This window comes from Lepisma saccharinum, chromosome 6, assembly GCF_977018435.1.
Source record: "Lepisma saccharinum chromosome 6, izLepSacc3.1, whole genome shotgun sequence".
NCBI lineage: Eukaryota > Metazoa > Arthropoda > Insecta > Zygentoma > Lepismatidae > Lepisma > Lepisma saccharinum.
In genome coordinates, this window is record NC_139234.1 from 15825381 (window position 1) to 15969559 (window position 144179).

The 144179-nt window shown below is 39.3% G+C and overlaps 2 protein-coding genes across 2 annotated transcripts in view; both read right to left on the bottom strand.

Moving 5' to 3' along the window:
• Positions 1 to 5605: 5605 nt before the first annotated feature.
• Positions 5606 to 105092, bottom strand: LOC145989249 (putative ammonium transporter 1). The gene is made up of 11 exons (XM_083124566.1): positions 105054 to 105092; positions 99345 to 99444; positions 77274 to 77363; positions 75719 to 75946; positions 74694 to 74896; positions 58373 to 58606; positions 54734 to 54845; positions 53815 to 53930; positions 24720 to 24846; positions 16256 to 16360; positions 5606 to 8714 (listed from the first exon to the last, which is right to left on the bottom strand). Exons 2-11 carry the CDS (start codon positions 99442 to 99444, stop codon positions 8596 to 8598), a joined length of 1434 nt encoding a protein of 477 aa, XP_082980692.1. The 5' UTR covers positions 105054 to 105092; the 3' UTR covers positions 5606 to 8595.
• Positions 105093 to 136522: 31430 nt separating this feature from the next.
• The window catches only part of LOC145988995 (uncharacterized), a 10157-nt gene continuing 2500 nt past the window's right edge, over positions 136523 to 144179 (bottom strand). The window contains exons 2-4 of the mRNA XM_083124296.1: positions 140920 to 141402; positions 139398 to 139615; positions 136523 to 136569 (exon numbers count right to left, since the gene is read on the bottom strand). Coding sequence (XP_082980422.1) covers positions 136523 to 136569; positions 139398 to 139615; positions 140920 to 141402 — 748 coding nt within the window. The remainder of the gene's footprint in view (positions 136570 to 139397; positions 139616 to 140919; positions 141403 to 144179) is intronic.

Genomic DNA, 144179 nt, shown 5'->3' on the forward strand with positions numbered 1-144179 from the left:
TTTAAGTTTTAAGTTTCTGTTTAAACGCGTGCAGTATGTGAATAACAAAATCATTTAACACCTACCGATTGGATACCTTTGAACTAAAGGGTCCGGCAACTAAACCTGACGGTTTTTAATTACAAATAAAAACAAAACTTTTACATGCAACGAAGTGAATTTAATACATGTTGTATAAAGACATCAATAAGCAGAGAACAATGCCTGCTTCGAAACAAAATAGTTTCATTCTTTAAAACAACACACGACGTAGAATAAAAAAGTAATGAAGATAGCGGTGGACAATTTGCCTACCATTATCTTTGCCATTGCCGTACTACATCTCAAAGCATTTTAGGAAAGTAACAGAAGAAGCAGTTTCATGCACTTTCTTGACAAGGACAGTTCATTTTCTGAATGACTCCTCAAAACAGAGACCCGAACTTGTACGACGTTCTCTGGATTTCGAACCTTACGATGTCTACCAGGTGCTAATTGCCGATGCAGTTTCCTTGAAGTTCCTTATCCACAATAAAATGGTATTCCGACTGGGAACATGCAGATTACGGTGAATGTCGTTACCTCGAGCAACTTTCGTTCAGTGTTGATTTAAAAACCGTCAGATTCAGTTGCCGCACAGGCGCCCACTCCATGGGGCTTGGGTGGCTCGCCCCCCCCCCAATGTTAACGATGTGGGGGCAGAGCTCCCCAAATAATTTTGCTGAAGAGGATGTAATGTATTATTTTGCTTCTCTTGTAAAGTTTACTCTGAATTGTGCCACATGAACTTAACTTTAAATAAACATTTGAAATGTTCTAGACCACCAACTTTGGGGGCTGCGCTAAACCATCAACTTTGGAGCGGGGGGGGGGGGCTATGACCAGAGACAGCAAAACACATGACTTATTACTATATACTAAGCATGTAATTATGAGTATTGTTAAAATTTTTACTAAAAATAGTTTCAAAAGACGATGTGCATGAACTAGGGTAGTGGATGGGACGTTCGGACTACAAATGGCTCTCACATGACGTTCAGAACGAGATCATTGATATCTTAGGGAGATCTGTTTTGCGCTCCGTGGTAGCAGATATTAAAATGTCGGGGAAATTTTGCTATTATGGTTGACGAAACTTGTGACATATCCATCCGTGGACAATTAATATTCTGCATTCGAACTGTGAATAAAAATTTTGATATTTTTGAGGAATTCGTGGGCTTCTGTGAGATTCTGAACACTGAGGACAAAACTTAAAAAAGGGACAGAGTGAGTCATTCATTAATTTATTTAAGTGATCAGAGTCCCCGCCAATAATTTTGACAAGTCGACGCCCCTTGGGTGTGCTATTCAAAGAATGAACTGTCCTTGTCAAGAAATTACATGAAACTGACACTCATGCCATTTTCCTGAAATGCTTTGAGATGTAGTACAACATGTATTAAATATGACTTCGTTGCATCAAAAAGTTTTGTCTTTATTTGTAATTAAAAACCGTCAGGTTTAGTTGCCGGACCCTGTATAATTAGTTTAGAAAATTTTACAATATTTTCATTATTGTGACATATTGGAGACAGGGACCGGGACACCGGGCAAAATCTTGGTACGCCCTGTCGGTCCTTCCGAGAACACACACTGCTCGCAATCGGCGCCCTGTTGAGGAAAATTGCCACCGCCCTCTTGGCAGTCCCAGTCCGGCCCTGATTGGAGATAAGCTAAATTTAAGCAAAAGTAAGCAGGGCAGGAAATATAGGAAGGTCGCATGACTTGTTGTCATATGGAGTGTTGTCAGGGCAAACGTAAGATATTTTCTATCAGACTGAATTATAAATTAACAAACTATTTATACACCATATAGGCCTATACTGTATACATACATACATTTTGTATGTATATATATATATATATATATATATATATATATAGTCTTGGAAAGGAAAGGAGCAAGGGCCTCCTCAATGGCGCATGGTAACATCGTCGCCTTGTAATCAAGGGGTTCTGGGTTCGATACCCGGTGGATGCTCATAGTGGTTCGGTTCCCACTTTACACTGTAGAACCAGTCCCGATTAGCCTTACTGTGTATAAAGTGGACTTAAAACACGAACTCAATCAATGAATAAATTGGAAAGAAACATCACTTGCTTTTGTAGCCCCCAACAGTCTACGGATATAGACTCGCGAAATCCACAGTCATTATTCTGGAAACTAAATGCAGAATGAACTCATTAACTTAATGGCTGATACACCAAGATCAAAGTTATTTAGTCTTTAGATTTGTAAATTTGCTCGAAGAAAATTGAGAAGTAGATAAAACTCTTTTCCGTGGTTTTAGATATAAAGTGCTGGAACCAGGTTTACAAGTATTGGCAACAGTGCAAATATGAAATGTGTGCGTAATGAGTTCAAGCTAGGTATCTCATGTATGCAGTTCATACCGGAATCGAATGCGGTATCTCTTAGTTCAAGGGCGGGCCCGAGTCTTCTATGACATCTGATTGTTCACTTTGGAAATGATGACGATAAGAAATTTTATGCACACGTCTAATTTCTTAAAATGAATCTTATTTGTGTGTGGAAAACTCAATATATGATGGCACTGTATAAAACAAAGTTCCCACATGCTCAAATGATTACGCTCTCGTGTTTGGTTCGGCAGGTTCAACAAGGGGTCCCGGTTCGATTCCCGATGGAGGCACATAGTGGTTCGGATCCAACTTTAAACTGTAGGTCCAGTCCCGATTAGCCTTACTGTGCATAAAGTGGACTTAAAACACCAGTTCTATTAATCAATCAATCGAAAGGTTCAAGGTTCGATCCCTGGTGGTCAGGCCGGTAGCCAGAATTTGATTTCGGAAGGGGCTTATCCCTTATCGGGAGCCACCATCTAAAGGCGAAAAGGTTGGGAGGAGGGTAAATGCGCTGAAGATGAATTTCTTGGTATATTGCAACTAACCATATACAAGATGTTTAATCCTGTTAATGAAGTAATTTAATTACTACTACACATTATTAAAATCAGATATTTGTAGGATTTCGGGAAAGGACTGCAGCCTCCGAGCCCCTTCCCTAGGTACGTGCCTGCTTATATTAGTTCCAAAATTTCTGTGCTGTTCCAACATCGTGAGGACAATTTGGGAAATACTTGAAAGAGATATGGAAGCAAATTCTGCTCTCGAAACTATGGGACTCGATGTGATGACCACGCGCAACCGAATGAAAGAACTCTCCACAGGCCTTGTCCGTCAATATTAATTTTACTGACTAATTGTAAGTTTTTCTTGGCCTCCTCGATGACGCAGTGGTAGCATCGCCGCCTTGTAATCAAGGGGTCCCGGGTTCGATACCCGGTGGAGGCACATAGTGTGCATAAATTGGACTTAAAACCAACTCGATAATTGGAAGGTTTTAGAAGAACTAAACATGACATTTTATGCATCGTACAATTTTGCTTCTTTTCACCCTACTTTTACAGTTTTCCTCCCTAAGAATTCCACTGAATATAACACGCTAAGAAACCAGAGGTCGAAGGTTCGGACATTGGACAGGTATGGTTGTATCATGTCTGTCCCATCACCATTCCTTCGGCTCATCATTCATCCTCATCGTCGCATTTAACCCAAGAGGTAGAAAAGCGGCGTAATATAGAAATATATAAATGATTGATTTCGTTTATTTTACTTCGCTTTTCTGACACTTATTGGCTAATCGCGAAGATGAAGATGAAAATGAGTGATGTGAAATTGATGAGAGGACCATCATAAAGAACACACACGCCCAGTCCGGGATTCGAACCCAGGACCCCTGGCATCGTAGTGCATATTGTTAACCACAGCACAACTAATAGAAACAGAAAATGCATCATAAGTAATTCGTTTCCCCATACCTCATGGTTATATTATATAACTATTATTCGCTGTATTAGCCTAGGGATTAATTATATTTGTATGTCTAGCCAACCTTGCCACCTAAGCAGCAGCAGCTTCCGCATTTGCAGGTGGAGGCTAAATGAAGAAAAATCACAGAAAGTCACAAAGACATACAAATTTTGTAACATAATATTTATAGGGCATGCAGACGGCTGTAAATAAAATTGCTACATACCTAGTTTTCTTCCTTAATTGAAACGTGGTTTATTCTTCATTATACATGAGATCAACCACCCTGGAAATCGAACCCAGGATCTTGTGTGGTAGTCAGACTCTTTTAGAACGTCAATATGTTGGACATTTTGTCGATCAGTAGATCCTGATCCATTGTTTCCAGAGGAAGACAATCCGGCAGCTTATTCGACATTTCACTCGCGATGTAGGAAAACGAGATCACAAACACTTCGTGATTCTATCTTCTCGCGTTTACAGAAGTTAACCACCGATCAGACCACAAACTCTACTTCCAACTATCTGACAGATATCAATTGTCCACTAAATCAACAGATGAACCGACCGTTTCGATGTTTCTCCGAATTTTCAGAAAGTGGCCTTTTCCTCCTTTGCAGGGCAGGTCATTAGCAGGAGGGTTGAGTGCATGTGAGAAGAACCGCTATGTCATTAATTCCCGTGCCGAAAAAGGGACACGCAATAGAATTCTGTTCTTGGAATTTGAAACGCATGGGGATCCTTTCTGAACCATAAAATAATAAACCCGGAAAGGTCTAGCCACCTGCAGTTTAATCTTCCTGTTTGTGTCGTTCTTTCAGCGCCCATGGTGCCAGTGCAGGGCCAGATGAAGAGAAAGTGCGGTTTTTTTTTGGGGGGGGGTCCTGGATCTGGTGTGCAGCAGGGAGGAAAAGTGCATTTTCAATAGCTGTCAGACTTCCCTGACCGGGGAGGACCAGAAAACCATTAACTGCATCCTCTGCTATCTGCTAATACATCTGTTTGTGTTCAACAAGCAAGAAACATGGAAATAAGAAAGAAATGCCTTGCTTGGGTTCGTGCTACTGAAAATTGAATAAGTGTTTCAAACTGCAAGCAAAATTTACTGAAGAATTATTTTGCAATATTTGTCATCAAAGTTAAATTTCCAGCAAATACAGAACAGTTTCCCGGGGCCACGTGGACGTTTGCTGGGGCCAGTTCCCCTGCATGCCCCCCCCTAACGACGTCCCTGTCTAAATACGTACAGCGGGATCCATAAGTATTGCTCAGCAAATTGTCCATGACTATTTTCGTTGGTTTTTATCTCCATCCTACGTGTTCATAAGGACTGTATTTTTACGTCTACTGGTTCGGAGGTTATAATAAGATAGTTTGGTGTTTTGTGTCAGCTCTTGAAGCTCTCATTGCATAAAACAAAGGGAATAAATGTGGTGATGAACAATTTGCTTGGTAATACTTATGGATCCCACTGTACGTACCAACAGTATATTGTAGGCATTCAACAATCAGTAGCCAAAATACGCAAATTGAAAGTAAGCAGAACTAATAAGTACCGTCAGGCAAGAAAGGGTTAAGTTACGTTATAAAATATAAAATGCTGAACACAATACTGAATAAAGCAAGTTACTGCATATCAACATGCATATTGTAGATATTTTACGGAATAAATAAAATTTACTCCCATTGATTCTGATTAACTATCTTTATTTACGATTGATACAACCGTTACATTTAACAGTTAATGTGCAGTATTTTGCTGTGACAGCATGTATGCTAAGAAATACAGAAATGTGAAACAGTGTTGCTGAACGGTGCCCTATCATTGACATGTAGGCCTACTACTCACTGCTTTCTACTTAATGCTAAGAATTGTATAAAACATGGAAATAAGAGTGAAAATGTTCACGACTGAATACAGAGTTAGTTCATTTACTTTTCATGAATTTCTACACCAACAGCGTTAACAATACTGATTAAGTACTTATTTATAGAACTGAATACATTGAAATGTACATTTTCTGCATAAGAGTAATTACAAATATAAGCAGCACATATTTATATACCAATACATAACAGAATTACAACATTTTCTAGGGATATCGACCACATTCTATAGAACTCACGTCGTCGATATCACGAATATCTCTTCAACATTCGCAACTAAGAAAGTTTAACACACACGAGACATATATTGATACTAATATGTAGTGGCAGTTTGTTTCTTTCTATACAGATACATACATGTAATATGGAGTAGCATCTCGTGATGGTCTTGTGTCTAATGCTTTCTCCTTGTAATCAAATGGTCCCTGTGAAAGTGCATTGCACAGAGCTTTTGGATCCATTTTAAACTGTAGGTGCAGTCCCAATTAGTCTATATGAGTATAAAATTATCTTTAAACGAAACTTTGTAAACTTTTTATAAGCATGATCTTCACATATACTTTCTACAGTTCCCTCTTCTACGAATGTTCTAGAGTAGTGCAAGTTCACATACGATGTTTTTTCTCGTGTCTCTTCTGAAGATGATATATTCTCTTCTAGGAATGATATCGTATTTCAATCTTTATCTTTAGGAATAATAATTCATTTTCTTACTATTTCTTCAAATGTTTGTTCTATGAAGTAGCCACTCTATCAAATATTCTAATGTTTTTTCCTCAGAATATTTCCTTCATTGGTATATGTAAACCAATGATCCAATATATCTTGTGGAAAATATTTCCTTCCCATATGCTACTAATCTTCCCATGTATCTCAAGTATCGATATTTCTTCTAGGAAATATGTGTCTTTTAAATAATCTTTCAAGTAATGTTCCAGCACTTGGCAGCGATAGACCGTGATATCAAGTATGATACAACATATTGTCGATATTGCCATAGTTATTAATATTAAGGAAAGTAAACCATAGCGATTACACATACAAAATAACTGACACGTATTAATGAAGAATTTTCTACTGACGTAAGGCTGGAAATATGACCTAACTAAAAATACGACCCAAAAGAACCATGCGAGACATGATGACAACAACAAATATTAAGAACAAAGAAAATTGAAAGAAAAATGTTTCGGAGATGACTGTCTTTAAGATTAGTGCTGAAAAGCAGGTAAATGCCCATAGCGACACTGAAAATTGCATGATGTGATACCGAAATTAATGCTTGGTTGACAATTTTGCTATGTACAAAGAATATTTTCACAAAAATGACACTGAGAATTCTTGCTTTGTAATATTGAGCGCTGAACGGCGCAGCTCGATCGACTCTTATCTTGTCGCACTGCAAATAAATTCCGAATCATTTTTTGTAAACATTATTGGTGATTGATACATCACAATCCACCACTTTCATCGCTGACAGATGCTGTTTGATGCATTTTAAAAAAAATGATGTATGAACATATGCATGTAAATATATAACTCTCCACTACAATGATGTTGTAAAACGTTTTCCACATATATACACACATCCTTGCATAAGATTAGCAATTAACCCGATCATTTAAATCTATTGTACATTCTAAGTAACCATTGGAGTTTCGTCATAAAAATATCTTGGTTCTGCAAACAATAATAATATAAATAATAAGCACGGTGGTGTTTGAGGAGGAATGAAGAGGAATTCCCCTCTGGATACTTCTTCACCCTCTCTCGTTTCATATTTTAGCCTTGGGGGATGACTTTCATTGCATCGAAAGAAATTACTGAAATTTTCCCTTTCATGGAAAGTTTTTAAATACACTGATTTTGGTAATGTCTTTAAAAGTAAGTTTTATGGCTAGTTCAAATCAGACATAAACGGTTTTGCAATCAAAGGATGAGATCTGCAAATTTAGGAAAGAAAATTAAAATGTCATGCATATCTATACATATCTTTCGTAAATGAACTCAAGGGGCAGAACAAACTGATATCTTAACCACGTAGTTAAAAATCCACAGATGCAACACAAACAAGATGAAATAAACATGCATTACACGAGCTTACCAATTCGTTTGAACTCTCTAGGAGACGAAGCAGCTCCTTTAATTGTCCTAGCGGCTCGTAGTTTCCTGAATAAAACTCGACCGAGAACACGGACTGTCAACCGCCCAAGAAAGCAATGCTAATGGAAAACACAGTTTTGAACTGCAGGCCATGCAGAACCAATGAATGGAACCTTATGGAAAAAATGAATTAACTAAATCGCAGAACAAATTTTTCCATGTAAAGGACAAGCAGTCAGGTTCGCGGCTTGAGCAGATTGTAAACTATACTAGGATGTCCTCTAGAACTTCTAATCATGCCTAGGAATATGTATTATATATGATTTTATTCCTTAAGTTATGAAATTCCAAGCTTGTAAATGCCCACTCCAAATAATTTAGCTGTCCTGTAGTTTTGCAGTTCTTATTGAGCAACAAGAACAACAAAAATGTCAGGGCAGCCACGAAATACCAGTACTCTTGTAAAACTTGGCACCATCTAGCAAAAGAAAGAAAAGCTTAAATCATGATCTGCTGCGTTATGGCTTTGTCTTCTGGTAGCTGATGGCGTGCATGCTGAAATAGACTTTTGTGCGCTAAAATTAACCCAGACAACAATTTTCTCACACAGAGTAGTTTGAAATGGGCTGTGTGGCATGATTTTCATGTTGATGAAAATAGTACATGTACGTCAGCAATTCACAATGCAACTTGAAGCCGTATGATCATCTTGTGTTCAGGTATTCTCTCAACCACTGACATCATTATAGTTCACTGGGCTACTTCACCATCGAATCCGAAGTTTTCAAAGATTGGTAAAATCTTCTGTATCGGCTGCTGCCTTGAGTGGAGTTTGGAGTGGTCGTCCGACATATTGAAAGGAAGGGAATCTACAATAAAAAGAATGCGTTAGTGTAAATAATGAAATAATTAAAAACGTTTATGTGATATTAAAAACATTGAAAGTTACCTTTTGAACATTCATTTAATATAGCTGTTTTTTGGATGAAAAAATACTTTATCTCTGGGCGGGTTTGATTGATTGATTGATTTAGTTTATTTTACTTCGCGTTTTGTGCCTCTTGGCTAATTTGCGAAGATGGGGATGAGTGATGAAATGATGAAATTGATGAATGGACATTCACAAACAACCAAGCCCGACCGGGATTCGAACCCGGGACCCTTGGCGTCGCAGCGCGATGTGCTAACCACTTTTTTTTATTGTTTTTATTGTCTCATTCTGATATACAAGTTATGGAATTACATTGTTTTTGACATAAGTGTATTACTGCTATTACAATTTGTATTTTTATCTGGTTAACCTTTACATTTTTGTTTGACCTACATTAAGTATAAAGCACTAATAAGAAATTTGCATACCATTTCTTCCTTGCTTGGAGAGGAATTTTTGCGCATTGTTCTTGCAAGAAGATACTGAATTGTTTCTGAAAACTGCTCTCGTCATTGTGAAATATATATAATAAGTATTTTGTTATCAACCATTGTACTGCTCGTTGTTTTGTTGGTGGAAAAAATTGAAATCAGGAAAAACTATATCTGTATCCGTAAACTTTGTTAATGAGGTGCGGCATATACGACTGAACATTGTTCGCAATTTGTTCCATGCCGTGGAGGAGTTTCGACACTTCGTTATCCTGTGGGCTAAAGAGTCTGGCACGTTGCATGATATACAGTTACGAGAGTCACTGATTCCATATTGGTATGTCCTATCTCTTGTCACTATAACACGATGAACCACTTTGTACCATATTGATTGGCCAGCTTTTGAAAGGTGTTTGGCGGAGACATTTTCCCATATTTGTGGCCAATGATGTGTATTGAAATCCCTGACTATTCGTGGTACTGTGTGCTTGAAACTATTGATTTCACTATATAACTTTTTAACAGATGGTGTAATTGTCTCATGTCGTAATAACTGGTAGCATACCTGTAAAGCGATGTCCTTATAAAACCAAAACCTTTTGGGGATACTTTGGATATCGATGGGAGCTTCTAATAGAATGTTCCGTTTTTATCGTCTGTATACATTCTTGGGTCGTTGACTCGTGCAGTGAGAAAGCTGTTTGAAGGCCAGTCTGTACAAACAATGCTCTTGCCTGTGTGGTTACGTGTATTAGTGCCAACCCACCTGTCTTCTCTGATAACGTGACCTCATTTATTGCCACCCGGAAAATTGCATCGTGCCACAAAAAGCAGCCAACAGCTTTGTTGACCTTGGCTAAGTGCTGTGGTTTGAAGGGCAGGATTTTTGCTACATACCAAAGTTTAGAGAGAGCAAAAACGTTGATAAATCTTACTCGTGCTTTTAAACTCAGAGAGCGCATCTTGTTCACTCTGAGGACGTAGATTGCCCTCTCGCACGTAAGTTTACTATTGGCTTCGATCGTTACATCGATATTTGCATAGACGTTTATACCTAAAACCTTTATTTTCTTGTCTACAGGGATCTCCGTATTGTTTGTGAAAGGATTCTCCTTGCCAAGTGGCATCAGGAATGGCTTTCGATTGTTTAATTCTGCTCCTGATGTGAGCTCAAAAGTATGTATTTGGCTTTTAACACTGTACAGATCTCTTTCATCCTTGAGAAAAATCGTGACGTCGTCCATGAAACTACCAACTTGTATTGTAGTAGAAGCCATAGAAATGCCCTGTAAATGATGCTGGATACTAAACAAAAAGGGGGCTATTGTGAGGACGTACAATGTGCTACCTTGTAGTACACCTCGTCGCATTTTAAAACTTGTTGTCAAGAAACCATTTATTTTGAGTTTGAGCAGCATATGATTATATAATGTTTTTATCCAATTAATAAAAGTGTCTCCGAAGCCATATGCTTCTAAGACTTTGTACAGATATTCGTGGCTCACTCTGTCATATGCTTGGGAAAAGTCTAAAGATAGAATTGCCTCTGATGCATTCTTATTTTGTTTGGTAATAATTACGTCTCTTATCGTTTGCAGCAAGTGATGTATACTTTGAGACGTATTACAAGCGAACTGTAAATTGCCAATAAGTTTAACCATATATTTTGTTAGACGCTGATTTATGCACCTACTTATAAGTTTGATGTCACTACTCAATATTAAAATTGGCCTAAAATCTGTGACTTACTTTGGATTTGCCTTTTTGGGAACTAACACTATAACTCCCATGCTACTGGTCTTCCCTATTGTCCCTGTTGTCAACACTTCGTTGACCCATTCCGTTAATTCGTCTCCTATTAGATCCCAGAAACATTGATATAATTCTGATGGTAATCCATCTTCGGCTGTAGTTTTATTCCTCGGAGCTTTGAATACTGTATCATGAACCTCCTTTTTACTAAACGGTTGTGTGAGCTCAGTTCTTTCATTTTCTGTCAGTGATGCAGGGAGGTAGTTCAAAAAATTACATTGCGTTTCTGTTGGTTTAAAGGCTTGACCAAGAAGATTTTTATAGTATTGCAAAAACCTGTCATGTATACTATGAGGGCTGGTGACAACTTCACCGGAATCTAAAGTTAATTTATGAATAACGTGACTCCTGGCGTGTTTATGTTCTTGAAGAATGTGACTTATTGTGGCTTGCTCGTCAGGGTCTATAGGAAGAATCTTGCTCTTTATTATTGCTGCAGATTTTCGTTTCCTATGTATAGAAAGTAATTGCGTTTTTATTTCATTTGCATAGGGACGATCAAAATTACCTTGCAGTGCTAATCGATGGAGATCATTCAAGACTGCATACAAAAATTTATATTTGTTTCTTTGATCTCTACTAACCTCTGCACTGAAGAATTTACTGGCCTGACGAAATTTAGGCTTAACTCGAGTTTCCCACCACTCGATTAGGGTCTTTTGCACTGGCCGAGAGACCTTGAGTTCGTTCCACGTTTCCCTGATTAGCTGGACATAACTACCATTGCGTAATAATGTGCTATTTAAAAGCCAGTATCCGCTACCTTGTCGGGGTTTGATCAAATCTAAATTTATTTTAAGAATTGGGACACTATGGTCACTAAAGCATACTGGAAAATTTTGAACACTAATTATATATTCCTGAAATCTTGGTGCGACATAAAACCTATCGATCCTTGACGCACACTATTGGTTGTGATATGTGTGTAACCTTGACTTTCGCCATTGGCGTGTATCCAAGCGTCACGCAGTTGTAACCCCTGCGTTAATTCATAGAGCGCACGTGAGAAGTTGTATCCTGGATTTTGATCTTGTGAACGAATTACGCAGTTAAAATCTCCCACTAGTATAGTGTCTAGTGTGTGGGATGTCAACTCGGGCCCTACAACTGTTGAAAAAAAATCTTCTCTTTCCCGTCTGTTTTGGCTTCCTGACGGAGCATACACATTACAGAGAAACACTGAGCCTAATTTGGCACTTATTTGTCTGCCCGTGGGATGGGGCACTACATTACGTAAATCCAAGTGTCGCCTACATGCTATGGCAGTTCCTTTGGGCAAAGGGAGTAAAATTGTTGTATACTTTAAACATGCTCAGTACAGAAAAATCGTCTATGGCGACCTCTTGTAAGAAGGCCACATCAATAGACGATTTAATGAGAAAGTCATTAAGAGCAATTATTTTGGTCTTACTTTGCATTTGATTTAAATTTATAGATGCCAAGGTAAATGTTTGCATGATTATAACTGTCCACAAAAGAAAACTAAACTTACTTACATTCTTCAACATTACTAATCTCTAATTTCTGCCTATAATGCATTAACTATGCTTTCCACTAAATAAATCTGGGGTAAGTTTGTTACTCGTCGAAGGTTTCTCTTTAGTTACATTTGCTGAATTACTTGTTAAACTAACCTTTGAAACATCTTGGTTTGGGGTACCAGGTTCTACTCTAAATTCGTTATAAACTATTGTGGAACTTACGCATTCATTATTTTTCTTCTTCTTTCTACGTAGCACCATGGACTCTTCCGCCACTGACCGTAACCTTGATACAGATCTTGACCTTGATTTCCTAGGAGAGGTAACTACGGGCAATTCTGCCTCCGCGAACAAAGCACTTGGGGGTGGGGGCGGGGGTATGTGATGCATCTCCTCCGAAGTGGTCAATGTTGGCTGCTCCATCTCTTCCCTTCCTGTTGGTGCATTCTTCACACTAACTTCCTGTCTGGTACCAGTCTCCTCGTCGGTGATTCTGGGGCTATCCGTGTTCCCTCCATTGTTATCTCGTGACGCAGGGACTTCTGTAACTGATGGAGCTGAATCTCTCGGTTTAGTCCGTACGGGTAGCACAGTTGGTTCATATACCATCGGTACATTGTCAGCGGGTATATTAACCGGCCCCCTGCGGGGCTGGTTCCCAGAGGGTCGACGCTTGGGGCACTGCGCCACTACGTGACCCTCTTCGGAACACGCGAGGCACGTACGTACCTGCCCAGGGTATGTTACCCAATAGGAGTCTCCATTCATTATTACATATGAGGGTATGGGTTTACGTAGTATCAGTTTGATCAAGACACGTCCAGTTCGAGTAGGGTAACTGTGATCTGCAGAGTATGTCTCGTCTTCAATTTTTAACACTTCCCCATACGACCTCATGACACGACTTATCACTTCTGCACTTAATTCAATTGGGACTACATGGATTCTGACAATTACATGTCGCTGGTGGGCCCATTCTACTTCAACTTTATGATCACCATCTACGTCACTATAGATTACCTCAGCACCAAAATCATTTAGCAACCGTTCTCCTACCACTTTTGTCGCAAATTTCACGTACAAACACTTACGAAAGTAATCTATTTCAAAACTGAGCACTTGGTTCGTAGGCACTTGGTAGACATCATGAAACCATCGATGAAAATCCAATGACGTAGGTCTCGTTTTGACATCAAAGGAAAACAAATTTCAAGGTGTTTTCTCTTTGTGTATTCATCGTGAACTATTTCATCGTATCTTCACTGGCTCACGGTAATTGTAGTCAAAACCTCGCTTGCACTCCAAAGGAAAAAAGAACTAAGACAACACTAGCAAACCGTATACGGCCCTAGCTAACTCGGACAGTTCGATCACTAAGCCTTCTTGCGCGAAGAGCGGAGCTCGCTACGAACTGATTCCTGCACAAGTTGCAGGCAGACTGACGTTAGTGTAAATAATGAAATAATTAAAAACGTTTATATGATATTAAAAACATTGAAAGTTACCTTTTGAACATTCATTTAATATAGCTGTTTTTTGGATGAAAAAAATACTTTATCTCTGGGCGGGTTTGATTGATTGATTGATTTAGTTTATTTTACTTCGCGTTTTGTGCCTCTTGGTTAATTTGCGAAGATGGGGATTAGTGATGAAATGATGAAATTGATGAATGGACATTCACAAACAACCAAGCCCGACCGGGATTCGAACCCGGGACCCTTGGCGTCGCAGCGCGATGTGGTAACCACTTTTTTTTTTAAAAAAAAGGAAATACCCCCTACACGGAGGTATCCCCACCATTCACTCTTTTTATCACTTTTACACTTTTCAATTCTTACATTTTCTTTGTTTCTTATCAACTGGACGAACACAAATACCCATGCCTTACCCGGGACTCGAACCCAGAACCCCTGGCGTTGTAGCGCGCTCTGCTAACCACTTTTTTTTTTTTTTTTTTTAAAAAAAGGAAATACCCCCTACACGGAGGTATCCCCCAACCATTCACTCTTTTTCTCACTTTTACACTTTTCAATTCTTACATTTTCTTTCTATCTTATCAACTGGACGAACACAGATACCCATGTCTTACCCGGGACTCGAACCCAGAACCCCTGGCGTTGTAGCGCGCTCTGCTAACCACTTCGCCACGGAGGTCGACTAACCCACTCGGCCACAGGGTCGGGCTATCTCTGGGCGGGATCAAAATCTCGTATCACCACACTGCTCTTTTTATTATTATTATTATTATTCAATGGACTTTTTAAAGTTCGAAATTGATCTTTTCTAGTTTCTATTGTATTTAATTAATAATTGACCAGATTTTAGATATAAAAGTTGGTTCAAATATTTTTAAATGTGTATGGAAATATGTGTGGTGTTGTTATTTTTATTATGCTTTGCTCAGTATTTGAAGTGTACCAACAGCTGTTGAAGGACCCCTCCCCCGTTTTCCTATGAGAAAAGTTTTCAGAGAAGATATATTCCGTATATTGCGTAGTGGAAAAGGATGCTGCGTAAGGAAAGACACTACAACGCTATCGTTCTGCATCATTTCTACCAGGAGTTAGAAATTCTCTACGGAGAATTGCCATAGTTGTGCATTTTGATTAGAGATCGGATTGGATTTGAATAATGCACCAACGCAATGTTAATAGTAGCATATGTAATAAACCGCATGTTAATCTTCTCCAGAAAAATCTTCTGAATGAACAGCGTACTCAAATAAAAGTACTTGCCATTTGAGTTTTTTCGTTTGTATTTTGTTTTAGATGGTGTTGAATCTAGGGACGAGAAATTTCTTTCTTCATTAGTAATTCCAAAATTTCCTTCGCTCTGTCTGGCGGTTAATTTATTCGTAATCCCCCCGTGAAATGCTACTTGTTGCTTTTGAATTAGTGCTTCAATATAATTTATAGTTAGACCTAGGGATTACAGATTAGAAAAACAAAGTTTTAGACACCTAAAATAGGATTCAATATATTAAATTAGGATCTCAAAATAAAATTAGGCCATCTCAAATAAGTTTTACGTAACGCTGTAAAAGTTTTAATTATATGTAAAAAAAAAAAGGAATAAATGAAACTTTATTCTTAAACCAATGTTTTCATGTTACCTCGTCCTTTAATCCACTGGGGCCCGGCATATTCCGAAAGATTGCCTGAATATCCTGTATATCGTCGGTTTGTTGCAAGTTCTCTAGCAACTGAGAAATCAACAAACTTGCACAGAACCTCTTGTTCTTGAACGATACGGACTAACCGATATTCACTCATATTCATAAGTTTCGTCTTGTTTTGAGGGTGAACCAGTTCTAAGTCAGAGAAATATATCTCTGCAAAGACTGATGTTAAGGGTAGAAATTTCAAGTGACAGACAGTTCTCATGTTCACCTTTTCAGGAATGCCTTCCTTTTCAACTATAGAAACTGGTGCCACGATTTGGAGTTCGCAAAAATGTACCCCGAAATCAGCAGGCAGTATTTATGCAATACATTTTCGATGAACGGTAGACACTATAAAATGCTCCAAATAGACCTATTTTTTATGAATCGTGAACATCCAAAACTACTTTTCACTTTCTCTAAAAAGAACAAAATTTACCCTAAAATCCTTGGTTGTATATCAACGTGTGTGTGTGTGTGTGTGTCAATATTAAATCCTCCCACACCAAAGTTTGGATTGGGAAAGCTTTAAAAGTATGAAACGTATACTTTTTGAGTCATTGGACACTTAAAATTAACAATGTAACTTACTTACCCCTTTGCCCCCTGTGGCCGTTGCTCAAGTGTTTGCATTTGTATTGGTCTTCTCGCCACGCATTTGCTGGGTAAGCAGGCTCCTTATGTTTGGACAAGTCCAGACCTGTAAGGAAGGAGAACAGTGCTAAGTAAACACGGCAAATAGTAGGCTATTTTTTTGGGGGGGGGGGGGTAGGGGGTTAGAAAAATTGAACGTCCATTGTTCTACTGCATAGACCAGTTGGAAAATGAATATTGAAGCTTTCAGCCACCTCTGGCTATTAGTGCCAAAAGTCATTTGCTGTTTTAATGAAGGAAAACAATCATTTTTCGGGTGGCTAATCGGTACTGGACTTGCACTTTAAAAGTGAAATGTGAACCAGTGTGTAATGTGCCTTTACTGGGGAATGAACCAGGAACTTCTCGATTATAAGGCTGAATTGTACGTTCTCTGACAGCAACTGACTGCCTCATTAAACGATAGGAGAAACCTCGTACAGAGGAATGCACACAAAATACTGGCCAATTTTCCATCATATTCATTCCCTTTGCTTTGTGAATGGAAAGTTACAGGACTGAAACAGAACACATCATCCCACTGCAGTGGCGTGCCAAAGGGGGGGGGGTTGGTGGGGGTTATAACCCCCCCTTTGGCCCAGTATTCCTAAAAAAAAGAACATCAAGGTAGGAAAATGTGACAGTGGGCACTCCACTGTCCCACTGTATATTGTGGTGTGCACATTGGCGAATTCAATTCTAGTACGAGCATTACTACTGTAAAAACTTTGAAATATACTAATGGAAAACCTTCATGGCATTGAATTACTTTGCACATTTGAATCAAAATTATCCTATTCTCTTTAAAGCAAGATATAAGAGATATACGATAGTCCATTTGGGATATTAAGCACGCAGGTTAGGTTAGGTGAAAGAATAAAAATATTATCTTTAATTTTATAATTTATGTACTACATGTACGTTGAATTATCCTTAAACATTGTTAGCAAAAAGGACACATCAGAACTGTATGTATGTTGTGACGGTCCTGTGAATCCGCACAATATAATTATATGTTTATTGAAATTATTAATTTCATATTATACAAATCACTTTATATTAACGTTTAAAAAAATGTATAATTATTACTTTGTACAACGTTAATTATGTTTTATGTTATTCATTGCACTCTACGCTGTATAAACGAGATATTTTGAATTCTAACGTTGCTATAGCAACGAGAATCAATAGTCATTATGTGGTAGTGTGTCTGACAAAAATGGAAATATAGGTAATAGTGAACTGCATATTGCTTAGTTATTTCACTAATATATAGACCTATAGAAGTTGTATCTTCACCTTCGCGTTTTATTTCAAATATTTATGAACTAAATGTGATCGTGCAAATAATTGACTTGTGAACGTCACAGTATAATTGGTGGCCAGTATTGTGGAACGTTATCAGCACGATCTTGAGTGATGTGTTTTGCGTAAGTGTTAACTTACACCATTGTTCTCGTGAATCTAGTTTGTACATAAATTTATATTATGTACGCATTAAGTAATCCTTATAATCTGAGATCCAAAACAAGTCTTACAGCTAGATCTATCAATTGCGGTGATGAACCTGATGAATCACAAAATAAGAATGGTGCCATGAATATGGTGAAGTGCTGCAAAGATCCCGATAAGGAAAGGTTGGTAGCTTGTGAAAATTGTGGCCATTGGTATCATTTACAATGTTTGGGTTTGTCCGATAAGCATTGGGAATTATACCAGTTAAATGAAAATTATTTCTGTAGAGATTGTGATCCATCTTATGATCCGTTCAGTATTGAAGCTTTCGTGCAATGGAAAAGAAGTCAAGAAAATGTTCAAGAAATTGACATTCGTCCTTCTGTGTTGGCAGAGACGTCAACGGGGCAAAGTAATGTTCCTTTTCAAATGTTTGATCTGCTGGCAGAGTTAAGGAAAATGAGCGAGTCACAACAGATGGAATTTACAAAAATTAGGGAAACTCAAGAGTCTCAACAGCTTGAGTTTACAAAAATGAGGCAAACTCAAGAGTCTCAACAGCTTGAGTTTACAAAAATGAGGCAAACTCAAGAGTCTCATCAGCTTGAGTTTACAAAAATGAGGCAAACTCAAGAATCTCAACAGCTTGAGTTTACAAAAATGAGGCAAACCCAAGAATCTCAACAGCTTGAGTTTACAAAAATGAGGCAAACTCAAGAATCTCAACAGCTTGAGTTTACAAAAATGAGGCAAACTCAAGAGTCTCATCAGCTTGAGTTTACAAAAATCAGGGAATCTCAACAGGAAATTCAAAATTCACAGCAACTACTCAAGCTTGACTTCCACGAATTGAGTACATCGTTACGAAAGGAATTAGCTGAAGTTGCCGAGTCCTGCAAATTAGCAACACGTTCATTACATCAGGAAATGGAAAGAGAAGTGCAAGGACTAACACAGAAAATCGAGGAAGTCAACACTACTTGTACAGAGAATTCTAATAAACTTGCTGGATTGAATGATCAGATTACAGAATGTCAGAACAATGTTTCAGGGTTGTCTCGACAAGTTCAAAGACTTGAAGTCGTTGTGAGCAAGGACGAAATAACGAAGCGCGTGGAAGCATGTGAGGAAAATATTACTAAGTTAACATCTAATATTTCGACTAATGTTGAATCAAGTAATCCTGTACAAGTTTACAGTTCTCATGTGAATAGTAACTGTCAACCTGGTATTCCTGCACGGAACCTAACCTCTCCGAAATCATCTGATTCTTCAGCGTGTGATGTTTCTGATGATGAACACAATCGCATTGCTTCACAAAGACACAAACGTTCTAGAAAAAATCGAGTGAGAACTAGTAATACTAACAAGTTATGTCAATCAACCCGTACTTTATATTCTGATGGTTCTGGTCAGGAAAGAAAGAGGCAAGTAAACCAAAGGTCAGCAAATCCGCAGAATCATCGATGTAATTATCCTGACAATTGTGTGCGTTCGCTTACTCAAGAACCTCGACGGTTGGTAAGATTGAATGAACTTACTGTTCTTCCTAAATATTCTGGAGATCCTGAAAAATCAAGCCCACGTAAGTTTATTAAAACTTTAACGTCCTACTTAGACTTACTGCAAGTTCCTGACATGCAAAGGCTTGAATGTATTACTAATTGTTTTCAAGGACCTGCAGAAGGTTGGTATAATACTCATGTCGATTCGTTTACATCGTACAAACAGTTTGTTGACGAATTTCTGAATCACTACACGTCTTATTCGTTAACTCAGGCTCAATTATCTGAACTTAGAAGTCGTAAATATGATCCTAAATCGACGAATAGTATGGAAGTTTTTGCTATTCGTACGCATTCAGCATATTATAATTTAGTTGATCGTCCGAATGATGCAGAAGTTATTGATATTTTAATCAATCAGTTGCCCACATCTATTGCACAAACAATATTAGCTGCTAGATTAGTTAAAATGGATGATGTAATTGCGTTACTAAAGAGGTTGGATTTAGTGAATTCAAGATCAAACAAGAGTTTTAATGTTCATGATAATGTACGTGAAAAAAAATTCCGACATGATGGGAATAATTCTAAAAGTTTTACCGACAATAATAGTGCAAGGGCAAAACTGAGAGTTCAAAGTGTTGCTAAAAGTTCATCGTTTGTGAACGATGATGAACCTAATGGAAATCAAGGTTCAAGACGTAACGTAAGACCTAATGATAGTGTTCATTTTGTTTCTTCTAGCGAAGAAAATAAAAGAAATAAGATTCCACGTACAGATGTTCCACTTGTTGCTGAAAGCCAACAATCAAACTCCAGCCAGAAGACGATGATATTTAATAGAAATAATAATTTTGGGAAACCTAACCTAACTAACAAACCATATAATCGTTACAGACGTAATGGTGCAGGAACTCAAAATTTCCGGCAAAATAGAAGTCCACAAAGCTCACGATACTTCAACAATAATGGTAGATTTATGAGCAACAGTTTCAATGCCAGAAACGAGCAAGAACAACAGCAATTTACACTGCGTCCTAACTCTCAGTTCTCTAACAATAATTTCCACTCATTCCAACCATGCAGTGTATGTGCCAATTGCGGATATTCGTCTCCTCAGATGTCAACGGGTAACAGTTGCAATGCAACTGCAGTGGCGAATACTCCATTAAATGAAAATACTCCATCTTTCGATCCAAGAGAAACTTCTTGTAAACAGTTTATTTCTTCTGTCTCTGAAGCAACATTAAACGAACGTCGCGGGTGAACGTGGACCAGTTTGCTAGCACTAACATAATGGAGGGTCCGTCTAAATCATATCGTAGTGATAATATAGGCACAACTTGTCAGTATGCTGTATTAAGTAATTCCGTTTTATCAGAAGTTGATCATTGTTATCCACTTTCAATATTTTTTCAATTAGATTGGTACGAAGATGAACCTACTTGGAGTTTAAATGATACTGGTATACCTACTCCTATTACTGATCAACCTTTGATCACAGGAACAGTTTGCGGTATTACGATACAGTGTGTCATCGACAGTGGAAGCCAGTGTAATTTAGTCAGTTATGAATTATGGTGCAGTATAAAATCAATTATTCCGAGTGCCAAACTGGATACAGTGGATCAACTTAAGTTATTGCCGTTTGCAGGACATCAGAAGTTTCGTGTTGCTGGTCGGAAGATTATAAGTATATTAATTAACTCGGAAGTTTTTACTTTGGAGATATTCGTATTGAAGCAACTGCATGCTGAATTAATTCTCGGAATACCATTTTTAAGGCAATACAAAGCTGTACTCGATTTTAGAAGAAACGAAATTAGTTTGATGGCGTCTACGGGTTCCGAATTGGTTCAGCCATTTAACTCTAGCAAAATCACAACTGATAGGGATCGCTAATGCAAGAAGTTACTATAATCAAAGAAGCAGAAAATTTACTTGTCGTTTCTCTAGATCAGATCACAACGAAGGTGCGGTCGTGTGAATCACTCAACACGGAGCAGCAGTCTCAGCTTGAGAATTTACTAATAGAATATCATAGGTTGTTTTCTGATCGACCCCGATCTGCATTTGTAGAACCTTATCAAATTGAACTAGACACAAAGGAACCAATCAAGGCACCTATATATCCGGTACCGTTCGCCAAAAGAGCAGCGTTAGAAAAGGAACTAGAAAAATGGAAAGCCTGGGGAATAATTAAAGAGATGTCTTCGCCTTATTTGAACCCAGTACATATCGTTCCAAAATCTAATGGTGAGTGGCGTCCAGTGGTGGATTTTCGTCGTTTAAATCAACATGTAATTTCACCACTTACCCATGTTGAACCGATAAACGAGCTACTTCAACATTTTAAGGGTGCAAGATATTTTTCTTCGATTGATCTCTCCTGTGGATATTTCCAAATACCACTTACGCCCGACTCATATAAGTACACAGCTTTCTCGTATCGAGGACGACAGCACGTGTTTTGTTACTTGCCATTTGGTATAAAATCAGCTGTTTCTGTTTTTGTTGAAAGAATGAATAAGGTGTTTGGACCAGAGACTCATTCATTTCTAATGATATATGTGGATGACATTTTAATATTTAGCCCAACAATAGAGAAACATTTTGAACATCTTGATTATGTTCTACAGACATTGCAGAAGACGAACATGTCCATAAAATTTGCCAAATGCAAATTTTTCCAAACGGAAATTAAGTTTTTGGGTCATGTGGTGTCTGGTTCCGAGATTAAGGTCGATCATGATAAAGACTCAGCTATTCTACAGTTTCCTGTTCCTCAAAACAAAAGGTCACTTCGCAAATTTTTAGGACTGGCAAATTGGAGGAATCGTTTTATACAGGGATTTTCAGATATCGCTAGTCCATTATATCATCTTTTACGCAAGAATGTTCCATTTTATTGGACACCTCAGTGTCAAGAAGCTTTCTTGTTATTAAAAAATGCTCTAATTTCAGCACCAGCATTGAGTCAACCCGACTTTGAGTTGAGGTTTTGTGTTTCTGTTGATGCAAGCCAGAAAGGATTGGGTTGTGTACTTTGGCAAATTGATAATGATGAAATTCGTGTCATACAATATGGCAGTCGTTCTCTTAGAGGAGCAGAGATTACATATAGTACACACGAATTGGAATGTTTAGCTATATTATTTGCTCTGGAGAAATTTGCTATATATCTTAAAGGAACTGATTTCAACTTATATTCAGATCATAAGTCGTTGTCTTGGCTTAAAACTGCACAATCACTTAATTCTCGTCTTACGAGATGGGCTCTCAAACTGCAGTGTTTTGATTTCACGTTATATCATGTCCCAGGAGTTTCGAATAATATTGCTGATACGTTGAGCAGATTTCCGCCTTGTACTTCTTATTCTGCACTTGATGATAAATTATATATCAATCAAGTAATTGTGGAAGATTCACAAGATGATACTTCTTCTATTTGGTTAAAAGCTCAACGAGCAGATGAAAAATGCAATAATATAATTTCTCACCTGGAAGATAGTACAACTGATAAAGACTTTTCAAAGTATCTTCTTCACAACAAAATTCTGTTTTATAAACCCAATTCAGATGAAATTTGTAAACTTGTAGTGCCACGTGAGCTTATACCTTTGGTATTGCACAAAATGCATGATTTAAATGGACATTTTGGTTATCAGAAGGTTTTAGCAGCTTGTAGAAGGGCATATTTTTGGCCGTACATGAGAAAATCAATTAGAAATTACCTGAAAGATTGCTTAGAATGTGCACGAACAAAGATTGTAGGTCGGCCGTTGCGGAGAGATGAATATCACGTCGTTTCGCACCAACCACACGATTTCCTCTCTATTGATTTAATCGGAAAATTACCAAGATCACGTACATATGAATATCTCCTCACAATTCTAGACGTTATGTCAAAGTTTGTTATGATTTATCCGTTAAGAAAAGCGACTGCCAGGGAAATTATCAATCGTTTTGAAGAACAATATTTTAAACATTACCCTGTATGTAATGTGTTATTATCAGATTGTGGAAGCCAATTTACATCAAATGAGTGGAAAGCCTACATGGATTCAAGGAAAATTAAGCATGTTACTACCACTACATACAATCCGAAATCTAATCCTATTGAGAGGTACAATAAAGAGATTGTTAGGTTACTGCGATTATTCTGCAATGATAATCACACCAGTTGGTACGCAAAAATAAATTCTATTATTCAGTTATTAAATCATTCATGCTCTTCAGTTACCGGATTATCTCCTAGTGAACTTTTCTTACATGAAGATATGAAGGACTCAATATTTGAAGAAATCAGCTGGCCAGAACAAATTAAATCTTTGCCATGGAAACGCAAATTGTTTTTAGCAGAAATCAGGACTAGACAATCTAGAAGAAGTAGAAAGATTAAGAATGCATTGAACTCGATCAAACTTCGAACAGGAGATTTGGTTATGATAAAAAATAGGCAAGTTAGTTCCAAAATTAACAGCCAGATTCATAAATTGTTCAACTTGTATATTGGGCCATTCCTTGTCAAGGAAATTAAGGACAATAATGCAATTCTTTACACAATGAACCAGCAATATTATGACAAGGTGAACTTTTCAAATCGTCGAGTGTTTAACTGTTCGGAAGAAAAGAGGAATCAACTCTTGTCTGAGATTTAAATTTATGAGAGTAGATACTTGAAAAAAAATGAAACCATTCTGTTTATTATTTTGTACAATTGAATGTTGTATTATGTTCTGATTTGTTATTACCTGTTAGGCACAAATCTGTTTATGTGCACGTTGTTGTCGAATGTCAGATAATATTGTGCATTTGTAACTTTGTTTTAGTTATGTTGATAAACATCTGACTGATTTTTAAATGAAAACTCCTCCTTGCTGTTTCGTAGTTTTCATTTTCCCGGAGGAGGGGAATGTTGTGACGGTCCTGTGAATCCGCACAATATAATTATATGTTTATTGAAATTATTAATTTCATATTATACAAATCACTTTATATTAACGTTTAAAAAAATGTATAATTATTACTTTGTACAACGTTAATTATGTTTTATGTTATTCATTGCACTCTACGCTGTATAAACGAGATATTTTGAATTCTAACGTTGCTATAGCAACGAGAATCAATAGTCATTATGTGGTAGTGTGTCTGGCAAAAATGGAAATATAGGTAATAGTGAACTGCATATTGCTTAGTTATTTCACTAATATATAGACCTATAGAAGTTGTATCTTCACCTTCGCGTTTTATTTCAAATATTTATGAACTAAATGTGATCGTGCAAATGATTGACTTGTGAACGTCACAATGTGTAAATTTGTTATGGTTTCACACATACCTCCATCACGACAAAATTCCCCAAAACAAAACCTCCCCACCAGCCCACCTATACGTATGCCATATTGGTTTTTAGAAGGAACATAGTGACACGTATGCCTCTATGTCCGCATATTTCCAACATACCTTTCTCCTCCTCCTCCGCGGGTACCCTCAGGGTGTTAGTCAGCTTGAGGCCTCCAAACATCACGACACACAGAATGGCTGACCAGACGATGATGGCCAGAGCACCTGCAATGTTGTACCCGAGTGTCTGCAATAGAAAACTAGGTGTTAATTTAGGTTTGTAACTGCACATGTCAATGCTGCTAGACGTTAAAGTATGGTTGTATTTAGGACGAGGCACGGTTGAATGTGTGTTTGTGTGTGTGTGTGCTCCTTTAGCCAAAGTATGCACATTTTGTATGGTATTTAGGGGTAGTAAATGCTACTGCTTCCCTACTCATATTTTCCTGGTATGTCACTATATAGAAGGGCAAGAAAATGCCTTGATGAACGCTGATGTGCAAGGAGAGCTCATGGTTGCAGCTTCGGAGGAGGAAGGACGGGAAGAAGAGGAACAGAAACATGCTGTTTGTGTGGTATTTGTAAGGAGGTGAGAATGTGGTTAAAGTGGATAGGAGGTGTCATACAAAGATACTACTTCTACTTTTCACTTTCCCCTGCTCATTTTCTCACGCAATAACACAGGAGTGTGTACAGTAAAGAAAAAATATGCACCAGGATGGAGTGGGTTCGAATTGAAGGAAATGCAGAGGGGGGAAAACTTCAGAACTACCAATCAGTGGCGGCAACTAGGGTGGCGTGCTGGTGTAGTTGCCCCCCTTTTCCCCCAGTTTTGGCATCCAATTTCCGCAACTGATTTCGATCTATGAATCATAGATCTATGTATGAATGTTGCGTTGCAGCATTTCAGAAATTTTTGTCACAGGAAAATCGTCCCTGTTCAAAATCATTCGAAAAATACTTTGGGGGGGGGGGAAGGGGGACGACAGGTTTTCCATGGCTTTTTTATTGGGCTTTTCTCGACGTTTCCCCTTTGCATAATTTAGCAAGTACGAACCTCAAAACTCACAACTGAAACTGCAACTGAAATCGGTTAACCGAAGTTGGATAGAAGCCAAAATGTTTATTTTTCAAAAATCCGGCATTTTATCAGAAAAAATCATATATTCAAAAAAGGCTGGATAATTATTTTTGAGTGTTGACACAGATTGATGTAATGCCGTGCAAAGAATGTCAAACATTTTGTTAATTTTCATCATTGTTGTTGCCACTGATTGACCACTCTCGAAGAGATCACTTTGATTTTTGCTGTCTGTTGTATCTCTTTTCACATCGTGAATAGGAAGCTCGAATTTATGACTCAATCAGTGAATGACTGTCATGCCATCCCAAATAATAATATAATAGACATTCAGAGGGGCGGGGAGATTTTCTTTCCCTGGTTGGGAAGGAAATATATAAATGTATAGCCGGGGATGAAGAAAGTAGAAGGGGAAAAACCTGGACATTATGACTCGCGGGTAGGCATTCGCGGTCGTTCCATTTACGTGCAAAGTAGTTATGGGACCGCGTTTGGACCGATAAATCAATTGATTGGAAAAGATCGATCAAAGATCAATTGATGATGTAGGTGTGTGGGCAAGCAAGGGTGGGTGTTTTGAGCGTTTTGATTGGTTGTTGGGAAAAAGTGGGCGGGGCTTGATGATATGGGTTTCCTGTTGTTAATGAGGAGAGTGATAAGTGTTTCCGGTCAGGAGTTGATAAAGGGGGGCGTTTTCGGTTTGGAGGGTTTGATAAGTTTGAGATTGCGGGAAGTGTTTTCTGTTGTTAATGAGGACTTGATAAGGGTTTCCGGTGTTGATGAGATAGGTGGCTATTTTTGGGGGGCGTTTCCCGTTTGAGACCGTTGATGAGTCTGATATTCCTGGAAATGTGTGTAACGGTTTTCTGTCTGAATAGAACATGCCCGAACATGTTTTGGGCGTAGGTTTGGATGAATTTGCAATTTCAGGGAGTCACGTGACTGTGACGTCACAAATGGAAGTCACGTGACCAGATTATATTATTAAATTATTATTAATTTAAATATTATTATATTATTATTATGAATTGTTTTAATTTCTGTGACGCCATTTTGTTTTTGTTACGCTATTTTGGCGTGTGACGTCATATATAAATTGGAGTACGTGTTTCCGGTGTTTGAAAACAGATGGCGTTGATGTGTTGTTAATGAGTGATTGATGTGAGTTTCCGGTTGTTGATGAGATGGGTGGCTATTTTTGGGGGGCGTTTCCCGTTTGAGACCGTTGATGAGTCTGAGATTCCTGGAAATGGGTGTAACGGTTTTCTGTCTGAATAGAACATGCCCGAACATGTTTTGGGCGTAGGTTTGGATGAATTTGCAATTTCAGGGAGTCACGTGACTGTGACGTCACAAATGGAAGTCATGTGACCAGATTATATTATTAAATTATTATTAATTTAAATATTATTATATTATTATTATGAATTGTTTTAATTTCTGTGACGCCATTTTGTTTTTGTTACGCTATTTTGGCGTGTGACGTCATATATAAATTGGAGTACGTGTTTCCGGTGTTTGAAAACAGATGGCGTTGATGTGTTGTTAATGAGTGATTGATGTGAGTTTCCGGTTGTTGATGAGATGGGTGGCTATTTTTGGGGGGCGTTTCCCGTTTGAGACCGTTGATGAGTCTGAGATTCCTGGAAATGGGTGTAACGGTTTTCTGTCTGAATAGAACATGCCCGAACATGTTTTGGGCGTAGGTTTGGATGAATTTGCAATTTCTGGATGGTGTAACGGTTCTGTGTGAACATGCCCGAACATGTTTTGACCGTAGCCTTGTAGTTTTAAGTTTGTTTAACGGAAATGGTGACGTAGGAGGGAAAAGGGTATAAATAGAAAGGATGGAGGATCTTAGTATCATGTGAGGATGGATGTAAGTGGTACACGTTTGTCTGATAATGGTGTGAATTTCTACGAGATCAGCTACGAAGAGTTCTGGGAACTTGTTCGGTCTTGCGGCGATCTGGACAGCAATCGAACGGCCCTGGATCGGTTGCTGAGTTATTTCCCGTTTATGTATGTAGCGATACCTGAATCTCCCTGGTGTGGATGTCACGTGGTCAACGGCTCAGGAAAAAGAATTCACCGTCGCTGCGAGACTTTGAAGGAGATAGAAGAGAGGAAAAGAAGAGGTGACGAGATAACAGGATTTCCGAGTCACGGGTGTATCTGCGAACTACGTCGCAGGAAGGAAGAGTTGGGCGAAGCTTTGAAGAAGAGAGTGAAAGAGTGGCTTTCTTTGTTGGCAGACAGAAATTCCGTGTGGTGTTCTGGCTGTGATCGTCCATTGTTACTTAACTTAGAAGGTCATCCTTGTTTCCCTGTGGTTCCTCCCGAAGGTTTCGATTTTCGCAGACGGCTGTTCCCCGACGATCCTGAGGATATTCTGGCTGAACCTTTATCGCCGATACCGAGGACCCCGTCACCTATAGTATCTGATTTTGAGAATATTCTGGCTGAACCTTCATACCCGATACCTACAGTATCATACGAGTTTTCTTTGTTCGACATATGAGAGTGTATACTTACCATACTCGTCTGATAGCAGGCGGTCCTTTTACCACCGATTATATGTCGGTGAATGCGAGATACAAGACTTACAGAAAGTGGCCAATAGGATTACGTCAGACTGCTGAAGAATTAGTCACTGCAGGTTTTTATTATTCAGGATTCAGTGATAGGGTAATATGTTTCCATTGTGGGTACGGAGTGTGTGATTGGACATCCGAAGATTGCCCGATTCTAGAACATTACCAGGCAATACCAGCCTGTAGTTACATACAGAGTGTTGCAGCGTTACACAGTGATTCGAAAAGTTGCAAATATTGCGACAGTGTGGAAACTACTGAAAAAACATCCGATAATCAGAGTGTGGATTCTGTGCTACTCTGTAAAATATGTTTTGAAAACTCTTGCAGTGTGGTAATTCTTCCGTGTCGACATTTTGTAGCCTGAGGTCTCTGTGCCTCTCAATTGGACAAGTGTGCGATATGTCGGGGCAGTATTGATGATACATTGACAGTGTTCACCTGTTGAACAAAATGGATGCCTGTTTTTTGGACATTCAAGGTTTTCGAGGAGTCGAAGGAGAATTTGTGTGTAAAGAAGTAGGAATTTTAAAATTTCCTTTCGACAGTGCATTTGACTGTTTAGTGAAACCTCCATATGGTTTACACTTGTTGAGTGAAAAGTATCGCCGAGTGAATTACTGGCTCCGTACCAACAAACATGGTCTCGATTGGAATGATGGATGGCTACCGTACGAGAAATTAGAAGATCTTCTGTATTTAGTGCTTATGAATCAGCAAGTTTATGTTAAAGGTACGGAGAAAATGGAATGGGTGAAAACATTAGTGGGGAAAAAAGGTGAGGGTAAGATGACTGTATGCAATATCGAAGAACTTGAATGTCCAAAGTTAAGCAGTGTCAAAAACAGTTCAGAAAGTTTAAAATGTAAAGAACATGGTAAAGGTGAAAAAACCTGTGCAGTTGAAAATGTCTGGAAAATGTACACTTTTTATTGTAATAAATAAAAGAAATGTTCAAAATATACAAATGTTTTATTTATAATTGATAGTATGGATATAGAATAACACAAATGTTTTATTTACAATTGATGATATAGAAGGTTTACAATACCTGAAGGGTTATATTACAATACATAAAATAACAAAGACTGAATTACAATACATAAAAATAACAATGGTTCATTTACAATATGGAATAGATTTACAATGGATACTTTACAGCATCAGATACATAACGTAAGTTATTTACAATATCAATGTGTGTCCAAGATTGTTCTGAAGATATATTTCAATCATCAGTTCGTTGTACCAAAGTACATAAAAATAGTTCAATACATCGGGTACTTCTTTTTTTTCTGAAACCATATTCTTTTTTATACAATATACAAAAGCCTCCATTTCGGGTTGTAATTTATGATAACGTTCGTTCATTAATTTTTGCAGAGGTCTGAAAAGATTACACATAAATAAATGTAGTTCAGAGGTTGTGAAAATGAAAGCATCCGGTGAATGATGTTGATACATTGAGATGCAACGTTTCCCGAAAAAATTTACACCACTAACGGTGATATTTCCAGTAACCAAATAATTGAATCGTCGACCAGTGTCGACGTAATTCACTAAGTCAGATTTTAAAGCACACAGTTCTCTAATCTGTTTAGAATCGATGCGTACGGGTGATCTCCCCTGTTGCGAAAACTCCCACACCAAATTGAAAGGGGATTCCTTTTCGAATCCTATGGCTACGTACTTGTTTTTTTCCTTGTTCAGAAAATATGTGTTTGCAAGATAGAGATCTAAACATGCATCTACGTCATGTAGTTTAGGACACTCGATTTTGTCTGTGGAAAAACCGATTTCCCTACGTCTCTTTATGAAATCACAGTCCGTAGTCACATCCATTCCCTCGTCAGCCGTCTCGTTCTTGATAGTAACGGTTTCTAATTTAATGGGTTGCACACGTTTGCGAGGTTTACGTTTGGAAACATCATCCTTATGGGTCATACGCGTCACAAGTTTGTCGTGTTTCTCTATTATAGAAGCCGCAGTAGGTTCCATGGTGTGTTCACTAGAACGGTCTCGATGGCACTGAGAGAAAGATACGGCAGCACACATTTTAAATAGATTTTTTCATGACGCGAGCCTGGATCGTGTGGATAGAACAACACGTTTGTTCCCCTCTGGGACACTTGGAATGTGGTAAACATTTGAAGATCTGACGAAAACGGTGCAGGATATATCCATCTTTACTGATACCTGGTGGAAATGTCTGGATGAAATCCTTGGTTGTAACGTGACGTGCTTTGTAATAAGCATACACGCAACAGTAATAACCGCATGTTGTGGCCAATACTCCCTGTAAGGGAATGCTGTTGTAAGTCCAGACCGAGGAATGACTGTTCAGGAAAGTTACGAATTCTTGATAGAAAGGATGAAATCCGTATGAATCAAAATACTCCGCCACATTGTTTTTGTCGAAATAGAAGGCCACCCAGTGTGTACCCCGGGAGTCGGACTTGTCAGTGTTTGCGATGATCAAGGCTGGCTTAGGAAACGTCCGAGGTAAAAGATCTCTCGGGTAAACACCGTAAAAATGTTTCTGGTGGAACAGTTACGAGATAGAATCTGTCTGATCTGCGATGTGTTCATGCTGCTTATGTTTTCAATAATGTATAATAATGTGTCTGTTTTTGGTCATTTCTATGCTTCCAGGGCTGTTGTCAAGTAGTTCGGGAAACACTTGTATGTTCACAGGTTTTGAAGTTGTCACTTTCGAAGAAATACTACTATGCTTAATAGTACGGGTTATCACTTTGGTGGGTTTTTCCATCACAAGCAGTATAATGTTTACGTAAGAGCTATTTCGGTAACACTGGGAGTCAGAAACACAGGCACACATATTTATGGAAAATTCGGTCTCACTGATGGAGGATGACACTTCTATCTTTAGGTATATCTACTGCAGATTCAGATTCAGCATACAAAAGGCATGTTATATTTTCCGACAGCTGAGGAGAAAACTGCATCTCGGCTCCGATGATGCCTTGTTCCTGGAGACTGGTGTGCGTGTCGTTTCCTGAAGAGTCTGGCGTTATGTCGTAAATCAGGAAAAAGAATCCGTTCTCGAACATTTTCCGTGTGATCTGGTGTCCGTAATTGGCATGGTGAATGCCTGTACCGGAACATAGAGTTTGATAGGCACGTGTTATCAATCCGCTGTTTCCTCCTGTGGTGATTTGTAAAGGTTCGGAAGGTACGAGTTCTCCATTTTTCACAAGATGGAAAGAAGATAGGTTAAAACTTCTAAAGTCGAACGGATTTTTCTTACTGTCTCCGAGAAAGCTGGCGGTGGATACCATAGCAAAAAGAACAACATTCGGAAAAGGACCTTGAAAAGCATTATCGATCGAAATCTGTTGCGTTCCGGCGACGTAAGAATAAGCTTTGATGACGCTTCTGGTGAACGGATAATGAGCAGGAGCGTAAGTGAGTGCTCTGTCTATGGCCAAACTGGTGGTAGGAGTAGGAATGATGTGATTTATTTCGAGAACAGCCTTTAAAATTTTTATTCTGACTGTAGGTGATGTCTGGTCTCCCCAGATGTAAAAAGTGTCACGTGATCTAGCTAGATCGATGCGTACTTCAACACCGTTGAGCAGGTATTTAGACTGGTGGAAGAAATCTATGTGAAGTTTTCCCATAAGGTCGACCACGGCTGTCACTTCCGTAGGATTTCCGGTCGTCGGAACATACTGGAAAATTTTTTTCCTTGTGGTGAAACCTGTGTTGTCGGCAGTGATTTCATCTTGATGTTCAGGTGTGTCCAAATACCATAGGGCATTCGTGAGATGCGTGTTTGCGGCATCGCTTCCGTAATTGATAGCTGCTTCGAAGATCGCTTTATATGCGTAATTGTTATCGGCGGTTGTTACAGCAATGCCGTTGAGAGTCACTGTACATTGGGAAAAGAGTGAATGGAGAAGATAATTCACGACCCCGCAGTTTTTTGTGAGGGCATTTTCTGTTTCGGAAGCACTCATGGGACTTCCATCCTGTTTAACCATTTGCGTTTGCAGACGGAGATAGGCAGATGAAAGATCGAGAAAATCAGTTCCTGCCGCCGGTATGACAAACTGAATTATATTCTGATTATCGATGGAAGCGATAGGTTTGTAGGTGGCTGTGTACGTTTTTTCCACATTTTGCTGAATAGGTTTTTTCCGGAAGAGGTCGAACTGCGAGATCATGCACATGTTATCCGCCATCATTATCCAAAAATATCTTTCCCTGAGACCTTCTGTTTGATTTTTCTTTTACGTGTTCTCCTAGATTTTGCAGATGTTTTCCTTCGTTTTTTGGATGCTCGTTTTTTACGGATCGTAGATGTTCTAATACGGGTGGCTGAACGTTTTAACATCAACTGAGCAATTTTTGTTGCAGGTTTCGTTCTTATACCGGAACCTACCAGAGAGTCGATTTTCCGTTGTGCTTTACTTTGAAGATTTTGACCTGCTTCACGTACCCGTTGACGAACAATAGTTTTCGGAGTTTGTTGGCTTGTTGCAATGTCGGTGATAATGTTAGCTCCTGTTTTTAAAGCTTCTCTTCCGATCGTCTTTGCACCGCTCCAGAGTAGAGGTTTCACCATTCTAAACAGTCCTGCGAAAAGTGACCCCAATCCTCTCCCTTTTTGATTTCTAGTTGAACGGTAGATGGGCCCAATTCCTCCACGGATTTGGTTACTGTAATATTCGGTCTGCGAATTCATGGTGATTCATTCGCTTTTCGACAAAGACTGAGAGAAATAGCGGTCTACTGTTTTTTAAAAGGACTTTGCTTTTCTACGAAAATGTAAAACAGCGATTGTGGGTACGGATCCAGTTCTCAAAGGTAAGAAATCTCCTTTTCTATCGTACAACGCAATTTCAATTGTTTCGAAAGAGGCTTTATCCAGAGGAACGTAATGAATCGGGTCGAATGTTTGATGGGCTACGGGTACTGTGCAAGACGTATTTGTGTCCGAACACTGTTTTCGTGTAAGACGCAAGAGACGTACCATTTCTCCCCCGACCAATTGTTGTTTCACCAGATCGGAGTAAATGAATATATATGGGTTTTTATCCACAACGCTATTGGACATTGCGTGCGTAGAATAAATAGATTTCAATATGTCATATCGAAATTTAGCATAGTCATCAGTTTCGTCTATGGGTGTAACGCTATTTGTTGGAGCATCGTCAGGTTCAGGCTTCGGAACCCCTATCACGGATAGATGTTTGTACACGGCCTGCTTGAAGAAAAACCTGAGATGAGTAGGAACAGCTACATTAGCAGGGTCTGTTTTCAGGAAATAAACCAGATCCTCTATCGTATATGTTGTTGCAGGAAAATAAAATGGTTGTTCGTTAATATAGAGTGTGTTATCCGTACAGGTAGTAGATCCAAATGTTCCCCATTGCGGTTCCGTCAAAAAATGCCAGAATTTCTCGAGAACGGATCTCCTTATTTCCAGGTCGTCGGGGAGAGATTCGATGATGGTAGAGACTAGGTCCTCAGCACTTGCATATGTCCGAACAGGAAGAGTTAACATTCCAGAATCAGTTTCCAAAACATTGTCGTATAGAGTTGAATAATGTAGTTCTGCCAATCCGACTTCCCACAATTCTGGAGACAGATCGATCCGTTTAGCAAGTTTTACGGTGAAATGGGTGAGTGTGTTGTCTGGAAAATATTCCTCCGATGCAGATGATAGGAGGTAAACGTAGAAATTATCATCCATTCTCGACGAACACAGAGGACTCACTGGATCGCAGTAACGTTATATTTTGATATAAATATGTTTTGGAAATTATTTTTCCGATAACTGTTTTACGGAAGATGCCTTGATCCATGAATCGAAACTAGGCGGATATCCGAGCCAACGAACCAGGTATTCCAATTTTTTTCCTTTTCCCCGGGTGTTCAAAATTTTATCAATTTTATACTCTTCGTCAGGATCCGAATAAACTTTCTGCAGTTCATGTTTGTAAAATGTACCTTTTACAGGTTCTTCATTTAAGTCGTCTAATATGTATACAGGTACAGGTGTTCGCTGAACAAGGGAATGGATTTTGAAAAGTTCTCGTGACCACGTTTGTTCGTATCCTTTCTCAAAATGTCCTTTGACAACAGAAATTCGTACAATATCACCTACATTAAGATCTGAAGACGGTTGTGAAACATGTTTGTCAGGTTTGTTGAGACGTTTCCACACAATGTAAACGTTTGTTTCGTTGACATCTCGAGGGGCCATTCCTATGGAACTGTGGATCGCTGTATTGTAACCTTCGAGAAGTTGCGGTAAAATATCTACATAACGTCTTGTCTGTTTTGAGGTGAAATATTTCCACATCCGTTCTTTTAATGTTCTGTTGAAACGTTCCACTACACTCGCTTTCACAGGATAATTTGTAGCTGTCGAAAATTGTACATGTTGGTTTTTCAAAAATTTCTGGAATGTAGAATTTGTAAATTCCGTTCCTTGGTCGGTCTGTAGTGTGACAGGTTTCCGTTTGTTTTGTTCGAAAATAGTTTTGAAAGCTTCGGTTACAGAATTGCTTGTTTTATTTTTTAGCGGTAATGCAAAGGCATATTTTGAAAATACATCGATCACTGTCAGAAGATATTTGTATCCGTCGTTATGTTTTTGTATCGATGCCATGTCGTTGAGATCGGCTTCCCAAAGCATGTCTATGTTCCATACATTGTAATGATTTCGAGGGAACCTTTTTCTTGCAGGTTTGTGGAGAGTGTAGGTTTCCTGATGCATCAGCCATTTTTTCACCGTATCGCGGGATATATTTTTATCCCGTACCGCTTTCCACAGACGATCTACAGATGAGAATGAAGCATGGTGTCGGGGATCGTAATATATTTTCGTGAGAATTTTATTGTGTTTCAACTTAGAGACTCCCATGACCGATCTCTCTGTCTACGGCTTTTTCTCAGAGGAACCAGTTTGTAAGCGTCAGGTGTTCTCAGAAAAGGTGTAGTTTTCCTGGAAACACTGACGGTCACTTTCTTCTTCTTCTTCTTCTGTCGATGAGACGGTCCAGGGCTTTCCGTTGGCGACGATGAGAAGTTCAACGTTTTCGGATCCGGAAGTGTTTTTTCCTGACTTTCGTCTATCAAATGTTGTGCCGTGGATTGGTACTCATCTATGATATTCTGTAACTGATGACGTGTATTACGGGGTAACGTCTCTGCCAGGTTCTGAGGAAAATACGTCGATTCTGGTGAAATAGTAGAAGAACCGTCGTTATCTTGAACAATGGGAATCTGTAATGGTTCTTTGGATTTTCGACTCAGCCATAAATACTCGTCCAGTTCTTTTCTGTAAAGACGCCATTTTTGATCGTCTGATATATTTTTCATTTTTAGAATATCATTCATCTTCTTATCTAGAACGGATAATTTTTGAGTTACAGACAATTCGGAACCACGAATACGTGCTAACTGTTCCGGTGAAAGGACGATCATTTTTTTGTAAGAAGATGTCATTTCTCAATGAGGAATGAGAGTACCGAGAAGACCCGATAACAAGGAGCCTAGAAGTAATGGTAGAAATCCTCCTTTCTGAACAAGAAGTTTTCTGCGTTTCTCGATGTTCACTTTCGGTTTCACAAGATTGCGTATGACCGACTTGTAAGGTGTCAGACGGCGTTTTGCAGATGGTTTAATTTTCACGTTTCCTTTTAAAACGTTCAAGCAGCATTCGCTGATGAAACGTATTGTCTTTTTCGGAGCACTTTTCAATAATGATTTACGGATTTTGGGCGGCGAATTTTTCAACACGTGCAAAAAAGGTGAATGTTTCTTGAAAGAAGTGGAATGACTATTCCTGTCAGAACGTGAGTTGGTACGTGTCTTCCTCGTTTTCCTCATCTCGATGTTTTAAACATTCCTGAGGAAGATATACAGTTGAGTAATTCTGGTTGAAAACGTCTGTCTGATAACGTAAAGGATCCGGTGTTGACTGTGAGAGATCAATATACAAATAACTGTAAGGTTGCGTGGTAGCATCTATATATACTTTTTCGAGTTCCTTCATGCGATGAGGATGAAGTTGTCGTGCAAAAACAATGAATTGGTTCATATCTCGTGGATTTTTAAAAATAACAAAATGCTTCACGTTCAACGAAATATCCCTGCAATTTTTTCCTTGATGAAAAAGATTCTGTGTTATGAACACCACCGAAATGTTTTTGTGATGGCTACCTTTTGTGAAAAGGTCGGCGACTTTTTCTCCCTGAGCAGCCATCATAAGATCGTCCAGGATTATGAGAGTGGGGTTTTTTCCGTTCCACGACTGCCAATCGACAATACCTTTATGATATTGCACATCTCGAAGATTTTGCGGAAGACTGTTTTCCTGATCGTAACACCATATGATTTTCTTCACGGATCCTTCGACGAGATGAACAATGGAGTCGACTATGTTTGTCACAAAAGTAGTTTTTCCACTTCCTGATGCTCCGCAAACCATCATGGTGAAAGGATGGGAAAGTTTAGGAAACATGTTTTATGCTGAAGAAACGTCTTACAGGTTCTGAAGAAAAATGAAGATCTGCCAGTCTGTAAACACATTTTATATATTGACCGTCCGAAGAAGGGTTCGAACTCTGGACCACTACATACATATTTTAGTCTGTGCAGTATCCGAAAGGAAACGATAAATGTTCATGGTCGAATCGTCGTTTCAGCAATACTGGTTGAAACAGCTTTCGTTCATTTGTACTGATAACCTGGAACTGTTTTGTTCTTCTAATTCTGAAAATATTTTCCACTATAACTTCAGATTTCTCATTATTTATCATGTCGCACATAGTATCAAAATTAACCAATTCCGATGTGGTGGTATTCAATGTAATCCCTTTCACTTTACAGATATACCGTGATTCGGAGAATGGTTTAGTTATTTTCATGCTGTAACTTTTCGGTCCCGTTGAAACAAACTGTTCACAAACTGCATCGGGGCCGAAATCGGCCAATTCATTGGTGAGTTCTCCTAATGCGTCACCTGTCTGGGGATGATATTCCATTTCAGGGCTATCTATGTAAATGACAGAATCTGTATCACAATAACATATTCTGTCACCCAACTTTTCGAGAAGTTCATACAATTTGAGGCGAGCATGGCATGTCGTGAAGGCTGCAATAGGAACATTTACTTTCCTGTTCAGACTGACAGCCTCTTCAACATACTTCCAGTTCACTAAAACAGTATCCTGATTGATGAACACAACTCCTCCGATTATTATATTTGGGTCAGTCATTTTATCGAGAAAATCTTTTGATTCCTTGATGATGGTTGTTTGGGAAAGATTGTCCCGTTGACAGAATTTGCCCCATAAAGAATTAAGGCAGAGTTTAGCCAGAGTACGTTTTCCAGGATTAACTTCTATACTGTTTTCTTCCAATAGAATACCCTCCCTATCAAAATATTCCTGTATGTACTTCTTCTTATCCTCATCGTTCTGACACCATGAAGGCCAACCGCTCGCTTCCTGTTTTATTTTCAAGAAGGTGTTGACATATCCTGCAAAAAGTCCTCCAGTTTTTGTGACAGGGTTGTACATGGATGTTTCATATTTCCACACTTCCGACATCGACAACACTTCGTAACCTAAACTGCAGGCTTTACGTACCTCGGCAATGACCCAAGTTCCCGAAAGTGCGCGTTGTTCATCGGAATGCTGGCATGTACCTTCACATTTCAATTTGATAGCACACTCCTTACACAATACAAACATGAGTTTTCCATGCATTTTTGTAGGCAAGACAGGATGTAAAAGAGTTTTTGGCGGCAGAATAGTACATTTGATGAGGCCCTCCATGTTCAGAACCTCATTTACCGACGGAATAGAATTTCCTAGAAATATGGTAGGATGTCCGACAGGATAAGCACAATATTTGTTCACATAAGGGTACAAACTTGTGAAATCATTGTACTGCAATTTCTCATTCTCTTTGATCTTGTAGTAAGTCCTGACACTTTCAACTCTTCCTCCATATAAGGCGTCTCGTGGATTTAAAGGAATGCAGCAAACAATAGGATGTGTCGATAGATATCTATCGAGTTCAGGATCTGCTTTCAATATTTTGTTGAAATCGCATTCCCACATTGTGACGACATGGTATCCTTCCGAACGTAAAGCAGCAAGTTTACGGCATGTTGTTTCGTATCTGAAGGCTGCAGTGTTCAACATGTCACTATGTTTCTGACTGCTACTATCCTGATCGGTTTCATCTTCATCGTCATTTTTCGGATACATATCCCTGTTAATTGATATGCAGCGTTGACAACCATGCCAGTAGCATCCAAGCGCCTCATACACTGTCTGCGTCTCCTCATAATATCCGTCCACTCTGTAACGTCCTCCTATGACATATTTTTCACGAGTACGTCCACCGTGAAGAAGTATTACATGATTCTGTTCTTCAACATAGGTTAACCATTTCAATGCAAACTTGGACATCTGATCTCCATGATGGTAACCTCCTTTAGGAATTATCCCTATAGTATTAGCAGGCATAAATTTCCCTCTGTAAATCAGGGAACAGGCAGATGCTATTGTGATGCATTCCTTGAAAATATCTATTTTGCATATATCTAGAAAATTCTGTCTTAACTTCAAACATCCTTGTCTCAACAAGACAACATCCTTGATGCAGTATTGGAGAAGTTGGTTTTTGTTGTTGAAAGGTATATTCTTATTGCATTCAATGTCATACCAAGACATAAAACGGTGTTGATCTTCAACTGTTTTCATATATTCATATCCGTATCCAGAAGGAGGAGGCATGGGCCCTATGTAATTTCTGTTCTTGTAGGTGTTCCACAAATGTGGATAATATCCTTTCTGCACGGGCAAACCAAAAAGTTTTGAAAATCCTGCAAGATTTGTCTGAACGTAGTTGAGACTATCCACAAAATGAAGATTTTGGTATGTCATACTAATAATTTTGGTTCCATCTAAGATGACACGAGGTTTCATTTCTCTTTCCAACATTCTCCTTAATAGAAATGTGCAATCATAACCTCGTGCATTGTGTGCACAGATGGTTATGTTGGTAAACTTATGTTGCAATTCGAGATAGGACAGAAATGTGTCTACAGGATCATCCCAGAATACAAACTCTCTTGTTCCACAGACAGAACATGGAACCGTTAAATCTTGTTTCTTGTAACATGCGTGACAGGCTGTCTGCACTACAATAAGATTCGGAACATGCAGAAAAGTTTTTTTTTTCTCAGAGTAAGGAATATCTGTATAACATTCAAAATCGTAAAATATATATAGAAATTTTGAATTCAGTTTAGGTTTCGGTATAGCCATGTGACAGAAATGATTGATAGGCTTCACACAATTACATACAGTACAGTACTTCATGTTACATTTATGCACTTTTTCATATGTATTGTGAGTTAGAATAATTCTGAAACATCGGGGACATTGTTGTATTTCACTACAGACTGTACCGTTTCGGAATGGTGTAGAAACGTGATTCGTGAAGCAGTTTTCATTTTTGAAAATTCTGTGACATGTCTGGCATATTCTGCGAACCCCCTGTTCAGGTACACACGGGGGAATTGAACGGCACATAGAACACAATTGTTTACACAGATGGTTATGAGGTCTACGAAATATGAGTTTGTTACATCCACGACATTCTTGTTTTGCCGCAAATGCTCCAACACGGTTCACTATCACATCATAATGCTGTCTGGTATTATCATAGAGAAGGTATATAAATTTTGAAGCATTTTCAACCTGTCCTTCAAACAAAACATCTTTAACATCACGAAGATTGTTGTATACAATAATTTTATATTCTGGGAGAACTTGCTGAAATTTTCTGAGTTCCGGAATTCCACTTCCGGCACACGTATTGTCTGTCAGATCTACATCTGCTTTTCGCATCAGTTCGAAAACTGGTTTAAGAAGGTTTCTATTTTTTCTATATTGAGTATAGGACGGGTCGTTATCAGCATTGGCTTTCCCTATGACCAAAGCTTCAGCTAAACAGAGGGTTTTTTTTCTATTTGGCACACCCACGATACTTTTTTCTGCGTGCTTAACATATAATTAGGTAAACAATATGCTCGACTACCCCCACCACCTCCAAGAGGTATATTGACATGGTCTGCTCGCAAAATTAAATTATCTGTAGCTGTGAATGTTTTCGCACTCTGCAATATTTTATACATAATGTTCCACACCATATCACTGTGTAACTGATCACATCTATGCCATCCAATATAAATATCTTTCACAGTTGGATCAGATATGTTAGACAGAGTTAAACCTATTTTGTCTTCATTCTTGATGTCTTTTTTAACATAGGTGAGAAGATTTTCAACACATTCACGGATCCAAGTGTGAGGATCGACATTCTCTGGAGGGTGTGAGAAACTGAATTCAACACGTTTTCCCTTGGAACGGAATTTAGGATATTCGCGTTCTTGAATGTTGTGTAATATTATATTCCCTATCTGTTCACGAGACACTGAAGCACGTTTTCTTTTCTTACCTTTCCCATCTGATACAGAAACATTCTGGGATGGCTGTTCTGCTGGTGGTAAGAGGTCCGGTCTCCATGACGGTCCTGGCAAAGGCTCCGGGTGTGATCCGGATGCAGCGTTCGTAGAAGTTCCTGATGATGTAACGTAGTCGGATGCGACGGCTATCTGCTTCTCCTTGGTGACTGGTGACGCAGGATCGGGTGCCGACGACGTGCCTGGGGACTGCTCGGAAATACCTGCCCATCCTTCTCCGGAAAGATCGGGTACGGATGTTGTCACTGTCCGTAGTAAGTGGTCATACTCCTCGACCAAGGAGATACTTTCTCCCGCGATGATTTTCTGTGCAATGTTCACCAACACTTCCCGCAACTGTGTAGGTGTTGTGTAATATCCATCACGATATAGCACTAACAGATCGTCAGCGGATAACTGTACGTCCATGATAGTAGGATGACTATTTCAGGAAGACTGTCTTGTGGAGACAACTCCTTTCTTTATATACGCAAGCATGCCGAAGCAGTTATTTCCGTTCCTAACGGTTCTACCATCTAATCTGTAAACTTCCCGGAAATTTGTAACAGTCTTCTGATGTTTATCTATAACTAATATGAAGCCTATGTAATTTTCCGGAAATGGTTAACCGTCTTCATCACATGTTTTCCTCGTAGATATCGCTATGTAAGGGTTTTCATGTTTATCTGTAAACACAGGATGTAGATAAATTCTTAACGAAGGAACGTCCGAAATGTTTATCTATCGACAAAGGAAGAAGGACGTAGATAAGAAAATAGCTCGGCTCCTAATTGAGCTAGACCGGATTTGATATGATACTGCAATCAGAGTTTACCGGATATACCAATTAGCCAGATTCAGCAATCAACTTACTATCTTGAAAGACGATATGATACTGGAATCTGTGTTTGCGGCAGCTGCATATGTTTCTCTACGATCATTTCACACTTTGAAATTGTTAACGAAGGATCAGAATGGAGAACGGGGACGATGTAAGTACCTTATATTAATTTCATTTTGTCAATTAATAAGTTCATATTTACACATCGCAATCTTTATTGGTGTCGATCATCAGTTTACAAAATATATACACAGAAATTTTTACACGTAATGAAACTCCAGGTGGTAATTATATAATATCAGTGTTGTAACAAATCAATAGTGCCGATCATCAGTTTACAAAATATATACACAGAAATTGTTACACATAATGAAACTCTACAGGTGAATAATTGTATTGCAACAAATCAATAAACTTCCCATCTATCTCTTCGAATGCAACCGCAGAAAATTGAACAGTGTGTTAGTGTATTAGTAATGTTAGTTCTAGCTGTTCAATTTTCTCTTTTTCAAAAGCTCCACCATTCTCTTCTCCATTCCTTTCTCCTCGTCCCCCATTTTCTCCTCTTCTTTCTGCTGTCTGACACCTTTAAATAACTCCATCAATTCAAAGCACACTCGAAGAGATAGATGGGAAGGTACATACTGCCCACGTTTTATATTTTCGACGAAATCCCCGAATACCGCAGATTTTTCTTTTTTCCCGATTATACATGAAAACATTTTTATCAGATTGTCGATTCTCACTTCCATATCTTTGCACACTTCTTCCAGATTTTTTAACAGATCTTCCGCTAAGTTGTTTTCTTCGCAAAAGTCGACGTAACACGCAATATGTTTCTCCGCATGTTTAGCCTGGTTCTTATTCCATAGGTTTCTTCTTTCTCCCTTCTGATTCTCGTTCTTAAGGTCAGCATACAAAAGGTCGAAATCAAAAGGTAACAATGCCATCTGAAAATAAAAGAAAAACTGTTATTTATGCACACGTCAGTATTATAAGCATAGGTTCTATTCACATTTTACTCACATATAGGCGTACGTGATGAATCCGCAAACAGATTTTTTCTAAGTTTTACCGTTTCTAAGATAACCCCACTTCCGGTTGCCATTTTGGATTTCCGAACATAGGTTCTATTTACATTTTACTCACATATAGGCGTACGTGATGAATCCGCAAACAGATTTTTCCTAAGTCTTACCGTTTCCAAGATAACCCCACTTCCGGTCGCCATTTTGGATTTCCGAGCATAGGTTCTATTCACATTTTACTCACATATAGGCGTACGTGATGAATCCGCAAACAGATTTTTCCTAAGTCTTACCGTTTCCAAGATAACCCCACTTCCGGTCCCCATTTTGGATTTCCGAGCATAGGTTCTATTTACATTTTACTCACATATAGGCATACGTGATGAATCCGCAAACAGATTTTTCCTAAGTCTTACCGTTTCCAAGATAACCCCACTTCCGGTCGTCATTTTGGATTTCCGAGCATAGGTTCTATTTACATTTTACTCACATATAGGCGTACATGATGAATCCGCAAACAGATTTTTCCTAAGTCTTACCGTTTCCAAAATAACCCCACTTCCGGTCGCCATTTTGGATTTCCGAGCATAGGTTCTATTTACATTTTACTCACGTATAGGCGTACATGATGAATCCGCAAACAGATTTTTCATAAGTCTTACCGTTTCCAAAATAACCCCACTTCCGGTCGCCATTTTGGATTTCCGAGCATAGGTTCTATTTACATTTTACTCACGTATAGGTGTACATGATGAATCCGCAAACAGATTTTTCATAAATCTTACCGTTTCCAAGATAACCCCACTTCCGGTTGCCATTTTGGATTTCCGAACATAGGTTCTATTTACATTTTACTCACATATAGGCGTACGTGATGAATCCGCAAACAGATTTTTGCTAAGTCTTACCGTTTCCAAGATAACCCCACTTCCGGTCGCCATTTTGGATTTCCGAGCATAGGTTCTATTTACATTTTACTCACATATAGGCGTACGTGATGAATCCGCAAACAGATTTTTCCTAAGTCTTACCGTTTCCAAAATAACCCCACTTCCGGTCGCCATTTTGGATTTCCGAGCATAGGTTCTATTTACATTTTACTCACGTATAGGTGTACATGATGAATCCGCAAACAGATTTTTCATAAATCTTACCGTTTCCAAGATAACCCCACTTCCGGTTGCCATTTTGGATTTCCGAACATAGGTTCTATTTACATTTTACTCACATATAGACGTACGTGATGAATCCGCAAACAGATTTTTGCTAAGTCTTACCGTTTCCAAGATAACCCCACTTCCGGTCGCCATTTTGGATTTCCGAGCATAGGTTCTATTTACATTTTACTCACATATAGGCGTACGTGATGAATCCGCAAACAGATTTTTCCTAAGTCTTACCGTTTCCAAAATAACCCCACTTCCGGTCGCCATTTTGGATTTCCGAGCATAGGTTCTATTTACATTTTACTCACGTATAGGTGTACATGATGAATCCGCAAACAGATTTTTCCTAAGTCTTACCGTTTCCAAAATAACCCCACTTCCGGTCGCCATTTTGGATTTCCGAGCATAGGTTCTATTTACATTTTACTCACGTATAGGTGTACATGATGAATCCGCAAACAGATTTTTCATAAATCTTACCGTTTCCAAGATAACCCCACTTCCGGTTGCCATTTTGGATTTCCGAACATAGGTTCTATTTACATTTTACTCACATATAGGCGTACGTGATGAATCCGCAAACAGATTTTTGCTAAGTCTTACCGTTTCCAAGATAACCCCACTTCCGGCCGCCATTTTGGATTTCCGAGCATAGGTTCTATTTACATTTTACTCACATATAGGCGTACGTGATGAATCCGCAAACAGATTTTTCCTAAGTCTTACCGTTTCCAAAATAACCCCACTTCCGGTCGCCATTTTGGATTTCCGAGCATAGGTTCTATTTACATTTTACTCACGTATAGGTGTACATGATGAATCCGCAAACAGATTTTTCATAAATCTTACCGTTTCCAAGATAACCCCACTTCCGGTTGCCATTTTGGATTTCCGAACATAGGTTCTATTTACATTTTACTCACATATAGGCGTACGTGATGAATCCGCAAACAGATTTTTGCTAAGTCTTACCGTTTCCAAGATAACCCCACTTCCGGTCGCCATTTTGGATTTCCGAGCATAGGTTCTATTTACATTTTACTCATATATAGGCGTACGTGATGAATCCGCAAACAGATTTTTCCTAAGTCTTACCGTTTCCAAGATAACCCCACTTCCGGTCGCCATTTTGGATTTCCGAACATTGGTTCTATTTACATTTTACTCACATATAGGCGTACGAAACCTATAGTACTCACCTCGGAATACTGATTTTATACCTAGCTCGTCCAGGAACAAGTGTCAGCAAGGGTGTCCAGGAACAAGTGTCAGCAAAATCGCAGATGATTACTACCTGATAGCGTACAGTCTGCCGAACTGTGTAAGTGAAACACGGCAAAACCTTTTATATACCTACCTACCCCTCCTCAAATTCCCTGATATTCTCTGCGCATTCTCTCGCGCAAGGCATCCAACGCCCACGTGCCTCGTCGGTCCTCCTCTTTTCCCGGTATACTATGAATCTCCACCTCCTCCGAGAACACAACTTTTTTTATTCTATTCACATGCTGCCTCTCGGAAACTTTTTTTCCTTTTTGCCCGCTCTCCATTCCACCGCCTACTAACGTATCCTGCACACAGTCATACCTTATCAACGTTCCCACGAACTTCTACATGCCCATTCCAAGAAACACCCGACATGTCCCAACACGTGTTCCACAATCTCTCCATATCGCTTCAACATCCCAACACATTTCCTTTCCAACTCCTTTATCTTCTCAACCGTCGACTCTTATCAACTTCAACAGTCATTTACGCCCCCCAACGGAAACCCATATCACCATTCCCAGAAAACTAACCGTAGTCACCTCCTGATTAACAACAGGAAACCTCAACCCATATCAACATTCCCAGAAAACCGTCACCTCATCATTAACAACAGCAAACCATCTTATCAATTCCCCAACCGACAGAAACCCGCAATCTTATCAAAGTCCCGAAAACGCCCCCCGGAAACACTTATCACTCTCCTCATTAACAACAGGAAACCCATATCATCAAGCCCCGCCGCAGACTCAACGCGGAAGTTGTGGTTGGTTATCTCTGGCATGCATAATCAGCAAAGAAGTTGCATCCGTTCCGCTAATGACCAAACCCTACACAGAACTGATATGTATGTGTTGTGACCATCACTGCAGATTTTTCATTCTGCCGTAACGCCTCGACTGGTACAGTGTTGTATTGGTGGAGGGAGAGAATTTTGTACGTATATTACATCTATTTATTTCGATACAATAATAACATTTACTTGTATGCACAAACGGTTTTATTACTTCAACTCCTAGTACAGTTTCAGACGCCATCTCTCCTCAAACAACGGAAACACGTATCACGATTCCCAGAATTTCAAACTCATCAACGCCATCTTTCCTCAGACACCGGAAACACGTACTCCAATTCCGAGAAAAGCAACCGTCACAGGAATCCACTACTTTTCCTCCCCAACAACCAATCAAAATCCTAATCAACTCCCGACCGGAAACACTTATCAAGCTCCTCATTAACAACAGGAAACCCATATCATCAAGCCCCGCCCACTTTTTCCCAACAACCAATCAAAACGCTCAAAACACCCACCCTTGCTTGCCCACACACCTACATCATCAATTGATCTTTGATCGATCTTTTCCAATCAATTGATTTATCGGTCCAAACGCGGTCCCATAACTACTTGCAAGCTGAATCAAGGCGAACCGATCCGGAAGCTCACGGGTTATTTCCCTTAAATAGATTTGCCAATGCTGGTCTGTGCTGTACCGAACCGTGTCGGGTCGATGTTCGGAAGGTTTGTTTGCCTAACACCATATCGTGCATAAGTATTATGCATAAACTAAACTAGACTTGCTACAAGAGATTATGGGGTGAGAAGTTCACGTTGAGTAAAGTAGAACAGAGTTTTGTGAATGTGGTGAACCTACAAAAAAATGAAGACTAGTATATGGTGGAGACATAATCTTCTTCAGCAGTTATGTTTATATTCCAGTGTAATACCACACAAATAATTGTCGTTGCTGGACAACCTAGTAAGAATACGGACAGATGGATCCAATGGTCACCATTGGTAGCCGACTGGCAACACTGAAAGGGTGAGAAAAGGACAGAAGCAGCCTCGGGTTACAGCGCCTAGAATAACGTAGTGTGGAAAACGGCATGCTTCTGCGCTCTCTGGTTGGTTCCACTCGAAAATGATCCGCTAGAGGCGCTGGTGTTGACCCCGGTGCTTGGTGTTCGACTGCTTATAATGGAAGTAAATGGCGTTTTCGCTGCAACGTCTGATTCTCTTACATGACGCATTTCTATGAATGTGATAATTGCTATGATATTTGGTACAGTGGTCGCGAAGATATTAACGAACATTCTAGACAGTCGACCACGTCCTGTTATCGTCATACTTTCGTTAATAATACGGGAGAAAAAATACGCGTGGAATGCTCTTGGCAACTAAATTTTTGTGTATGAATTAGGATCATTATTATTATCATCATCATCATCATCATTTCTTTTAAAGATATACACACTGAAGCATTTGTATTTTGGATATTTACTGTCTCTTTTCTTCCGCTTTAAACTAATCGCAGCGATGATAATAATGATGATTGCATGAAACGACAAGGGGAACCCCACAAAACTTTCTTAGTGGCATCGACATGAGTGTAAGGCAACTTTCAAACCAATGGGACAAGCGACACGGGATGTTCACACTGTCACACTAGTGACACACACTTCCAGACTGTAAAATAGCATTCATTGCACATGAGGGTCCAAACAGCAAACGAGACGTTCATATGGCGTATTCGCGTGCTACTTGTTACTTCGGTCGGAAAGCTCCTTAAAGGAAGGGTGCTGAGACCGAAGCGACGCGCTACAGGGTGAGTTCCCAACTAAGTGACAAGCGACATGGTGCCTTCAGTATATTAGCAAGCGTTGCTTGCGAACAACAGATAGGCGACACGATAAACCGCACATTACAACAGATCTAGGCGACACGATAAGCCACACGTGTCGCTTTGTCGCTTCTGCGTCGCTCAAACTGGGCCATTTCCTCAATAGCTTGCAACTTGTTGCCGTGGTTTGTTGTTCGCGCATACGCGATGCAATGAGTGTCTTGCTTTAGTGAGATTGCGCACCAAAGCGACAAGCGGCACGCGACACTTATCGCTTGAGGATTTCAACCGAACGCTGGCCTGTGCTTCCCGTCATGCCGCTACGATGTGAAATGTTGCTCTTGATTGGCTCCTTTCCAAGCAACATGTGTCGCTTCGGTATGAAAGTTGCCTTGGACCGAAGGACCCGTGTCGCATTGGTGTGAAATCCTCGTATCGTTTGTCGCGTGTCGCTTTGGTGTAAAATCTCCTTGAGGAAACGGTGCAGTCAGAGCTTTTGTCCCTACGGTTCGAAAGGCTGCATTGATTTCCGACTGCTCGCTTTCAAGCGACATTTGTGGTTTGTCGCCTCGGTATGAAATATCTCTCAGGATACTATTTATATTCTAATAACATAGAAAAGTAAACTCTAATACACAGTCCAAGACCTGACGTCCGGAATCACATTGCGATGTTTCTTCTTGTGTTACGCATGCTATTTATTTATTAATTTTATTTTACTTTTCTTTCCAAATTAATGCCATTTCGTGACTGCAAATCACTCCACAAATATAACTGTTTCCATCAATTCACTTACCGCCTTTCTAGAGAAACAAATCTACACAATATATTCCAAAAACTAACTAAGCCGCATTACTTTCATAACAAAATTAGCACCTGGGTCGATCGCACTGCCATCTACTTGTCATCGTCTCGGGGAACCAGTTTCTTGGGTCGTTTTCCACACTACGTTATTCAAGGCGCTGTACTCGGGTGAGGAACAGCCATTTGACTATGAACCGCTTGCTAGTGGCTTGACTGGCAAAACTGCAAGAAGGGAGAGAAGCAGCCTCGGAAGGGGAAGAAGGGCTTGATCTTGAGTTGCGCTATAAGGGGAAAAAAGTAGGACATAATGTCCAAAAATGTAGGACTTTAAGTCAAAATGTAGAACACAAGATACTCTCAATAAATAATGCACATTTCTAGAACACATTAGAAAGTAATTTCAAATAAACACTTTTGAGTTTAAAAAATATATGTATGATTTCTTAATGAATTCTTAAATGCAAAATTCCCAAATTTGTAATCAATACTAAATAATACACTTCTTACCAGGCCCGTAGCTAGAGGGGGCAACTGCCCCCCTCCCTGAGAGCCTGCTCTGCTACCCCTTTGAAAAATACTGAACACATTCCTACCTGGAATTCTCTAATCTTTCCAATTATATGATGTGTTACTCTAGCAATTTTACAAAGACACTTATTGATTTTGTGATTTATTAGGGTGTATGGGATTCCGTATAATGTCGTATCAGGATTGGGGGGGGGGGGATATTCCCTTCCAGATTAGACTTCCGGAAATGATTTCACAATTTTCAGTATCTAGAACAGTTGTGACATTTTGAGTAGTCTTGTATTAAAGGTGCCTAATGTGTTTGGATGTTTTTCTTGGATGTGTTGCTATGAACTTTGAATTGCTTAAATTTTTGTTTCCCAAGTCTATATTTTGGTAATAGTGTGGTAGAGAGAGGGAGTGGATATTTGATTTTTGTTACTTTGTGTTGCTTTCCTGCCACTTCTAGCTAATCGCAACAATGAAGGATGACGTGAAATTGATGCAGAGATACTCATAAACAGTGCCGCAACTACAGGGGGACAGGGGACATTGTCCCCTCCCCTTGATCTTGGACGGAAGTCCATTAGGGGGAAGCAAACATTGAAGTAAAAAACAAGACTAGGAGAATCTAAGAATACAGTAGCAGAACAATTGGATACTCATGATGGAATTAGTTTTTACGTGTTCCTTGCATTTTCCTACCAGATGGCCAAGGGCACTTGCAAGGGGTACAGAGGGTCAATTGCCCCCCCCCTCGATTTCAAATTTTATACAAATAAAAATACATTTCGTAAAATTTTCTTAACCAGTAGACAAACATTGTCTGTAGTGATGCAAGTCTCTCCCCTTTGTAAGAAATAGTCCGTGGTGGACTAAGGGACCCATGTTTTAATGTTTTAGCAAGTACAAAAAAAAGTATTACAAATTTTTACACAATTTGTCAAAGTGTAGGTAATATGTAACCATTATTATTTATTTAATTCGATTTTTCTTGCATAACACAACACAAAGGTGTTGTTGGATTCTCATTAGATTCCTTTGTGAAAATCTTGCATACTGGAAACTAGAGGGAATCATTATGAAGTATGATTTATAAAGGGCTCCCTTAATCAGTTCTGCAGAGAGACCCAAAGTTGTTGGTGCATTCAGGGCCGGATTAAAGTGGATGCTATTGATGCTGCAGCATTAGGCCCATTCCTGAAATAGGCCCAGATGAAAACAGACGAAAATTTTCCAAAAAGCTGAACATTTTTTTTTCTATATTAACCTGAAAATAAATCTTAAAATGAAATTTGGTGCCCCAATTTCGGACGCCTAGACACAGCGTTACCTATTATACAGTTACTATCATTCTTTGCACTGTGACGTAACTATAACGTTGTTGTGTTTATTGTTCACCGAAGATTTCAAGCATCAGGCCCAATTTCATCTTAATCCGGCCCTGTGCATATTAATCGTCTATTAACATTATCGACCTGTAAATATCAAGTCCCTATTAGCCTACCTAGGTATTTATTTTAAACTTCATATTCTTTGGCAATGTGGAAAGGTCAATATCGAAATATTACTATTTTTGTTGCTCGAAGGTTTTTTTGTTCGTTGCAGTTTCAAGATATCATCCCTTTTCTGTTACTTATCTCTTTTGGGGGAGGGGGCAAGTGCCTCTGTGTACCCCGTTATATCTGCCAATGCGACACAACGTATTAAAAATTTGCCCCCTCTAGGATTGACTTCGCCCCCCCTACAAAGAATTCCTGGCTACGGGCCTGCTTTTTACTACATGTTCTAACTGGTACTTACTTCTCAGAGGAGCCAATTTTTCTCAAAATTTCAGGTAGAGTGCATCACACATATCTTTGCCGTTGCGCAGATACCAATTTTCGTTTCGTCTCCCTCTCTCTTAGCATCACGTGTTCTACCGTGCTCGCCAACCTTCGCCATTGTTGCCATATTGTCATTCCATTCCTGGACACACTCGCGGAAACGTCATTGAAAACAATTGAATAGCGCTCCAGCTCGCGGTTCACACCGTTCGGCAGGAACGGTAATGTGGCAATATAGCATGACGAAGTGACTGCTTCTTTTATGCAGTGCATGTTCATTGGCTAGCTAGTAACTAGTGTTGCCAACTGTAATAATGAGGCACTTTTTCTGTCACGGAAGGAGAAAGGCCGGTAAAGTGACGGTGAGTTTTGTTGGATTGGAAGCACCATATTTTTATTTTATACTAAGTATTTGACCTGTTTGACGTTGTGTGCGTGTATTGCGTGTGTGTATGTAAAAGTATGTATTTGTTAATGAACGTTAAATTCCATAATGCCTCCAGTTCTGTCAAATATGAAATTAAAAACCTTGCATAGCCAAGCTCGGGAAATTCTAAGCAACGTGCACGAGTTCATGAAGGAGGAAGCCAGTCAAGGTGTTAGCATCCCAATAAAGAATTTTGGCAAGAGAGCAGCGGTTGCGACATTTTGTTGTCAATATTTTTCCATATTTCTAACTTTAAGACAAGTCTTATTTCTTTGTCTGGTAATTTACAATGCATTACAGAGAACAATGATAAATTGCGAGCGAAGCGAGGAAGTACATTTTTGAATCCAATTTTTTTTTGCAGGCTGAAATCAATATTGATTTAATAGGGCGCAAATAATTTCACGGGACGACAATGCATTCTTTCTTTTACAACTTTTGTGCTACCCCGATGGTGTAGTGGTAACATTGTCACCGTGTGATCAAGGGGTCACAGATTCGATACCCGGTGGAGGCAAATGGCACAGTTGTTCGGATCCAAATTTTAACTGTAGGTCCAGTCCCGATTGGCCTCTCTGTGCGTAAAGTGGACTTACAACCACAACCATAAATCAATCAATCTTAAAACTTATTTTAATTTAGATCATTCGGCGCCCAGGGCCGACTGCCGCTGCTACCTAGCTACGGTTCTGAACTTGATAAGACTAAGAAAAGCAAGTATTGCGAGCGAAGCGAGCAAGAAAATTTTACGAAAAGTATTTTTATTTGTATAAAATTTGAAGTTGTGGTTGGTAATTGTCCCCTGCAGGTACACTTGGCCGTCGATGTTTGCCCCCGCTTGCCCCCTAGAACTCATTTCAGTGAAAGGTTGGGGGGCAATGCCCCCTTGCTTCCCCCTGTGGTTGCACCACTGTCCATGAGTATTTGAAGTCTTGGCTCCGGCACGTGTTCTTGTAGAAATTGCATAGAGGAGGCTGACATTTTTGCTGCTTAATACGATGCATATTGTTTTCTGTGTTAAAATTGCCATGCTTTGATGGGTGAGAAGTTCATAGCAAAAGAAAAAGCCGCGCAGCTTATCGTCTAATGGCAGTTTATGTACTTGTTATTGTTGTGGAAGCCGGCATCATTTGTAAATGTACAACAAAGGCAACCGACTGTCGCCGATCACAGAGAGGCAATAATACTGCTTGAGGAGGAGTGTTGTGGTCCAATTGTCGCAGTTTAACACGTTCGCATGTTATTAGTTCTCAACGCAGTGGTAGTGTCGGTCGTGTATTATCTGTCGTTCCAGTTCCGTACCAGTGTAGACGGGTTTTGGGAGTGAACAATTAGAACGCCACCAGTGCATTAATGCAATGGAAAATAATAAATGGTTTATTTTGTTTGAAATCACTCAACCGGGTTCGATACCCGGCGGAGGCACAAGTGGTTCGGATCCCACTTTAAACTGTAGGTCCAGTCCCGAATAGCCTTACTGTGCATAAAGTGGACTTAAAACAACAAATCAAACAAACAATCAATTGAAATCACTCAAATAAGGAATCACTATGAAGAAGTCTTCTTTGCAGCATTTTTGGTAATTTTACGAATGTGTTAGTCCATATTTTGCGAATTTTTAGTCCATGTGTATGTAGCTACATGCAAAGCCACTTGTTAGTACATATTAATCCTAGTCCTGGTATAATGCATGACGTTTAAAACTCAATGTTAGATAGACCTGAATTCTCTAATTTTCTTGTTGTACGTAACAGCTGTGCATCGGCGCACTGCAGCGATTTTTCTATCTGCTGCATTAGCAACACTGCTTCTTGAGTTGTGTCGCGCATCGCACGGCAGAAATATATGTGTTGGGCTATATCTGAGAGACTGAACAGTAAACCTCTTTGATAATATATTGAACCAGCTAACGTTTTACAGACTTTATGAAAAAAAAGAAATTTTCATGAGTCCGTTGTGCTGATGGTAATAAAAGTACTCTCAACATTTGAATTATGACTCGGCAATTCCCGTAACTTGAAATGGTTCCAGAAGTTTCATCTGGGGTAGTTTTCAGTTCAATAACTTTGTTCTCTATACCCCCTGCTTTACAATGAAAATGTTGAATAAAAATGGGAAACACCTTGTTCCATCAGTATAAACCCCGAGGCAAGAAATTTTGCTCAGGCACCGATTAGTGACATCATCAGAATGTGGCCCCAAAACTTCGTTCATAAATTGCTTCCGTTTTTGTTCTAGCAAGACAAACTTTTATTTTATTTTTGGGCAATGACTGAATCAAAATAAACTTCGCTATAAGTTTGGGAGCGCAGTGCATAGACTTTTAACTCGCATGATTTCTCTTTGTTCAACTGAAACAAATATTTTCCTAGTTCATATTATGTGACGCTCAAAATGTAGGACATTTATGATATTTTTGAAATTCCTCCCGGACGCCGGACATAAGACTAAAATGTAGAACATGTCCGGAAAAAACCGGACGTCTGGTAACCCTAGTTCTGGCATAAGATATACGAAAGTTGTTATATGCTAATACTCACCAAACCAGCGCTATTGTAACCATAGACTAATCCTTCATCTGTGAATATTGGCGCAGCTATGACTCCTAGAAGACCTCCTCCTAGGTGGACAGCTACGGCATCCAAAGGGTCGTCCACTAGAACATGAGATGAAATGAACTAAAGCTGAGTTTATATTCCACTGAGTCATGAGTCATGACCGCATGTATGGAAAGTGTTAGGGGCGTTCAATCTTACTAAATGTTTGGTTATTATTATTGTTATTTTTTCCTAGGGGTTAAAGTGAAATTATAAATTACTTTCTGGAATTTGAATATAGCTTTTCAATTGTAAATAATGTTATTTTTCTTCTCACAACAAATTCCCTTCAACATTGAATTTGAGGTAACATTTTAAATGGAAACTGAAAACCATTTTATGTGCATCCAACGGTTTTCGAATTGGAATTAAAAAAGAGTTACGCGGAATTTACGAGTATCTGACTTCGTAACGGAGTGACTTTCTTGGAAGGCACTCAAATGTTAAACTTTGATCTACGTACTGAAACCCAGAAACTTCAAAAAGTAGGCTAACGAGGCTGTGCCACTTGGACCCAGAGCCAGTAGCTATAATCCTCTGTGGATCTGTGTTGCCCTGAGTCTTGACTATCTGTGTGCTGAGTGCCATCTTACAGTCTACGTTTTTTTACTGAGACGGGGATTTCCAGCTGTTCGATATGTTTTGATTTGTTCTAGTACCCGTAGTGGGAAAAGGGTGCAAATTGCCTCCATCCCGACGCACCCATTACAATATTAAACCATCAATCACACAATTTAACTTCGTTATGAGTTTTAACTTTCGACACTTATATTAAAATACAAAAAAAAACCTTTCAATGTTACTATGGTGCATCTCAAAATATTAAATATGGTGTGTGTGTAATTAAAACGCCGCTTCATACCCTTGACGCGAAGAACCAAGTAATGGCCTCCCAGGTACACAAAAGCTGCGATGAGTCCTATGACGAAGGCAGCCCACAAGGCATAGCGGTTGGCTCCGGCGCATATGGAAACCTGTGAAAATGATTCATCTTTCAAAAATATTCACCTCTACTTTCCTAAATTAACACATTTCAATTCTTATGTAGGCTGTACACACAAGAACAAAGGCAAACATTTTTTTTTTTATACCAACGATCAACTTTGCAGGATTCAGAAAACATTGTTGTTCCTATTGTTATCCGTTAATGGCTTGTTACCCACATATTATATTGCTACAAATGTGCAAGTTAATTATCTTCTAATAATATTACTGCAAAGAGAAATGTTGGCACAGGAATGCGAAAATATACAGAAAAACACAGTTCGTGTCGTGACTTTCCATTCACAAATTGTGCTCAATAAAATATTAACAAACCTTAATTTTTTGTTCAGCCACGGACATTTCTGGGTTGTAACAATTCTACTAACTTTCAGTGTCCATGTCTGTTCGACAGAATTTAAGTAACACATTCAACGTCTGTTCAATTACCATGAATTTCTCCATCAAGATGGAACTTTTCCAAATTGTACAATTTGAAGCATCAAAATTTACCTATAGGAAAGTGGGGGAATTGTGCGCACCTAAGCAATTTTCATTATATTTGGAAAGGTTTTGCTTGAGAAAATATGAAATTTAGCTTAATACTTTTTCATTCTTTCTCCTTTTGAATGAAATAATTATAATTGAAAGAAAACAGTGTGTACGTGAGTAATGCATCATGTAATGCAAACCTGCACTTGCGCACAATTCCCCAACCTATGGGGTAATGATACGCAAGGGTAGGGCAATGGTGCGCATTAATAAATAGTTTAGCAAATAAAAATGTATGTAGTTATATATCAGATTAACAACATATAAATTGAATGTGTTAAAAGTGGTTGCCTTACAATTGTAGAAGGCAATTGAATTGCTGTTTCAATATTTAAAATTGAAAGAAAATTAATGGGGAAGACGATGTTATTTTCGTTTACAAAAATCACACACGTAATTGTTGGCTGTATCGACACCAGTACACTCTGCATGGCTCCATTCACAGCAAGAAACACATCGATACCATAATTCATCGTCTTTCCCAAAATCACCACAAATTCCGCAACGTTCATTAGTGTCTTGTACAATCAAAGCACTGCCTTGTCCCCGTTCTAAGTCTACGTCATCCAATTCATCGTCATCAAAAACAATTTCTTGATCCTCGGTGTCTGACTCAGACGACTCTGAAAGTTGCCTTTTCCTTATCAGCTTCTTCTTGATGCTTTTCATTCCACACGGACGTTTATGGTGTCGCGTTATTTTGTCCAACTTCTTCTTACTTCCTTCTTGTTTCTTCTTTTGGGCCTCTTCTAACTTGCGTTTAATGGGCGTACTGGTCAAAATTTCTGAATGTTGTTTTGCTCGCCGAGAATTCTTTACAGTTTTGGTATTATTCCCTTTTTCTTGACGTAATCCCATTGGGACAAAGGAAAGGAAAGAGTTTTCCCCTGCAGCAGATGTTGAAGGCACATTATTATCAGGATTTGGATGGATGATTTCTTCCACTAAGTCTTCATCTGCACTGCTCGGAATGCCACATGATTTGTTCGAACTTTTAGGAGAGGAAGAATCTTTGTTTTCTTCCACTAAGTCTTTATCTGCACTGTTCGGAATGCCACATGATTTGTTCGAACCTTTAGGAGAGGAAGAATCTTCAGCGATAACAAGTGTAACGTCCTGAACAGGAGCAAAATCATGATCCTGAAACTTGTCGGGATTAAAGGGAAATATTCCTGTACAGCGGAAACCTGAAACAGCTTTCTCCATTGTTGCAACTTTTATGTAAACTTGATTTAGGAGTTCAGCCAAATCATATTCTGTCACCCTCTCATGGCCAGTTGTAGTTAAATAAAGATCATATTCCCTGTACAATGCATTTTTCAATAGACTTAAAAATGTTAAGTCGAGTGGCTGCAACCGGTGTGATGTGTGCGGTGGCAGAGATACCTATGAATGTGGTTATTCCTGCAGAATTCATAACTCTCAATTGAAATATGGCTTGCATGGTTATCTAAAATAAGCAGCACTGGGTCACTTGCTGTGAGTTTTGCAGATTTCTGGAAGTGAACTAGCCACTCAGTGAACAATTCTGCGTTTGTCCAACCATTTTTCGAACACTTGTAAGAACACCCGATAGGACCATTTCTTTGTAATTGAGGTGTCATACGTTTCCGCGGATAAATCAGCATTGGAGGAATATAAGATCCAGCAGCGTTGACAGCAAAAACACCAGTTATTGTGCGCCCTTTTTCTGCTGAAGTAGCAGCACCAATCCTCTTCATACCTTTCGCAGCGTAAATCTTCGGGCACTTCTTTGGGACGACCGTGATGCCTGTCTCATCCATGTTGTAGATTTGCCTTGGCTCAAATTTATATTCATCCATAACTTTCTGAAGATTTGAGAAAAATAGCTTCGTTTCTTCTTCATTGAATGCAGTAATTCTATTTAAGCTTGTTCCTTCGGGTTGTCGTAGAGTTACATCGGGATTTCGTTTTAAAAATCCGTACCATATTGAAAGAATGTACAATTTCGTGATCTTCTGCATATCTAAATGCTATGCGTCTTAATTCTTTCGGAGTTAACCCGTAGAATAACTTTGCCAGTGTCAGAACATAGTCCTTCAATTCACTTTCCACTTCAACAGAAAACGTTGATTTTCTTCCAAGCCGGGTTGGAGTAGGCAGATCACGATTTTCTACAAGCCTTTTCCGTAAAGTAGACTCAGGTATGTTGAACCATCTGCCAACTTCCCTTATTTTTCTTCCTTCATTTTTGATAGCGTCCAGAGCGTTTTTCAGATTACCCTGAGAGTAGGAGTTCTTTTCAGTTTTTCTGTTGTAATTTCGTGGTATCTGTGAACAAAATTAAAACCTGGGTATTACTACTTGTTTCACCTTTAATGTCGTTTGGGGAAATTGTGCGCATTCAATTACATATACGGGGGAATCGTGCGCACCCTTTCTCCGAAGCGCACCATTGCCCCACACCAACCTTACAAAAAATTTACTTTCTAGAAAAAAATATAAAAAAGTTAATCTCGTAACAAGTAGACACGTGTATAGACATGATCATGCACTATCGAAACAAGCATAGTTCAAAACACTAGAGTAAAAATTTAAGACATACCTCCTTATTTTCGTCAACAGCAAAATAACAACAATGGACACAAAAACAAACATCCACTCGCTACACACAACACAATACAACTGGCGCGAAAAGCCCAATGTAGTAGTATTTCCTGAGACGCCCGCTAGGTTATAGCATGAATCGAAAGCTCATTCTCTGGCTCGTACCTTCGGAAACGTGGTGCGCACGATTCCCCCACTTTCCCCTACCCATGTCGCATAACTACACTTATTAATACGGCCATCTCGCTTCACAAAGCGTGCTATGAAATACATCATGGCAACATAAAACATATTTTTTTTGTGTGTGATAACATAGCGTTGATTGTAACCATGATTTATATCTGACCGAGTCTTAATGTACCCAAATTTGGTCAGTAAGAATGTACAGAATATGTCGTACCATTCCAGTGAGTGACCCGTTGAGGGTGACGAGGAAGCTCCAGGAAGCCGGAGCGACCAGTCCTATGCGGCATGCTGTGAGGACGATGGCGGCTGCGCCTGTACCTGCCACCACCGTGTTGCAGATCACCCGTCCGATGATGGCTGAGTCCCCTGGGTTGGACATGCTCCCTAGGGAACCTCCGTTGAAGGCCAGGAAGCCGAAGATCAGGATCATCCCTCCGATACCTGTCAACTGGAGAAATCAATGTGATATGAAATGCGTGTTTAATGTATCCATCTTACGTGTCACTTCTTATAAATGCGTCTTGGTTGCTGAGAAATACATCCTCGAAATATACTGAATACCACTGGAGTGGAATCGCTTGCTGCTTTGGTATGGCCATGATGACGTCAATCATCAGCAGAGTGCGCTACGCCCTGATTCATTTATACACATTTTTCTTTTTTTAATTGAGAAAGTTTTAGCGTAATATGTACATAAGCATGTTATAACTTCTAAAACAACTTTCGTGATATTTCTTGTAGACATATTTCGTCCATTATTCCACTTGGCAGAAAGTTTTCCGCTAGGCACGATAGCTAACACTTGAATAGTATCGCCTAATAGACATATAGATTCGGAACGAAAGTACAGTCATAGTAAAGAAAACATGATCTGGGATAGGTGGCGCCAGATTCCATTTCAAATACGAGAGCCAGCCTTCCTGGCGGAGTGGTTAGCACATCGCGCTACGACGTCAGAGGTCCTGGGTTCTTTGTTAGTGTCCCTTCATCAATTCATCATATCATCACCCATCTTCATATTCAAAATTAGCCAAAAGTGGGAGAACTAGCTGGGAACCGCAGATGTTCAAAAGTGCTCCCCTGTGCATAGCACCACGCCATGAGGCGTATAGGGGGTGTGGGGGTAACGCCCCACACTTTCTTGATCCGGTCGTGAGTGGGGGTGATGTGATCAGCATCACGCCCCTGACCGCCTTTACCCCCCAGGGTTTCCCCCAGGTACCCATGTTATTCGACGCTGGGTGGGCACCGGGGCCGCTTCCATCGTTAGAAAAGTTCCCGGATTTGAACCGGCCGGGGATCGAACCCGGGACCTTTAGCATGGTAGTCAGACGCGTTACCGACTGAGCCACCGCGGCAGATGTTCGCGCAAGCTATTTTGTACATAATATTTTCCCCTTGTAATTAGTATTTTGGGAAACTAGAAACTTCCCTCATTACTTTTTGAAAGATTCAAATTATTCTACAGGACTTCGAAGTGCTCCTATAAAACTTGCCCAAACCATTAAACAGATCTTGGCTAGGACTCCAACCAGCTGCGCGGCCTTGCTCCACAGGCTCCCAGGCTCTTTTGCCGCAATGTGCAATTCCATTTTTCAATGTTAAGAATGTCCCTTTTCCTTCCAATTTCCCCTACGGTCAAGAAATTGAAATGTGGAAGAACAAAAACAGCTATATAACTCCCGTGGAAATGAAATGAGATTTACAATAAATGGCCATTTATTATTATTAATATTACGATTATTATTATTATTAATTTGAATTACCAGTTCAAGTGTTGCCCCAAGCCAAATTGAAATTTGTAATTATGCTTCATTTAAGGCATTATTTCACATTTCAAAAAGTTTGAACCTGATATGTGATTGCTATTTCCTTGAATTTCACTGCAACTTTTTTCATAATAATTCCCCTTTTGCCGTACATTATGAATGTATGAGGAAACTTTCCCTTTTACGTATAAATAGTGCTCCGGTTAAGAATGACAGACAACACGCTTTCTGATGAAAAGGCGTTTGGTATGTCCTGGTCTTAAAATAACCGTTGCGCTATGGAGTTTCGAAGTTAATGGGTTCAATTCTTGGATTCTTCTTTGAACTGTTCCATTTTGTGGGAGAGTGACGTAAAATAACTAAACTGCAGACGAAAATATACAAGTCCTTGAAAACTCTTTTGTGATAGGAAGGAGAAAGCTGTTCGGAAATGCCATATTTCATCATCTTAACCTTGTATTCCGTGCAAAGAGAACAAACATTTTTTATCTTTGCAAATAACCTGCGTGTGATGTTATGTAACGAATGTCCTGCGAGGCAGACATATTGTCCAGACGTCAGTGACATATGCTGGCCGTTTGTTGTGTTGCTTGTTGAAAATATCCTAACTTGCTTGTGTGAGCAGACAGACTTTGCGAAGTGCTCTCGACTCGGTAGTTAACAACATCCATTCTAGGGAGAGGACTTCGGGAGATTTCAGACTGTGGCAAAAATCGACAAGCAACACGGACCCCTTCAGTCTATAAGTAAGCATTCGCCGCGCATGCGCAAACGACAGAACGAGCCGACAATACAGAGTGTCCCATAAAAGGGTTTACACTATTTGAATGTTAATAACAGAGACGATAGCGGGCAGAATTTGATGTATGGACTTCTTGGGGATGTTGTGAAAGTGTGTACCACTGCTTCCATCCCTCTTTCGTCCGATACTGATTTCTTCCTGCCACACCGTCCCAGATCACACACAGTTCCTTCCCTATCAAACTTGTCGCGTAATTTCGTAATTGTTACACGTGACGGTGGCGCAGTATCAAATTCTGCCCGCCATCGTCTCTGCACTTCTTTCATGTTCTCACATTTCCAAAAACACTTTAAAATCCACTTCCGTTGCTCAACGGAAAGATTCCCAGCCATCTTGTCAATTACTTGTCACTACTGGCAACTGAACTGAAATTAAAGAAAACAAATGAATGGCAACAAGCACTAACCATGACAGATCCAGATACAACAAGTTCCATCAGGTTATCTGTAATACTTTAGTAGTGGTATTGATGATACTACTGGCGCGAGAAAGTATGAACCCCCCTCTGGCAGATTTGCCTATACTTAAAACTAGCTCAACATGCCCATATGAGCTTTTTGCTCAAGTGTGGAACTCTTGCCTAATCCAAGATTTTTGTAAAAATGCCCTCATGGATTCCATGAGAAAGTATGACCTCTCTCAGAAAGTATGACCCCCCTTAGATTGATTTGTCTACACTTACAGAAGGCACTTCTGTGAGATTGTTGTCCATAATCCTGTCAAAAATATGTCCCTCCTCATATTTTTTTTGACCACACTTAAAACTAAGCCATACGTATTAACACCCACCTACACCCACCCACACCCACCCACGCATATTCACTTCCGGTCCACTTCCGGTCCACTTCCGGTCCACTTCCGGTTCACTTCCGGTCCACTTCCGGTCTACTTCCGGTCCACTTCCGGTTTACTTCCGGTTTGCCTACTTCCGGTTTGCCTACTTCCGGTCCACTTGTGGCCAAGTTGTGCCCTATTTCTGTTTTTTTTTATCCAGCATAAAGTTTTGATCTGAATCCCAAGAAATTGTATATAAATACCAAAGCCAAAAATATTAAGTGTATACACACATACACACGTATATACATATACATACATACACATACACATACACACATACACACGTACACACACACACACAGCACAGTGTTGAACCCAACTGATATTTTTATCCAGCATAAAGTTTTGAATTGAATCCCAAGAAATTGTATATAATAAACAACAACAAAAATGCCGAATCAAAAATATTGTAATCAATGCAATAAAAATATATTTAGCTCTAATTGGGCCAGACACCAAAAGATTTGTAACCCGGACAAATACAGAACTCCCACAATAATTTGCCCCAAATGCAATAGAAAATACAGCATGGAATATTTCACGTATAAACATAAAGATACTTGCTCTGCACAGTCATCAACACAACCATCCACATCTGGTCTGAAAAGAAAGCACGAAACACCTCTTAATGCCAGAGCAGCAAAACAGCCACGCTATGAACCCATCCGTAGCAGTTTTAACGGCCAATTAAGGGATCACCGGTTTGTATCAGAGCCAAGATGTGGAATTAAGAATTTCTTGAACAGTAAAAATTCTGATCTCCAGGCAATTCTTAATGCACAAAATGGGTCTTATAAACTGTCCCTCAAATTGTATACACAATATAAGAAACCAAATGGCACAAAATTTACACAGCCCCACATAACAGAAACTGTACCGGTTTATTCAAATACAAATTCGGACAAAATAATATGCAGGTTGATAGATCAATTGAATATGAAACACTCTGAATTTGCAGCAAAAGAGTCTGGATGGAGCCTATGCGGTTCTCCACACAAGTTATATGTTAATATTTCTGAATTCAGCCCATTAAAAGGTTCTACATATCTGCCATTACCTGCCAATATCAAAAACAAACAAGCCGTGGTCAATATAAAAAATAATGACCAGAAATGCTTTTTGTGGTGTATATTAGCTGCTTTGTATCCAGTTTCAAAGGATCCTCAGCGAATAACTTATTACAAACAGCATGAACATGATTTTGACGATGCAATGGAGGGTTTAGAATATCCAATGTCTGTTCAGAATATTGATAAATTTGAAAAAAGGGCCAGGTACATCAATGGCAAACAATTATCTATTAATGTATTTATTTGTTCCACTGGCAATTGCCCGATAGCACCTCTCAGAATCAGTACACTTGATGATGAATCTGCTGTTCCGATTGATCTGCTCTTAATTGAAGGGGATGATACATACCATTATACTCTGATAAAAAATCTTGAAGCTTTAGTGAGAACACAACTAGACAAATCCAATACAATATTCAAGTTGTGCAGAAGATGTTTGACTGTATTTGATGGTAAAAAAATAATAAATGGGGTTCGTGAAAGGAATGCAGAAATTGCCAAAAACAAATTAATTGAGCATCTGAAATACTGTGGCAACCATAAACCTGTTCATATGGTGATGCCTAATCCAAGTGAAAATTGCAAATTCAAAAAGTTTGAAGCCTTGTTGGAACACCCAGCATATATTGTCTGTGATTTTGAATCGAACCTCAAACCTCTTGCATTCTGCAATCCAGATCCTGAAGAATCTTCAAGTACATCATACCAGCTACATGAACCTTCCAGCTTTTGTTATACAGTTATACGGGATGGTGTAGCTAGTGAGCCATACTTATACATGGGACCAGATGCCATCAAAATATTTGCACATAGAATAGAAAATGAGTGCCGTGACATAGCATCTAACATCTTATTAAAATCAAAGCCCATGTTGCCTTTAACAGAGGAACAGATTGAAGATTTCAACAATGCAAAAAAATGCCCGGTATGTGATTCTGAATTTTCAGATACAAATATCAAGGTACATCACCATTCTCATACAGATGGTAAATTCTTAATGGCCCTGTGTAATAGCTGTAATATTAAGATCAAGAGACCAAGATTTGTCCCCATATTTTGCCACGGAGCATCCAATTATGATTTCCATCATCTGATCAGATACGATGTGTTTGACAAGCAGAATTTAAATATTTTAGCTGAAAATGATGAGAAATATATATCTATTAGCAAGATAATTAAAGTTGATGGTGTTCCTATTCACATAAGATTTCTTGATTCTTACAGAATTTTATCGGCTAGCCTGGCTACACTGGCCACTCAATTATCTGATGATCAATTCAAAATCACACGTGCCTCGTTTCCAAATCAGGACCTGAAATTAATTAGGCGGAACGGTGTATATCCATATGACTATGTCACAGATTTTTCTAAATTTGATGAGTGTTCCCTGCCACCACAACAAGAGTTTTACAGCAAAATCAGAGCATCTGGAATCACTGATGATGATTATCACCATGCCCAATTGATGTGGAACAATTTAAAATGCAAGACATTTGGTGATTATCACATGGCATATTTAAAACTTGATGTTACTCTCTTAGCTGATATACTTCAGGCATTCAGAAAATCTTCGATGCAAAATTATAAACTGGACCCAGTATATTTTTACAGTGCCCCGGGCCTAGCATGGGCTGCAACGTTTTTGAATACCAAAATGCAATTGGATCTGATCCACGATCAAGATATGTATCTGTTTATGGAGAAAGGTATAAGAGGAGGGATGGTGCAATGTTCCCAGAGATATGCCAGAGCAAATAACAAATATATGATTGATTATGATCCAGCACGGCCATCAAATTATATAACGTATTTAGATGCAAACAGCCTCTATGGTCACGCTATGATGAAAAAACTGCCATATGCAGGGCTTGAGTGGGTTGAAGATGTCAATATTGAAGATCTTAAGGATTTTGATGACAGTCACTATGGCCTCATCTTAGAGGTTGATCTGACAATTCCAGATAATTTACACAAAAAATTTTCTGATCTTCCCCCAATTCCCGAGGTTCAGTGCTCACCTGGCTCTAAACAGAAGAAGCTCATGATGACTCTGGAGCCGAAACAGGGTTGTGTCTTATATTACAAAAACCTCCAGTTCCTGATGAAACATGGTGTTCAAGTGACCAAAGTTGGAAAAGTTTTGAGGTTCAGGCACTCAGAATGGTTGAAACCATATATTGATACAAACACAGAGCTTCGAACATCTGCAAAGAGCCAATTTGATAAGGGCTTGTTTAAATTGATGGTGAATTCTGTATATGGCAAAACTATTGAAAATGTCAGGAAACATACCGATGTTAAAATAATTACTGACCCTAGTCTGAGCAAAAAATTGGTTGCAAAGCCCAACTTCAATTACAGAAGAATTTATGATGAGCACATGGCACTTTTCAACATGAAAAAAAACAAAAATCAAGTTTGATAAACCTATTTATGTAGGGGCTGTAATATTGGAATTGGCCAAATTACATATGTTAATATTGTATTATGATGTGCTGAAACCTTTTTATGGTGATCGTGTAAAATTATTGTACATGGACACGGATAGTTTTATTCTTGATATTCAAACAGAAGATGTTTATCAAGATATGTCACAGCCTGAATTGTTTCAATACTTTGATACCAGTGAACATACAAAGATTCAACCCCACAACAAAAAGGTGCCTGGCAAGTTAAAAGATGAGACACTTGGTGATGTTATTGTGAAATTTGCTGGGTTAAGTGCCAAGATGTACACCTTTGAAACATGTAGTGGTGCTGTTGCCAAAAAAGCCAAGGGCATTGGCAGAGTAACTGTTGAAAAAGATCTCCAATTTGAAGATTATGAAAATTGCCTCAAATCCCAGAATTCAATCAAAACATCAGAAAATAGAATTCAGAGTGAGGATCACTTGCTGACTTCAAATATTGTAAGAAAAGTGGCCCTGGACCCACATGATGATAAGAGATGTATTTTATCATGTGGCATACATACTCTACCATGGGGGCATTGTGATTTGAAAAGTGGCAAACAATGCCCAATTACAGAGCATGATTTGAAATAAATAAACATGCCTATGAACTTATTTGGGTTCAAAAAACAGGCTATTATGGAGCTGCCAACCCCACAACCCTCTCCTGATATGCTGTCTAAACTAAGTGGCTTGTTAATTATTCATCTGAACAGCATACTTACAGATGTTGATGATGAAACAGGCAAAATATTGTACATATTTAACAATAATTTAAATCATTACCAATTACCTGTAGGTGGTCAATTGCAATTTATTACAACCCCTGAGGGTGATGTTAAAATTTCAGTAGGGAGAAATATTTACAGAATTAAGCACTCAAACATGATTTCTGGCACTGTATATACTGTTTCTGCTGGTGACTGCTTATATATTGAGGTCCCTGGATCATATGACAAGCTTATACCCTTTTTTATAGAATTAAGAATCAGATATTCAATAATAAATAACCATTAAAACAAAAATGCCTAATGATATATTTGGCCATACAAGACATGAAGATCACAGTGATGAGATTCTGATGCTTGATGTCAGAGTCAAGAAATTAAGAAGTGATTTACAAGCTTTACAGACCACACTCAATGCCAGTCTTCAATTAGAAATTACAAATTTACAATCACAATGCATGGACCCTCTTCTTAAAATTGATTCCGAACTCAAATTATTGCTTCAGAAATATACTGATTTGGCCACATTGGATAATTTTCAAAGTTTAGAAGAAGCTGTAGCAGCTCTTCAAGCCAAATTTAAAACCCAGGCCACCAACTCTGAGCAATTGAAACAGCAACTGGAAGAGCAGATAAATAATGTCCAGACACAGCTCCAAACAATTGTCAAAAGCATAAAATCACAAGAAGATTTTGATCTAGTGATTTCCACTCTAAAAGAACAGATTCAATCACTCCAGATACCTAATCTGGATCCTCTGCACAATGCCATAGCCGAGGTTAAAGATAAAATTGAGACACTTGAAAATTTTATGAACAATTTGCCATCTTCTGATGCTTTGAATGCAATAACTCGGAGTGTAGCAAATATTAAGCTGCAACTTGAAACATATGAAGATTTTGGAAAAATTCAAAGTTCCATAACCCATCTTGAAGGTACAATAGCAGCAGTGCAAAGTGATTTGGCAAATGTACTAGAATCCAGATTGCCTGGGATTGTAGATACCCTTGTCAGTGTCCAGCAACAGATCACAAAGCTTGAAAACCTCAACACTGAATCTGAGCTATCTCATTTTCATCACTTGATCGATGATATCCAAACAAAACTTGAAATTTTACAACAATCCACACCCTCTCAGGCAGATATAGCCCTGCTCCAAAATGCTATGCAAAATGTGGCTGATGCTTCTGAATTAAACAATGTAAAATTGGCACTTGAATCTTTGCAGAATACTGTTTCAAATCTTCCCACATCACAGGAACTTAAAAATATTAAGAGGGCAGTGAATCGCATATTGAAATCAGAAGATATCAAGAATATCCAGGCAGAGATCAAACAACTCACTCAGACAGTGGCTATTCTTCCAACTAATCAACATATTAATGAATTGCATGCCCTGTTTGAGGATATCAGAAGACAGGTCCATGATCTCACTGCTCAAAATTCAAAATTGGCAGTTATTGAAAATTTGCAACAAATTGTAGCTAATATCAAGCAACAGCTAGGGACCATGGAATCCAATCAAGCAAATGCTCTGTCTGTTTTTGCTACCCAGCTCCAAGAGATTGTGCAACAATACAAGAAACTCATTGTGGACATAAAGATCAAGCCTGGCCATGATGATGTTGTTAGGACCATCAATGAGCACCTTGAATCTGTAACAAGCAGATTGCTCACAGCAGAAAAAGAAATAACAGGCATAATTGAGAATCCAAAACATACAGTAATTCTTGAATTGTACAGCATCCCCAACAAAGAATATGTTTCTCCATTTACACCAGGTGGCAAAATATATATGCTGTCCCCTGCACAATTTTATTACCAGTTTTTTGTTGGGGGCACATTGAGACCAATCAAGATCAAATATTGGCTTCAACCACAGGCACACCACTACCCTACCTTATCAATAACAAATGCTGACAACAAACCAAAAATCACCAGTGTAGAGTTAGAGGATTTTACAGACCCCAATACATTAGAAACAGCCTATACTGAAGATGATGGCTCTCTGGAATTTAAAATACATATTGGAGACAAATTATATTTAGAAAATCCTGCAGTTTCATCTGCTGAACACCCTATAGTTGCAATATTCTTGTTTACATATTATGTCTAGACAAATTATTGTTGATGAATTACACAGACAAGCTAGACATAATTATAAGAGACTCCCAGTAGTCACAAAGGGCATAGATGATTTATGGCAGAACGACTTGATTGAGTTGGCAAGTGGGCAGTTGAAAAACTTAGACAAAATCAACAAGGGCTACAAGTATCTACTTACTGTAATAGACACATTTTCAAAATTTGCCTGGGCTGTACCACTCAAATCCAAGACTGGAAAATGTGTTACAGAAGCCATCAGGACAATCATCAATCGGAGTGGAAGATCCCCGCGCTATTTGCAAACAGATAATGGCAAAGAATTTTATAATTCAGTGTTCCAACAATTTATTAAAAGCCAGGCAATTAAACATTACTCGAGTTACAGTGATCTCAAGGCCTCAATTGTAGAGAGATTCAACAAAACCCTAAAAAATCTTATGTATAAACAATTTACCCTCCAAGGTAATTATAAATGGATTAATATTCTTCCAGAACTTCTACATAAATATAACAACTCTGTCCATTCCACAATCAACATGAAACCCTCTGAAGTAACTTCATCTGATGAGCAAAAATTGATCAGGACTGTTTATTATCCTAGATACCAGCCAACAACAAGAAAGGCCAAATACAGGGTGGGTGATCAAGTAAGAATCAGTAAATATAAGCACTTATTCAAAAGAGGCTTTACAAGAAACTGGAGCACTGAATTATTTACAGTGGTTCAAGTTAAACCCGGGACCCTTAACACATATATAATAAAAGATCACCGAGGAGAAATTCTCAAAGGCAGGTCTTATGAAGAAGAACTCAGCAAAACTAAGCAGCCTGACACATATCTCATAGAAAAAATCATCCGCAGAAAAGGCAACAAGTTATTTGTCAAATGGCTAGGTCATCCGGAAAACAGCTGGATCGATGCAGACAAAGTGATAATATGAGCACCTGGGATGTTATAAAAAGGCTGCCAGAACCTGAACAGCAGAATAAGAGAAATGGCAAATTGCTACCTGATAATATTAGGTGTCTTATTGTTGGGCCATCTGCTTGTGGTAAAACTACACTAATGGTTGATAATTTTTTATTGGCACCCAACTGGTTAGACTGGAAAAACAGGCACTTGTATATCTTCTCTAAGAGCTTGGAACAATTAAAATATCAGCAGTTGATGAAGCTATATGATGGATTGGATATAGCCACTTTTGAACCAGATGTTAAGCCACTCCATGAATGTCTCGATAATTCTGTTGTTGTGTTTGATGACATTATACTGGATAATCAAAACAAGGTTAGAAATTTCTTTACACAGGGCCGGCACAAAAACATTGATTGCTTCTACCTGGCACAGACTTTTTCTAAAATACCGAAGCAGCTGATCCGAGACAACAGCAATTTTATATGTGTGTTTCATCAAGACCATACCAACCTCAAACACATACATGATGAATATGTAGGTGGGGACTTGAGCTACAATGATTTTTCCAAATTTTGCAGCAGGTGCTGGAACCACGACAGTTATGGGTTTGTCACAATTGATATGACAAGAACACCCAATAGTGGCAAATACAGAAATAAAATCAACGATTTTCTAGACGTTGAGACGTATATAAACAACCATGAAACGACCAATCATCGATGATCTTAAGTTAAGAGATTATCTTGTAAAAAGATTTAAGGGATGGAAATCAGAAAACCGTGGAATTTATGAAAAACACAAACAAACAGAACAGCCTGTCATTGATGCTATTAATAATTTAGGTAAGAATATCAAAACTGTTACAGAGCAGAATCAAAATTTGATCACAGAGCTTGTACCTGTAGCTGCAAGGAACATATTAGATTATCCATTCACCCCACTTTCCAGTATTCATACACCTAGTCCTGTTGCTCCTCGAAGAATTGAAGCTAGTCAGGATCCTATTGAATTGGGTCTTCTTGCTCAAAAATATTTAACCACACCTAAAGACAACAAAGATGAGGTCTTTGGCTTATATGCTGACACAGAGCTTGATGGCAGCATCATACATAGAATTGGCAATTTCAGAGTAACATTTATGGGAGATGATATAATTGTTTATTCAGAATCTCGTCTCGGAGAAAAAGGTGCTTTTGTTAAGTACCCCGGAACACCTGGGTTGTGGGAACTGATGACTAGGAAAAGGCCTGGCAGCTATACAGATCAAGATTATGAACATTACAAAGAAATATTAATAAAATCAGATGCTCTGTACCAGAACAATGATCCCACACAAAAAAGAGTCAAGTCTAGCAGTGGAGCAAAATACAATAATTTAATCAAGCCCATATGGTCACAGATCAAGACAGGTAGTGGGATCAAACAATACAACACCCTGCCTAAAGAATTTGTGTGGGTTGATGATGTCAGGAAACTTGTAGATAGGTTATTGGTGATAGCTGGGGAGGAAAATGCTGGGAACCACAATTTTTACAATGAAAAGGTTGGAATTATGGACATGATAAGCACCAAATTGTCTAATTTTATAGTGAATGACACTAAGGGGATTGGATATCTCATAAAAATTATTAATACTCTACCACCTAAATTTTGGAATATTTCTGAGGGTCGGGGCCTGGTTAATGACATCATAAACAAGCTGCCATTTGAACTACATATTCCAGGCTATCAGTATTGTGGTCCAGGCACAAAATTGGACCATAGATTAAACAGAGGTGATCCTGGTGTTAATCCCCTGGATGCTGCTTGTAGAGACCATGACATAGCATACAACACACATTCTGATCTTGACAAGAGACATGTTGCAGACAAGAAATTAGAAGAGGCTGCATTTGGTAGATTTGTAAGCAAAGATGCTTCTTTGAGTGAAAAAATAGCAGCATTGGGGACCACCATAGCTATGAGCACCAAGCAAAAACTGGGGTGGGGGCTGTGAATATGTATAAAATAAACCTACAATGAAGGCCAAGGGTGTTATGTATCAAATACCTTATGCAGGTCTTAAATCTCTTAAAACTATTGATAGTCTTTTAACCAAAAAGCAGCGCAAGAAAAAAAGCTCTTGTATTGCAAAGGGGCATGGTATGAAATTGTTGCTTAGTACCCCCCAATTAAAAAAATTACAACAATCTAGAAAAAAATCACATGTAGGAGGATTCATATTTACTATCCCGGCCATCTTAGCAGCACTTGGGGCTGTTGGGAGCTTGGCTGGGGGATCAGCTGCCATAGCAAAAACGGTAATAGATGCCAAGAAAAATAAGGCAGAATTAGATGAGCAGAGGCGCCATAACCTGGCCATGGAGAAAAAAGGCAAAGGTGTTAAGAGAGCCATGAATAAGTTTAAAAAAACAAGAGCCGCTTACAAACCAAGATATTGAAGCTTTAATCAAGCCACTGGGCATCAAACATTTTAGAGGAGTGTACATGTCTGATTCTTTACCAGAACAACCACTCAACAAAGAGTGTGGCATTGTTAATTTGGATAAGTACAAAAATCAGGGCACTCACTGGATCTGTTATCTTAAATATTTAAACAATGAGGCATTTGTGTTTGATTCATTTGGAGGTATTCCACCTGAAAATTTAGTAAAATATCTAAAATCAGCTAATCTTTATTACAATAATGCCCGTGTTCAAAACTTCAAAGATGTTAATTGCGGACATTTGTGTTTATCTGTTCTCAGATATATGTCTCAAATAAATAAACCATCAATTGAAAATTTTCAAAAGGCCTTGTGGTATTTGAAACATCATGGGGGTATTCCATCTCACCAGCCAAAATTCAATATTGAAACTCAAATTGCATGATGATATAGTGTATCCCAAAACAATAGCTCTCAGAGCATTTTACGGCATGTACCTGATCCCAAATATTACGCACCACAACAACACAATTGCAGTAGGGGATGAAAAAATTGTCATCACTCCAGGGCAGTATAATCTGTCCACTCTAAATGCTCAATTACCCAGAGGTATAGTGTTAAGTCAAAATTCTGTCACTCACAGAGTAGAGATCGTATCTGCCACAGAAACAGTGGATCTGGGTACTATAGGAGAGCTGTTAGGCTTTGAGAACAACACAAAACTTGAACCGGCCATCAAACACACTGCTATGAATATACCTAAATTCTTAGCCATAGAGACTCTGAATATTCACTGTAATGTGGCTGAGGGTATGATCACCAAATCAAATGGCATGGGCACTCACAAACAAACAGGCATCATTGCAACATTCAAACCTAATTCCGAATTCATGGAGCCAATCATCTACAATCCATCCCCAACATTATATTTTCCTGTGTGCCATAATAGAATAGATTACATTGAATTGATGGTCACTAATGAAAAAGAAGAATTAGTTGATTTTGCTGGAGCCACAACAACTGCTATCATAGAAATTAATATTTAAATAAAAATACATACAATGGAAAATATTGAGAGTTATGAGCTACAATCATTCCCTCCAAACAGGAGGACATTTGCAAATTTAAATCAACCCAACACAGAAATTGAGGTTGATCTTGATGTAGGGGATGGCTTTATACACCCCCACAGAGCAGATTTATATATCAAATTTGATGTTGTAAAGCTCGATGGAACAGATTATCCGGCAAATTCGAATATAAGATTGGTAGACAATTTTGTGCCGCATCTGTTCTCTGAAATTGAGATCAGAAAGCATGGTGTTGTTATAAACAGAGTAGATTATCCCGGCATTACCTCCACAGCTTTGGCTACATTAAAATTATCCAAAACAGAGGCTTCTTACTACAGAATCGGTGGATTTGAAGCTGGTGAGAAAATATTATCTAAAAACCATACTGTGCTGTTCCCGATGCGCCTATTGCCAGGATTCTTCTCAGATTACAAAGAAATTATGTGGAAGGGTGGTTTAAGAATTACATTTAGAAGAGCTGCAAATGATAATAATGCTTTGATGAGGTACAGTGCGATAAACCCCACAGGAGAAGCTCTGCCTAATACCCTACCTGATGAAGGCAAGTGCATTATTCAGACTATGGAGTTAAGAATCCCGGTTGTTGAATATGAAGCCAGCTATGCTCTTAAATACAAAGCTGATATCCTAAAAAATCCACAGGTTCCTCTGCAATTTTATACATATCAATGCGTACAGAAGCCCGCATCTGGTACATATTATGAGTTTGATGCTACAAATTCATTCTCCAGTATTCAATACGACATGCCTGATTTTGTGGTAGTATTGTTTCAGACTGGAAGACACAATAATCAGGAAAAAAATTCAAGTAAATTTGATAGCTGCAACATCAAAAACATATATCTTAAAAATGGCAGAAATGAGGTATTTCCTAGAGAAAATTACAATTTAGACATTTCCAAGGATGATTTCCTCAAATTATATGAGGCTTTTTCGGCTTTCAAAAGGGTCACTACAGGCAATACTGACATGTATTACACACCAGATGAATTCAAAACACAGAGACCCATGTTTGTAATCAACACTTCAAAAAGGAAACAGGTTGTGGTGAATGACAGAACAAACATTAAAATTATCTGTGAATTCCACGAGGCATTACCCGATGATACCATATGTAGTGTCATTCTCATAGGTGAAAAATCATATGTTTATGATGTAAGAAATGAGAGAGTCACGGAGCAATTCTAGAAGAATTACATTGTTTTAATATTAGATATATAAGTTGAGCCTGGTGGCCAATTGAACTCAAACCGGAAGTAGGCAAACCGGAAGTAGACCGGAAGTGGACCGGAAGTGGACCGGAAGTAGACCGGAAGTAAATATGTGTGGGTGGGTGTGGGTGGGTGTGGGTGGGTGTAGGTGGGTGTGGCTAAGTTTTAAGTATGGCCAAGAGGGGCATATTTTTAACAAATTTATGGACAACAATCTCACAGAAGTGCCTTTTGTAAGTATAGACAAATCAATCTGAGGGAGCTCTTCCTTTCTCATGGAATCCATGAGGGCTTTTTTACAAAAATCTTGGATTAGGCAAGGGTTCCACACTTGAGCAAAAAGCTCATATGGGCATGTTGAGCCTGTTTTAAGTGTAGCAAAGCTGCTGGAGAGGAGCTCTTCCTTTCTCGCGCTGGTTATATGGCCTTTACCACTACTTACTTTCTCTGTAATTAACATTCAAATAGTGTAAACTCCTTTGTGGGACACTCTGTATGCACGTATTGATTGACACGTGCAGCTTTGTCCTGTTGCTTGTCGCTTGGGACTAGGCCGTTTTCTCAATACGGTCATCTTGCATGGGAGACGACTGCTTGCTTATTGACTGAAGAGGCCAGTATTGCTTGTCATTTCGGTTTGAAACTATGGTTTCAATCTGCAAGCTCCCTAAGGGGAGGAGGTAGCAGCGTTGCCAGCGACTTAAGCACGAAATTACATACACCCAAATTATTTACCTTGGTAAAATGTTTCATGTTTCTTGAAGGAACCTTAAAGGAAGTGGGGGTAAAGCGGAGAAGTTAATTCCCAGTAATTCAAAATTGACTTGTGTTTAGTAAATATAAATTCGCCGTGTTCTCTGGTGGAGTAGTTAGGGAAATGCATTACGGATGAAAGTGCCCCAAGTTCGTATCTTTGACAAGACATGGATTGTTATATTTGCATTTGAAGTTTTATGCCTTTTCTACAATGAAATATGAGTTCAAAATTAGTTGGCCGCTATCTTTTACTATGTTCACTAGCCAAATTTTTAAATTGTTCTAATTGTTTTGTTGTTTAAAAACCTGTCACTACTACTCCATGACAAAATAAAGGAAGCTTTTAACCTGTGCATAGTGATCTCTTACCGGTGTCGAATGCCCTTGGATGTCCTGCAGCCCATCCTTTGTAAACCTTCCGATGCGAGGGCCTAGGAAAGAGGCCCCCACGAGGGAGCAGGTCCCACTCAACACATGGACGACCCCGCTTCCGGCGAAGTCCTGGTATCCCAACTGCTTCAGCCACCCCTCGTCAGTCCACACCCAGTGGGATACCACAGGATACAAGAATGCTATAATGTAGAGAAAAGAAAACTCCACTGCAGTCTGTTTCTTTAAAGTTGGCAGTTCAAGGTCATTCCTCAAAGCTGCACCCCTGAGCTAATAGTACACTTACAGTGTTGCCAGTTGGGTAGCATTTATTCCCTAGCTTCTGTGCAATTGCAGTTCTCACTACAGTACAAGAATATAATTTTTCTGAATTTATTGACAATATTATTAATACTCGCAGTTTTATTTGTTTACATATTAAAAAAAAAACTTTTCAAAGCTAATTTATCTTCTCTACATATTTATTGCACAATAAAATAACACATAAAAGTATCCCTTACTTGGATTATTTTTTCAAAATTGCATTTTTGTTCTTATGGAAGTTTCAAATTTAAAATTACTAAGAAAAAGGCTTGATAGATATGGATTGAAAATTTAATTACGACAGATGAAATTGTTTAAGATACGCATCTTTAGGTGTTAGAAATTGACTCTATATTCATCAATTACAAACAATTAAAAACATCTCTTAATAATTATCAGCTCGATGTCGTTGGGACCTCTTCGTTAATTCCACATGTGACGTGTCTGTTAAAGCGACATTTTACTTGTAAACATTTTCACTCTTTCTGAACAATGTACAATTGAGTGAAAGAATAGTTGTCTAACAACAACAACTTGCGTGTTACCTTCTACGATAAGTTTTCTTCTTATCTGCAAAAACGCGTTCTATTTACATCACAAAGGCAAAAACAAGTACTCCCGAGTGACCCACCTTCACGTATCTATCTTGGCACACGCCAAAGACATCAAGATCTCTAGAGGGATTTCTAACTTCAACTCACCCGTGAGGACGAAGCTGTAGACGATGTAAGCGACGAAGTTGCACCTCTCGGCCATGGCTCCTGACAAGATGGTGGCCGCTGTGGCTGCGAACACGTACTGGAAGAACCAGTGAGAGAAGGTGTCGCTGGTGATGCGTTGACCGCCGAACTCAGAGTAACCGAGGAACCAGTTACCCTCGCTGTATGCAAAGGAGTAGCCTAAGAGCCAGTAGGCAAGGCAACCAATAACTGTGAAGGCAAATATAAGAAATATAATAAATGCACTAGTGTGGTATTTGAAAGTTTTCCAGTGTTTTGTGTGTGTGTGTGTGTGTGCACGAAAGGTTACAGTGGTTTCTAGTAAAGTTTCAAGTTTGTATGTATTTGCTTCGTACAAATTTGTTAGAAATTAAGGTAAAACTGTCAAAGCCGGGAATCGGCTGTAACTCGTTTATTCTGTAATTGTTGACATTCGTACTTATTTATTCTGCATTGCGAAAGATTGTTTAACAAGGGATTTCGCATTTTTTTTTTAACGAAATTAGTATCTATTGTCGACATATCGAGTAATTATTGTTCGTTCTTTTCTCGCTTCCTGAACACGCAAAATGGTGGGCAAATCTTGACTAGCGTTGTGTTTCAAACGGCAAAGCAGTGTTTCAACCTTCTTAACAGAAAAATTCCCGCATAACCCCGAAAACCATTCACGCATAGCCCCAAGAACCATTCCCACATACCCCCAAAAAACATTCAAGCATAGCCCCCAAAACCATTCTGGATCGTATAACCATCCACAAATAGCCCCAAAAACCATTCACGAAAGCCCCACGCACCATCACGGTAAGGTTAGGTTAGGTTGGGCAATATAGTGAAAAAAACTATATGTTTGGAAATATTTACCGGGGATTACGTCATCAGATGCTCGCAATATCCGGTTCAAGTACATGGATGGAAATTCAAGCAACAGCTTTCGTGTATCGGACGGACATTATTATAGAAAAATACATGAATTAGCGGCCAAATACATTGAAAAATGCGAGAAAACACTTCTACGACCTTCCGAAATTACACAGCAACTCAATTCCGTAAGTACTTTCTCCTGTAAATTTGAAGAAATCCGATTCCCGGCTTTTACAGTTTTACCGAAATTAAGAAACCTTGCATCAGTCAATCCCTATCTCATTTAAAATTTTCGAACCCCTTCCCTCCACCTCTGAACTGGTCCCACACATTTTCGTGAATTGAAGTTCTTATTTTGTGTAATTTATTCTTCGTTTCGAAATTACTACTCTTTAATGAAGTTACGGGTACAGTCACCGGCAATAATAATTGGACACATAGATCCTGAAATACTCGCCGCTCCCCTGCAAGGCATTGTGTGTTGCCTAACTTCACGGCGGTGGTAGAAGTTGCCATTATAAATTTGCTATTAAAATCCAATTACCGCCACTTTCGGTCTCGATATATCAAAGATTTTTCTCGTTCTCGTCTCGACAAGTCTCGATAAATTCGAAACGAGACCGAGTTTTATCTCGCCTCGGTACCGTTCTTACATATAAGTCATTTGCATACTCACAGATGTCGAGGAAGTTCTTCATCATGATGTTGGTCACGTTCTTACTCCTGACAGATCCAGCTTCCAGACACGCGAAGCCCAGCTGCATCACTGCAACAGAGAAAACCGTCAACAATGGACGCAATAGAGGCTAGAGCAGGTGGATGCTGAAGGCACTGATTTGCGTCTAAGTGTAAACATCCGTGAGGTTACTAGACTATCCGGGGAAAACCTAAATGCAGACGAACGCACTTAAGTTTTTGTCGTGCATTTCCGATAGGCAACGAACCAGGGTTGGCATATTTAAAACAAAAGTATTTTAAACAACTTGTTTTAAACGTTTAAAACGCACGGCTTTGTTTTTTTACAATTGTTTATACGTTTGAAACAAAGTGTTGTAATGATGCGATCATTACTGGATCCTTTTTATGTTATAAATTGTGTATGGCTATGTATTCCTGTACTTTTGGGTTCTTGGCCGTTGGGGAGCGGTAAGTTTCCAGTAACGGTTTAGGTCATTAGCGGGGCCTATAAATAGGAAGGGCAGAGGAGCAGTCGGCCTCAGATGTTTGGCGGAGTACAGCAATGTAAGAGGTATCTTTTTCTCTGAGGGGAGCGGCTGGGCGAGCTTTCTTTCCTTATTATGTGAACCGACGGCGGGGATGTTAACTTTCTTTCTTTTAATACACACACTTGCTCTTTTCACATTATTCCAATAGTTTATTTCATGTGGGAAACCGGGTACACAACACACATACCTTCAGCCACCTTTTTTGGTACTGAGGGTTATATATTTTTTTTTTTACTCGTGGAGCCAGTGGCTACGCGAGTCTACACACTCTCTTCGGGAAGGGGGGACAGGGCACACCGGAATGTAATTTTGTGAATAACGGCCAAGAATTAACTTCTGTAAATATATTATGAATAAACCTATATATATATCTAAAAGGAAATGGGCGTTAAGTTGTAATTTGAAGAGGTACGTGTCTATTGCCTAAACTAGCATCCACAGAACTTCAGGTACTGCAAGTTTTGAACCTCGGGACAAGGATTCAAAAATGTATGGTAGTGTATATTGTGTATGTTGCTGAGAATCAGCTTAAAAGCACAAAATATACCGTTACATACTGGGGGCTCATAGTCGGGATATTTTTTGTAAGAAGTACTGAAGGCATATGTTATTGCGAAGTGGAAAGAAAGTAACAGAAGACAAAATGGCAATTCAAATAGACAGGGAGCTCATTGGCAAGTTGCTAGGCAATGCGAACTTGGAAGGAAGGCCTGAGGAAGATATTGTGGGGGAACTTGAGAGACTTTCTCTAAATGTTACACAAGGAACTTCGATAAGGACCGGCGAGGAAAAAATGAGCAAAATCTTGGAAAAAAGCAACATTAACATTCCGATCTTTAAGGGAAACGTCGGCGATATAAGTCCACACGATTATTTGTATGAATTACGCAATTATCAGGAAATCATGGAAATTGGGGATACTTTTCTCTTAGATAGAATCTTGCCGCTTTCGTTGAAGGAAATCGCTGCAGATTGGTTCAGATTTTTGAGACCTTTCGGCACTTTTAGGGAATTCGAGAAGGCTTTTCTTGAGGAATTCTTTAGTGTCGATTATGATTCGGAAATAGCAAGGATAATTCAGAACAATTACCAGTCACCAGACCAGTCTCTTCTTGCATTTATTCGACACACCAGGAAGCTTTTTGCAATGAGGGAGAAACGGGGGACAGAAGACGAGGTCATCCAGCATGTTTTGAAATTTTCCCATCCTAAATTCAGAACACACTTGTACAACAGAACATTCGCAACGATCAAAGATTTGGAAACCCATTCTATGGATATTCAAAAGAGATTGTATTCAGAAGCTCTGTACTATTGTCCTGAGCTAAGAGATAGCAGTTTACCACTAGCGTCAACTTCAGGGAGTGTCGCAAGGCAATTAGTAGCTGCGGGGGCAACAAACCCTTTCGGCCGCATGGGAACAGAAGTATCAATGAGTGCCATAAACCCGGGTCTTTTCAACCGCTTGAGCCTTTCCGGGAATATTGGAACCCCGTCGAGAGCAGAAGAACCGGCGAGGAGAAGAGGGTATGATGGTCAGCAGAAGGGCGCCACCTGTGCCGTCTCTAAAGATACCGTTAGACCAGAACAGATAACTCCGGTTCTTGCACACGTAGAAGGAAAGCAAAACAGGGGGAGGAATAGGGAAATACGTAACTGCAGAAATTTCACTTCTGGCGACAAAAAACCGTTAGTCACCTGTAAGGTTCAGGGAAAGGACTTCACGCTATATTTGGATTCTGGTGCGTCTGTGAGCACCGTGTCTGTTGAGATCGCAAGAGAACTGGAAAAACAAGGAAATAAGATTAACAATAAACGTATTAATATTTCTTTGGCAGTAGGCTCTGTACAATCATGTGGGGAAATGTATCTTACTGTACATTTGAATGGGATGAAATTTAAGCATAAATTCGTCGTTCTGCGCAATTGTTTCACGGGATTTATCGCAGGTCGTGGGTTCATAAGGAAGGCCGGCATATCGCTACATTTGAAGCAGGGAGGCTACAGTTTTGAGAACAGTAACGTCATTCATTTATTTTCTGCGGAGAAGAGGGAAGTGGGAAAGAGGCTTCCGTTCTCGCAGCAGGGGAGGACGTCGACTGTGGAAGCTGGAGCTGGGCTAACCGCGACGATGACTGCGACGATGGAAAGAAATGAAACTGTAGCTGAAGCAACCGCGACGATGGGAAATTGCAAACCACACCCCGAAACTGAGGACATGATTGACCGTGTGGAATGTTCGACTGACACTGTGCAGAAATCAGTTGCAGATTTCAGCGCTTTGTGTACTGAGGAAAGTGCGAAGCAAATGAGGAAGCAACAGAGGGAAAATTTGCTTCGGAGCACAAAACTGCCCATGGTTCGTCTCTCTGGAACTAAGGATATGGAAAATTCTTCATTGTTGCCATTCTCTGCCACTGAGGGAAATGAAGAATACAATTCTGAGGAGCCACGTAGGTTTCTGGACACAGCCTCCCTCATTTCCGAGCAAATGAAAGACAAGTTTCTTGCTGACGTAGCGAGGGCTACAAGGAATGAGGAGGTGGAAGGAACGAAGAAGTACAAGGAAAAGGTGAAGACCCAGGCCAAATCTTCGTACTTCGACAACGAGGGAATTCTTAGGAGAAATTTGCCTACGGAAAAGTACAAAGAGAAGGGAAAAGGGAAAATATGGGCACCTACTTCTCTACGTTCGCAAATTCTCGTGTCGTTGCATGATAATGCATTCGTTTGTCATCCTGGGAGATTGAAAACGTTAGCGAAGGTTAGGGAACAATACACTTGGATAGGCCTAACTAAAGACGTTATCCAGTATTGTAAGTCGTGCCAGCCATGCTGCGTATTAAAAGATGACAGGAATAAGCAAGATTTCATGTCAAGTAAGGAGGAAACGAAATTCAGGATGGAAGACGCCAAGAAGAAAGCTTGTGATAGGAAACGCCGAAAATGCACGTTTCAGGTGGGGGATAAAGCTTGGCTTAAGGAACTTCCTATCTCTGGTAAGGCCCGCAGAGTAACCAGTAAATTCTCGGGGAAGTCCTCTGGATCACACGCAATTGTGGAGCAAACTTCGGCAAATACTTTCAAAATGAAACACAGCGGGGACGGAAGAATATTGAGAGCCAACAGTGACCAGTTAAAGCCTTATTCTTCGCCACCTGACTTTGCAAGGAAAGTAGCCGAACCCAATTCAGCAAAGAGAGCGCGCGTAACTTCGGCAGGAGGAGCAAGACGAAGATATATCTTGGATGCGTTACAAGCTGAGAAACAGATTCTAGTCTAATTTCAAAGGAGGATTTTTTGTAAATATTGTACATAGGGACTTATCTATCTTTTCTTTATTCTATCTTTCACTTATTTTCTCTACCTCATACCTCATACAGTACTCGTGCAAACGTTTCGTTCCGCAGTCAACAAAAGTAACGCAAAGTTAGTGCGTATTTTTTTACCGCGTAATTTCGTCGAGAAGTCGAAGTTCGGTGGCGAGTGAACGCAGTTCTAGCGCCGGGCATAGCAGTGACATCTTCGGATGTAGAGCCTGTTCGATCCATTCACGTGGAAACCGGTCGAAGCGGTGACTTCCGATCTCGGCAGGAGCGCAGAGCAGTGGCGTTGCCGGGAGTCGAACCAGCAGCCTTGGTGACTTGGATGGATTTCCAGGAGACTGTCTCTCATTGGTCCAGGAGGAAGGATGGAAGAGATGCTGAGTGGGTAAGAATCGACGTGGGTTAACTAGCTCCAGTGCTGACGGAAGATCGCGGATCTCGAAGTACACTTGTGGACAAAATTAGAGTGAACATTGACTGTCAGTGTCGTGTTATCTAATGAAAGTGTGTTTGTAGTGAACAGAAACTGCGGACAAGTGTTTTGTGTATATTATTATTATTTTTTCTAGGTTACAGAACTTTGATTTTCCTCTCTTCAGGAAGGGGGGACTATGTAATGATGCGATCATTACTGGATCCTTTTTATGTTATAAATTGTGTATGACTATGTATTCCTGTACTTTTGGGTTCTTGGCCGTTGGGGGAGCGGTAAGTTTCCAGTAACGGTTTAGGTCATTAGCGGGGCCTATAAATAGGAAGGACAGAGGAGCAGTCGGCCTCAGATGTTTGGCGGAGTACAGCAATGTAAGAGGTATCTTTTTCTCTGAGGGGAGCGGCTGGGCGAGCTTTCTTTCCTTATTATGTGAACCGACGGCGGGGATGTTAACTTTCTTTCTTTTAATACACACACTTGCTCTTTTCACATTATTCCAATAGTTTATTTCATGTGGGAAACCGGGTACACAACACACATACCTTCAGCCACCTTTTTTGGTACTGAGGGTTATATTTTTTTTTTTACTCGTGGAGCCAGTGGCTACGCGAGTCTACACACTCTCTTCGGGAAGGGGGGACAGGGCACACCGGAATGTAATTTTGTGAATAACGGCCAAGAATTAACTTCTGTAAATATATTATGAATAAACCTATATATATATATCTAAAAGGAAATGGGCGTTAAGTTGTAATTTGAAGAGGTACGTGTCTATTGCCTAAACTAGCATCCACAGAACTTCAGGTACTGCAAGTTTTGAACCTCGGGACAAGGATTCAAAAATGTATGGTAGTGTATATTGTGTATGTTGCTGAGAATCAGCTTAAAAGCACAAAATATACCGTTACAGTGTTTTAAACATGTTCTTTTCAGACTTGCTTAAAACACATTTTGATACTTGATGTTTCATAGTTTGTGGTTATTTGCGTGTTTTGTTACTATGCCTTTTCATTCAATCCGTGTCATTTTGTTTATTGTGCATAGAAATCTGTTCAGTGGCTGAAACTGTATGTTGAATTAACGAAGAAACATATCGTGATGAATACCCGTGGGCCACGTTTAAAACTTCTAGCTGTTTATTTTTACAAGTGTTTAAAACATTTTAAAAATTGAACACTATATTGATGAAACAGTTTTGTTCCTCACTTAACACACCGCACATTAGTTGACACAGCCCTTACTTGCATGATTAACAGATCCCTTATTAATTATTATTCTTAGAAAATAAGTCTTCTTGGCATTATGTTTTAAACGTTTTATTTGTTTAAAACATTTTTTTTCGGTTCTTGCACTCTTTAAATAATTTAAAATAAAAAAAAACTGTTCGTTTTGTTTGTTTTGAAAAAAAAACACATATTTTGCCAACCCTGCAACAAACCGTTCTCCATGATTTAGACGCTGGGATTATATTGCTTTATTAAATTACACTGTTAACTTTATTTAAGCCCAAGAATTAACTTCAGAGCACTTTGTATGAATAAAAATTAATACTTTTATAATAGTACCACAACCAGAAAAGAGATTATCGTCAGCGACAGGAACGCATCAACACTCTAAGCATTATCATTTGTGCAACATTTTTTGTCACTGTAATATTCATAATTTAAGTGTTTTATGGTTGAGAACTACCGTGTTAAATATTAGTATACGTGTATTTTTGAATTGATTGTTTTGCAAGTTACCATATTACATTTAAATTTTTGTGGAGAAGAATAGTTTCAAAATTACTCTTGCTTCTCGTAGTCTTGCACAGATTTCCCTACCATACTGCACATAAATATTCAAGGGATATCGAATGTAATAATGGGCATCCATTAAATGTCCCTTGGATATTCGTGCCGAAGTTCTGGATTTCTGTATCCAGGAATATCCAGTAAGACATCCATTGGATGTCTTTCGGGTATCCATATGTCCGTTCAGGAGACAACCATCCAGGAAGGATGTTTCATAGATATTCTGTGGATCATCAATGTTATGTTGACTGATTAATAATTTGGTTTATTTTAATTCGCTTTTCTGCCATTTTTGGCTAATAACGAAGTTGAGAATATGTGATGATATGATGAAATTGGTGAAGGGAGACTCAGAACCAATACCCATGCCCATGCCGGGATTCGAATGCTGGACCCTGTCGTCGTAGCACGCTGTGCAAACCGCTCCTCCACAGACTCAATGTTGCTCATGTGAACAAAACGTCATCTGGAGGTTTTGATTTGATTTAAATATGTTGTGGATGCGATATTCCGAACTAGAACTGGACCTAATCTGGACATTTATTGGACATTATTTTTTATGGATATTTTTGAAACGAAAATAACATTCCTGGCCTATATTTCAGTGGATCGTTGATCTCGTGCACACATACATTTGTAGCAGAGGCGTCGTCTGGGCGCATGCGATGCATGTGGCGCATGCGTCAATTGTGGGAAAATAATTATTACTTTCTTTTACTTTAGATCCAAGAAATGTAATATAAGCTTAGTTGAGCGCTTTCGTGTAAAATAAATACTTCTATATGAAGAAATTAAAATGTAGAAATGCTCATTAATGTCGCCGCAGAGCAAGCTGTCGGATGGACCGCATCAGCGAAGGAAGATTTTAACGTGGGCAAGCGCTGCTCGCGTGCTTCTCCCCTCTCCGCTTCTTCCCCCTCACAATGCGTGAATATCGCGTTGGCTGCATGCGGTGAGGTGACAGCTACAGAGAAGGCGTGCTTGTTCTTTCGTTGAACAAAGAGGTGGCAACGATGGATTTTTTTCTCCTTGGAGGTACAGTGCAATGCACATTTAGTTTAAATTTTGGTTTATTTATATTTCTGGGTCTCTTACATCACTGCAGACAATGTTAGCTTACTGGTTACGCTAACTATTTTGCAAAATATTGTGTGAATTGTATTGTTTTATTTTTGAAACACATTTCTTTGGCACCCAACAAACAAATAGGAACCCCTTGATTGATCAATGACTTATTGGATTACGGTGTCATCATAGTTTTGTATTCTCTTTACATTTTGAGAAATATGTTCCTTCATGACTGTAGTACGAAACCAACTGTAAAAGGGGCCTCCATCACCTTACTCCATCCGCACAGCGTGAGGTCTCTGGGGGCTTATCGCCACCACTGAGCAGAAACGTTCAAACCCCAAATATCAGAGTTTTATGCTTATACTGATTCCTGCTAGTCAGAGAATGGCTTAAGTTAGGAGAATCCACAGCAGAAGACTTGATAGAATGTTTTGTGGAATAATTAGGTTATAAATAAAAGGTATAATAGTTCACCGTGCATACAGCACCGTGCCATGAAGATACATTTAGGGGATGTGGGGATAGATAGATCCCCACACATTCTCTATCTCGGCCAAATTGAAGGCGATGTGATCAGCACCACGTTGTGACACGTTGAAGCATGTTGAGGAAAATGGAACATCTCGTTACATCAACAGTATCTTACCAGTTGATGAGACCTGGCTTTACTATTATGGCATGCCCACTAAAGCCCAGGAAAAAAAGGACTGGCTATTAGAAGATAGAAACACGCCCTTGTCTGTGCGAAAATCATGATCCGTAAAGAAGAGAATGGTGACTGCCTTCTTTACCATAAGGGGAGTTGTGGTGCGGGTGGTGCTGGAAACACAGAAGACAGTTACCGCGAACCTACACCCTGAGTACTTCAAGCTCTCTCGTGGTCAGACACTTAATTTCTCCACCATGACAACGACGCTCCTGTCCACTGCTCCAAAGTTTGCACCGAGTATTTGCCACGTACTGTGCTGAAGGTGTTGGAGCATCCTCCCTACGGTGCAGACCTCGCTCCATGTGATTTTGCACTGTTCCCTCGCGTCAATAACAGGTTAAAGGAGTAGGTTAATAACAGAGAGGACCTTCTAAGGGCGGGGGATGACGAGTGTTCCCAGCTCACTGAGGAAACCAGTTGATTTTCGAAGGATGAAGAAGTGTATCGTGTGTTGTGGAAAGTATTTCGAAAGATTGTGAAAATTAAAGGTGTATTACAAAACTTCTTACTGTCTTTTCTATTTACACTCCAAAAGATGCTTAGCCTAACTCGTAACACATCACAATTTTTATTGCTTTCTAACAGAAATATTAAATGTGAAACACTATCACATTTTCGTCATGTTTGATAATTGACCCAGTAGCCGACCTCATAGTGGGGTGGTTACACAACGCACTACGATGACAGGAGTTCCTGTGCGAACACCAGGCTGGGCATGGGTGTTGCTTGTGAGTGGCCCTTCATCAATTTCATATCATCACTCATTCTCATTGTCACAGTTAACTAGAAGCAGTGGCTTAAGGCGGCAACTATGATGGTAGTGCCAACGTGATCAAGAAATCGAAAAAAAAAAAACCTTCCGCAATGTCCCCCTCCCGCCTCCTCCTTTAGGTTTCGCCACTGGCCAAGATGTTTATCCTCGTTTGGTAACGTGGAAAACAACGTGTGTTTAAGTAATAACGTACTAATCCGATTCATCTTCACTCGCTAACCTATCTTTATACACTACAGGACACTTCCCTAAAAATATAACAATTACAAGAGGAAAGGAAAAACAAATTCTATCACCTTCTCCTCCCCCATGCACACGTATTCTAACTGGATGTCGAAAATATCTTTGATATGAAAATAAATTGTCGAAATGCCAAAGGAAACTCGCACCATCATAGGATTTTTTACTTTTATATTCTTAGAAAAGTCTGGATGGCCCTCTTGGTGCGTCTATCTATTATCAAAAATGTTCATTTAACTTTGGAAAAATACTACGTTCGTTTCTCCAAAAGTAGACAGAAATTACTTCCCGTCTTACAAATCAGTCGTATTTAGCGACTTTTCTCTGAAGGTGGCAACTGTCTCAACCAACACTGCGAAAGTTTCCCCGCCGTGCCAGGCCAAGACGGGCACGGTTTCTTATGGGCTAACCCCGCCCCCTGCCACTTTGTTCTCGGCTCATGGTGAAAATGTTCCTTGCAGAGACTTCTTCAACCCTCTGCACGTGTGTCAACTTGGTTAGGCCAGCTCTTGGGCGGCACGGACTGTTGCCTCGCGAGGGTACGAACAAAACAGCTGGCGATACAGTGAGGAGGTTGGGGCGGTCGTCACGCCAGCTTGACCGATTGCAAGATTCGAATCTCCTTTTCTGTAAACTATCAATGTATTCATTTAACAATACTTGCCGAGGTATGCGTTTCTTCTGAGGGTAGTGCCATGGCACGGCGCCCCTTGAGCCGCCGCTGACTAGACGTGGCAGAAAAGTAATGTTAAGTAACAAAAATCAAATACTCTCTCCCTCTCTCTCTCTCTCTCTTCCACATACATCACTGACACTATACTAACAACAGGTAGACGTGGGAAACAAAAAATTGAGCAGTTCAAGCTCCATAGAATACATTCAAGAAAACATATGCAAACACATTACGCACCTTTAATAATACAAGACCACTCAGAATGTCTAGATACTGAAAATCGTGAAATAATTTTCCGAAATCTTGATCTGGAAAGGATTTTCTTTTCCCCTAATTCTGGTATGGCATTATAGAAACCAACACACCTTCCTTAATAAATCACCAAATCCATAAGTGTATTTGTTATGTTCCTAGAGCAATATAGGATATCATTGTAAATAATAGTGAGAATTCCAGGTAGGAATGTGTTATATATTTTTCACAGGGGAATGCAGACAGTCGTTGTTTACGCGTAGACGCACATCACTGATAGCAACACATCCAAGAAAAACATCCGAACACATTAAGCACCTGTAATACAAGACCACTCAAAATGAGATACTGGAAATTGCAAAATCATTTCCCGAAGTCTGGATCTGGAAGGGAATCCCCCCCCCCCCAATCCTGATACGACATTATACGGAATCCCATACACCCTAATAAATCACAAAATCAATTTAGTGTCTTTGTTATGTTGCTAGTGTGACACATGATATAATTATAAAGATTAGTGAGAATTCTAGGTAGGAATGTGTTCTGTATTTTCACAGGGGGGGCAAAGCATGCTCTCAGGAAGGCAGTTGCCCCCCTGCCCCCCTCTAGCTACGGGCTTGCTTTCAAAGTTCCACATGACTTAGTATAGTATTTTCCCAAAATATTTTTAAAAAATGACGGAAAATGAAACAGAGGGTGTGATACAGAAATATTATCATTATTTGACTTTGTAAAGCTAAAGAATGAGTTGATTGCTCTCTATTCTTCCCCCGAGTTTGAAAATGAACCTGTACATGAACTAGTACAGTGGGATCCATGAGTATTGCCGTGCAAATTGTCCATGATTATTTTCATAAAATTTTCTCTTACATCCTGTGTTTTTAAGTCATAGATTTTTATGTATGCTGGTGCAGAAGTTGTCAACAGCTTGTTTTGAGATTTCTTTTCATTCTTGAATCTCTTATTGGGTCAAATAAAGTGCACGAACATGGTGATGGACAATTTGCACGGTAATACTCATAGATCCCACTGTACCATATATGAACACGAACAATATTCATACAAACGTTGTCGCAAACGTATACGTAACGTGTTTTGACTGTTATTTTAGATATAGCTGTGCTCATTTCGGTGAAAATAACACACAACACCATTATTCAATGTAAACATAAGGTAATGAAATGACGAAGGATAAACTATGCTAGCGCTTCAATCGGAAAGATTTGGTGGCAAAAGATTCACTTGGGCGAGATCTTGGGAGTAAGTTTTCTGAGGATACTTGAGTTCTCTACCAGCAACAGAAGCATGTTATTTGGATGTAATTATGTACTTATCTTTCTCGACACGAGCTACCCAGCACACATCAGCAATGCACGTCTTGTTAGGGTCACTTGGTATAGCTATATCTTCAACACTCCTTCGCGACCAACCAGTTTTCAATGTCAAACGTAGGCTACTGGGTAGATTCCTTCAAAAACTCCACATCCTTGTTAAAAGTACCTCATTTGCTAGTGGCGCAGTAATAGTAATAATTAGTAAAGAACACGTGTCATGCACGGGAGATATGCAGACTGAAGTGTTCACAAAAATACAGGATCCAACCCTGGGAGCCGGCAGCGAAAAGTTCTCGTGTTTACAGGTTATCGTGAAGAAGAAATGTTTTAAGAGAAGCTGAAGGAAGGGTGGGGACTTAGAGAAAGGAAGAGGAAAGAAAACATAATAACAATGTATAGAGAAGGAAATAGTGAGGGGGAAAAATAAATACGAGAGAGAGAGAGAGGATACACTATATTTCGGGAGGAGTTAGAATCAAGTGTCTCACAATAATAATAATCCTATAGCGCAACAGCCCAATATCGGGCCAAGGCTTATCTACCGACTGCTGGCCTCCCTCCCACGCGAGCCACCAAGGGGGCGTGGAGCTTTGCAGCCAGGTTAGGGGGACGGGTGGTCAGCCCGACCGACCCCCAGCCGTTGTAGGACTTCGCGACCGGATTACGCTCACTCACTCGGAGCTTCCCAATTTCCTCACGATGGTGGGTTGCCACCGGCCCTATACGTAGGCCGAATAAATTCCGACCAGAGCCGGATTCGAACCTACGCCGTCCCGCAGCGAAAGATCTCAAGACGAGTGAACGCCTTAACCCGCTCGGCTACGGAGGAGGACCACATATAATAATGACCATAATTAATAGCTAAATGAGATTAATATGTCTAATAATATTAATACAATAGGCTAATTAGTAATTATTGTTGTTATGCATGAACAGGTAAAACGATTACATAAAAATAGTGGAATAATGGTATTCATTATCTACCTTATGTCTAGTTAAGATCACCAAAATTTGCATTTATTCTATCAAATAAATTAATGTCAATGGATTGTTTATTCAATACCAAGAAGGCTGTTAGATTCAGCCGATGAGGCCTCCTCGATGGCGCAGTGGTAGCGTCGTCGCCTTGGAACCAAGGGGTCCCGGGTTCGATTCCCGGTGGAGGCACATAGTGGTTCGGATCCCACTTTAAACTGTAGGTCCAGTCCCGATTAGCCTTACTGTGCATAAAGTGGACTTAAACAACAAATCAATCCAATCCAATTCAGCCGATGAAAATTAATGTCCTTGATCCTTATTTTTATGCGTATTATTAGTAGCAGTGGTACGCATAAATTTTTGCAGGCACTGTCAACGCAAAAAACTGTATAGTCACAATCTTATCCTTACAAGTTATGCAGAAATAAATAAATTCCATATTATACAACAGTAATCAAGTATTTTGCATATTTAATTTTGGACTTGGTAAGACTTTCGGGAGGGGGATGAGGGACCAGATCTTCTGGGCCATTTCTAAGTACGTCTTTGGACAGAGGGGAAAAGAGAATATAAAAGAGAAGACAGGAAACCGAAGATCAAAGGTAGTAAAATAGAAAAAAAAACGAAGTAACATATGTGTAACATACTTATTTTCCTAAGTAAAGCATATGTTACATCATGCATGATTATTTTTATGTATTGTGGTGGCATTAAAATAGTTTATGATGGGAAGGGTATTTTTATTTGTGTTATTGTTTTTGTTCTTTTACTGAATTTTTTTAATGTCTCAAGGTAGAAATAGAATGCTTTACGTTGGACAGTTTCTCCACATGTCGTGTTTTCACTACTTTCATATATTGGGCCACTTTGTCCTTACATCGGACTTTGACAAATTTCCATATTTCGATTGATGCAAGGATATAATATTGTATGATATTTGTATGTTCTGTTGTATGATATATTTCAACAATGTTATAAATGTAATAAATAAATAACAATATTTTAAATAGGGCTCGGAAGTTGAGAAAAAATCCTTTTCTTTCCTAGTGTCCGAAGACGAGGCCCAACATAATATATGTTCATTTTGGGTCATTGTAGGCCAGAAAAAGGTGGGTTTTATTTGTCCTTTTTTGCCTTTTTCGGCGTTTTTTGGCTTATTGGTCCTTTCGTAGCCTTTTTTAGGTCTTAACGGCTTTTTTTGCAACTTCGCCTTCTTTCGACTACGTTTTTACTGCCCATTCTCAATTCGAATCATCATCAGTTCATCACCTCTTAAACATCCTTTCTGTAGTAAAGAAATAAAAGAAAGAAATATATTTGAACCATCCCTGAAACGAGAGAAAAACATTTATGGACGACTGAAGGAGGTACGGTACAAGGTCCTTTAACCGTAACTTGTCTGGAAGTTGCAACTGTCGCTTGTTTTCAAGCTTTCAGCACGGTGTATACGACCAGACAGCACGCGCCTGCAAAGATCTCAAGTCAGATAAGGAGGTGCCGCGCATATTCATTAAATATGTAATTAAAACTGAAGTTATTAATTAATTTGGATCACATTTATATGTTCTTTTTTTTCGTTTTGCGGTCCTTTTTTTTAAAAAAAAATTTAGGTCATTTTATAGTTTTTTTTTTTGGCAATTTATAGGTCTTCAACTTCAGAGCCCTACTTATAAACAGTCAATATAAAAACAACTTAAGATTGAAGAGAAATTAATCAAGTTACGACATGTTAAATTTCGAAATAGTCTAAAGTTAGGAGAAATGACTGGTTGGATAGATGAAGGAATTTGTATATAGAAGTTTTTAAATAAGAAATATATCCATTAGAAGAATAAGTATATATACGAAAAAGCCTATGAGTCCATAGAAGAAGAAGCCTGTGGAATATCATGTACGAAAGAATATATATATATATATATATATATATATATATATATATATATATATATATATATATATATATATATATAAAAAGGTAAAGGTAAAGTGTTCCCCTGTGCATAGCACCACGCCATGAAGGCGTATAGGGGGTGTGGGGGTAACGCCCCACACTTTCTTGATCCGGTCGTGAGTGGGGGTGATGTGATCAGCATCACGCCCCTGACCGCCTTTACCCCCCAAGGTTTCCCCCAGGTACCCATGTTATTCGACGCTGGGTAGGCGCCGGGGCCGCTTCCACCGTTAGAAAAGTTCCCGGATTTGAACCGGCCGGGGATCGAACCCGGGACCTTGAGCATGGTAGTCAGACGCGTTACCGACTGAGCCACCGCGGCCACACACATATGTATACACACACACACACACACACACACACACACACACACACACACACACACACACCTATTTAGAAGAAAAAGCCTAATAAAAGCTCATTAGTATATAGAAGAAGAAGAAGTCTAATAGAAGAAGAAGCCTAATAGAAGTCCATTAGTATATAGAAGAAGAATTCTATTAGCCAATAGAAGAAGAAGCCTATTAGACAATAGAAGAAGAAGCCTAATAGAAGTTCATTAGTATACAGAAGAAGAAGCCAATTATCGAAGATTCTGTTGGGAAGAAGAAGTAGTCTTCACATACCGATAACCCGATGTCAAGAAGAAGAAGAAGTCCTTCACATCTCCATAGCGAAGAAGAAGAAGCCTTCCAGTAGATACATTCCCATATACTTACAAGCAGCGGCGGCTCAAGGGGTAGAGCCGCCGTGCCATGGCACTATCCTCAGAAGAAACGCATACCTCGCCAAGTTATTGTTAAATGAATACATTGATAGTTTACAGACAAGGAGATTCGAATCTTGCAATCGGTCAAGCTGACGTGACGACCGCCCCAATCTCCTCACTGTATTGCCAGCTGTTTCGTTCGTACTCTCGCGAGGCAACAGTCCGTGCCGCCCAAGAGCTGGCCTAACCCATGGACCTAACCAAGTTGACACACGTGCAGAGGGTTGAAGAAGTCTCCGCGAGGAACATTTCCACCATGAGCCGAGAACAAAGTGGCAGGGGGCGGGGTTAGCCCATAAGAAACCGTGCCCGTCTTCGCCTGGCACGCCGAGGGAACTTTCGCAGTATTGACACAGTTGCCACCTTCAGAGAAAAGTCGCTAAATACGACTGATTTGTAAGACGGGAAGTAATTTCTGCCTACTTTTGGAGAAACGAACGTAGTATTTTTCCAAAGTTAAATGAACATTTTTGATAATAGATAGATGCACCAAGAGGGCCATCCAGACTTTTTTAAAATATAAAAGTAAAAAATCCTATGATGATGCGAGTTTCCTTTGGCATTTCGACAATTTCTTTTCATAAGAAAGATATTTTCGACATCCAGTTGGAATACGTGTGGAAGAGGAGAAGGTGATAGGATTTGTTTTTCCTTTCCTCTTGTAATTGTTATATTTTTAGGGAAGTGTCGTGTAGTGTATAAAGATAGGTTAGCGAGTGAAGATGAATCGGATTAGTACGTTATTACTTAAACACGCGTTGTATTCCACGTTACCAAACGAGGATAAACATCTTGGCCAGTGGCGCAACCTCAAGGAGGGGGCGGGAGGGGGGACATTGCGGAGGTTTTTTTTTTCGATTTCTTAATCACGTTCGCACTACCCATCATAGTTGTCGCCGGCCGCCACTGCTTACAAGAAATATATATGTGATAAATAAACAGACAGCGTCAAATGTAATCCTGTATAAATTGAATGTAGCCTGAAAAATTAACAATATACGGTGCATTGTACCTTCTGTACTAGGTTAAATAAGTTGTTTCCTTTCGTTTTTTCCTCAAATAAGTTATCATTCAGTTTTGGTAGCCCTGAGTGTCTCATGCTTTACCCTGTCCTAAGCCGGACTGGTGTCACCCTCTCCGGGACGTGGCAAGTTTTGACATAGTTTACTGAACTGTCCAGTCGACAGTCCAATTGGAACAAACTGGTTTTGGGGACATACTGCCATGAAAGGCATTGCGATATTTTATGATCTAACATGTTTAATGTGATGGTGCTCTTGATTGATTGATTGATTTAGTTTATTTTACTTCGCGTTTTGTGCCTCTTGGCTAATTTGCGAAGATGGGGATGAGTGATGAAATGATGAAATTGATGAATGGACATTCACAAACAACCAAGCCCGACCAGGATTCGAACCCGGAACCCTTGGCGTCGCAGCGCAATGTGCTAACCACTCGGCCACAGGGTCGGGCGTGATGGTGCTCTTGGCCGAATATATTCACAAGAGATTAGATTTCAAGTTGAACCATTTGTTGTACGAACCCAATGTGCAACACAGCCTTGCACGTGAGTCACCATAATACTGACGGCTCGTTGAGGAATTGCAACAACATGATAACCAAACAAAGGGAAACTTCTTCAAGAACTGTAAGAACGCAATAACTAAAGAAAAGAATTATGGCAACATAAGAACTTACATGGTGAACACAATTACATAATCAAGAAACGTGGGCAATGAATGTAAAGAAAATAATAGCAAGAATAGCTTCATTGTACCCAGAAACAAATGACATGTTAGTCGTAATGGTAGCATAAAAGTTAAAGGAAAAATGAGTACTGGCGTCACTAAAAGAATTACGTTCCAGTTGACTCAAGGCCGAAGGAATTATTTTTAAACGGTTGCTGTGGCTGCAGAGGCGTGGCGTGCATGTAACCGGTGTTACCGCAGGTAACAGCAAAATGTAAAGAAATTAAAAAGTTTTTCCCTCAATAAAATAACAACATTGTTAAATAAGTTAACCGACAGCGTTGCAGTTGAATGTATATTGCAGAGGACATTTTTTTCTGCAGCCGACGAAAGCGAAGAGACAGGCCGTTCCGCTATCCTCCAGAGGCAACAGTAGGAAAGGGCGCCCGCCAATGCAAGCGAACAGCGGGGAAAGACTTGTGCTAGGGGGTTATTCATACGCCTGTTTAGGGGCCCTGTTGCCGCTGCGGCATACCGGATCAGCAAGTGTTGTCACATTGGATTTCAAGAAAAGAGCTAAATCTCGCCTAAAACGGGGATACTATTTCTCTGAAGCAACAAGAGCTAGACTGCAAAGCCAAAGCTGGATTTAACTACAACTGAAACCGTTTAGTAATAGACGAAAAGATAAGTACTTGATGCGATTCGTGATTTGGACAAACCTTGCTCCAAAAAACTAAGTTGGCAACAGTAATACGTACATCTGGACTTCCTCCCACCGCTGGAGAAGGGGAATTCTGTCGTCTGCTCAACGCAGAAACGTGCAACTGACCCGAATGTGTGGTTCTTCTTCCCCTTTCCACCTCTTTACAAAGAAACAAGGCTCGACTACTATTCACTGGATTTTCGCGGTAACTCTCTCATGAGTGGTAGTTCTTTCTAGGAGTGATTGTGGCTAAATAAATCATTGAGCGGATTGAAAAAAAAAAAACAGATCAAATGCATGTTTGGGGGAGGGGGGTGGTAGGGTGGAGATGATAACGTCTGATGGCCGGTAACACTTTTGAAAAAGTCACGCAAAGGCCACTGTGTGGCTGCTAAGATTGTATTCCCCCCGAGACATGTGCAATTATCTTGAACCTAAGGCCTTTTCTAAGAAATCGATTTTCTCCAACTCCAATTACCATCGTCCAATATATATATAGCCCCAATCCCACCACTCACTCACTGACTCACTGACATAAATGTTCTCCATGAAGGAAGCCCCGGAGGCGAAAAACGCCCGATTACGACCCCCCATGAAATCGTCCCAAAAGGCCGAGAAAATTCAAAAATCTCTCAATCGGCCCTTCCTTAAGGGTGAAAATGCCCTTTCTCACGTCCTTAGCAACCGTTTCCAAGGCTTTTCTTTTTTTGCTCACATTGTTTCCTTCAATTCCTCATTGTCCAGCTACATTATATTTCTCACAGATAAGTAACACACAGATGAATCAACTCCTGGTTTTGAAAAGGTGCCTCAAACAAGGGTGACATCTACATAAGGAGTTTCAGCCCAGAATCAATTACTTACGTATATATTGGTAAACTCAATGCGAAAATATCTACATCGTGCTTGTTTCAAGTAAATGTTTAGGGGATATAATGACATGCATGCTTGCTTGTTGTTGTCCATGGAAACGGGCGTTGCTAGGCAACTTATTTATTTTCACCCCGAAAACTACTGTAAGTGAATTATACTAGACTTTTGGAATTTCAAAACATGAGCATCACAATTTATTACAGAGGAGAGGTAGGAATTTGATGGGAATGATGGAAAATAATTATTTATCAGTTACGTTTACAAATGTGAAAATAACAAAAGACGTAAACATTGCTTTCTCAATTTAATGTCGCTATTGAATTTGTTTATACAAGAAATCTAACTATCTTCAAACGATTATTGCTTACTAACTTTATTATTAAGAAAATAGATAATTTTGAATATTTTGCATATTTGTAGCACACAAAGTTACGTTCAAAACTTTCCAAATAAGCGAACCATGTTGCCGAGCGCACGAAATGACGGTAAACATTTTTCTTTTTTTAAATGTAATATATAAAAATGGATGTATGTGTGTATGTTTGTTCCGGCATAACTCTCGAACGCCTGAAGCGATTTCAACAAACTTGGAACACGTATCGCTTGCAATCTCGAAAGAAATACTGTGGGGGTAAGACACCCTTGGCACCCCTAGGGGTGGGGGTGGGTGACATGTATAAATAATCGAAAACGACTGATATTAGTGTGGAATCCATAGTTTTCGGGGTCGCTAAGATGAATAGTGACACTCCTAATATCGTTCCACTTCAAGTTCATCACCTATCGGGATGGGGGAAGAGAGGGGGTGAAAATTAAAATGTCAAAAATGACCAAGATTAGTGTCGAATCCATAGTTTTTGGAGTCGCTAAGCTAATTGGTGACATTCACGATGACCAAACTTGGTACACATATGACTTACAATCTGGAATGAAATACTGTGGGGGTAAGACATCCCTGGCACCCCTAGGGGTGGGTGTGGGAAGGGGGTGACATGTAAACATAATCGAAAACGACCAATATTAGTGTAGAATCCATAGTTTTCGGGGTCGATAAGATGAATGGTGACACTCCCAATGCCGTTCAACTCCAAGATACCCCAGGCACCCCTGGCACCCCTAGGGGTGGGTGTGGGAAGGGGTGACATGTAAAACGACCGATATTAGAGTGAAATCAATAGTTTTCGTGGCCGCTAAGATGAATAGTTACACTCCCAATGCCGTTTAATTTATTTATTCTTGCTCTTAGGGGTGGAACTAAAAATGTCGTTCATAAATTGTTGTTAAATTTATATTATAGTGAATTTTAAAATATATTACAATATAATTTGTATACTGTACTTGTGCTTTTAAATAGCTGCAAATAAAATTAGTTACATTTAACGCTATAATTAGAATTCATTTAACACAGGTTAATCAGCTAGTTACATTTAAAAATGTGAAAATGACACAAGACATAAATACTGCTTTTCCAATATAGTGTCGCTATTCAATTCCTTTATCTGAAATATCTTAACTATTTTGAAACGGACAATAATTACCCAGTTTATTATTATGAGAATATACAATAATGTGTTGAATATTTGTACCATATTAGAGCACTTCCATAAAATTATTTTCTAAACTTTTCGAATTAGCAAACCTATACACTTGTTGCCCTTCATCCAATACAACATACAGATATTTTTAAAGTCATTAGCATCATTGAGGAACCCCATCTATAACGTGATTGCCTCCACAACGTGGCCGAAGGTCACGCATGCGAGCGTACAAGACGTGGCCAAAGGCCACGTCGAAAGTACGCAAGTCATATTTATATACGTTAGTGATATATATATATATATGTGTGGCCGCGGTGGCTCAGTCGGTAACGCGTCTGACTACCATGCTAAAGGTCCCGGGTTCGATCCCCGGCCGGTTCAAATCCGGGAACTTTTTTAACGGTGGAAGCGGCCCCGGCGCCTACCCAGCGTCGAATAACATGGGTACCTGGGGGAAACCCTGGGGGGTAAAGGCGGTCAGGGGCGTGATGCTGATCACATCACCCCCCACTCACGACCGGATCAAGAAAGTGTGGGGCGTTACCCCCACACCCCCTATACGCCTTCATGGCGTTGTGCTATGCACAGGGGAACACTTTACCTTTACCTTATATATATATATATATATATAATGGATAAAAGCAAGGAGGGCCAAAAGGGCTAAGTAAAAATCAAATAAGGTAAAAGGAAACACTCACCGGACAGTAGGAAAATTCAAAATTTTCGCTAATTTATAGCATCATCGGTGTGAGAAGAAACAGAAGACGGAACCGGAAGTTGGGGTCCTGCAGAGTTGCCAGGTCCCCATTGAAGAAGAAGCGGTGCATAGATATTTTGTTGAGGTGTGGATGATATTGGGGTGATGAGTGCAGGTGGGTTGGTGGCAGCAGGTTTCTTGGTGGTAGTGGTATGTGAGGCAGCTCGTGATATTTGCTTGGTGACCAGGACCCAACTTCCGGTTCCGTCTTCTGTTTCTTCTCACACCGATGATGCTATAAATTAGCGAAAATTTTGAATTTTCCTACTGTCCGGTGAGTGTTTCCTTTTACCTTATTTGATTTATATATATATATATATATATATATATATATATATATATATATATATATATATTTGGAGAAATGCTATTTTCATAGTATGACAAATCACCATAAGTTGTTAAGTTGTTACATCTTTCTTTTCTAAAAATCGCTAAATGTCACTTTCATGGAAGTTTTCTTATAAAAAATAGCATAAACATAGGGTTGGGGGCACTTTCTGCCACCATAAAATTCACGTAGAAGGACACATTTTATGTATATTCACATATGTAAAGTATTGTTTATGCCGATCTTGCCCCCTCCCAAAAATTTACCTGCTCCCCCAAAATTTATCGTAAGTTGGGGCCTCTGAGTTTTGCTTTGTCTCTTCCCTTATATCTTTGTTTATATTTATGACGATGTCTTGCTGCATGTTGACTTATTTTTCGTCAGTTGTGAAGTCGAGAGAAGCAAGATGTACTAATTATAAACCTGCTGGTAACATACCAGAACGGAAACAAGGTTTGATCTAGAATTTTCAATGTTGCGAGGGGTGCAAGAGTGAATTCAAAACCAAACTGCCCGTGGTTTATGCCTTTGTGAAAAAAATGAGAATGTTGCAAAAGAGTTTGAGTGTTGTATATATGTGTGTGTGTGTGTGTGTGTGTGTGTGTGCGAGTGCACATATAAGTCACTGATTATGCAATCTCAACAATTAAATAACAGTATGGAATAAAGTCTAAGGAAATGAGGTACAGTTTAGCTTAAAATGCTAATTTGCTTCAATTATGTCGAAAAGCGCTTCAATGTATATTTTTATAAAGCCGCAGTGTTTTCTAGAATGTTTCTCTCTTCATAAAGCAGATGTTTATGTTCATTATTAAGCCATATAATGGCTGTCAAATGGAGTATCAACAAATGTGTTCTCTCATTAACAAGATGTTTTAATTATTCGAAGTCACATATTGACATTTCTGTTCTGATGTTATTTTCTTCCGCCAATGTCCTTTGTGCAATTCTCTTAAGTAATATACACGTGTTCCTAGGGTAAACAGGAAAGTTACTTCCATAAGTGTCCATGTAATCTACATATAGGACTCGAAATGTGTCAACTGACACAATTAAACGTGTAATTTTGTTTTTGTTTTAAATGATCGTGTCTGATCTCAATTGATACATTTTTAGTGCATCGCACGAACAGCAGCCGATACACGTTTCCTTTGATGTCCGTATTTGATGCTCTTAAAGTGGTGCAACAGGCTATGCACTTTAGTGTGTTACTGGAGTCAACATATTTGTGTCAATTGACACATTTTGGATTCTGAGTGTAGCTTCAATCCGACACCATGTGGCGAATAGATCTCGCTCTCGTATAAGAAAAATTATATATACTCACATAAGACGATCATTCCATTAGTGAGAAGAAAGACGTCATCAACGTTCTTCTTCAGCTGCTTGACCTCCAGGCTGACGTTCATAGCTTCTGTGGCGGCCATCTAACAGAGACGAAATAATTATTAGCGTTTTTAGCAGATTGTATTAAAATTTGCTAGAATTGTTCTGTGGAGAAAATCGCAAAAATCATAAAACTTATTGCTATGTGAGTTTAATGTGTTTGAAACATTCCGGCAAAAATGTATCTTCAGAGTATGATAGTCATAATTGCTATGCACAGTGACAGATACATTCAACTAACAATTTTTCAATACATTCTAGCGTAGGTATTGGCTCCACTCCATAAAACATATTCTGCCCACTATCCTGGATGCGGCAATGATACGTATCCTAAAGAAGCCCCCTCCCCTCGAGCCATGAAATATTTTAATGCGAACCTATAAAAAAACTACAAAAAAAAAAAAAAAAAAACACGGACGGTTTTTCAGATTTTGCAAGAATTTCAATTTTCTTCTTGCATAAATGCATGGGTTGTTTCTGGAGAGAGGTAGACTCCAGAAGTCTGCGCTGTAGTATATTTAGCAATTTTAGTTTTATAACCATTTATGCAAAGTTATCAAACATCCCAATTTGGTCGGGACAGTTCACTATTTTTAATCCCTGTCCTGATATTTTTCGAACTGCAGTCTTGATGAGAAAATGTCCTTTTTTTGGTTAATTCACATTCAGGCATGTTCTTCATTATAAGAATCATTCCTAATACAAGTCATTTAACTATAAATATATTACTTTGTAAACATAGATTATCTTTATTACAAATCAAATCAAATCATGGCTGTTCAATGGTGGTGGTATAAGAAAATTGAAAACATCGTTAATTTGGGAATATTGTATTATTCGAATATTTTGAGAATGGAATGTATGCAATAAGCACCTAGCTGTACGCCATGTGACAGCCTTTCTCTGTAAGCGACTGTATTGTTGATTGTCGGTTCAGGGAGATTGGGAGGGGGGCCCTAACTGCGTTGATTTTTTTTCCCGTTTCTTTGGTCCATAATATTGCAACACTACACTTGTATGTACGTACATCCAGCTGCAATACTATATACCTTAGCGTTGGTGGTCACATCCAGGGTACGAATTCCCATGGTGGAGGGGGATCTCACACCTTCCCACCAAGGATCCTGTTCTATTAACCCCCCCCCCCATCAAAATTTTCCGAGGCGAAGAGTTTGTGTTATAACAATAAAAATAAGCAATTAGTTTTGACTTCATACATACTAGGGCAAATCAAAAAGTAAGTTACATCCCCCTGTATAAAACAAACAAGACGCATTAGAAAGAAAATAATTATTGGAGAAAAATGCATGAACATTTAACTTTTTTCGACATAGTCACCAATGTATTCCAAGAACTTTTCGAATCGTGTGACCAGTTTTTTGATTTCTTGTGTGTAAAAATTCCGTCCAATTTCAATTGAGTTGACTTTTGTGCTCATCGGTTAACAATCGTGGCACACAGTGAGAGCACAGTTTATTATACACCTAACTGGTTATGAATCAGCATAGACACACTATTGTATGATCAGGGGGCGCTCGTTGCTATGTGCAGTAGAGTCCAGCACAGATATTTCTGCCGTGCGATGCGCGACACAACTCAAGAAGCAGTGTAGCTAATGGAGCAGATAGAAAAATCGCTGCAGTGCGCCGATGCACAGCTGTTACGTACAACAACAAAATTAGAGAATTCAGGTCTATCTAACGTTGAGTTTTAAACGTCATGCATTATACCAGGACTAGGATTAATATGTACTAACAAGTGGCTTTGTATGTAGCTACATACATATGGACTAAAAATTCGCAAAATATGAACTAACACATAAGTAAAATTACCAAAAATTCTGCAAAGAAGACTTCTTCATACGATACCTTATTTGAGTGACTTCAAACAAAATAAAAAAAAAAAAATATTTTCCATTGCATTATTGCACTGGTGGCGTTCTAACTGTTCACTCCCAGAACCCGTATACACTGGTACGGAACTGCAACGGCAGATAATAACATGCCAACGTGTTAAACCGCGACAATTGGACCACAACACTCCGCCTCAAGCAGTATTATTATTTCCTCTCTGTGATCGGCGACAGTCGGTTGCCTTTGGTGTACATTTACAAACGATGCCGGCTTCCAAAACAATAACAACATATACTGCCACTAGATGATAAACTGCGCGGCTTTTTCTTTTGCTATGAACCAGGGCCGGCGCTAGCCTCCCTGGGCGGTGGCGGCAGATGGCGCTCCATTTCGAACCCTCCCCCGTCATTACGCAGGAACGGGAAATTGAAAATCAATATATTCCTAAGTAAAACATCAAAATATAAAATAAATAATGAGACTTCTTATGCTATTTCAATACTATTAAGCGCAAAAGAATATCTCGCTCGACCACAGTTTTCAATAGGCTTATTTTTTCTTCTCTTCAAATTTTGCAGCCCTGAAAATTTGCCGCTCTGGGGGGGGGGGGGATGTGTGGCACGGTTCGCCCTCCCCTTCCGCCGGCCCTGCTATGAACTTGGTCACCCATCAAAGCATGGCAATTTTAACACAGAAAACAATATGCATCGCATTAAGAAGCAAAAATGACAGCCTCCTCTATGCCATTTCTACAAAAACACGTGCCGGAGCCAAGAGTTGAAATGCTGTTGGAGCCACATAATTTATTTATTTTGAACAATTCCAATATTATGAAATATGAACAATTTGTGAATTAAACTTGTTGAAATATGTAAAATTAAGTATATTTTCCTTAAATATGTAAAAGTAAGTATTTATTAAAGTTAGAAATATGGAAAAATATTGACAATAAAATGTACCTTAAATCACTACAAACATTACTATTCGAAAAGATATCACAAAATTTCAGCGATATTTCGTTTAACTAAAAGTATGTATTTACCTATAAATCCTAGCCCTGATTATAACCAGTAAATAACATTGAACACAGCTATGGGTTCGGTAAATTGTCTACAGTTCAGAAGCACTCGCACACAACGTCAAACCGGTCAAATACTTAGTATAAAATAAAAATATGGTGCTTCCAATCCAACAAAACTCACCGTCACTTTACCTGCCTTTTCCCTTCCGTGACAGAAATAGTGCTTCATTATTACAGATTGCAACACTAGTTACTAGCTAGCCAATGAACATGCACTGCATAAAAGAAGCAACCACTACGCCGCGCTATATTGCCACATTACTGTCCCTGCCGAACGGTGTGAACCGCGAGCTGGAGCGCTATTCAATTGTTTTCAATGATGTTTGCGCGAGTGTGTCCAGGAATGGAATGACAATATGGCAACAATAGCGAAGGTTGGCGAGCACGGTAGAACACGTGATGCTAAGAGAGAGGGAGACGAAACGAAAATTGGTATCTACGCAACGGCAACGATATGTGTGTTGTACTTCTACGTAGCATTACGTCATCTGGGAGGATCGTGTTTGGGGGTGCTCGTTGCTATGTGCAGTACGTATGCGCAGTCGTCCGTAGATGCATTACGTCATCTGGAAAGAATTTGGTTTGGTGCGGGACACGTCGCAAAAATCGGAACAAGCAGGTTGTTGATTTTGTAGCGTTCGATTTATTTTTATTGTATTTGTGTACTTGTAGACTGCAATCATGTCTAATTGTGCTGTAGCAAGCTATGAAAACTATAACCAGAAAACTAAAGGAACTGATATAAAATATCATAGATTTCCAGTCGATAATTGCGTAAGTAAACAGTGGATTCATGCTTGTAGACGAAATGTAAAAAATGCAAGGGTGCAGTGCCAATTATTGTGAAGAAGACTATGTGCGAGATCTGAAAGCAGAACTGAATTTTTCACCAAAGAACGTGCTGAAGTGAACTGCAGTGCCATCGCTAAAATTACACCCAATTACTTTAGTACCAAATAATCCAGGAAATGGTGTAGTTCTCCTACACTTATCTTCACAATATGATTCGCTTGTAGGACGTGTTGATAAGGTTTGCAGAGATGTACGCTACGAAAGACATGCAATAAGAAGACGTGCCCTAAACAGGCTAAAGACTATGCTGCCAAAAAAGAGAAAAATATACAGACGAAGGTATATACACAAACTGCAGGCAATGTTTCGTTGTTGGAAAACATATTCGATCGTTTACAAAGGAGAAACACACGTCTGCATAATGAAGCAAATAAATTAAAGATTACAAACAACCTCTTTCAAACTAAATAAAGAAGTTCAAAATCTACAACGTAACCTAACCGACAGTACTAAAAGAGAAGTCCCTGTGCCCTGATCTTGCACCCTGTGACTTCTACATCTTTCCTAAACTGAAGGAACACCTTAAGGGAACCACTACTCATCAGATGAGGACGTCCAGCGTGCTGTGCGATCGTGGTGTCACTCCAAAGGCAAGGATATCTAGCGTGACGCCATGGAAGGACTGGTGCGCAGTTGGAGGAAGTGTGTGGAAGTGTATGGTTACTATGTGGGAAAGTGATGTTCCAGAACTGAAGCCAAGATGTCAATGTACCATTGTCTTTTATTGGGTTAAATTCTGTTCACTATAACCCGAGATATTAATCCACAGGCAAAACTTTTCAGCTCACCCTCGTACATTAATTTATTTCTTTTATATGTATTCTTTATCTTCTTATAGTAGATTATATATTTCCAATTTGCTTTGTTCTTATTTATAGGTTATTCACATATATTATGCTAATTCTTAATCTTGCACGCCTGGTGCTGCCATCTCTATTCCTCTTTGGCAAACTATTTACATTACTTGGTCCTATTGGGTACGTAACATGTCCTGGGCGCTGAAATCTCTAGCTACAGCTCTCATAAGGATATATATTTCCTTTCGAGAGACCATTATAGAAAGATACCACAATAAAAGTATGAAATTTTATTGACCATTATTAATAGAAAGCAATAATTAAATAAAATCTAACACTAAAAACGTTTCACCTATTGTCTAATTTCTCTACATTTTGAATCAGTTGTTAAATAAATTAATTTGCTGGTTTATAAATTAACCAAATTAATTTATTTATACACGTTTAATTGTATCAATTAATTATTTAATAATTGACATATATTTCATGACGGTGGCTCAGTCGGTAACGCGTCTGACTACCATGCTAAAGGTCCCGGGTTCGATCCCCGGCCGGTTCAAATCCGGGAACTTTTCTAACGTTGCGGCCCCAGCGCCCACCCAGCGTCGAAAAACATGGTTACCTGGGGGGAAACTCTGGGGGGTTAAGGCGGTCAGGGGCGTGATGCTGATCACATCACCCCCACTCACGACCGGATCAAGAAAGTGTGGGGCGTTACCCCCACACCCCCTATGCGCCTTCATGGCGTGGTGCTAAGCACAGGGGAGCACTTTACCTTTATCCTCCCTCAAAAAAATCCTGGGTACGGGCCTGGCGTAAGTTAGTAAAGCATCGAGCGAGAAAAAAAGTATTGGACATGCATTCTCGCTTTCATCTCGATTTTACAGAAGTCTTTCACGTTCGCTTCTCCGTGAAGCTTATAAGGCAGGAGCATAGCAAGGATGATTTTTTTTCGGGTGGGATCCATCCTTTGATTTACTTTTTATTATTAATAATGCTGAAATAACAACCTACAATGTTACGACACAAACCGTAACTTGTTTCCGAAAGTATCGAGCCAGACTCACCTTGCGATTATGCGAAAGACGTCTGCTCCTATCAGCAAATTTTCCTCGACTGCAAAGGAACTACAACCGGTGAAAACCAAAGCAATCAACAGGAAAGAGCCACGTGACAACAACAACAAAAGGCCAACTAGTCAAGTATCATGCAACTCGACGTTGTGACAGTTATTTAACCTTCCACCCCCCTTCCTCTCCGTTCTGCGACAGTCTACCATAATTATCGTACAGGTTAGATTACGAAACTTGAAGCATATGTGCAACTAAATGTAAACATGTGTAGGTTAATAGAGTTTATTAAAGTACTATATACTAGGGTTGAGCCGACATCACTTTGAGGCGACGCTGATGCACCGATTCTCAGCGATACCGACACTTCAAAATTGTAACAATTAAAAGTTGTTCAAATTATTAAAATTTGTGTGTGCATTAATTTACAAAGATATGTGCTTTAAAATATCTGGGCTGTTCGGGAAAAAGTACTTAGCATACGTAAAACGCAATTTTACAGTAGGTAGTTACTTATGTATATTCTTTTAATAGCAAACATTGAAGACATGATGTACATCTGTCTAGAATCTTTACACATTCCCAATATAAAATTATACCTAATGAAAGGAACAGAAATTTGCAGTTTGTGACTTTTTCCCGAACACCCTAGATATTCAAGAATTAACATCAGAATATTAAATCACTTGTTATCACAAAATTAACACTGTTAAGCCGTATTTCCATGCTAATAAAACATAAAATGCTGACCAAGGCAAAATTTATTGTAGAAATAAATATACACTAAAAACGTAACGTTTCCACTCTCTTTCTCTTACAGGTTCTTCTTCAGATGAATATTCACAATAAATTAATGAAAAATCCAACCATCGTCTTATATACACACACAAAACTGGTGCAAACTGCGGACCCCGTGAAACACCAAAATGCCGATATCGGTAAACAAATTCCAACCAATACTATTCGATAGCGATACATCAGCATCAGTATATCGGGTCAGATCTAATACATAAAGATGCCTTGGTGCCGGCCTGGTCATGACGGTTCATCAATTTCATCTAATCATTCATTGCTGCTACTAGCCAAAAGTTGAAGAAAATTGGGGTTAAACAAAAAATGCAATGAATTAAAATGTTATTCACAACAATCTAATAAATAAATAAGATTGGAGACTCGAATAATGTATATATATTAGGAGGTGATTCCTCACACGAAAACAAGCAAAAGTGTGAGTTCCATTTTTACGTCTGAGGCTTCGTTTCCGAGGCCTCGCAAAAGGTGACAAAGTGAACGTCACACCTAACTGGGACGAATACTATCACAGATAGAGAGACGGTTCCAAGGGAATCATAAAGGAATCGTATGTGCTCAGTCCGGAAGTCACTATGAAAAGTTAACTGCACGCATGCGCAATGGAGTCCTCAAAGGAATTGGGGATTTCCAGCAAGAACAATGCATGGAAAGGGTATGTAACGCAGCAAGAAGGACCGTGACAATGAGAAATGCGTGAAAGACAACACATCCCGACCTCAAACATCAAAACATGAGCACGGATCACAAAATCCGAAAAGTTGAGCACGGTTGCATACCCCAGTTACACGCGAGGAATGAACGAATCATGTCATGTGGCATACGAGAGACACATTACTCCACCAGGAGGAGGGAAAGAAAAACACAATATCAGATGATTGCGACAACGTGTATTTTTACACGCGACGACTACGTAATACCCCCCCCACACACACAACAAACAACAAATGCTACAATGTCTTACGCACAGACAGTGCGTGTCACTGTACACCAACTGAAGATGTCACTTTCACCACACAAAGGGGGTGGGGAGCAATACCAAGAGTGTTGTCACTGGGATTTGCCGAGGGCGATAATCACAGACGGTTTTCAAAATGTCTGCCGTTCATTTCTACGCAGAGATGACAGCGACGAATCAAGGATTGTCGAGTACGAGCAAACAAGCCAGGTGTATCTGCTATCGTCGCGGCGGCGACGTTGATACGAGCAACGAGGTCCTCAGCTGATGTGACAGGTGTGTCGTATACGAGGGTTTTCATTTCTCCCCAGAAGAAAAAATCGAGAGGGTTGAGATCTGGCGACCTCGGTGGTCAAGGCACAGGCTCATCCCTACCAATGAACCTATTGCGAAACATGTCGTGCAGGAAATGTCGTGCATTACGATCGAAATGAGCTGGTGCCCCATCGTGTTGGTACCACATTTCTTGCCGCAGTGCCAAAGGTACGGTCTCCAACATTTCAGGCAGAACCTCACTAAGTAATGCATGATACGTGCGGCCATTCAGGCGAACAGGGAGAATGTATGGTCCAATTAAATGATCATGTACTATACCGCACCACACATTCACTGAAAAAATGTGCTGGTGATGGGCCATAAAAAGTGCATGTTTTTTGTCAAAGTCCCAGACTTGACTGTTTCTACTATTGAAGACATCCATCCTGGTGAAAATGGCTGGATCTGTCCACAATACCTTTGCCCCGAAGTAAGGGTTTGTGTCCAGCTGATGCAACAGTCATTGGCAAAAAAAAACTCCATACGAGGGCGAAAGTCACGAGGTTCTTGTACTTTCTGCAGTTTAAAAGGGTGAATTCCTTCCTCTGACAACACTCGCTAAACATTCACATGGAACGACTGGAACGACTGCCGGAGAGAACCAACCCTTCGAGCTCCTCTCGCGGGTACAGCAGTCATGAAGGTCAAACGTAGACTACGAGAGCCAGACTTGCCTGCGCAGCGCTTCCAAAACTGGTCTCTTTTACGTCACAATGATTGCGTGCGAAAATCGCGTGTAAAAATACACGTTGTCGCAATCATCTGATATTGTGTTTTTCTTTCCCTCCTCCTGGTGGAGTAATGTGTCTCTCGTATGCCACATGACATGATTCGTTCATTCCTCGCGTGTAACTGGGGTATCCAACCGTGCTCAACTTTTCGAATTTTGTGATCCGTGCTCATGTTTTGATGTTTGAGGTCGGGATGTGTTGTCTTTCACGCATTTCTCATTGTCACGGTCCTTCTTGCTGCGTTACATACCCTTTCCGTGCATTGTTCTTGCTGGAAATCCCCAATTCCTTTGAGGACTCCATTGCGCATGCGTGCAGTGAACTTTTCATACTGACTTCCGGACTGAGCACATACGATTCCTTTATGATTCCCTTGGAACCGCCTCTCTATCTGTGATAGTATTCGTCCCAGTGGTGTGACGTTCACTTTGTCACCTTTTACGAGGCTCCTATCTCGGAAACGAAGCCTGTCGTAAAAATGGAACTCACACTTTTTGCTTGTTTTCGTGTGAGGAATCACCTTCCAAGCGTTGTAAACGACCTTTAGAAACACCCTGTATTTGTGATCCTGGGTTCGGTACCCGGTGGAGGCACAAGTGGTTCGGGTCCCACTTTAAACTGTAGGGCCAGTCCCGATTAGCCTTACTGTGCACAAAGTGGACTTAAAACACCAACTCAATCAATCGAATAATATATGAAATAATATTAACTATTGGAGAGTTCTGTAACAAATAAATGTAGCCCTATTGAAAAAATGCGATCGCTGTCGACCAGTATATTTAAACTTCGGTAAAGAAAGTGTTACACAGCAAAAATGGCATTGTTACCATCGATTTCTTAATAATTGCAGCTATAAGCCTGCTATCGATAATAAGAAGTAACAATGAAGGCGAGATTTCAGGTAACTCGCCTAATGGGTTCTGTAACTAGTTATTGAAATCACGTTGCATTCAGAAAATGTCTGTCAATGAATGCATTCATGTCACTTCCGGCCTCTTAGTGAATGTGTCCAATAGGAAAGTTTTTTATATGCTGCAGTTCTTTCTGTTAATCAGTTGATTTTAATGTCATTGTCAATCGGTTTGCAAAGCTTAGAGTGTACGAAATTCATTATCAGAACTCATAGCACTGTAGGTAAGACTACCATTTTCTAATTCTCTGGCAATACCAAACCCGAAATTTTATTGCCTTCCATTTGTCCCTATCCTGGATAGGTCAATGCATTCCTCGTCATCATTGGCAATTTCTTTCAGATACTCAATCTCAAGTGTATCCGGCAGCGTTGCGCTATGACAGAAATTTTTGGCCATTCAAAACCTCATCATCTGGAACTAGTAAATCACTCACAGTTTCGTACAACTTTGATCTGGACACCAATGTACGTATGTATATACCTTTCTTTCCGACTTGCCAGACAAAACTGATCAAATCTTATTTTTTCTTGGTGCAAATTCTACATTTCCCAATTACACGTGAGTTTCATTTAGTATTGTAAAAGAGCTAATTTTAGCTCAGTTTAATTGTAAGTATATTTCTTATTCGGAAAAGCGCCTTCACCAATTTTAATATTATATTGTGCTTCAAGAGGCCTCACTCTGGTGCAATTTCAGAATTTTCCTCTGTGCCCCATTTGAGAGAGAGAGCTAAAGTTTTTCATTTTTCAAAATTTTTAATTTGGAGAACTTATAGAAAAAAGGGGGCCTCTGAACCTCACACGTTTAACAATTTTCAGAATTAACCTGACACCGCAGAGTTAATGTATTTTGCGCCTTCATGGTTATTTTGTGCCCCACACATGAGAAATTATGAAAAATATTTGATTCATTGTAGTATTGTATGGACACTTCCAAACTGAGAGCAAAAATGGTAATAAACAAAAGGAAAGAATATTTATTTCTGAAGAAAATAGTTATTGAATCATTACGTCTAGAATCGTAGAATAGACGTTACAGCGACTTTGCAAATATCTGAAAAGATTAAAAATCATCGCACGTAACTAACTTAAAATGGTCACCAGATCAAGAATGAAAATAATTTCAATGTCGATTTTGAACACTTGTTGGATTAATTACTGTATTAATATTTCTAAAAAAGTGAAGCTACAAAGGTTGGTTGTAGTAATATGGAATGACTACTAAGTATGCAGTAATGTTTCATTCCTCCGTATACAATGGTTAAAAAACTGTAACCTGGAAGCTCCTAATCCAGAATTCTCAAACCTTAATCCCTGTCGTCATCGTAACATTGATTCGCGTTCTTGCCAAGGCGTGGGGAGTCAAATGCGTAATCCACTGTGAATTAATATTTGTATTGTTAATTACTACGTAAGGAATCAAGGAGAAAAGTGAAGTACAGAAACCTCTTTTGAAGAAAGCACCAAGAAACTGTGTACGAGTAGTATACAATACTTTAACATTAACATTTTCTTGTGTTTTGTATATTCTTAATTTCCGTCACTTCCTTGTCACTCTTGGCTAATCACATGGATGACGAGATTACGAGTCGACCACCTTTGGTGACAGAGGTAGCAATGGGCCTTCCTTTATTATCCTCATCGAAAAGTGATGACCCCCAACAGCAAGAACCAATTCTATAGCTTTATTTAAATATCTGGAGGAGTAGAATGATATTAAGTGTCATTGTAATTGGAATAATTTTCATCTCTCAACAGGTGGTCGGTTTCCTGCAGAATGATCAACAAGCTAATTCCGGTTTTAATGACTTTTGGCTGTGTCAGCTTGACACAAGGAAAGCTTCTGATTGACGTCAGACCAGTCTCTACCACTGTGATTTCTGGGTGCGTCGGTGATATTCTAGTGAACTACTTCAACACTAGCAAAACATTGTTTTTGTTCAGCGAAGTTGAGATCTCAGAGATTGCCGATTCAACAATAAGACAATACAATGGAGTTATTGTTAGAGTAAACGACAATTCAACCACGTTTTCTAGGATGCTTTTATCTTCGAAAAGTTCGTATCAAGATGAAAACTGCGTTTACTTGTTGTTTCTTAAGAATACAGAAAGGTTTTCGGAAGTTGTGAAAGATCTACAGGAATTTTTGTTTTGGAAGCCGCGTCGCAAGGCAGTGATTGTGCTGCCTGCTCCGTACTTTACGGAGGATAATGTTAGGTTAGTGTTAGACGTGTGTGCCAGGATGAATATGTTCAATGTGGTTGTTGTCGCCTTGTCAAGAGATGTGAACCCAAACACTACACTACCTGATTCCGGTCTGGTCTACTCTTACTTTCCGTTTTCGTCATCTGGCCGCGAGTCTCTCGTGAGAGTGAAGGTGTTAGATGTATGTAGAGAAGGTCGTCTTGCCCTTCGTTCAGAGTTGTTTCCTAATAAGCTCAAGAATCTGCATGGCTGCAAGCTAATTCTGGCAGGATACACGTATCCACTACTCTTGATGGTAGTTGATGTACCGGCCCGTGAGCAGAGCTGGATTGACTTACAAAAAGGAAAGTTAGTTGGATATGAACGAGTTGGTGAAAAGAGATTGTTAGACTTGAACGTGGAAATGGTTGTTGATGAATCAGTTAACGGACATAGTTTTCGTGGCTTGAACTGGGATATGGTGGATGCTGAACGAGTTGGCGCACAGCGTGTGACTGGTTTGAACGGTGAGACGGTTGTGACTATCTCAGAGGCGTTGAACTTCACGTTTCAGCTTCACACTTCGTCCACTTATACAGAAGTATCGAATCGAACACCTAACGGCTCTTATATAGGAATTCTGGGAGGAGTTACGTCTGGTTTATACGAAGGAAACTTCCTTTCAATGGCCATAAACCCTCGTCTTCACAAAGACTTCGATGCTCTATTCTCGAACGACTTCGTGTATGGGATCTGGATAGTACCACGACCGAGTTACTATCCTCGCTGGATGAACATCGTATTTCCCTTTCATGTTCTCAACTGGGTTGGTATTCTGGTGTCGTTTTTACTGGTGACTCTTTGTTACAAGCTGATCCAGATGGTCCTTCATCAAGGTTCCCTCAATGCAGAATCCGTGCTGTTGTACTCGTGGGCGATAATCCTGGGCGTCTCAGTGAACCGACGACCAAAAGGTTTCCTCATGAGAACGTTGTTCATCATCTGGGTCAACTCTTCGATGATCCTCAACAACAGCTACCAAGCGAACCTATTCAGTTTCGTCACCAATCCGAAGAGAGAACGTCCAATCGGAAGCATGGAAGATCTTTTGAGTTCCAATCTACCCGTCGGAGGTTACAGTCACATGCGTCCTTACTTAGCTGACTCGGACGACTTGCTCATGAGGAAACTAGCCGAGAGATGGACAAATTTGGACAGGGTCGAAGAAGGCTACCAGAGAATTGTCGAGAGAAGAGATTTTGGAATTCTGTGGGAGACCCTGTTCACGGAATATATTATGCACCAAAACTCCTACTTCGATTCACACGGCAAGCCATTGTTGCACATTGTTCCCCAGACCATATTCTCGTGGCCTTCTGCGTTTCTCCTGCGGAAAGGGTCGCCTTATTTCCGCCCCTTTGCCGAAGTCATTGGTTTGTGCGCTCAGTCTGGACTTCTGATAAAATGGAAGAGGGACGCTTTGAACTATGTTCGTTCCATGGACGGCGTGTATCTCATCGACGAAGACAACGCTGCAATCAGTTTAAACAATTTAGCTGGAGCCTTTGCATGGCTCTCCGCTGGAATAATCTTCAGTGTGATGACATTCTTATTTGAAATTTCAAAACTCTCCTGCATCTTGTCTAAGAACTCACAAGCAAAATATTGTAATCATAATATACTAGATACAACACATAAGAAGAAAGGCGTGAAGTAGCACGTACTCAAAATATACAGAAATATGACTTCTAAACTGAAATTTATTACTGTCCGAGTGTGGTGATGATGTGGCACTTATTGAATCTCCTTACTTAATGACATCATGAAACAAAATTTTATAATAAGACTTGCCACACCATATTAATTGAATCCTTTTGTTTTTGTGTATTACTAATAAGAAAGGGTACAGTGGCTGTGGACTACTCTCTGTAAGTTATTATATTGTCTGTTAACTTATAAATTTCGTGCCTCGGTACAGCCGACGGCAAATGTAGCAGGGCAATTTCAATTGCATATCACCGTCCATTGCGATGTTCCTGAAATGAATGAAAAGCTCCAACAAATCAGAGGGCAAGTCCATCTCAGCATCAACAGAAATAATTTCCTTGGAAACCAACATGATATAAAAGAAAAGAGAATGAAAGTACAAATAAATAATAATAGTTATTATATGTCTGCATGCATTTAGTGCAAGGATATTGTCAATGGGGCCCCATAGACACCCGCAAAATTTTCCGTGACTTAGATATTTTTAAAAAGCCTCAAATAGCTATTTTTTTTAATATATAGAAAGCTTGCATTTAAATCACAACCGGTTCTATCTTTTTAGTTATTGTAATACGTGCTGGGACATATACTAAGATAAATATAAATGTAATAATGGGCCTCTTGCAATTATTCGAAAAAGTTCTTAAAGATCGGAAACTTCAGTTGTATACACACACACATACTACTGTATACAAGTATGGCAAGTTAATATGACATAAATTGATTGATTTGTTTTATTTTACGTTGCTCTTCTGCCATTTTGTCTAATCGCAAAGATGATGAGTGATGATATGATGAAATTGATGAAGAGACACTCACAAAGAACATCCAGGCCCAGGCCAGGATTCGAACCCGGGACCCTTAGCGTCGAAGCACGCTGTGATATCCACTACGCCGTGGCGTATGACACAAATTGTATATTATCCAAAACTGCATAAAAATATTGTAGTTTACAAGACTATTAATTCATATATAGCTAACTTACAAAACGAAATGTGTACTGCATATTTAACATACGTATACTGTATATTTAAATTTGTCGTCTGGGAAGCGTCACGATCACTCCCGACAGTACGCCACTGTGGTGGAAGATAAAATATCGAATAATTCGCTCGAAAATTAACGCAGAGATACAAGAGTTGGTTTTCCACGTTACGCCCATTTTGTCATAGTTCGTCTCGAAAGGGTCACGCCCCTTGACAGTACGCCATGACCTCCCACCTCCCCAAGGAAACACCGACCAGCTACTTCCCCTGACCAAGTTCAATTATTATCAGGTGCACTATTCCTCTGTCTCTGAGGTTCTTTAACATCACTATCAGTTGCATTTAGTTTGAAGTAATAATTATGGCAAATACAGTTTGTTATTTACCTGAGAGGAATTCCGATGCACTTACTTTGATGCTCTCGGTGTTCTTAGTCAACTCCAAAGTCTCGGACTGAGCACCAAAGCAACTGCAGCAGCATCAGTCCCAAGCAGATGCAGCCCGTTCTGTTTTGCAACGAATGCAAATCGAAGGCCAAACGACTGACAACTGACGTTATTCATTCTTGACGTGAAGGAAGCAGGTCCAACACGTTGGTTCTCTGATAACGTTGTTGCATATATGCAAACGTAAGCACGTTTCCTTCTCCTATTTTTTGCTTCCAAAAGCTCTTCACCAGAAAATATATTAGTGACATGCAATGGATGAAGAATGAATTCGTAAACCTCGAATTTTCAATATGAACAACAGTGTTAATACAGTAGGGCTCAGAGCCAGTACGTTGTGACATGATTGATTGATTGACTTGGGTTTTAACAGCTTAAAGTGGGATCCGAACCACTATGTGCCTCCACCGGGAATCGAAGACGGGGAAACCCCTGTTGTGTCATGAGTAGGGCCCGGATTTCCATGTAATTACAAATATTTTCTTTGCATGTAGGCAAAATAAATCACCAATGTCTGCGAATCACGGACGATTAGGAACGATATAGATGAATTCCATATCCGATATTTTTTACATATTTTGAGATATATTGCACATTTTTCGTTAGAGTGTATTTATTTACATAAATTGCTATACCTGCGATATTAAGTTTCCATCGAGTAATGTTGATTGATTTGGTTTAAACTTGCAACACAGCCATTTGTATTCTCACTGCGAGTAAATAGGCTTCATTTACCCACGGCGTTCGTTTGACTGTAACTCCATCGCTGGTTGTATTAATTCTTTCACTTGTGTTTCTCTGGGATCAAATGAAACAGAGTTTTCATTCAATATACGTACCACCTGTGGTAGCATTACTGTTAGGAGAAACGAATGATCGTTCACAGGGCTGACGACAATTACAACGCAAATTTACAAAACAAGCCACATTAGAATCTGAATTGGATCTCGTTTGTAGTAGATAACCTTGCCTTGTATTAGAACGTCTATTGTTCTGTGGGGTCGCACTCTCTCGTCGAAATCGGGTATTGTTATTACTATAATTTCTGTTATTTGTATTTAAGTTTCTTCTATAGAACTGTTGATTGTCATAATTATTTTGATTCCTTCTTCTGAATGTAAAATACTGTTGCCGATCAGAGTTGTCATTCACATTTTGTCCTCTATTATACGAGCTACCACCGGATGTAGAACCAGAATTAGATTCTCTATTGTTGGGGGAAAACTGACCTACATTCCTTTGATTTGGCTAGTTATTCTTTGGTTGTGTGTTAACTGTCTGTACTTTGTATCTTTGAATATCTCTGAAATCCGACACATTTGAACAGTGGCGCAGGAACGGGGGGTTACAGGGGTACATTGTACCCCCTAAATTTTTGAAGAGGGGTACTGTACCCCTAAATCCGTAAATCGAGTTGTACCCTCTGTACCCCCCCCCCCCCCCCCTTGGTAATTTGACAGCAGACGCAAGGTGCTACTGTTAAGATAACCTATTTTCAGTTCGCCAAATAAAAAAGTGTATATTGTTTATAACTTATAAACATCTTCTTCCTTACCACAGAAATTCACACCATTCAAAACTTATTCTACTACATTGTGCTTGCTACTAGTTAGAGTGCCACACACGTAAATTTGCCGTTGCGTAGAAACGAATTTTCGTTTCGTCTCCCTCTCTCTTAGCATCATGTGTTCTACCCTGCTCGAAAACCTTCGCTATTGTTGCCACATTGTCATTCCATTCCTGGACACACTCGCGCAAACATCATTGAAAACAATTGAATAGCGCTCCAGCTAGCGGTTCCCACCGTTCGGTAGGGACGCTAATGTGGCAATATAGCACGGCGTAGTGCTTGCTTCTTTTATGCAGTGCATGTTCATTGGCTAGCTAGTAACTAGTGTTGCCAACTGTAATAATGAAGCACTATTTCTGTCACGGAAGGGGAAAAGGCAGGTAAAGTGGCGGTGAGTTTTGTTGGATTGGAAGCACCATATTTTTATTTTATACTAAGTATTTGACCGGTTTGACGTTGTGTGCGTGTATTGCGTGTGTTTATGTAAAAGTGTGTGTTTGCTAATGAACGTTAAATTCCATAATGCCTCCAGTTCTGTCGAAGTTGAAATCAAAAACCTTGCATAGCCAAGCTCGGGAAATTCTAAGCAACGTGCACGAGTTCATGAAGGAGGAAGCCAGTCATGGTGTTAGCATCCCAATAAAGCATTTTGGCAAGAGAGCAGCGAACAGCAGCAACAAATTGTTCATATTTCATAATTTTGGAATTATTCAAAATAAATAAATTATGTCCAACATCATTTCAACTCTGGCTCCGGCACGTGTTCTTGTAGAAATTGCATAGAGGAGGCTGTCATTTTTGCTGCTTAATGCGATACATATTGTTTTCTGTGTTAAAATTGCCATGCTTTGATGGGTGACCAAGTTCATAGCAGGGCCGGCGGAAGGGGAGGGATAACCGTCCCATCGCCCAGAGCGGCAAAATTTGAAGAGAAGAAAAAAATAAGCCTATTGAAAACTGTGATCGAGCGAGATATTCTTTTGCGCTGAATAGTATTGAAATAGCATAAGAAGTCTCATTATTTATTTTATATTTTGATGTTTTAGTTAGGAATATATTGATTTTCAATTTTCCGTTGCTGCGTAATGACCGGGGGGGGGGGGTCGAAATAGAGCGGCATCTGCCGCCACCTCCCAGGGAGGCAAAATGACTAGCGCCGGCCCTGGTTCATAACAAAAGAAAAAGCCGCGCAGCTTATCGTCTAGTGGCAGTATATGTACTTGTTATTGTTGTGGAAGCCGGCATCCTTTGTAAATGTACAACAAAGGCAACCGACTGTCGCCGATCTCAGAGAGGAAATAATAATACTGCTTCAGGAGGAGTGTTATGGTGCAATTGTAGCGGTTTAACACGTTGGCATGTTATTATCTGCCGTTGCAGTTCCATACCAGTGTATACGGGTTTTGGGAGTGAAAAGTTAGAACGCCACCAGTGCATTAATGCAATGAAAAATAATATATATATTTTTTTTATTTTGTTTGAAATCACTCAAATAAGGAATCGTATGAAGAAGTCTTCTTTGCAGCATTTTTGGTAATTTTACTTATGTGTTAGTTCATATTTTGCGAATTTTTAGTCCATATGTATGTAGCTACATACATAGTCACTTGTTAGTACATATTAATCCTAGTCCTGGTATAATGCATGACGTTTAAAACTCAACGTTAGATAGACCTGAATTCTCTAATTTTATTGTTGTACGTAACAGCTGTGCATCGGCGCACCGCAGCGATTTTTCTATCTGCTCCATTAGCAACACTGCTTCTTTAGTTCTGTCGCGCATTGCACGGCAGAATTATCTGCGCTGGACTCTAGTTCATTGACCTACGTTCTTGGAAACCTCTTTTAAGGAGATGAAAATTGTTTAAAATTTGTGTGGAACGATGGAATCAGATGTGCTCAGAAAATCACGCTGCAGACGAATCCTCCTTTGCGTAAGGGAGGGAAGGGGGTACACTTTTCTAAAGAAGTGGTCGCGTCGATTCGAATATAAGATACAAATCTTAATCAGAAGAGTATATGACTGATCCCATTTTCTTTTGAATATTTAACATGGAATTTTCCAAAACGAAATACTTACACGAACGAGACGAGACACTACAGATCAACTTTGGGTGTGTGTGTGTGTGGGGGGGGGGGTACAATGTACTCTCACCCATATTTTTCATAACTTTGTAAGGGGGTGTTCGGAAAACTATACTTAAACCTATATATTAAGAGATTTTGAAAATAGAGTCCCGATTAGCCTATCTGAGCATGAAGTGAATCTAGAATAAGTTTTAACAACGTCTGAGTGGAAACCGAAACAAAAATTAACACAAACAAGAACGAGTAGGACCTCGCCACACAGGAGACGAGATGAGGCTGTGACAATTTTCGACTCATCGCATCGCGATATCATTCCTAGGTGAAATGAAATTTTTCCTAGACATTTAAACAAGGTGCAATTTGCGATATTATCGGGGGGGGGGATTATTTTTACCTATGTATTAGGTATACTTATAATTGGACATTAATTGCTTAAAATCTAATTTGGTATCGAATGCAACACAAACACAACGCCATTTTAAGTTAAACCCTAAAGTCAATCTGTAAGAAAATTACATTAGTCAGATGAATGCATGAGATAAATGAAACTCACTGCAGGTTCTATTGGTAGATTTTGGATTGGATTCGTAAGGTCTTTGAGTGAGATGAGAATGTTTGATTGATTTATTTGGTTTATTTTACTTCGCATTTCTGCTACTTTTGGCTAATCGCAAAGATGAGGATGGGCGATGATATAATGAAATTGATGAACACTCACATGCCCAACCTGGGGCCTCTGGCATCAAAACACGCTATGCCAGCCGGTGAGATGGGAATGTGTTTTGGATTTTCTTTGTAGATGCGAAAATCTTTAACTGTGACGCGCACATGCTTTTGCTTACATTAAAGTTTACCTTTTCACATAAACGAGGAATTGACATGTCACCCTAAAACACACGCATGTATCTGCATTTAATACTACTACATACACTCACTCACTCCCTAGCCTTCTTAAACCCGAAGGTTCATGGCTGCAGCAACACAGGCCTTCCATCTTTCCCTATCTTGAGCAAGTTCTATATACTCTTTTCCATCCCTACAGATTTCCCTTAGGTCCATCTCAACGTTGTCCCTCCATCTTCGTCTTGGCCTTCCTACAGGTCTCTTACCATCAGGTTTCCCAACAAGAATCCTGTAAACTCCTCTTTCCTCTCCCATTCGTGCCACATGGCCTGCCCACCTAAGTATTCTTGATTTAATTATTCTAATAATACAACCTTAGTGACAATGAAGTTCGACCAGTCACAAATATAGGAGTGCGTTGTGAAAGAAGGAGAACACATGCATATGCTGAACATATTTTATTCAGCAGGCTACATGGAACAAAGGAAAACATAAATTTCCGCTGCAACGCAGCAATGTATGGTGTCCACACAAAATAAAACATTTTCGTCCATCTACACGTGACATTGAAGTTCGACCACTGTTAGAGGGGATCCTGTTTACCATGGTGTGACGCCGCCCCGTCGGCGAATAACTGTGGCAATGCGTCGGGACATGCTGCGGACGAGTCGTTCAAGGTATTCCACATCGATGCGGTGCCATTCCTCCTGCAGGCAGGCGATAAGAGCAGCCACTGTCGTGGGTGCCCTCTGTTGCACACGTCGCTTAAGAACACAACACACATTCTCAATGTGCGAGAGGTCGGGACTCGATGGTGGCCATGGCAGAGTTCGCACGTGATGGCGAGTCAACCATTCTCTTGTCAGCCGCGCTGTATGAGGCCTGGCATTGTCGTGTTGAAAGATGAGACGCCGCCTGTGGAACAGGTGCCTTCGCACTGTGATTTGATTTGATTTGATTTAGTTTATTTTACTTCGCGTTTTGTGCCTCTTGGCTAATTTGCGAAGATGGGGATGAGTGATGAAATGATGAAATTGATGAATGGACATTCACAAACAACCAAGCCCGACCGGGATTCGAACCCGGGACCCTTGGCGTTCGCACTGTGGGAAGATGTCGCTCCAAGATGCGTGTATGGGCGTGTGCATTCACAATGCCCTCACAGACGTGTAGTGGGCCAACCCCAGATGCCGTCATGCATCCCCATACCATCACTGACGCAGGTTTCTGTACCCGACGTGCATAACATTTTACTTCATTATGTTCCCCCTTCCGACAATGACTGTTTTCCGTATTCTCCCGTACACAACATTGAAAATGGATTCGTCCGTCCACAAAACCCTGTTCCACTACCGAAATGTCCATCCCCGGTACATTCGTGCCCACCGTAGTCGATTGCCTTTTTTTAAAATGGAAAGGAAGGGTTTACGTTTCGCCTTGTACACTCGGTAACCGCATCGCTGTAGGTAACGGCGAATGGTTCTGGTTGACACTTCAATGTGAAAGCGTTCTCGAGTCCACAGTCGTAATTCGGCCACAGAAACATGATTGTTGGTCTGGATATAGCCCCTAAATATCCGTAGGTCACACACGCTCAGCAGGCGTTTTCGACCGGGGACCTTACCTGGCTCTGTAGTACCCGTATTTTGGTGGTGTTTGATGATGCTGTGGACGGTTGACTTGGGTAAGTTCAGTTCGCGCCCTATTTCCCGTTCACTGAGTCCATCCCGTTGCAACTCCACCACTCTTCTCCTCACGGTGTTGTCAATAGGTTTGCCCCTGGCCATGGTGATGATGCACTGCGGTTCCTCGGTGCACAGCACGCGCTTATATACGGCGGACTCCCTTATCGTGTCCGTGACGTCATGCTTCCGTCGAATGCGCCACTATCTGGAATTTTCCGTATGGGTCTGGTGCCTGGTCGAAGTTCAATGTCACGCGTATGGTTCCCCGTTTTCGTTCTTTACGTGACCTTGGGTGCAACATACTGGGATCACGATTCTTGCCTGCTCACACGCCTCCTCTTACACACATGCGTCACTTCTGCGGGTCACCCATTCCACGGCCTATGCCTCTGTGCATTTAATCACGTATTCCTTTCTGGTCGAACTTCATTTTCACCAAGGTTGTATCTGGACATGAATACAAATTATGTAGTTCTAAATTATGTAACCTTCTCCACTCACCTGTCTCCTCATCCCTTTTAGGTCCAAAGATTTTCCTAAGGATCTTATTTTCAAATACTCTCAATTTATGTTCCTCTTTCAATGTAAGGGACCAAGTTTCACATCCATATAATACTACAGGCAAAATTACTGTTTTGTATATTTTAACTTTTAGTTTCTTAGATATTAAACGAGAAGACAATAGTTTATGAAGAGAGAAGTAACATGCATTTCCTGAATTAAGCCTACTTTTTATTTCCTCTTTAATATAATTTTCATTTGTTAATATTACTCCTAAGTATTTGAATTTGGAAACTGGTTCAAACAAGTTGTTATCAATAATTAGATTTTGATTATTACCTAACACTTGGTTTCGGCCTGTAAGCATATATTTAGTATGTATACTACTACATACGAAAAGAAACCTTGGGCGGTTCTTCATATTGTCCACCAAAGATTGAAACGAAAAAAAAAAACAACCTTTTGAGCGTATGCCTTTCCTTGCTTCCTCTGACATCTGAAGGATTTCGGTTTTGTATATGTAATGATAGTACTTTCAGTGCTTGAAGAGTGTCATTAGGTACAGCTAATTATATAACAAATAAATGCTTTGTCTAATGTTTCACAAATATTTCAAAGTTAGACTTCTTAAGAGTTGATCGGGAACCATATCAACTAAGTTTTTTCCTTTTTTTAATACAACGCCCTACAGATATCTGAGTAAATACCAAATACGTGGCTTCTAAAAGACATTGGATGTGGTACACATCTGCCATAAATTGTTTAAAGATATTTTTATGCGTAGCTATCGGAATTTAAAATTAGAATAAACTGAACTGAAGTGGTTCAATAATGTGGTTTCTATATCCAGTGTGTGGGAGATGATTATTCCTGATTGGGGTGGCTCAAGATCCTCCTCACACCCTTCAATCTCAACCTGCATTAAAATGAATAGATGTATCTTTGTTCGCAATTTTCACATTTCGAACTCCTGATTTTCCGTTCCGTTAAATTCAAATAAGCCCAGAACGAAGTCCAGAGCGTTATATGTTTCAAAATTGTTATCTGGTTTTAAAATCTGTTTAAAAAACATAAATTCTAAGAAAAACAAAGAAAAAAATAGTATGCAAATTTTGCATTAAATAACAGGACATTCGTGTGTGCTGTTCTAAAATAGAATATTACCCATGCCCTCACATTATACATAAGTATCAAGGACGTATTTAGGAGGGAATCCAGACACCCCCCCGAAAGACTTACCAAGAAGTAAAAGTAAATAATCAAAATATAATTGTTTAGCATTTGTTATATAATCGATGGTTATTTCCGCTGAACTTATTGGAAGGCAAGGAATTTGGCTCAAACGGCTTTGAAGGGTTCCAAAAGATTTATGCACACAACTAATGATAATATACATAAAATATTAATCAGAACTTTACTTTTCCTTAATTGGATCTAACTCCTTTTTTGTTATTCAATAAATATTCAATTATTTTTCTATTTGACATTAAATTCCTTGCCAGGGCAGTTGTTTTTACGCAAATCTTGGTGATCTTAACTACACGTAAGCTAGATAATGAATATATGCTTTTATATCTCTATTATTTTACTATCTTTTACCTATTCATGTAATGACAACAATACAATATTAACTAACTTACATATTTAATTAATATTTTAATTTAATTAAATACAATTATTTATTATTATTATTATTGTTGCAACACTTGGTTGGACCCCCGAAATGTATTTCTAGGTGGAGTAGTATGTGTGTTTATATATATGGGAGGCTGAATTTTGTACCCCCCAAATGAAAAACGTTCCTGCGCCACTGCATTTGAATCCTTTGTAAGCCTAGATGTTCTCATTTCAAAATCACTAGGTAAGTCACACTTCTTCCCCGATCTTGTCTTTATCAAATCCAGTCTCTTCAGTAAATTAATAACGTCGTCAACTTTCGTTAGGCCAGCACCTAATATCGTCTGTGCCGTAATCGATGGAAACTGATTAATCAAAATGTCTACGACTTCTGCACCTTTAGGACGTTCTACCAAATTATAATATGTTGAATAAGTGGCAAACGCCTCCATGCTCATACCGCTATTTTGATCATACTTTCTGTTCCTCAAATCTGACAACTGAGCCTGCGTCAATGAGTACGAGGTGTACTGGTTCAAAAACTCATGAACAAAATGTTTGTACGTCGTAAAGGAATCCACGTACGTATTGCATGTATCATCCTTTGGCTGGCTCTTGAAAACAATTCCGAATACATTCCAATCTCTGAACGTCTGGAATCTGAAGCAAATCCAAATGTGAAGTTAAGGTTTCGATAACCTTTCTTGGGCTAAATTCCTCGGGATTTCCAGAAAATTTAGGCAACATATTCAACTCATTCAATCGTACATACTTTCGTGGTTGTTCGATAGAAGTAGATGGTTTATTTGCATCAGAACCAATTATAGTAGCGTGCCTATGGTGCTTCGTGTTGTAATTAGGTTTAAATCGTTGGCCAGAAGATACTTGCGAATTATACCTAAGCTGTGCGTCAAGTTAACTTTGCAGCAGGGTTTCGCATATGTAGATCCAAACGTGCGTGCAGAATATAGTTCCACTGAGACGGGTTCCATTCCGACACAACTGCATACTTGCAACAAAACAGTTATATAATTTGTAATATACAGACAAAATGATACACCCATTAGCTGGTATGGACTTGATCGGTTGCAATCACTGTGCAGACGAACTTAGATCCGCAGATTCAACTGGGCAGTCGGTCCGGCGCAACCATAGCACCTGCACAGCGCTCATCAACGTGACGGACGACACGCCATGGACATTAAAGAAGTAACTATTCTTGTACTTCTGGACTTTAGTAAAGCTTTTCAGACTATTGACCACGACATCCTGCTATCGAAGCTAGCCTTCCTGTACAACTTCTCTGACCCAACCGTAGCTTGGTTCCGTTCGTATATTAATGAATGCCAACAATGTGTCTTCAACTCTGGTGAGAAATCGTCGTGGCGATCAATCAGCGCCGGTGTCCCCCAGGGAACCGTCCTCGGTCCACTCCTCTTCTCTCTGTACATTAATCATATTCCTGACGCACTCGAACACTGTAAATATCACATCTATGCAGATGATGTTCAACTGTATTTGTCCTTTCCTCCAAAGAATATTGAAAATTCAATTCGGGATATAAATTATGATCTGAACAAAATTAGTACTTGGTCAGCTAATCATGGGCTACTAATTAATCCTTCGAAAACCCAAACTATTATTATAGGTTCACAAAAAATCCTTTCCGCGTTTGAAATTTCGTCCCTCTTGGTCTTAGGGACAGCTATTAAATTAAGTAAAACAGCCAAAAATCTGGGCGTAATGTTTAATCAGCATCTCTCATGGTCAGATCACGTAAATTTAACTAGTAAGAGAGCCGTTGCTGCATTACACGCTCTTGTTCGGCTTAAACATTTTCTACCCGTTCGCATTAAAATCAAACTGGTGCAAGGACTTGTTTTTCCACACTTTACTGCGATTCTGTCTATTCCGAACTACCAGATGATCTCGAGTACAAAACACCTGCGTCCGCTTTATTTTCGATCTGAAATATAGGGACCATTTATCCGTTTTCTTTACAAAGCTAAATTGGCTCAAATTAATTGATCGGCGAAAGGTACACAACAATAGGGCAATCAGTTCAAAGGAACCGGCTTATCTCTCGAGCAGATTCTCAATGCTTTCCGAATCACACAGGCTTGACACCAGATCGCGAGGGAGAACTCAACTACTCATCCCCCTTCACAACTCAAATTTTTATTCAAAATCTTTCACCGTTTCTACTTCTCGTCTCTGGAACTCACTGCCCCTCGAAATCCGGAACTCATCTTCAGCATATGTCTTCAAGACGCAATTAAAACATTTTTTATTGAGTACAAATAGTTAGCACATTATATTTTAGTGATAAATTGAATACAGTTAAGCGCAGAAAACCCTTATTCACCTTAATATTTCAAATACCTGACTACTGTCATGAATATCTGATTGTGTGTGTGTGTTTTGTTGTATGCTCGTGAGTATTGGTTAGGTTTTTATTCCCGTATGTATTTTTTTCCTTATCCTTTTTTTTTTGTAATTTTATATTTCTCTTTATTTTAATATTTATCTTTCTATGTAATGGTTTAAATGTTGTTGTAAACATGGTTAAGTGGTAGAAAAGGCTACAAAGCCTTAACTTCGCCATGATAAACAAGACGCAATAAATAAATAAATAAACAGTGAAGCCCAGGAGCGAGTCTGAATACGTTGCAGAGCGCGTGGAATTAGTGATACCAGTGTTGCCCATCTCACTATTTTAACCCTACGTCTATCGTCCTATACAGCGGCGATATACCTCCTTACGGCAACAAGACCAAAATAAAACAGGGCGTTAGTGATTTGCCGTCAATGTGCGGACGAACTGTGTCCCGGGTGTTGAATGATTTGCGGTCCAGTTTAGGAGTAGGAAACGATTGTTGTTGTTGTTTGACGAGAAAAGAATCTCCGCGGTATTAAAATATATCGCCGTGAAAAGAAACATTAATTATTTGACGAGACGAGACATGCATGTGCATGTTTTGATGCGTTGTGCAGTTGGCAATACTGGCACGGAAGATTCTGAGCTCAGTTCTTGCATGGATTGATACATAAAACCTGATGCAAAGTTAGCTTGACGCGCGGCTTAGTTTTGTTTACTTCAGACATATCAGTCTGATCCATTACTAGATTGTGAAGTATTGTTTGGTGGATCAACATAACTAACATGTGAAGTTTTATGAGGCTTCTTTAATCGAGAATTTTGCACATTAACTGATGGAGTAGGAGCTGTCAAATTAGATTTAGGATTTCCTGTAGATTTGCATTTTCCTGACATATGCAATGGGTAAGATTTATCTTCTGAAGCACTGGAAGATGACAAGGATAACAATACAAGATGCTCTGGGTTACGTGAAACTTCAGTAATGGTGATATTGTTCCCTGCAGCTTTATGGATTGATGAAGAATTTGCCATCAGCAGTTTAACTGTTACATCACTTAATCTTGCTTCATAGATCTCAACATGTTGAATTAAACCTTCATTATTACTTTCCCTAATCTGGCTGATAACATTCCACTGCTCCTTTACCTGCAAATCCAATCCAGCAACACTATCTTCTAACTTACGAATGCTGTTAGTATTCGCTTCACCAGTTATACTCAACTGTTGGAAACTTTCGTTCAGCACTTTTAACTTCCGTCTGAAGTTGTCCCTTCATTTGATCATTGGCTAATTTGCAAGCTTCTGCAACCTATTCAATCTCCATTCACAGTAAGTTGCCCAACTCCTTAACATTGTTGTTCACATTTTCCATGCACTTCACATTTCTGCAAACTGCGCTTTCTGTAATTTCTCAATCTGTGTTAACTGCTCTTTCTGACATTTCTCAAGGTATGCCAACTGCTCTTTCTGAGATTTCTCAAGGTCTGCAAACTGTTCCTTCTGAGATTTCCCAAGGCCTGCAAACTGTTCCTTCGGAGATTCCCTTAATTCACTAAACTCTTTCCTTACGTTGTCATTCTATTCTTTCAATTCCCTAAACATGACCAATTTGAACATTAAAATCTGAAGTACCCGTAGGTAACGGTATAATAGGAACATTCTTCGTTGCCATTACACTAATATATATTCACAATAACAAAACGAAAATACCAAGTACACAAAGGAAAAAACACTAATAAGTCTACAAATTATAATTCTTCAGTGTAACCAAAGTTCCGTTTACTGGCCACCAATTTCTTGAACGTCACTTACACTTAATATAGTCTACACAGTACGCGAAGAATGAGCAGACTATTACTCAATTTAAAAATTGAGTTTCAAGTCCTCAGCGCTCAACTGGGTTCCATAACGCTATTATACTTACGTTGCAAGAATTAAACAATACAACTCAACTTCCTAATAATTATTTCAGTTTTAATCATTCGATACAAACTCATTTTGCAACTTTTGACACAAGACATTTTTAAATCAAGCCTCTTACATAACAAAAACGAATCGAAATCAACAACTTAAAACAAATATCGACATTGATACAGCGTTAATTTCAATGGTTCCCTGTTAATTTTATAAACTTGTACACAATAGAAATAAAGTAAATACTGTCATTTGTGGATGCAGAAGACAGTCACACTACCGACACACTTGAAATGTTAAGACAAGCCAATGGGGATGAGACTTTGTCGAAAGCACACATGTGCAGGTGGCACAAGACATTCAAAGGAGGAAGAGAAGACATGGAGGATGAACAATGCTAAAGGCATCCAAAAACGTCCAGAACTGCCAACCATGTGACTCAAGTGAAGTATGTTTTGGACTCAGACCAACGTTTGAGTGTGTGGTTAATCGCAGATACGGTGGGACTGCAAAATTTTACACAAAGGTGCTTGATCGGTTGAGAAAAAGAGTTGTGCGCGTCTGCCCAGAGATCGCAGACACCTGGTGTCCCCACCACGAACACATTCCATCTCACTCATTGCTGCAAGTGAGGGAATTTCTGGCCAAGAAAATTGTGGCAATGCTTTTCCAGCCTCCATACACCCAGTACCTGGCCCTGAACAGATTTTTTTTGTCGTTCCAGAGGATCAACTTTGGCCTGAAATGATACCATTTTGGGACTATTGAAAGGGTCCAAGCAGCCATAACAAGTGCTCTGAAAGGCATCCCTGCATGGCTACGAAGAGTGGCAGCAACATTGGAACCGCTGTATTGATGCTCAAGGATCCTACTTTGAAGAATATTGTATTTGAAATCAGATTCAATAAAACGATTTTTCCAGAATTAGTCTAATTTACTTTGGGATAGACCTTGTAGAATATTGTTTATGCCAACATTGCACCCCCCCCCCCACCAAAATTATCTTAAGTTAGCGCCTCTGACTCGTATAACTGTATGAATATTCAATTGCACAATTAGAATCACATAATAGTAGTTGTGTGTGCATCTTTGGCATATGAAGGGGTGAAAAAATGCTTGGTATTGTTTTCCTTTTTATGAAGAAATTATTTGTACTCACTTGTCGAGTGGAATATGAAGAGTTATATTCTTCTTACTAAACATAAACATTGCAATCTTGTGTAGCCCAGTGATTCTCAATCTTCAAAATACTTATTACAAGTGGAAATTTGAAGGTATTTTCACCGCCATGATACTATCTCCTCCCAGTCTGCAAATTTTTGGCTAAAAGTTGACCCAGGTTTCCACTTCTCAAGCCTGGTACCTGGAGGTCTGTGGTATGAACACATGGTTGTCACTTGTGAGAAAGAAAACGACAGTTGCAAGGAACATTCTAGTCTTTATTAAATCACAATTACAGTACAAAGAATAATACAAATTTCTACACCAGTGACTGACTTGATAACAATTACACTCAACAACCAACCTTAACTCCTAATAATTTTGTGCTAATTTCACATTATTAGATATTCGAAATTCTGATAGACATCTCTCATTGAAAAGAAAATTATTTCTGTTATGACTAATTACTTATTTCTCTGCCTTGCCATACAAACTGCATAAATGGCAACAATGTAGCATATTATCAGGGTTCTCATGGTGCTACATTGTTACTCACCATCAGCAGAATTTATCATCATCAAATCTCAGAGCATAAAGTTATTTTAACTGCATGTTTCATGTTTGGAAATTTTCAACAAGCTGATACATTTGAATATTCAACAGTCTTGCAGCAAGGGAATCTCACAGTATCAAAGATTAGTAAATAACTGGTGACACTAATTTTGTACGTGAATGTATTGTTCCCCTAAGTACACTCAAAAGGCTGGATGCCATCATGAATTACTGAATCAGAATTAGCCGATTTTTCATTGTGAATTTTCTGTTGCAGTGAGTACACTTAAAAGTCTCAATACCATGACAAATTAGTAATGAGAAGACATTTTGGATTTCCCATTCTGTAATGATAAGATCGTTACTGGATCCTTTTTGTGTTATATGTATAATAATTAATTTAATTAGACAAGCTGGTATATAGTTTCAAATATTTTGGTGATGTTAGTGGCATCTATACTGATGTGTATGCAACTTTTGTGAATTTTATGTATTCCTGTACGTTTGAATTCTTGGCTGTTGAGTTAGGCAGGTGTGTCGCTGGACAGCCGACCAGCGGAAAGTTTCCAGTAACAGGTTAAGTCAGAAGTGGGGCCTATAAATAGGAAGGAAACAGAACAGTGGGTCTCAGATGTTTGACGGAGTACTGCGATTAAAGAGGTATCTTCTTTTCTAAGGGGAGCAGTTGGGAGAGCTTTCATTTACTATGTGAAACGACGGGGATCTTAACTTTCTTTCTTCTAATACACACACTTGATATCTTCACACTATTTCAATAGTTTAATTCCTGTGGGAAACCGGGTACACAACACACACACATTCAGCCACTCTTTTAGGTACTGTAGCATTATTATTATTATTTTTTACTCATGAAGCCAGTGTCTACACGAGTCTCCACGCTCTCTACGGGATGAGGATTTTGTGAATAACGGCCAAGTTTTAAATTCTTATAAATAATTTATAATGAATAAACCTCAATATATCAAAAGGAAAATGGGCGTTATGATGATTTGAAGAAATACCTGTCTATTACTGATAGATTTCCACAGAACTACAGATACTGCATATTATTTGTCAAAGGGACAAAGTTTTAAAATGTATGGATGTGTATGTTGAAGGTCCGAGGTGTACTTAAATACACAATCTACATCTATACAATTCAAAGCTTTGTTTCAGTGAGTGTCACAATGCAGGATGCCATCATGAATTAATAAACATGAATTCAATTAACTTTTCTTTGTGAATGCTTTATTGAACTGAGTATATTCAGAAGGCAGAACACAATCATCAATTAGTAAATGAGACTTCAAATCTGACTTTCATTTGAAAGCTTTGTTACAGTGAGTACACACAAAAGCCAGAAGATCATCATATATTACTACATGAAAAGCCAATAGACTTTTGTTCTGTTGAATACCATCATGAATGAGCCTTCAAATCTATCTTTTGTTTGAAACCTTTGTTACAGTGAGTAAACTTAAATGGCCGTATCAGCATGAAGCAATAAATTAAAATGTTAATTTACTTTTCTCTGTGAATGCTTAATTGCACTGAGTACACTCAAAAGCCCGAAAATCATCAAGAATTAGGAAATGAGAAGAGAAATTAGTCTTTCGTTTGAAAGACCTGAGACAGTGAGGACACAAAAAAAGGCTGATTATCATCATGAATTACTAAATGGAAAGTTAAATGACTTTTGTTTGTGAATGTTTTGTTGTATTGACTTCACTCAAAAGATTGAACATCATAATGAATGGGTAAATGAGCAGTCAAACTAGATTTACATGTGATCATAAGAAATACTTTATTCTATTGAGTACACTCAAAAGGCAAAACACCATGATTAAGTAGTAAATGAGAGGTCAACTCTCTCTTTCGTTTGACAGCCTTGTTACAGTGGGTACACACGAAAGGCCGACGATCATTATGTATTACTAAATGAGAAGTCAAATCACTTTTCCTTCTGAATATTTTCTTGCATTGAGTACACTCAAAAGGTTGAAAATCATCATGAATTCGTAGATGAGAAACCAAATCTGTCTTTTTTTTGAAAGCTTTGTTACAGTGAGTACACACAAAAGGTCGATTGTCAGAATGAGTTAGTAAATGAGAAGTCAATCGACTTTTGTTTGGGAATGCTCTATTACATTGAGCACACTCAAAAGGCAGAACACCATCATGATTTAGTAAATGAGAGGTCAAATGTATCTTAAGTTTGAAAGCTTTGTTACAGTGAGTACAAACGAAAGGCAGATGATCATCATGTATTAATAAATGACAAGTTAAGTGAGATTTACTTCTGAATGCTTTATTACATTGAGAACACTCATAAGGCAGAACACCATCATGTTTTAGTAAATGAGAGGTCAAGTTTGTCTTTCGTTTGAAAGCTTTGTTACAGCGAGTGCACATGAAAGGACGATGATCACCATGTATTACTAAATGAGAAGTCAATTCAAATTTCGTTCTGAATGCTTTATTACATCGAGAACACTCATAAGGCAGAACACCATCATGATTTAGTAAATGAAGGGTCAAGTTTGTCTTTCGTTTGAAAGCCTTGTTGCAGTGAGTACACATGAAAGGCTGATGATCATCATGTATTACTAAATGAGAGGTTAAGTGAGCTTTCCTTCTGAATGTTTTCTTGCATTGAGTACACTCAAAAGGTAGAACACCATCATGATTTAGTAAATGAGAGTTCAAGTCTGTCTTTCGTTTGAAAGCTTTGTTACAGTGAGTACACTCAAAAGGTCGAAAATCATTATGACTTTGTAGATGAGGAATCAATTCTCTCTTTTGTTTGAAAGCTTTGTTACAGTGAGTACACACAAAAGGCCAATGGTCATCATGTATTACTAAATGAGAAGTCAATTCACTTTTCGTTCTGAATGCTTTATTACATTTAGAACACTCAAAATGCAGAACACCATCATGATTTAGTAAATGAGAGGTCAAGTTTGTCTTTCGTTTGAAAGTTTTGTTACAGTGAGTACACATGAAAGGACGATGATCATCATGTATTGCTAAATGAGAAGTCAATTCACTTTTCGTTCTGAATGCTTTACTACATTGAGAACAAGCAAAAGGCAGAACACCATCATGATATAGTAAATGAGAGGTCAAGTTTGTCTTTCGTTTGAAAGCCTTGTTACAGTGAGTACACACGAAAGGACATTGATCATCATGCATTACTAAATGAGAAGTTAAGTCTCTTTTTGTTCTGAATGTTTTCCTGCACTGAGAACACTCAAAAGGTCGAATATCCTCATGAATTTGTAGATGAGAAATCAATTTGCTTTTAAATGTGAATTCCTTTCTGCAGTGAATACAGATGAAAGACTTCTTGTAGTTGTTATTTTTCAGATGTTTATCCACATCTCTCTTCTTCTTGAATGCTCTACCACATTCATTATGATGTAGAAGTTGTTTGCTATCATGATTTAGCGTATTGGAGGTTAGGGAGGCAAGGGATTTTGTGCATTGAGTATTAACCAAAGGCGACACAGTATCATGAATTTCCAGATCTACATTCAAATTTACTTGTGTATTCAGTGCTTCATTGCATGGTATACAATTGAAGGGACCAAGATTCTCATGATGTTTGAAGTGATTGATGAAGAGAGATTTTTTTGTGAAGCGCCTGTTGCAGTTCTTACATTCAAATAAGCTAGTATCTTTTTGACACTTATTATTCCCATTTGAGTCTTTCCTCAGCCTGAACACCTGGTTCAAATGGCAACCTGTGCCTTTTCTCAAACAGGTAAAATTTATGATACTCTCCTTTGAATCCATTACTTTACTTTGCATAACTTTGTTAGTTCCTGGAGAAACATCTATATCATCTTCTGCATTCCTTATATCAGCACATTCTACTGTAATTTCCTCGTCAAAATTACTGGAATAAGAAAAATAATATCTGTGGCAGTTTTTATAGTATTAATGACATTATAACTTATAACGTACATTGTAAGATTTATAGTTCCACTTAAAAATTAAGCCTTATCTCAATAATACCTGTGTGTGGATTAGGTTATATTGAAAAAAAAAAAATTACACTTGTAGAATTTCAGAATTGAATAGTGCTCAAAACATGCCTTTTACTCCTTTAGAACAGCACAAAAAATCTCGGCTCAATTTCTTCTCTCCTTTAGTCTTTATTCCTCATTTGACATTTTCTGTGCTGGGTGAATAGTCTGATCAGTGGTGTAGCAACACATGGTGAGGCCTCCATCTGTTCTTTAAATTTGAAATCTCAAAGTGAATCGATACAAAATCTTCAGGGATACATAAGCAATTTATCATATTTAGATAACCTTATAATAAATTACTGATGAAAATGATATTTAATAATTTCATTCATTCTGAAAATGTATTTCTCTGTTTTCCGAAAGCTGAAATCTGAAGTTGCAGGATGGAAGAACTCCTAATATTTTCTATGTTCTCCTTGGGTTGAAAACAATGCAAGAATTTAAATCTGTTACCCTTGCTGTGTGGCAAATATTTAAGTATGGAGTGCGGCAAATATTTAAGTATGGAGTGCAAGTTATCGTGAATTTTTCGTAAACGTTTCACATGAGAAACATTACAATAATCATTCTTCTTTTCGGTCCCCTTAGGGTTAGGCCCATCTTCAAACAGAATGTTGTAATTTTATTGGTCACAAAAATTAACCCTTTCCATTTTTTTTCTCTCTTCTATATATTACATATTTCATATCAACCCCATGGGATGCAAGACCCCTTCAGGTATGAGGGGCCCTGGGCAGTCGTCCACTTTGTTACGCCACTGAGTCTGATGGCATGTGTGTGGTCAAACATATGCAAGCTATGCAATGCAGTGAATTATCAAGAGCTTTAAACATCACTTGTAACTTTCGTTTTTCCACACACACACACAGATATATATATATATATATATATAAATCAAAGAAGGAGAAAGGAAACACTCACCGGACAGTGGAAAAATTCAAAATTTTCGCTAACTTAGTAGCATCATCATTGTGAGACGGAACCAGAAGTTGGGGCCCTGCAGAGTTGCCAGGTCCCCATCGAAGAAGAAGTGGTGCGTAGAACGAAAAAAAAAAAAAAACACTCGTCACCAGGCTCGTCGAAAACTGTGAGTGTGTGGGATGGGTTGGGTTGGGAGGGAGAGTGGGAGGGATGGCTTGGGAGGGAGGGTGAGGTGGGGCATTACTGGGTGGCCTTGTTTAGGCCAGGTGGAATGGTTGCACTCATGGCCGATATATAGGCTCTCTCCCATGTTTTGCGAACAGAGGTGTTGGTTGGTTGGGGTAGGAGATGGATGATCACTACCCGGAAGCAGTCGTTGAAATGGATGTTGTGGTGGTTGGTGTGGATGGCGACAGTGAAGTCCACGTTGTGGGTGGAGGAGTGGTGGTTATTGATGCGGAGGTTGAGGGCCGTTGATGTTTCCCTCAGGCAAAAATCACTACAGATGTTGCAGGTGAGGATGTAGATCAGGTTTGAGGCGTGGCAGGTCCCTTTGGGATGGAGGGTAAATTTGCCAGTGCCCGTGCGCACCTGGAGGGTGTGAGAGGTAATGAGGATGGGGAAGGTTTCCCACCTAGGGTGGTTGCATTTATGGGCAGGGGGGTGTTGGTTGTGTGGGAAGGAGTGTTGTGGACCAGGATGTTTTGGAGGTTGGAGGTGCATTTGAAAACCACTCTGGGCTTGTCGGGAAATATGTTTTTGGTTTCAGGATCACTGTGGAGAATGGGGAGAAGAGAGTGTTGTCTGTGCCTGATTTTGTTGAGGTGGGGATGATCTTGGGTGATGAGTGTAGGTGGGTTGGTGGTAGTGGTGTCTGAGGCAGCTCGCGATATTTGTTTCGTGACCAGGATGGAGGGATATCCACGGTTGACCAGGGCTTGGTGTAGGCAGAGGTTATAATTCTGGCGGGAGGTGGGTGAAGTGTTCAGGTGCTGTCCCCTGAGGGCCAGAGAGACTGGAATGGCTTTTTTGGTGTGGAATGTGTGGGAGCTGGAGAAGTGTAGGTATTGCATGTGGTTGGTAGGTTTTATGTGGATAGAGGTAGTCAGGTGTCCTCCCTCGATGTGCACGTCCACATCCAGGAAGGTGATCAGGTTGGGGGTGAATTTTATGGAACGGAAGTGATTAAGTTGGTCCAGGAAAGCTGATAAGGAAGGTTCTTCATGTGTCCAGACCATGAAGATGTCGTCGATGAAGCAGAGCCAGAGGAGGGGTTGGGTATCCAAGAACTCTTGCTCAAGTTTGGCCATGAAGAGGTTTGCATAGGATGGAGCCATTCTGGTGTCCATGGCTGTACCTCAGATCTGTAGGAAATGTTGGTTCTCGAAGGTGAAATTGTTACATGTGAGGACAAGGTGGGCTAAGTGGGTCAGGAAGTTAGTGCTGGGGTTGTGAGGTTTAGGTCTGCTATTGAGGTAGAATTCTATGGAGCGGAGGCCATGGGCATGGGGTATGTTGGTGTAGAGGGAAGTGATGTCGATGGTGGCAAGGATGGTGTTTGGGGGCAATGGTGGAAGGGTGCTGATTTTCTGGAGGAAGTGGTTGGTGTCACAGAGGTAGGAGGGCAGAGCTTTCATAAGAGGCTGCAGATGGGAGTCAACAAAGGCTGAGATTCTTTCTTCTTTCTGTGGGCGAGTTGTTGTAGCTGGACACTATATATATATATATATATATATGAAAGAGGAGAGAGGAAACACTCACCAAATGCAGAAAAACTTCTAATTTTCGTAACGGCATGTCACATCATCGTCCACTCCTTGGCCCAATCCACCAACACCTCAGTATGCAAAAAATGGAAGCGGGCCTACATATCAGCCATGAGTCTAACCACACCCCCTGGCCTGAACAAGGCCACCCAGTAATGTCCCCCACATCCACCCCTCACCTTCAGCAACACCCTTTACCTCCCCCTACACCTTTCACCACTCACAGTTTTCAACAGCTTGGCGAAGGAACAACATGATTTATTCCTGAGTGACACTGTCTTACTTTTTTCTTTCTGGACCTGGCAACACTGCAGGCCATGCTGTCGCACTGTTAATGTAGCTTACTCCACGAACCTTTTTTCTACTCCTGATGATGTGACATGCTGTTATGAAAATTTGAAGTTTATCTGCATCTGGCAAGTCTTTCCTCTCTCCTCTTTCACTTTTTATTTACCCCTTGTGGCCCTCCTTCCTTTCATATAATGGATAAAAGCAAGGAGGGCCAAAAGGGCTAAGTAAAAATCAAAGAAGGTAAAAGGAAACACTCACCGGACAGTAGAAAAATTCAAAATTTTCGCTAATTTCATAGCATCATCAGTGTGAGGTGAGTGTTTCCTTTTACCTTCTTTGATTTATATATATATATATATATATATATATATATATATATATATATATATATATATATATATATATACACACACACACACACACATACATACATACATACTGTTCACAATTAAGTACCTCCCAATCTACGAGATCACTGGAAACCTGTTTGTACACTCTTTCTTTGTCCGCCCTATCTTAGAAACTATTAGAACAATTTGTGGAGTTTTAGACCTATAGAATAAGCCTGCAGTTTTTCAAAAAGATTTCCCAATTCTGAAAAATTATTAATTTTAAAATAAGGATTCAACCTGCTTATTCTTGAAGGCACAGATGCGACTTGGCACGATAACTATTAATGTTAACAAATAAATAGCTGTGAAGACTTAGGGATACTTTCGTTCAATGCCATAAAATGTTAACTTGCACCCAAATGCCCTTAGCACTGGCAAAAATTACATGTATAAAATAGTTTAAGCCATCAACACAGGATAATATACAGAAGATTTAGGCAGGAGAGATTGTGGAAAATTATGGTTTTGCACAGAACACAGGAGATATTTGGTCCCAGAGGGGTTACAGGTAAATATCTCCATAAAGATATTTGGTAAACAAGAGGTTGAACAAATTACACATACTTCATTCTAGAAAAGTAAATATGTAATTTAAAAAACTAATTTACTCTAGTCTAACATTAACTAAACACAGATGGGTGATTTCATCTCAGATCATACAGGTGCTGTCCACTTAAGATCATGAATTTTGCTGAAAAAAATATATGTTAAAGGACCACATGACACATGTCCAAAAATAAAATAATTTCCTTTCTGAAGGTTTTGTTACAGTATTACAAGCTTCCATCCACCTGTCCCACCAGCCCAAGACCGAAGTTTGAACACGTGCTGCATCATATGAGTGCGCACAAACGGTGCCAGGGATATCTGAATTTGAATTTAAAATTTTGGGTGCATCAGTACTTAGGCTATTTTGCACCCTTCACATTATACGGGGGTCAGCCCCTTTCATTACAAATAACAACTCTAACGTTGCATAACTAAAAATCTTAAAATTTTCTGACTTCTGTTAAAAGCTGAGGCTGTAACCAGGCACTCAGCACACACAAGGACAAAACACAGGACAATACAAAAAATTATACTGGCCATAGTGCCAGTCGCCAGAGCCTCGTTAGTCTTCAGTCCAGGGTGTACTATGTGGAAGTGAGGTTGACTTTTGGGCACCTACGTGGAAGGTACCCCTTACACCCCCAGGGATATCTGAGTACCTCCTAATGTATCCCTAAAAAATAAAAAAGATATATAGAAACTACCATTAAAATAATGAAAATAATATACAGAAGTAGAAAGTAAGGAGTTTAGTTTTATTTGAGATGACCCAGTCTCTCACCGACTGACTCTCTGACACACACACTCACTCTCTCTCTCTTTTTTCAAAGTAACGGGATATTGTTCACAATAATAATAAGTAATCACATAGTAAAGATGTCCTTATGAACTTTATCAATCACACAGAACATTAACTATCAAGTGATCAGATATTTTATGAAGTAATGAACATAAGAAAATATGGGGAAAAAAACCCTCAACCTACAGATTTATTTAATGAGAGGAATTCAGCTTATATTACCCATAAATACAAAGCTTTCTATTGTACTGTATATCATTTGTTCAAGTTCGATATTTTGTAACAATATTGATTTTCAATTGTTTACAAAAATTATTTAAATAACATAAATAGTTTCCGTGAAAAAAATATGACAACAAGGGTAACACTGGTCAAGATGGGACAATTTGTGCGCATCTATGCCCAGTGGTAGGAAAAAAAAGGTGAGTGCTGCGCAATCAACCAGCTGATAGACTAAAGATTTTAGTTCATTGAACTTTGCAGAAAAGACAGCAGTTCTTCTAAAAGGCAAACCAATACTTATCATAACAGAACTAAAAACCAAAATGAAATCATACGTAAGACATTTCAAACAAGTTACTCCAACTCCATAAAATAATTAACTGAACGTTCTTCCGGTGTCAATTTATGTTCTTTGTCTTGTTTGTCGTTTGTTACTGAGAAGGGAGTTTGGAAAGATTCGGGGTTTTGTGGCATTAACAACTTCCACATCATGAAAAACTGGATGTCATTCCTGTCAAATGTCATGAATTCACAAGAATTGATGTTCAACTCGATAAGCAATGTCTACTTGATCTACAAATACCTAGGTAAAGAGATGAAACAGGTTTCGAGAAAACATTACCTTCTTCTGTGATCACTCATCTATGGTTATTTTTTCTTGTGCATCAACAAAGTATTTTCTTTTTAATGTCTTATATTTACCTCAAAATTATTATTGCCATGTAATATAAATGTGTCTCAGATGTGCCATGTCTGGCAATTTGTAATATATGCATATATTTATTTTGTTCATTTAATCAGTGGATTGGGTGTCAAAACTAGGCTGCAAGAACTCAAGACTGGGAGGGCAAGAACAGTTTACTTTCTCTTGGTAGAGACCAAAGGTGGGCAAAAGTGTGGGGAGGACAACTGCCCCTCATACACCCCTAATCGCCACCACTGTAGGGGTTGAATTTTACTTGATTTACTGCTTTATATTACCACACACACAAACCCCTACCCCATATACAGGGTGTCCCAGAAATAGGTGGCATAACATCAGGAGCGTGTTCCTTACATGTCAACAATGAAAAAAGTTTATATGAACGTAGGTCCAGAAATGTGACCTATTCCCGTCCGATTTTTCACTGCACGCCACTGACGCTATGTACATACAAACAAGACAAGATTTCCAATGCAGATACAGGCATTAAAAAATAAAGAAAAACAGGATGAATCATTCAATTATTGCATAGCCGTGCACACCAGTGGCAACTTTATTTTTTACTTGGGACATGCTGTGTTTGTTGAATGTGCGTATCCACGTAATTGCTTAATTATATGTAGACATCAAAGGAAATGAGGAGGGACGATCGCTTTTTGCCCGTATGCTAATTGGTTCACACGAAAAAAGCGGGGCCGTAACACTTACCACTTTTTAGTAATTGCAAGACTAGTGATGATACCAGAGGGGGCATGAGGAGGAAAATGGCTCTCTCCCCCAACAATTGTTTTCACAACAATATTTTCCATCAGTGATTAAAACAGAACCCACTGAAAAGAAGAGTCACTTTAGCTTGTGTGTTTTCACTTTCATTCTGATAAACAAATGGTATGGTATTTGTGAAAAAAACTTGAGATTAAAATAATTGACAGTGAAATATAAAATATAGGCTTGATCCAATCTTATTTCCTGAGGAATCTAAACTGATTCCAATGAAAAGGAAAAGTTCAGTTCTTGTCTAGTATCGGATAACAGAGGTTGGCAAATCCTTCTTAATGTTTTCTATTGGCAACGCAGCAGGCAAGAAGGAAAAATGTTCACAAATGAGGAGTCCTTCAATCCCATCAACTAGGAAGGATTCCGTAAATGCGTGGGTAAAGAAGCAAATGGTGATCAAGGTCTGTTGTCAATTTTCCACTCACATTTTTGTGAAGGGAAAACAAAGACACCTCAGTCACACACTTACATTTTGTCCAAGCTCTAGGGAAAGCAGCATTTAGTGAGAATTGGTTTGGCAACAGTGCGCTTGTTCTTCGATCAACAGGATCAGCTGATGATTTAATCTCAACAGGGACTGCAAAAAATGTCTTCTTCCATTCCTGTCCATCAAGGGAGGTGTGACAAAGCAACCCATCATCCCCCCTCCTTCTTTGCTCCCTCCTCTCACAGGTCTGAATGAAACAGCTGTGAAAGCAAGGAAAAGGAGAGAGAGAAGTTGCCTGGCCAACAAAACATCCCTGTGGCAAATTTTATGACATGACACAGCTTAGAAAACAGTTTGGGCAAACAGAAGATCAACATGAATGTCCTATTATTTAACAACAACACAATAACATTTTAACCATACTTACACTATTATATGTAAACCAATGATTATTCTGGTCTCCGAATAATCATTGGTCCATTTTCTGGTATGATTTTAAATCATACCTATATTTATATTAAAAAATAATTACAAATAAAGAATAAAGAACAAAGATAAATGGGGTAATCCAGTAAATATTTTGAGTAACTGACGTTCTGGTATAATTTAAGGCACCAGGACAATAGCGCATACCTCCAAATGTATGCGGGTGGAGGAGGGCATTTTTTGGGGGTTCCCCCCTTATTCGTTATTATTTAATGCAGCTTTAGCTGGGGCATGGATGGCTCAACAAATTTAGCGGCAACATAAAATTCGGGTTCCACACTTTGTCCCGCACCGTGCCTTGCAGTATAAGGTGCAAGCTTTGGGTTCTGATTACAGATCACATACAGGTTCGAGTCTCCTGGGGAGAAATTGAAGCAACGTTTCTCCTATGATTTCAGCCTGTGTATGGGACCTGTGGCCACCACCCATCGTGAGGAAATTGGGGAGCTACAAATTATTAGCATAAACTGGTCATAGAAAACCTACAACAACAACAACTGGGGATTCATCATGCTGACCACACATCACCCCATACCTGTTTGGATGATCTGCCACCTCTGATGGAAGTGATTCCGGCAGCCAGTTGGTAGACCCTGGCCCGAAAAAGCAGTTGATTATGCCACAGGTTATTGTTAATGTTATTCATCCTTATATATAAATTGAGATTGTTCAGGACAAAATACATCAGTGATTAATGGTACACGCATAAAGTGCAATCATAAAAATAATTGAAATTCATTTTCAATAACTTAATATTAACACCGAGCACAGTTTATCATCACTGTAGTTATTTAATTTTAATATCGATAGGCCCTGAAAGTTGTACATCTTTTGTTTTTTATCTATCTATCTATATCTCTCTCTCTCTCTCTCTCTCTGTGGGTGTGTGTGTGTGTGTGTGTGTGTGTGTGTGTGTGTAAAGTCCACACATCCATGTAGGAGCTTTAATTCCTCACAAATTTTAGTCTTCATGCTACTTTTACGGCAACTGCACAAGTCTAGTGTAATTTAATCTTTAATATTATGCTAGTGCTAGTTTCTAACGTATGTGTGTGTGTGTGTTATATCAAAGACATACCTTGTACATGGAGCTTCAACATCATCTTCCGTTCCCAAATCTGAAAGTTGCATAGTTTCATCCGTGGTGAAAATTTCTTCACTCTTAATAGTAAGAACAAGAGCCTTATCTTTACATTCTCTGCTAGCTTCTTCCTCCACTACATCAGACTCAGATTTAATAGTGTATTGTAAGGTAGTTTCAGAAGTGAGTTTGTGTTCCGTATTGCAATTCATTGTATATTCCAGTACACTTTTTCCTCTATCATGTGCTAAGTACAAATGGTCTTCCGAAGTATCTTCCACATCCAAATCAAATTCCATTGACCAATTACTGAATGACGATGTAGGCTTCATACTTTCACCTTCTGCACTTGTTGCTGAAATTTCTTCAGCTGTATTTGACAGTTTGCAGATTGCTTTAACATTTCTATTTTCTGACGGAACAAAATGTTTCCTAGATGCCTCATCTTCAGATTTGATACTAGAATCTAGCAATTCGATACTAAAAATAGAAAGACATATATTTATAGATGAGCAAGAAAAATGTTATGAAAATGTTTAGGTGCTTATAAAAGCAATTCATATAATGAAACGAATTTTACTGGTATAAAAAGCAACCCTTGTATATTCTTGTCTGTTGTACATTTTGCAGTACAATTGGGTAGAAACGGTAGCCGTGGTAAGAATTCTTACTTGTTATGTGACTTGCTGAATCTTTTGTGGAAAATGGACAATGTATAATGACACACATTTCTGACATTTAAATAACAATTGCAGACATTCATATTGGTTCCTTTCCAAAGCATACTAAAATCGTGAAATGTATAACATCCTCTGGCTTTCAAGATATCTTCTGTTGATTAATTGACAATTTGTTTTGCATTCAACATGTTACACTTACAATGTACCCCAAGCATTTGAAAAAAAAATACACATACAGTGGGATCTCGATTTTACGTTTTTCAGTAGATCAAGCTGAAAAAGCTTAAAATACCGGAAAATGTAATATTGAGGAAAATTTTATTATACGTTGCGACCATCACGATTGAATGTATAATGCAGGAAAATGTAAAATCAGGGTTCCAGTATATTTTTTTAACAAAATTTCCACTAAATACAAGCTCTGACACTGACTGAGGCAGGGGAAAGCCTTCACTGTGAAGATTTTCAACAACCTAAATATGTCCTACACATGACTCCTGACTATTCACACATTGACTTCTTCAAATTATATTGTATTTTCCAAATTGGTGCAGTCTGAACTAACTATGTACACACATTGCAAGTAGATGTGTTTCATACATGAAGAAACTGCACACATTACATGAGAAGCTATGCCATGAGGAACTTCACGAAAACCTCATGAGCAATCAATAAATGCCCAACTTCTTTTCTGTGGTACATCACATTTATCCAATATATGGTAGTCCACATTCATGATAGTTTTATCACATTGTGTGAACAGCTACAGATCCACTACTCCTGTGCATTATCTTGCTTTCCGTTGAAATTACATTGTATTTTCCAAGTCTAGTTTAAAGTAACTATGCAAACACATTACAGGTAGCAGATTACTTTCAAGGAACAAAGCAGCCTCTCACTCTGTGCATGTCCTGCACAAACCAACTACTCATAAGAAACTTCACACACTTCCAACTGCATTTGCAAGCCTCATGCTTCAAGTTCCCATAACTTATGGAACGGACTCGCAGTCAACTACATGTCGTTCGTATCACAATAGGTTAAGATCTTTCAGTCTACGAATTTAGTCTGTATTTCTAGCAGTTTCTAAGAAATGGACAGGTATCGATTGTTGACTAGAAGACACAGATGGGCAAGCACATTTCTTTAAACCTATCAAATTCCACATTCATAGTGGGAGTGCTTTTGGATTGATTGACTGGTGTAGTTTATTTTACTTCGCTTTTCTGCCACTTTTGGCTAATTGCGAAGATGGGAATGAGTGATGATATGATGAAATTGACGAATGGACTCTCGCAAACACCCATGCCCAGACTGGGATTCAAACCGGGACCACTGGTGTCATAGTGCCATGTGCTAACAACTCCACCATGGGGGTCGGTGGAGTGCTTTTGGAAATATCAAAGGTTTAAAAATGCGTCTGCCAATGGCTAACTTTCAAATGCATGACTCCCCGGATAGATAGACGAGTCAAACAAAATAATTTGGCTTGTTAAATAGATATAAAAAAGGATAGTTAAAAATTGTACTTATGAATGTGAGTATATTGTTCCTCCTGTAGAACGACGTTTCATAGATTGACTATCTCTTTCTTCAGGTTCATAAAAAAACTAGGTACTTGACATAGTACTGCGTCTCTCAGAACACATTTTGGAAAGTGGGCATAGAATCGCAAAAAAAAGAGATAATTAGAAAAGAAGGGAGGAAGTTAGGAAGAAACGTGTATGAAACAGCGAATATCTGTAGAGGGGGGAAGAATAATCTTAATAGGGACGAAGGAAATTTGGAAGAAGGGTGGATCAATTTCCTCAAAAAATGGGACAAAGCCTGGAAGATTGAACCCAATATCGGTTTCCACGTCACTCCGGAAGTTATGCAAGCTGCACAGGAGGAACGTGAATTTACGCTAGATTTGTGACGTAATAAGGGGAAACGAGAAAATTAAGGGGAGGGGAAACACTCGTAGAGAATTGACCTACATGTGGATTAGGATGCACAGTTGGGTAGGAATGGCCGAACCTGCAAGTTGCATTGTTTTTCAAGCAGGTTTTTTAGATTTTTACCTTTTTTTAACTTTTTACCTGTGAATAGGTCTATTGTACAAGTTTTCTTAGGGAACGACATGCTTTTTACGTACTTCTAATAGCAAAAACATAATATTTTAAATGTATCCAAACCAACCCTTAACCACAATCCTCATATTACATTTTTGACGCAGTACTATGTCAAGTACCTAGTTTTTTTATGAACCTGAAGAAAGAGATAGTCAATCTCTGAAACGTCATTCTACAGGAGGAACAATATACTCACATTCGTAAGTACAATTTTTAACTTTCCTTTTTTATATTTTGGATTTGTGAGTAACATGCAACTAACCTACAATATGCACTTGTTAAATAGGGCCCCCAATTGAGCACTTATTTGGTAAATCTATTGGTGCCCATTTTTTGGCTTGAGGACTGTGATATTTTCTGAGGCATTGATAGCAGACAAGGACACTGAGAGAGAGTGCAGTGTGACATATCAGGGTGGCCACCCTACGACCATGATAAAATTCAATTATAATTCCCGGTTTTC

Excerpts from the sequence above, each read along its gene's own strand:
- LOC145989249 (XM_083124566.1), bottom strand. The coding sequence starts at position 99,444 with ATGGCCGCCACAGAAGCTATGAACGTCAGCCTGGAGGTCAAGCAGCTG. Across the intron at positions 74,897-75,718 it reads CTACAGCTTCGTCCTCACGG|CATTCTTGTATCCTGTGGTA; the intron begins GTGAGTTGAAGT and ends TCTACATTATAG. Across the intron at positions 58,607-74,693 it reads TCCAAGGGCATTCGACACCG|TTGACAGGTATCGGAGGGAT; the intron begins GTAAGAGATCAC and ends TGATTTCTCCAG.